We start from the raw sequence: 144,179 nt of genomic DNA on the forward strand, positions 1-144,179 counted from the left end.
ATCTTTGTCAGAGACTAGGGACCGTTTGTTTTAACAGCCTTATCAACAATATTTTATAGTTAATGTACAAGTAACTGAACGGCTCACAAATACGCAGCTTGATTGGGTGTTTCTTCAAACAGTGTCGATATGATGGAGTAGAATGGTGATTTGAAATAAGCAGCTCAGCGAACAGTTGACGTTTCGTGATGATTATGATAACAGGAAGATATTCTATCATTTTTACCTTTCTTATATAGAAAGGTTATGCAATCACTGTGAAAACCGACTTTTGAATCGAGTTTTTGAAAGTATGGATGTGTAACACATCTTTAAGGACTATTCACAAATTTCCGTTCCACTTCAGTTCCGTGACAGCACAGTAAAAGTGCTTTCAATGAGCCGTCAGTGTTTCTTGTCGAAACCCTTTCGTGCCGTTTCAGTTCCGGCAGTTCAGTGGTTTAATAGTTTTCAAAATGTCTGATTTTTCGGATGAAGATTTAATGATTTTAGATGAAAAAACCTGTTTTAATCCACCTAGTGGTGTAATGATGCCTTTCTCATATCAATCAAACTATCATATATAATACTGTGGTATTCTTCAAAATTATTTTTCTTCGATTCTTAAAAGAATAATCGAAATAGATTTGTTTGACCGTCTACTGATAAAAACTATCAATTGGAAAAGATTTGAGGTCGATTTAGAAAACTATTTACGGTTTTTCGCTCTTTTCAGTGATGGTATAAAATTTTTAACACACTTTACCCTATATTTCCGGATCCGGAAGTCGGATCCGGATGAAATTCAGGAATTACATATGGGACCACAGGAGCTTTCATTTGAACCTAAGTTTGTGAAAATTTGTCGCGCCATCTATGAGAAAAGTTAGAACACATATTTTCATTTTTTTGCACATTTTACCCCATAAAGTTAGTGCAAAAAACGTTACATACACAAATACGCACATACACACACACACACACACACACACACACACACACACACACACACACACACACACACACAAACAAACACACATACACACAGACATTTTGCGTACTCGACAAACTGAGTCGAATGGTATATGACACTCGGCCCTCCGGGCCACGGTTCAAACGTCGGTTTTCACAGTGCACATTGCATAACCTTTCTATATGAGAAAGGAAAAAAAAATTTTCTTCGATTCTTAAAAAAATAACCGAAATCGGTTTGTTTGACCGTCTACTGATAAAAACCATCAAATTGGAAAAGATTTGAGGTCGATTTAGAAATTTTTTTAAGGTTTTTCGCCATTTTCAGTGATGGTGTACAATTTTTAACACACTTTACCCTATATTTCCGGATCCGGAAGTCGGATCCGCATGAAATTCAGGAATAACGCATGGGACCACAGGACCTTTCATTTGAACCTAAGTTTGTGAAAATCGGTCGCGCCATCTATGAGAAAAGGTAAAACACATATTTTCTTTTTTTTGCACATTTTACCCCATAACTCTCGAACCGGAAGTCGGATCCAAATAATATTCAGGAATTTTGTATGGGACCTCAAGACCTTTCATTTGAACCTAAGTTTGTGAAAATCGGTTCAGCCATCTCTGAGAAAAGTTAGTGCACTTATTTTCACGATTTTTTGCACATTTTACCCCATAATTCCGGAACCGGAAGTCGGATCCAAATAATATTCAGGAATTTTGTATGGGACCACAAGGCCTTTCATTTGAATCTAAGTTTGTGAAAATCGGTTCAGCCATCTCCGAGAAAAGTTAGTGCAAAAAAACGTTACATACACACATACGCACATACACACACACACACACATACACACACACACATACACACACAGACATTTTGCGTACTCGACGAACTGAGTCGAATGGTATATGACACTCGGCCCTCCGGGCCTTGGTTCAAAAGTCGGTTTTCACAGTGATTGCATAACCTTTCTATATGAGAAAGGCAAAAATAATACACCTAAAAGAGAAAGAAAATAGATACACGAAACCTGAGAAAACTGTGAAATTGAAGGAGAATATTGGACACACTTCAAGGAACTACAGCATGATCCGAAACAATTCCATGAATATTGTCGAATATCGAAAAAAGCTTTCAATATTCTTGAAAAAGCTGGACCGTTTATAAAAAGTAAGATTATTCTTATCGGATGATTTTTAACAAACAAGGGTACAGATCTCACGAATTGATTATTTTTTCCAGCAGACTTGATATCTAGAGTATACTCTGTCGCAACATCCTGCTGTTTATTGGCAATAGCGATACCGGAAAACTTGGAACAGATGTATTCGACGGTAGTGTGGTATTTTTGCTACGAAAAACTTCAAGGATCATGGCTGCCAAAATATCTAATGATCTACAATCAAACAGTTCAATCAATCGTCACACTTTTGAATCCGCAATTGCACGAGAGTCTGCTTAGATTGATCACTGAACATTGTCTTGATTTGTATTTGTTTTATAGCCGACGAAATTACACCAATATCCCAAATGTATGCAATTATATCTTTGTACATACTTGCGATACGGATTTCGATATTTAATTTCGTTTTCGTTTTAAAACTGCACTACAGCGGTGCAGTGCTACACCATGGCATGAATAAAAAAAACGAAAATAATGGAAACATAAACAATAACCCTTGGCTACAATAAACGATTCATTGCACAGAGCTACACTGAACTTTTGATGAGTGCTACACCAGTGGTATCGGTGCAGAAAAAGTGTAGCACTGGTATAGTGTAATTGGTAAAAACGAACGGTTTTAGTGCAGCTTTCGCTACACCGGTGTAGTGCAATTTAAAAACGAAAACGACATAAGCTTCTCTTCGCCAAGCTTGTGTTCAAGTTTTGTATGCAAGCAGTTGTTTTTATAGCGTTCAGTTTCTCTACCATTCTGCGATTTCGGTTGAAGCGATAAACTTTTTCTCTTTATCAATCGAGTTCATCTTATATAAATTCGAAATTAATCTTAAGCACTTAAAACTTATCTTGAAGTAGTTGTCAATTTCTCAGGTGAAACGACATAACATGGAATTTCATCCGAGCTTGCATGACACAAGTTCAGAGCATACCAATTAAAGGTTCAAATCGTTTTATGGCACTTATTGTCTTGCTGTCTAGCAACAACCTACCTCTAGCGTGTTACGCGTTAGAGATGGGCAATTCGCTCCTGAGCTGTTCCAGTCAATCGAATCTTTAAAGTGAGCTGACAGCTCACAGATCCTATTAAAAGAGTTTCGGTATCGGTTCTTCAAGAGCGAATTCTGAATGAGAAGAAAAAACTAATCATAAAATGACGTGCTCTCGTCAATCACTTTCTTTCCTTATAGTCGCTCTAGAACTTGACTTGACACTATTGAACACAATTTATAGACTGGAAAATGGAAACCTGTTTACTGTTCATTTGACGCCCATACATTGAACATGTGGTTTGAAATAAAAAACCTGTTTTAATCCACCTAGTGGTGTAATGATGCCTTTCTCAAATCAATCAAACTATCATATATAATACTGTGGTATTCTTCAAAATATTTGTTTGATCGTCAACTGATAAAAAATGTCAATTGGAAAAGATTTGAGGTCGATTTAGAAAACTTTTTGCGGTTTGTCGCTCTTTTCAGTGATGGTATAAAATTTTTAACACACTTTACCCTATATTTCCGGATCCGGAAGTCGGATCCTGATGAAATTCAGGAATTACGTATGGGTCCACAGGATCTTTCATTTGAACCTAAGTTTGTGAAAATCGGTCGCGGAATCTATGAGAAAAGTTAAAACACATATTTTCATTTTTTTGCACATTTTACCCCATAAAGTTAGTCCAATAAACGTTACATACACACATACGCACATACACACACACAAACACACACATACACACACAGACATTTTGCGTACTCGACGAACTGAGTCGAATGGTATATGACACTCGGCCCTCCGGGCTTTGTTTCAAAAGTCGGTTTTCACAGTGATTGCATAACCTTTCTATATGAGAAAGGCAAAAAAAAATTTTTTCTTCGATTCTTAAAAGAATAACCGAAATCGGTTTGTTTGACCGTCTACTGATAAAAACTATTAAATTGGAAAAGATTTGAGGTAGATTTAGAAAATTTTTTAGGGTTTTTCCCCATTTTCAGTGATGGTGTACAACTTTTAACACACTTTACCCTATATTTCCGGATCCGGAAGTCGGATCCGCATGAAATTCAGGAATAACGTATGGGACCACAGGACCTTTCATTTGAACCTAAGTTTGTGAAAATCGGTCGCGCCATCTATGAGAAAAGTTAAAACACATATTTTCTTTTTTTTGCACATTTTACCCCATAACTCTCGAACCGGAAGTCGGATCCAAATAATATTCAGGAACTTTGTATGGGACCTCAAGACCTTTCATTTGAATCTAAGGTTGTGAAAATCGATTCAGCCATCTTTGAGAAAAGTTAGTGCACTTATTTTCACAATTTTTTGCACATTTTACCCCATAATTCCGGAAGCGGAAGTCGGATCCAAATAATATTCAGGAATTTTGTACGGGACCTCAAGACCTTTCATTTGAATCTAAGTTTGTGAAAATCGGTTCAGCCATCTCCGAGAAAAGTTAGTGCAAAAAAACGTTACATACACACACACACAGACAGACATTTTGCGTACTCGACGAACTGAGTCGAATGGTATATGACACTCGGCCCTCCGGGCCTCGGTTCAAAAGTCGGTTTTCACAGTGATTGCATAACCTTTCTATATGAGAAAGGCAAAACACGTGAATCAAGTAGGCTCAGTAGAGTTTCAACAAAAGTCAGTTCGTTTGGCGCCAAAAGGTTCTATTAATAATCTAGTATTCATATTTTTCTCTCCAGCTGGCAGCAGCATTGCATAACTCAATACGCGCCAAACAATTATCGAAGATCTAGCATGCATTGAGTGGAAAATTTTCAATTCCATGCAAAACAATTTTCTAGATTTTCTCCACTTTCCCGAACGATTCTTACTTATAGCCTAAAACCATCGCATAAACGTCACCTTTCGAACAAAAAAAAGGCGGGTGGGTAATGTCAGAGACATAACTGGATGTCGTGAATACGAAAAAACTGACACGCTCCCATCACTTTTCCGAATATCAGATAGTTGATTGATTGTATGAATTGTGCAAGCTTTCCTCTTTTTCACTAATAGAGTTTGAAGCGATGCACCTACATTAAAGTACAGATTAGTTACATTAAACAGCTACTATTCTACAACTATATATTCCAAACTTGAAACAATTCCTTCTTAATTTGCTAATATAGGAGGCTAGGTACGACAAATTTGCAGTTTATTTTTATTGAAGCTATGAAGTGCGAAGATATCTGATTCTTCTCGAAATTTCAGTACGAGACAATTGCGATGGCCTGGTCTGAAATGTATCGAAGATCATCGGTATGCAAGAGTCATTCTAAAAATAATAATGATAGTAATAATTATGATAATAATAATAATAATAATAATAATAATAATAATAATAATAATAATAATAATAATAATAATAATAATAATACAGATTAACCTGTATATATGGCAACCCTGTTTCGCATGGCATATTTTCACACGACCCCATACTAGTATCAAGATGTGTTCAACACCATCACTTTCGCTTTCGCATTGCCGTTCGTAATTGAATGGGTTAGTGACGGTACAAATCTGTCTTTCTACTGGTTTTCGGTGCCATCGTGCTGACGGTGTCTCGTACGTTCAGAGTAGCTGCTTTAACTTAAATGACTCTATTTCTCACATCACATTTCATTTTATACCTGCTATTGGTAGCGGTGTACGGACGTCCCCTTTTTTAAAATATCGCTGAACGGGAAACAGTGAGACGATATAAAAGAGAGAGTTAGTAATACTGAATTAGCTGTTTAGCTGTTAACAGCATCTTGTGGAATTTTTACGCAGAAACACGCACACAGGAGGAACAGTTAAGGGCAAGGCAAAGTCCCGCTCGAACCGTGCTGGTCTGCAGTTCCCAGTTGGCAAAATCCATCGTCTGGGGGAAGGGAAACTACGCAGAGCGTGTCGGTGCCGGTGCATCGATCTATCTGGCGGCAGTGATGGAGTACTTGGCTGCCGAAGTGTTGGAATTGGCTGGTAACGCTGCCCGTGACAACAAGAAAACTAAAATCATCCCTCGCCATCTGCAGCTGGCCATCCGCAACGACGAGGAGTTGAAAACCCCGTCCTTTTCAGGACGACCACATCACTGTGATAAAGAAATATTTAGGATTGCTTTAAGTTTAGCCAGTTCTGATACGCCTGGAAAGTAGAATGCGCAAATCAAGTGGAAACATTTGTTCTAACAATTTGTTCATTTTTGTTTTCGGCCGCTTACTAAAGTAATCAGGACAAAAATACATATTGATCTGTGGCAACTCTGTTTCGCACGGCATATTTGTATACTAGTATAAAGATGTGTTCAACATCATCACTTTCGCTTACGCATTGCCGTTCGTAATTGAATGTGTTAGTGACGGTGCAAATTAATTTAACTTCCATCTTGATGAATCTTTTGGTAGGAAATATTGAGATCTGAGATGGTTCTCGTGTGTGTCTTGTTTCGGCAATGGGCCTTGCTGGACTTTTTGGCTGCCTTTCTACCGATTTTCGGTGTCATTGTGCTGTCGGTGTCTCGTGCATTCAGATCGGGAAACAGTGAGACGACAGGTCCTCAATGTTGCTCTTGTGTGTCTTGTTTCGGGAACAGTTGCTCAGCAAATGGTAGGAAAAATGAACCACTCAACTTTTATATGGATGCTCTTGTATAGATGCAGACATCTCGCGTTCTGATTGGCTGGTGCTGTCATGGGTTAAATCAAACAGGTTTTTTCAATAGTGTACTATTGAAAAACTTCAATGTTGTTGCAATACACGTTCAAGTTTACAATTTTTGATTCTATTGGTAGTTAGATTATATAAATCCTTCTACAGATCACTGAGCTATGAGCTTTCAAAATACGAGAAAGGCAAACGCGCCTTATGAATTATCTTCTTTGATACTCGTTTATACCAAACATTTCAGAAAAGTTTAATTTTGAACTATTTGAGAATATGTCACACAACTGAAAATTTTATCATAAACTTATCACTCTCTCAGAGGGTAAATTTTGAAAAGGCGCCCCATAGTAAAGTAAGTCGTATTCACGACAAAAAATCATTTGTAGATCGGTCCACGCATACCAGAGATAATTAGCAACACACACTTTTCCGATATTATTTTATATATGTAGATAGACGATTGGCCCCACAACAAAAAATGTATAACAATGCTTTGTTTCAGGTATTCAACTACAGGCGACTCTCTGAAGACAATTTCCTTTAACTTTAGTAATCAGAGACATGATGTCCGTGCCAACCGCAGATGAATGGCAAAAAAACGCGAAAAAAAATTATGAAAGTTGGAATTTTCCGAACTGCCTAGGCGTCATCGATGGAAAGCACATTACGATCCAGGCACCCTATAAAGTGGTAGTCATTTTCACAATTACAAAAAGTATTATTCCGTTGTTCTATTGGCTCTGGTAGACCCTCAACACAATTTTATTGCAATTGACGTAGGAGCCTATGGTAAAAATAGTGATGGAGGAATTTTTGCCAGTTCCAATCTAGGTAAAGCACTAACTGCTCAGAAATTAAACGTACCTGCTGATGCTGCACTTCCCGATACAAGTATTGTTGTACCATATGTAATAGTTGGTGATGAAGCATTTTCGCTGAAACCGTACATGATGAGACCCAACCCTGGAGATTATCTAGATGCTAATAAACGCATATTTAACTACCACCTAAGCCGGATGAGAAGAGTCTCGGAAAATGCATTCAGTAACTTATCTCAAATGTATAGAATATACAACCGGAGGATTCAAGCCAGTACAAAAATTGTAGATTATATTATTCTAGCGACATGTGTACTGTACAATTTCATACGGAAACATGATCCTGTACGTATTGATACCATGGCAGTCGAAACAGCAGTAGTAAGGTTATCGACAGAACATAACCTTTCGAAACAAGGCGGAAATGCTTCGAAAGATGCCTTTGATGTGAGAGAAGGTTTCAAAAACTATTTTACCTCTCCAGCAGGTTCTGTGCCATGGCGAGGCCGAAATGGTATGCGCACTAAAAAATAAACTAATCCCGAAGTCATTCACGGTTTGTATCGTTTTAGTGTAAATTGTCTGGAAATATATATAACATGCAAATGTACTCTAAACTATCTTTCATCATTTATTTGATCTTTACTTCAACCTTGCAATGGTCGTTCACCCGGGGTACATGAAATCTCAGTGACTTAAATTATGTCGTCAAAATCGGCTCCAATTTTTTTTTCAAATTTCATCCTTCAATCCAGAGTTCATATTATTTGAACATCGCATATCATAAAAAATCGAATAGTTTTTCACTAATTCGATAAATTTCTCGCACTTTTCGTCCTTCATGATTCGAATGAATTCAACAACTTCGAATATATGAGTGTCAGCACAAGTTATTTATAAACTCGCGATAGCTTTTATATACACAGAAATCAATAAATTCCTACGATTTGTAGTTATTTTTATACAGTCTTATATTGTTTGTCATATTGTCAGGGTATGGTATTTTTTTAAGCAGCGAGTAATGTCAGAGACATGACTGGATATCGTGAATACTGATACTCTTTCTTTATACCTCCGAATATCAATTAGTTGATCGATTGTGTGAATTGTGCAAGCTTTCCCCTTTTCCACTTTTTGAATTTAAAACGATACACCTAGACTAAACTACAGATTAGATACATTAAACATTCTGATTTAAAATTGAATGTTACGAAATAACCAATAAAGTTCTTTATGATAAAATAATGGTAGTTCTAAAAAAAACCTTTTATGAAGGTTGTGTCGATTATTTCATTTTAGATTTGAATATTTCAGTGAAAGAAACTATCAAAGGGCTGTACGGGATTAAGTTCTTGCATTAAGAAGGGCCAAATTATGTATTCCTCTAAGATATTAAACACTGCATGGATATAAGCGATATTAAACACTATAGCGAATTTTGCACTGCAAAAATTACACAAATCTCATCAAATTATCCCAGATTTGCACTGCATTGATGGTTTTAATTACCGAGTTGCAAAGAAAAAAAGCAATCTAATAGTTCTTTAGATAAAATTTAGAGAAATTAGAAGGGCTGATTTTGATTAATGTTTCCTATTTACCGTTGCATTTTTCACCAATACAAATGACAGGCAGCAGGACGAAGCACGATAAGAAATGAACCATTTTAAATCAATTTTATCCTTTCATAGTCGTCCAGTGGAAAATTCGGAACTGATATGTGCTTGATTGCTTCAAAACCGTCGTCCGGGTGCGAAAAAGGCAAGCAAACATGATGAATTTTCCTCATTATTTCCAAAAGTTTTAGAAAATTTTGTTTTTTAATTACTCATGGTTATCTCACGCTGTTGAAAATATATTCACAAATTTCTGATCATATTTCCGATAACTTGAAGAAAAAATTAGAGGGTTGTATTCAAGTCACGACCGAGTACAATAACATTAAAAATGAAACGTTTCTATAAATATAAAAATAAAGATGATAACGATTATGATACACTAAACTTCACTACACTTCAAAGTTACTTGAAAGCTCAATTTTAGATAGAAACAACCTAAAGATTTAAACCTGAACAAATGAAACTATTTTATTTTATGATGATAATTTTCGAGAAACGTACAAACTTATTAATTTGACTTGATTTATATCGTCTATTTACCCCCAGTTTAAACCTAATAATATTCGTTCACTGGGCGGACCTATTAATATTATAAACAGTTAAACGATCCAAGAGAATGTTGTACCAGTAATCTCAGTAATGGTGTAATTTTATTAATTCTTCAAAATCGTCGATAATCTTCGGAAAGTGTCGGTAAATAATATGGCAACAATACGAGGAAGAAAACATGTGAAACAGTCCGCATAAATATTTAGTTACTTACATTAGTTTTCGCTTTGGCATATTAGGAATATACGGAATGGATACGCAACAAAATTCCGAAATTTTGTTCATCTTGTAACTTGATGTTATTAACACATGAATGAACATTGTCATAGTTACAACGCGTGTAGCCATCAGACGCTTATTGTTTTGAAGCAAATAATAATTGAACTGAAACTGGCGGTTAACCAAATTCTACGATTGTTCCCATTCAAACGATACATGTAAAATCGCAGGTAAACTTACCTTGAGTTTATCTTTGATACTGTATGATATTGCATCTAATTATACTGTATATGTGAGCCTGTGGTACTCATTTATACTACTAAACCGAGGAGACCGCTTTTAGAAGTTTCAGACTTTAATTTTGAATCTTTTGAAACGTTTAATTCCTGGTGGGACAACAACTTGTTCAGTCACATTGTCACGTTTTGTTCGTATGAGCATGGAGATTGAAGTATGCAAACCGATCCGTTGACAAATTAAAACATTTTCAATATTACAATATTGAAGCTTTGGAATCATTTAAATTAGGAAAATCCATTAACAAATGATCGAGGAACAAGCGCTGCAAATTAGATCCGAAAAATCTATCGCCGATAATTCTAAATTGGCCTGATAGTTACCAGATAACCAAAATGAAATACTCAATTCAAATCAATTTTTCAATGGTATGCAATTGAAATATTCAAATGACGTTATCTCATAAGTTAAGGTTAAATGTTTCCGAATCGATTGGTTGTTGAATTATATAAATCCATCAACAAATGACTGAGTTATAAGCGTTCAAAATTATGACAGAAAAAGGTTACGCGATTAGATTTGCATGTTTTAAATTGACACCCAGCCTCGGGAAGCGAAGTGGAAGGTATTTTTAATGGCAAAATCGACCAAAAATTTGCTAAATACATGTGATATTTCAAAAGAATCGGTAACCACGCTGATTCGGTTCTTCAATAGCTAGATGGTATATAAGATACTCAAGCGAACACAGTGTTGCGCAGACAACAGGAAATTTCACCAACAAATAAAGCAAAAGCGACAATCCAGCAAGTGTACGCATATACAATCCAGATATCAGCTCACTGGACGAGCTACTTGTTTCATTCACAGTCAAACATCAACTAGGCAAAGAAATATTGTGCAGCCTATATTTATAGATTTCTCTTCATACTACGCATAACGATGCGGTGTTTTTAATGCATGACGCTAAGCCTCCTATGCCGAACAAGAAGTTGACGTCATTTTGTACAACAGGGATTGGTGGATGAAAACATAGGTCGATTCCAACCATTTTTTCAATAGTATGCTAATGAAATACTGAAACGACGTCGTCATACATGTTTAAGTTAAAAGTTTCCGAATCAATTGGTTGTTAAATTATAACAATCAATCAACAAATGATCGAGTTATTAACGTTCAAAATTATGACACAAAAAGGTTACGCGACTATTTTTGAAACTTTTAATTGACACCCGGCCCCATATAGTGAAGAGTAAGGCATTTTTAATGCCAAAATTATGTTGTTGGGTTAAGTACATCAAGCGATATTCGCGATAAAGTTCTGCCCATTCTTGTACAGGGTAAATTTTGAAAAGGCGCCTCATAGTAAAGTAAGACGTATTCACGACAAAAAATATCGGTGACGACGAACTCGAGTTTACCGGACGGACGCCACACTGATGGCGAGCTGCACTGAAACTGCACTGTGCCGGATAGGTGTGAATGCGCGCACAGAATATAAATGAAATAATATTGGTGTCCGTGCACGGTACTGTACCGGCACTGAACCGGAACGGAAATGTGTGAATAGTCCTTTACACTAGTAAGGGTGTCGTTTCAAAATATACCGTGCGAAAGGAAAGAAATTCCTTACACTGCTATAAATTCACGCTTGTTTAAAAGCTGTTTTTCGAAATGTATTTCATGTTTCTAGGCGCATTACGAATTCAAGCACGTCCCATTTGTAATTTAAGAGTTTCGAGCATAAATATGGAGTGCGTCGTCATATGACACGTGTCACAACATGTCAGTTTGAAGTGTCGCCTTATTAATGCATATATATTTTCTAAAAAATCATTATTACTCACTATTTTTTACCTGGAGCTTTTAGTGGAATGTATTCAAACTGTTGTTCATTATTACTACTAAATGGAAATAATTAAGATCACTTCACCACATTCGGAAAAGAAAGCAAACCTCCTTACTAATGAAATTTATTTTTGTGAAATTTATCAAGAACTGTTTAATTTTTTTGTATGACTCTGAGGTGACAACATCATTCCGTTCATGTACGATATGGGTTCAGTCGACGTAAATGAAAAGAATGTTCATATTAAATGTACAAATCAAATTATTAGTGATTTAAAAACTAGCTGATTACATTTCGCTGACAAACTCTCATGCATTTTATATGAAAATGTATTTCATATGAGAATTAAGTGTGAAATCAACTAAAATCGTTTCTTTTTTCATCAGTTAACAAGTATTGTCAAGTCTGAAAATCAAATTGTAAATGTCTAGCCAATTGAATATTGAGTATAATGGATTCAAAATGTATCATCTTTTACATTGATAAAATTCAAGTTTTATATCTATAGCTTTAATCATGATTTCATTTAAATGAGATTTAAAGAGATTTACACTGCAATTTAAATGCCGAGCCATAAGCGGTGTAATTAAGTGTAAGAAAGAGTTAGCTATTGCGAGACATTGTTATTCGTATACACGACAATCCGGTTATGTCTCTGATATTACTCACCCGCCTTTTTTGTTATGGTAGTGAATTTGATCGGTATTGAGAACAAACTTTCTTATGTGTAATGTACTCAAAGGAGTTACAAATTGGTGATTACAAACACAGACTTAATTCTCTTCCTAAACTTAGCCAACCAAGCCACATTTCCCCTCTTCCCTCCCCACCTTCCGCTCTCTGAGTTACAAGAATCTGTGTTCGTCAGATCAATTTTAAGAAATTCCCTTCTCTTCACATGGTCACACACATACAAACACACACACACACACCTTTCTCATATTGAACAGCTTTGTAGTCACCATGGAGGTCTAGGGAACCATTCGACTCAGTTCGTCCAGATCTATGTGTGTACGTTTGTATGTAACTAAAATATGCACTCAAGTTTTTCGTAGATGGACGAACCGATTTGCACAAACATTAGAAGTGACGTAAGAAGTGAACGACTCTAAATCTAATCAAGGAATTCTTTAAAGCTGATCTCTAAATTATTTTAATTCGTTGGCCATGTAAGTTGTTTTGAAGAATGCCACAGTATCATATGAGAATATGAGAAAGACATTACTACACCACTAGGTGAATTGAGATAGGTTTTTACTGCCGTTTCGCAACTTGAACCGTTTATTGTTTATCAAAATACTCATGGATTTTTTCCCACGCAGATTGCATAAAAACTGATATGCTTCGGTGATATCAATAGACTCGAGCCCTGTCAGTGGAACCAAAGCTGTATGTGATAGGTAAAAAAAAGTTTCCTATTGACAAATCCGATCATCTAAGCTGAACTCATTCTATCTAACTGTTTCTGATGAAATGTATGATGTACGGATGAAATCGTTTATTGATTAAGTCTTAATAGGTTTTGCGTTCTTGGGAATAAGAAAACTGATAACAATAGCCCTTACAAAAAGCATAGAACAATCTCTATTGCAAATAAAATCGAAATTTAAGCCCGTCACAGCAATAGCTCAGACAATGGTTTCGTTTCACGGATGTAACTTTTTCAATTTTGTCATTTCCGTCCGTTGCCGTAAGCAAGCTTTCCGCCCTTTCGCTGAAAACAAACTTCCCTTGAAAAAGTATATTTCCCGTTCCTTAAATGGCCCAACCTATCGTCCTGCCGTCGAGGAGCCAAGTCGTTGCTGCGAAAAAGCTGCTGTGAAAACTCATCGATTTTTGCTTCATTGCCCCCATTTTAACCATTGTAGATTTCCTTAAAAAAGGTATTTGCCAAAATTGCCACTTTCCAGCGAACCTTTTGTCCTTCATTCTTAGGTCTTTTAGGTGGCCAAGCGAAAAAAAATAACAAAATCATCCCGTTGTCTATTTAATGAAAGGGATATTTGATTTCGTTTCAAAATAGGAACTAATAAAACCATTTGTCAAGTGCCAAGGGAGCTTGAGGGTGATAAACCGACACTGGCCGACCGACTTCAGCCCATGCCAGCTTGCTTCCGGTGGCTTCAGCAGCTTCACGAAAACGGCTTCCATCTGGGAAAATGCGCGCGAGTCTCCGAGGAGCAATGGAATTGGAAAACACAGACAGAGGTCCGAGGTGGTTTGTGTGTAATCAAATTATGTAAGAGGATGGCTCTCCAACTAATCGAAGACGAATGCGTCTCTTGGCGGGTCCATAATGAAGAACATTTACTTTGGGAAAGTTAAATTTTACTGACTTGGAGGGGAGGCCTCCACAGGATTGCCTGTGAAAACGAACCCCCGTAAAGTTGTTGGTCTTTTTACTACTTAGTACAGTTTGATTTGTGTTTTTTTTTCTGGTCTGTTGGAAGATACAAAACAAATATATCCGTTGATATCAGTATGTGACGAAACAATATTTTCGCGAATGATATAGAATTATTCACTTTTAAATATTCATTATAAAGAATTTTTAGCGGCATTTTGACTATTAAATACAAATGTCTCATTTCTGAGTTATAGAATTTTTAAATACCCGGTTGGAAAGACAAAATTGCCTAAAATTTACAGGATTCATTAGTTAAAGGTCAACGAAACTCTGTTCGGTTATTTCTGTCTCCGTCTCTCAGTTCTGGAACTGGAAGTAGTGGAGTCTCCGAAAAGTATGTTGTACTCCTCCTAGTGGTGTTATCGAGGATGGCTTTTATCGTATCGAAGAACGCTCATTTACAACTCTTCACACGATTCAATTAGTGCCATCAAAGAGAAACAAATATCATCGCAACAACAAAAACACGGCATGGCTCATTTAACATAGAATAGACACCAGTGCGAAAGCGAATTTCTCTCGATGACCTATCTGAGAATCAAAGGTTAGCTCGCTGCTGTGGGGATTCTCTCTGAAGCAACAAACGGTCGCTTATTCTCGTTTCGCGATCCGATTCTGTATGGACAGTGGATAATTGCGATAGAATCATTTTACTATTGCCGCTTATTCTAACTACGTGCATATAACCTTTGTATAAGTTGTGTCTATAAAAATGTCTGTGAATGCTCCACACAAGGGTTTTGAAATATTGCAACCTAGTATGAGAATCATCAAGTCGAATCATCGACTCGATTTTCTGCGATAATTGTCAACTTGCGATTCTCTCTTGGGAAATTCCACACAGCAACGATCATTATCAGACTGTAAATTTTTTTAAGGGCCGTGAAATACTCAGAGTATAAAGTGGAGCCAAGAAATGTAGAAAAATTTTCTCGCGGTTCATGCATTGAGAGACTCGAGTTCTTGTAGCATCTTCTACCGGTTTGAAAATGTTGTATACAATATAGATTAATGTTATAATATGTTATATAGATATTAGTGTTATAATAGCTTTTTCATATCACACAAATTTTCATGAATATTATAAAGGGATTCTTCAAAAAACTCTCATTGAACCTAGAATAAAAAAATTAGAGGGTTGTATTCAAGACACGACCGAGTACAATAACATTAAAAATGAAACGTTTCTATAAATATAAAAATAAAGATGATAACGATTATGATACACTAAACTTCACTACACTTCAAAGTTACTTGAAAGCTCAATTTTAGATAGAAACAACCTAAAGATTTAAACCTGAACAAATGAAACTATTTTATTTTATGATGATAATTTTCGAGAAACGTACAAACTTATTAATTTGACTTGATTTATATCGTCTATTTACCCCCAGTTTAAACCTAATAATATTCGTTCACTGGGCGGACCTATTAATATTATAAACAGTTAAACGATCCAAGAGAATGTTGTACCAGTAATCTCAGTAATGGTGTAATTTTATTAATTCTTCAAAATCGTCGATAATCTTCGGAAAGTGTCGGTAAATAATATGGCAACAATACGAGGAAGAAAACATGTGAAACAGTCCGCATAAATATTTAGTTACTTACATTAATTTTCGCTTTGGCATATTAGGAATATACGGAATGGATACGCAACAAAATTCCGAAATTTTGTTCATCTTGTAACTTGATGTTATTAACACATGAATGAACATTGTCATAGTTACAACGCGTGTAGCCATCAGACGCTTATTGTTTTGAAGCAAATAATAATTGAACTGAAACTGGCGGTTAACCAAATTCTACGATTGTTCCCATTCAAACGATACATGTAAAATCGCAGGTAAACTTACCTTGAGTTTATCTTTGATACTGTGTGATATTGCATCTAATTATACTGTATATGTGAGCCTGTGGTACTCATTTATACTACTAAACCGAGGAGACCGCTTTTAGATAAGTTTCAGACTTTAATTTTGAATCTTTTGAAGCGTTTAATTCCTGGTGGGACAACAACTTGTTCAGTCACATTGTCACGTTTTGTTCGTATGAGCATGGAGATTGAAGTATGCAAACCGATCCGTTGACAAATTAAAACATTTTCAATATTACAATATTGAAGCTTTGGAATCATTTAAATTAGGAAAATCCATTAACAAATGATCCAGGAACAAGCGCTGCAAATTAGATCCGAAAAATCTATCGCCGATAATTCTAAATTGGCCTGATAGTTACCAGATAACCAAAATGAAATACTCAATTCAAATCAATTTTTCAATGGTATGCAATTGAAATATTCAAATGACGTTATCTCATAAGTTAAGGTTAAATGTTTCCGAATCGATTGGTTGTTGAATTATATAAATCCATCAACAAATGACTGAGTTATAAGCGTTCAAAATTATGACAGAAAAAGGTTACGCGATTAGATTTGCATGTTTTAAATTGACACCCAGCCTCGGGAAGCGAAGTGGAAGGTATTTTTAATGGCAAAATCGACCAAAAATTTGCTAAATACATGTGATATTTCAAAAGAATCGGTAACCACGCTGATTCGGTTCTTCAATAGCTAGATGATATATAAGATACTCAAGCGAACACGGTGTTGCGCAGACAACAGGAAATTTCACCAACAAATAAAGCAAAAGCGACAATCCAGCAAGTGTACGCATATACAATCCAGATATCAGCTCACTGGACGAGCTACTTGTTTCATTCACAGTCAAACATCAACTAGGCAAAGAAATATTGTGCAGCCTATATTTATAGATTTCTCTTCATACTACGCATAACGATGCGGTGTTTTTAATGCATGACGCTAAGCCTCCTATGCCGAACAAGAAGTTGACGTCATTTTGTACAACAGGGATTGGTGGATGAAAACATAGGTCGATTCCAACCATTTTTTCAATAGTATGCTAATGAAATACTGAAACGACGTCGTCATACATGTTTAAGTTAAAAGTTTCCGAATCAATTGGTTGTTAAATTATAACAATCAATCAACAAATGATCGAGTTATTAACGTTCAAAATTATGACACAAAAAGGTTACGCGACTATTTTTGAAACTTTTAATTGACACCCGGCCCCATATAGTGAAGAGTAAGGCATTTTTAATGCCAAAAAAAGGCGGGTGGGTAATGTCAGAGACATTACTGGATGTCGTGAATACGAAAACAACTGACATGTTCCTTAACACTTCCGAATATGAATTAGTTGATCAATTGTATGAATTATGCAAGCATTCCCCTTTTCCACATTTTACGCAAAAACATAGAAGGCATCACTTGATCTAGATTACTGTGAATTTCACACAGCGAAAAGTGCAAAAATCAAATCAAACAGTTCTAGATTTGCACTAAACTGAGGATATTTACCTTCGATTTGCGAGCAATAAATGCTAATAGTTCTTTAGAAAACTTTTAGAGCCATTAGAATGGCTGATTTTGTGTAATGCTCTCTACCGTTGTTTTTTCACCACTGTAAATGACTGGCAGCTGTGACGTAATCGCTCTTGTCGGAGGCGAAAATAGCTTTGCAAACGACACAAAATACATCTGCTCGCAGTGGCGATACAATCCAAACTGATCCAATTTTTGTTGAGAGGTTTGTTTTTACCTGATTTCGTTTGTAGCTTTTTCACTAATGGGCGGCCCTAACGGCTATAAAAACAGCCGCATACAGAATTTTAATGTCGATTATTTCATATCGGATTTGCATAATTTATTGAAAGAAACTATCAATATGCTGTAGGGATTCGTTTTCAGCATTCAGAAGGACAAAATTTAGTAACTAACTGCGATATTCATCACTTTTCGGAACATTTTTCTCGAACGATTTGTTGTACAGCAGCAGATATTTTGTTCTCTTCCTCAGAACGCGTTCTGATTGACTGGTGTTGACATGGGTCAAATGAGACAGGTTTTTCAATAGTGTACTATTGAAATACTTCAATGCTTTTGCTATACACGTTTAAGTTGAAAAATTTCGATTCTATTGGTAGTTAGATTATATAAATCCTTTCACAGATCACTGAGATATGAGCTTTAGAAATACGGGCAAGGCAAACGCGTCTTATGAATTATCCCCTTTGATACTCGTTTATACCAAACATTTCAGAAAAGCTTAATTTTGAATTATTTGAGATTATGTCAAACAACTGATAATTTTATCATAAAATTGTGATTATATTTCCGATGGCGTGTAGCAAAAATTATGTTGATTCGTTAGATACAACAAGAGATATTCACGATCAAAAACTTATCACTCTCTCAGAGAGTAAATTTTGAAAAGGCACCCCATAGTAAAGTAAGTCGTATTCACGACAAAAAAAAAGAATTAAGTCAGTTCCGCTTTAAAAGTTTTTGATCACTATTTGCAGTACTTATCGGAAGTCGTATCGAAATAAAATTCAATGGCGCTCTGTGGGATTATAAGATATTCCATTCGAAGTTTTTTTTAAATCAGTTCTAACATCTCTTACAAAAATGAGTGTAGATTTTTCTCACTTATCACCTTCAAATTCCGGAAACGAAAATCGAATCTAAATAAAATTCAATAGTGTTCCATAGGAAAGTAGGACCTTTCATATAAAACTAAGCTCGTGATAATCTTCAAGCAAATCATGTGCATATTTTTGCACATACACACCGTACACACATACACATACACTGACGGTTTTCACAGTAGTGCAAAGGCTATTTGAGGAATGCAATTTGCACACTTATATTTCATAGGTTACTAGAAGGATTTCCTCTAGATTTGAATCAAATGAAAGATCCCACCAATTGTTGTACAGTTGGTATCATGAGTGTAAATACCAGTTCCTCAAACACATTAATATACAAGTGTAATCTGTTACATCTTGCTTAGAAAGTTCCTCCTATTTATCGACGTTATTTCAACTGTGGCTAAGAATTATTTTCACCTGCAGGCTCGACACTAACTTCCGCCGATTATCCCGATTCCTCATCTGTCCACCATCTTCATCGGAACTAACAAGATCTTTTTGCTGTCACTAACCTTTTCGCTTCCCCCCTCCCCGTCTCTTCTCCATCTCGATGTCAACTAATTAGATCTCTGTCGTTCTTAGTCATTTCGTTCCCATATCCCCATTTTACTTCGTTTTCCGCAATATTTACTTCTCTATATTTTTTCGTTATATTTACATCACCATCATCGCCCACGGAAGGTCGCTCTAGTCATGCGGGCCACCCGCCGGGTATTCGTAGCCTGGGGGTGTTTCCCGCGGACCCACACAGACCGAGGGATGCGGCCAACGTCATCTGGAAGACTCATGATATATTCCACCCACCGGCCGGTGCCGATCGCCAGCTGAAGGTTGGATCTGCCAAAGTCGACCACTGCGACCCCAATACAACATTATCCAATCATACTATCCTAGTTTTAAGTTAGTCGTTAATAAAATTAGAAAAAGTCCTTGGCACCTTAGAGCTAAAGCAGTGTGCCTTAAAAATAATTATATTATTGAATAAAAAAAAAAATCATGAGTGTAAAAGCTTTGAAATGTCATTTAAGTGGCAACTTCTAAAACAAATTGAACCTTACAAATCAGCTAAATCGAACTTTCAGATTTTCATTTATGATGGCCAAACGAGCTCATTTCATTTGTTCCGGACTCTAATTTCAAGAGCCGGCAGCACTGAAAATAGTTGTCAAAAGACTCTGAAAAAGTCTCACATTGCATTCCTCTCATTGTATCATCTGACATTCGGTTATATATAATTTCAACCATTCATAGAAAAACCCTAGAACAAAAAAAAAAATTAAGTCAACGAAATTTAACTCAAAACTGAGTAAATTCCTACTTGTTGTTTGAAAGCAAAATATCACTTTGATTATGTCGGTCCTCGTTTTCCGTTTTCAAAAATACCGGAAGCACTGGTCAGAAATCTCCGAAATGTATCGATATTCCACCTAAACCAGAGATGCAAGGTTTTCACATTAATCTGTATTTTACAGATTTTTTATGTTCTGCACAGATTTAAAAAAATACACAGATTTGCACAGATTAGAATGACACCACTGAAGTGGCAAACTGTCACATGCCTTCACTATGCGGGGCCGGGTGTCAATTAAAAAAATCAAAATTAGCCGCGTAAGCTTTTTCTGTCATAATTTTGAAGGATAATAACTCAGTCATTTGTTGATGGATATTTAGAGCTCTGCTACCAATCGATTCGGGAACATTTAACATAAATTTGTTTCGTTTCAGTATTTCAATTCAAATTTCAAACTTGATGAGAATCGACCTATGTTTTCACGAACCAATCACAGCAGGTCATAATGATGTCATCCTCTAGATTCCTCTTGCACGGCCGACGGTTTTGATCATTGCTGCACTCCTCGAATCAGCGATGTCAACTTTCCGGATGTATTCGTAGATCTACGTAGATTTCGGTCTTTTCTACGAATTTACTGATAAACCCCTTCAAATCTACGGATTAATAATTATTAATTAATAATTAAGTATTGTAATATCATTTTTGTAGTTTTTCAGGCAAGCCTGATTATGAAAGCAATCGAACAAACACATACACACACAGAAATTTTCCGATCTCGTCAACTAATTCGAATTGTATTCATCACTACAGGTTCTACGAGCCTCGATTCGGAAGTCGGTTTTTCCAGCAATTCTATTACTTGCGTATGGGACAGACATGAGTTGATATTTTTTTCACATTTTACTGAACAAACCCTCAACTTTTATTGCAATTCCTGAAAGTATATTGAGGATAGATTTCATTCCTCAAACTAACTCAAAATTTACGAAAATCAATATGGGACTGATATGCGAGTATGGACAGTATACACTCGGACGAAATTATCAGTTCACATCCAAGTTTGAATTAGGTTTTTTTTTTTAATAACTATTTATTGGAATATGAGTTAAAATTAAATTATTAAGATTTAAATTGGGTGTTCAGCCACAAGTGGTGACTTTTCAGCCCTATTATATATATGATTTGGTTATTACCATGAGGACAATATTTGCTTCCGCAATTCTGAGATATTTGTGTAGGGAAAATTCTAAACCTACTTGTATTGTGTAATGGGGAAAAGGAACTTATATACTAACTTACTAACTAATACAGAGAGCGAATCGATTCAATTGAAGATTGCATCGATTTTTGTCGGAATTTGCTTATAATATTTTGTGACATTACATCTAATGGTTCTATATTTGAGAGTCTGTGTAACTCATTTGTACTAAACCAGGGAGGACGCTTCAAAATCATTTTCAGAATTTTATTCTGAATCCTTTGAAGCGTTTTCTTCCTGGTGGAACAACAACTTGACCAAATTGGTAAAGTTTGATTTAGGTGATAATACATTGGCAAATAGACTAATACAATCAATTTCGTTTATAATTCATCAATTAATATCTAACTCCAACCTTAACTAAGAATTTTCCAGATTTGAAAACAGCTTTTAACCTCACTTCTTCGAATTTGAAAATTCAGCTTACGATTTCTACATAATTATTAAACAAACCACGAAACATGCTATCGCAGACGAGTTGGCTGGATTCTTCAATAGATTTTGATATTACGGTGACCAACAGGTCGATTTAAAACTTTCGACAATAGATTCTTCGTAGATTAATTTGACACATTTCCCTTCATGCGAAAACAATGCTTCGACATTGTACGCTTAAAAAAGGATTTATTTGTCGATGGGTAGTGTGCATACTGGACTCTTCGTTTAGAAGCGATATGGTAACTTGCAAATAGATTCAGTTCAAAGTTGTGTTATAAAGATAACCATAGATACTTATTTTTCGTTAAATATGGTAAAACACAACTATCTTTTAGCATTAGCCCATAACTACTATTATTGTACCGATAAACAATCATGTAATCTAACTGAATGGTTAGAAGCAGACATGGTCTGATCAAGCAAAATTCAAACTAAGTGTAACAAGAACAATAAATCGTTATGCAGTACCAGTTTGATGTGAATTTGTTTCAATGTGGAACACATTTTTGTTTTCTATATAGGGGTGCAAATTAGAAACTCAAGAAAAATACACGTAGAAGGTTAGGTCAGGTTTTGAACAATTATAACGCAGTCAATTTTGTATCAATTATTAATATTATGTCACCATTTGATCGAAAATATTTCTACGTATTTGAATGTTCATAGCCATGTATTTTTAATTGAAATGTTGATTAATAGCTAGCAGTGTCTTATTTTGTCTGCAAAAAATTTTCGGCATACCGGATTTCCCTGCCATAGTCGACGGTTTTGAAAGAGTAAACGATATATCAAAGGGAAAGCATCGCTCTGATTGGTCAATCGATGCAAAAGCGAAGCTTTTGGAAGCACGCGAATCTATAAATAGAAGTGAAATTATAGCTAATGTTTCAATCCTACGTGTAGCATGCTAGAGGTAGGTTGTTGCTAGACAGCAAGACAAAAAGTGCCATAAAACGATTTGAAGCTATAATTGGTATGCTCTAATATTGTGTCATGCAAGATCGGATGAAATTCTATGTTATGTCGTTTCGTCTAAGAAATTGACAACTACCCCAGGGTAAATTTTGAGTGCATAAGATTAATTTCTAATTCATAGGTATAAGATGAACTCGATTGATAGTGTGAAAAAGTTTATCGCTTCAACCGAAATCGCAGAATGGTAGTAATGGTATAGAAACGCTATAAATATAATGCTTGCATACAAAACTTGAACACAAGCATATAGTTGCATACATTTGGGCCATAAAACCAATACATATCACGAAAAATAGAGTCTATGTTCTGGGTTTGCGTGTTCGGTGTTGGTTCATAATAAAGACTAAGCAAACTCTCGTGCATTTGCGGATTCAAAAGTGTGACGATTAATTGAAAATGTCGATCATTACAAATTTTGGTTGCCTTGTTCCACATCAATGGCTCGAACAACCCAATGGGGCTGATCCTTGTAGTTTTTCCATCAGGAATAAAACGCTTTGAAAGATTCAGAATAAATTCTGAAAGTTATCTTAAATCGGCCTTCTCGGTTTAATACAAATGAGTTGCACATGTAAAGAATTATTAGATGTAATATCATATAGTATCAAAGATAAACTCTCCGATGTCACATGAATCATTTGAATAGTACCCCTCGATGAACAATTTTGCAGTGTATCCAGTGGCTCTTAGTACTCGAAAGTGAAAATCATTGGAAATAACGAAACAATTTTGTGCGCATGTTTTCTTTCTTGTATTGTTACCATAGTATTTACCAATATTTTCCAAAGATTATCAACGCTTTTTAACATAACGAACGATCAATCAAATTACACTATTACTGAGTTTATAGGTTTACGGTTACTTATTGAACATTTTCCGAACAGAATATATGAAATCTTCTCTTGAATGAACTTGTGTGTTCTCTTTCTCGAAAATCATTAGTATAATATTAAATCGTATAATTTGTCCTGGTTTATATCTTGAGACATCATTTACTTCCAATTAAAAGATATATTTCAAAAACTTTACAATACAAAAAATGTAGGACGGGTTAAAAAACTCGATTATGATGAAAACGTTCAATTGTCTATTTTATCATTCGCAAGCAATCGAACTAGACTAAGTGCTTGAGCTAGATTAAATTTCTAGTTGAGCACTTGAACAAGCTTTTAAGTTAACGAATTCACCATAATTTTTAGTTTTATTATGGGAATCTTTGAATTGTTTCATTTTAAATGTAATTATGCTCGGTCATGGCTAGCATACTACTCTGAAATCATAAACAATTATCATGGCTTCACGAGGAATTAAAATGATTTGTTTCATGATTTTGTAGTCATGACTGCAGTGAGGGATTTCTTTCCATACAGCCAGATGATGGCTGAATTCCCATATATTTCAACTCAAAAATCTTTAGTTTCGATCGTTAGAAGTTATCGTTGATTAAAGGATAATCTGTTGGTAAGAGATTTATTTTACCATGATATTCAGCTTGTGAAGGTCGATGCATTGACATTATTTAACGCGGTCATAGCCAGGTTCGAAGCATATGAGATTTTGTACAAATAAAATCTCATTGTATTTAGGGTCGATGGAGTTAGTAAGATGCACGGTGGGAAAAAATCGGCACCAGCATTATTAAAGAAAGAGTGCGAGCATTTATTCGTTTTAAAATGCGTATGCCATCCCTTCGCGCGTTGTTCCGCATATGCGTGCGAACACATTCCAACGTCAGTGGAAAAGCTATGCAAAGATATGTATAACTTTCTGAGTCATAGCCCATTGCGAACCGTAAAATTTGAGCAGCTTCAAAGAATATTGGAAATAAAACCGATGAAAAAATGCAGAAGTCGTCGAGAAAGTATTGGACAGATACGAAACACTCAAAACATGCTTCAGTTTCATTGAGCAGGGGGACAAGATATTGGAAATTTCGGTAATATTAAAAAACTGCACTACACAAATGAATCTAAAATTTTTTTCTTATGTACTACCAAAAGTAAACAAATTGAAAGAGCCATTCCAGACCGAGGCTCTTCAGATCTATGTTCTACATAGTTAAAACAAACGCCTCTTCAAGGTACTATTAAGTAATTTTATGAATAAAGGCTAGATAAACATAGTAAGGGATGGGTGTGACGAGCTTCACCCTAGAAACTATGTGATATTGGAGGGCATGTATGTGCGAGTTGAAACTCAGAATCAGAAGATGGCGATTGAACACAATGAATTTTTATATAACTTCAAATTAAACAACTATAAATCGAAAACTCGACAGTTTAATTTGAATAGCTAAGCAAACTTAGAGTTTCGGCTATTTGCAGAACACTTTTCATTTGACACCGAAGTGCTACGTCTTTTCTAACGTGCCGAACGAAAACGTTTGTTTTTGGCTTATTCTGGCAGCAAACACAAAATTGAATTTAAAAGTAAATGGATCTATTTTAAAGGACTTGTTTGTTGAAGAACAAAACATGACTGTGGCCATACAGATCCCCGATTTCTGCACGGGCAAAATTCCGATTCAAGAAATGAGCAAAACGAGTCATGATTTGGGGAAAATAGCATATTTTCATGTTATGATAATACACCATGATTAAAAGTTCTCGGATCATGATTCATTTGGACTGATTTCATTGAAATTTGGGGTAACGCATTTGACGTTGTTGGGTATAACTTCAGGCGTGTTTCTGCTACAATGGTAATCTTTGCAACATAAATTCAGGCGTTATGTTTTAAAATATGAAGATTTCAAATATGAATTAAATGGAATGGTGTAAAAGTGTGTGGCGTATTGTTTACACGATTTCAACTAATGTCCCAAATAATGTACATTTCAATAGCAAAACAGTGAAAAGAACAACGAATTCCTTTTAATCTGAAGCATGAACAATTTAAATATGTTTTTGAACAATCACGACACCTAAAATAACGTGTTTACTTGCGTTCATTGCTCCAGTTTTGATTTTTTGTGTCAGAATTTGAAACACATAAACACGTGTGAATCAAACCTCTTAAAAAGATACTCTATGAAACAAATTAATCAAAAATAAATCTAATTTTCGTTAGATGGTGCTCCTAATTTACAGTCGAATTTATATTTCGGTTTACGCTAGTTCTCGAAATATTATTTTATCAACAACAGTCACATCGAATATGTAAGAATACATTCTGATATATTCATACAAAATGTAAAACTTCTGTCAATTTTCGATTCATTATCTTTATGTTGTCAATTTTCTGTCAGCCGGTGGGTAAACCAACACAATTATAAAATGAATATGCCTCAGGATCAAGTAAAAATTGTCACTTAAAGCAGAGGGTTCAAAGTGATATCCGGTTAGAAAAGCTTTAAAATAAATACATTCCTGAGTTACGCTTTTCCGGATGATTAATTTTCATAGGAGAAGACTTTTTGCTCATGGTTTCATGAGAAGTTAAAATGTTTGGTTTCATGATTTTCTAATCATGACAGCAGTAACGGATTTCTTTCCGTGTGGAAACATCGAAAATAACAGTCGTTATATAAATGGCATATACACTGAGGTCTTTTTTTATGCGGTCTTTTTTTATGCGGTTTTTTTTTACGCGACTTTTTTTATGCGAATTTTCAGAGTTATGCGGTTTTTTTTTATGCGAAGTTTCAGAGTTACGCGGTTTTTTTTATGCGAATTTTCAGAGTTATGCGGTTTGCCCTTCAGCGGTCTTTTTTTATGCGAAGTTTCAGAGTTATGCGGTTTTTTTTATGCGAATTTTCAGAGTTATGCGGTTTTTTTTTATGCGAATTTTCAGAGTTATGCGGTTTTTTTATGCGGTTTTTTTTATGCGGTACGTAAATTCGCATAAAAAAAGACTTCAGTGTATGTTATACCGTTTTCGTTTTTGAGCCTACGCGCGTGCAACTCTGACTCCGAGTAAAACGAACATGTGAAGTTTCGTTGGGTTGCTCATCTAATGGTATTGGTTTTATTTATCATAGCAACAAGTGTGTTTTCAACAAACGTGCGATTTCTCGCTAGTGAAAATATTTTGAAGGAAATGGATTCGTTCAATTTGGCCGAATTTCACGCAATGAGAACAGAAAATGGAATGTGGCTCCAATTTTTTTTTCATTAAATATTTATTGTTTCTCTTTGGTTACATTTATGTATGATTTTACATGTCAAGTGATGTAGTAATGTTACTTTTCATCTTTTAATTTACGGTAATTTACTAGTTAATTTTGATTAAATTTCTTTTTAACAGTTTAACTGAGAGACAGTTTGATTTATAGAATGTGGCTCCAACCTGATGGCACGGTATTTATACAGCATCTCTCAGGTAATAATGAAATGTGCATATATGTATAAGCATAGCTAATCTTGCTAATTACAGGTTTTCTAGTTTACAAAACGCCGATTGACATTGTAAAGCATCTGTCATTAGCACATGAATCGTGTTCGGAACAAATGACCGATTCCATCGGCAGCGCTGCCGAATTTTGCAATGGCCAACACTGTACGTATAAAAAGATGTTTTGTACAAATGTACTAAATTTAAATTTAATTAAAATTCAAGACAAAAGAAGAATTGTGGAATGCCATCGCCAAAACAATGACCGCCGAACTGGGCGTCAATTTCTCCGGTATGTAATGATATAAAAATGTAATCAAACGCAACAAAAATATAAAGAAACAACTCTATTTCTGGAAACTATCGCCAAACTTCAGCTTCCGAACAGGAGATCGATATGATCGCTGCCCTCGATGACTCTCTAGAGCCAGAGATCATAATGACCCCCACAACAATCAGACGGAAAAGGGTAACGACAAACAGTTCAGATGAACCTTCAGCTGGTCCATCGGAAGAGCCGACAACCGGATATTTTGATGAAAAACGAAGAAAGAGATGCCGTAAGGATGAAGTTTTGGAGATGTATGTACAGCAATGCGAGGCGCGAGAGAGATGGGAGAAATACCGCGAAGAAAAACGCGAGAACAGACATCGGGAACGCATGGAGGCCGTGCAGCAACTTACACAAGGTTTCATAACAATGGCTCAAAACAATAAAAAACAATTTAAAATGACAAAAAAAAAGAAAAGAAAATTTTTATTTACAAGCATCAATGCGATCTCTTGAAATTAATATATTCATAATATGTCAGCAACTGTGCTTCGTTTTAGCTCTCTAACCGGCGAAGGGCATCATATCTTGAACCAATAGTTCCATCTATACTGCTACTGGCTACTGAAAATTGTGTTGTGTCTTCTACCGACACATTGGCCCTTATTACCAGTATCACTACACGGTGACAATGAAGTGAAGTGAATGTATCCTTATTACGGATGTCACTACAGTGAAACCAGCGAAAAGTTCATCCAAAGTGACTACTTGGATGAATTGTCACTTCGGGCCACGTGGATTTTTTTCACTGCAATTTTCAAAGGTGAAGAGCAAGCACGCAAAATGGAGTAAGTTAAAAATTTAATTTTCATTATTTTTATTAAACTGTTGTTCCGACTTAGAAAGAAAAAGACCAATAAACGACAATTTGCCGTCCTTGTGGCATTTATGGAGGAGCATCCCGATATAGCCAAAGGAAGCAGTTTTTCGAATTCGAGGGAATCGGTTTCCAGTCTTTGGTGGACGATAACGGAGTCGTTGAATGAGTTGGGACCTCCAATTCGTTCCGTTGCAGCCTAGCAGAAGGTATACAGGATTGAAGTTTCAATTATTCGTTCATTTGATTTTTATTTTAGAATGTATTTCCTTTCTTAGTTATATGTTTACTGATTTTGTATTTTAGGTTTGGACCGATAAAAAACTTCAAATAAAAAAGAAGTTGCAGCACAACAAAAACGAAATAACGGCCACTGGTGGTGGGCCAAATACGTTACATTCATTTAACGATTTAGAAGAGACCATCATTCGTCTGCTTTCATTGGAGAGAGCAGTTAACCACAGTGGTAAAATATTAATCAATTTCTAACATTCTACAAGTAATTTTTTTACTAACAACAGGCGCAGTTTTCGGCACGCCATCGTCTAGCGCATATAGGAATGACGAAGAAATAATAGTATCGCTAGAAGTAACTGAAGACGAACCAGAACATAGTGCGGCCCATATTGAAAAAAAAATCATTTATAAAAAACTGTGACCAAGCTATATCAAAGCGCAATTTCCGAAAGGCTTTGCTAGAAAGGCAAACAGGCGATCTCTGCGAAATAAAAAGACATGTTGCTGATTGTGCTCGATATTCGCGTAAGTCATACGAGTTACAAAAAGAACGGTTTGCGCTGGAACTGGAAAAATTCCAATTTAAAAAGCAAGTGGTGCTGGAAAGGCAGCGATTTAAAAATCAACAATTAGAATTTATTATGCAACTTCTGGAATATAAACGCCAAAAGCTTGATAACGATAACAATAAAATTAAATAAATGCTAAATATCGAACAATCTAATTTTGAAGACTGATGAATTGATGAACTTATTTAATTAATTTTACCATTCATAATCCTTACAAAACCTTGGAACAATCTTGAATTACTGCCATCAAATTAACTATTTCATAAAGGCATTCAGATCAGATCATAACAGTTTCAGCAATCCGGTTAGATTGTGCCTTAAATTTAAAACGTTATTATTTACAAAACTAATTGGAATATTCACCACATGATACAGCATAAATAAGATTTGTTCTACATGTTTGTAAGTAATTGGCTTAGATCGAAATTTTAGTTATAACTCATATTTGAACGAACTGTTTTGTATTTGTATAGCAGATACTACTATGTGTGTTAGTAAAGTCAGGCCCGTCATAAGAAAATTTGAGTCGGGGGATGGTGGAATATTACTACCATCCCCCGACCCAAACTTTCTTACGACGTCCCTGACTTTACTAACACACATGGTAGTATCTGCTATACAAGTACAAAACAGTTCGCAGGCATGTGATGCCATTTCAATACATACCTCAAATAGCAAATGTAACTTATTGATATTTCAAGATGTTGTACATTGTTTTAAAATTGTTATCTATGTTAGATATGTGCAGAAAGATTTTTAAGCATACTAAAGTCATTAGCCCGGGTTGGTGGTTTAATGCATAGGGCACTGGTCTTACACACCAGTTGTCGTATGTTCAAGCCTCGACCTGGAAGCATTCTTAGTGTCAGTAGGATCGTGGCACTAGCCATGCAATGATGCTGTACACTATGAATCGTCTGTGAAATCTGTTGAAACAGAGACGCCAAATTCCACGAAAGGAATGTAATGCCAGGACTTTAAATCGTCTGTTCAACTTACCACTGGTAAGTTTCACAAAACTCCCGAAATAATGTTTGTAGAGCAACTTTGAATGTTGAGTGTGAGAAAATGGATACAAAGACACCTATATCTAAAAGCAATGAGACTTCTTTTACTCAAAGTTCAAGTAATCCTAGTACTTCGAAAACAGACACAAAAAACAATCAAACACTATCATCAACTGAACTATCAACCGCTACCAACATACAACAAACTGAGACAAATGATCCTTACAACGACGATGCTAATCACAACAACAGTTGGTGTAATTGTACCTTTCTCATTAACATTTCATCAGAAATCGATGTTTCATAATTTATCCGGCTGCTCGGCCATCCATGGAAGTTGACCATCAATGTTAACTTCCCTCTCTGAGCAGCCTAGATAGCCGTGTAGTGTCGGTAGCGGTTTCCCAACTGGCTAAGAATAACGCTACGGTCCACCTGTACCGGTGGTATAAGTCCACCAAACAGGTAAGCCGTGTGGTATCCGGCGGAATTATTTTTTACCAAGAATTGATCCACTGGTTTCCTGTTCCATGTCGTAAAAGGCCACAAAAATAGGAACTCCTAAGTCAAGGTGTATTTCCGTGCCGATGGCTGAATGGCTGCAGGAGGTTAAACATTGCAGTCGTGGACGGAATATCTTGGGTTTTTCCTCAAGGTGGTGTACTATCCCCACTTTTATGGAACCTAGTCGCTGATGGTTTGTTAAGGAAACTTAATAACCTTGGATTTCCGACTTATGGTTTTGCCGACGATTATCATATATTGATGACCGGTATAAGCATTAACACTCTCTTTGATTTAATGCAGCAAGCCCTGCGATCTGTTGAACAATGGTGTTGTCAGGTTGGATTATCTGTAAATCCGGGCAAAACATCAAATGGTGCTTTTCACTCATCGTAGGATAATTACAGGAGCTCGTCCGTTGCAGTTCTTTGGTTCAGAGGTCACTGTGGTCGATCAAGTTAAATACGTCGGGGTTATTCTTGACTCAAAACTGAATTGGTCTGCTCACATTGACTTCAGGATTGAAAGAGCTTGCATGGCTTTCGGCCAATGCAGACGAGCTTTTGGAAAATCATGGGGACTCAAACCCAGATATATTCATTGGATCTACACAACTATTGTTAGACCAATTTTAGCATATGGATGTCTTGTATGGTGGCAGAAAGGAGAAGTCGCGACAGTTCAGTCAAAGCTAAATCATCTCCAAAGGATGGTCCTAATGGCGATGACAGGAGCATTTACGACAACTCCTAATGCTGCTCTAGAGGCGCTACTGTGTATTAAACCACTACATGTGTTCCTAAATCAAGAAGCATTATCTTGTGCATACCGTCTTAGGGTTATAGGGCTTTGGAACAGTAACCCATTTGATTATGCTACCAGCACACTCGCTTGTGGTCTCAAATGGTTACGTGGGATGAGTATTTACTCGCTCCTAGTGACCTAACTCTCACATTCAGTTTTCCTTTTAAAACATTCAATGTGAGCTATACTCTTCGTTAGGAATGGTTGTCTGGTTGTCTGGAACGACAACTTGATGAACACATAGTTTGTTTTACGGACGGTTCTCTGTTGAATGGTCGTGCTGGTGCTGGTGTCTACTGTCGTGAAATGAGGCTGGAGCAGTCTCATTCACTTGGTAGATACTGTACTGTGTTCCAAGCAGAAATCTACGCAATTCTGTGTGGAGTACAATCGGCACTTCAGCAGAGGATCTGTGGTAAACGTATTAATTTTTGTTCCGACAGTCAGGCAGCCTTAAAAGCACTCAGTTCGAATGACTCACGGTCGAATCTAGTGATCGCATGTCGAACTCAAATTGAAAACCTCAGCATTTCAAATGCTGTTTACTTCTTATGGGTACCCGGCCATTCTGGTATTACTGGAAATGAATGGGCTGATGAGTTGGCTAGAGCTGGTGCAACGAATGATTTCGTTGGTCCTGAACCAGCTTTACCACATTCAACTAGTTGGATAAAGCACAAGATATGTTCTTGGGCTGCATCCAAACATGCCAGCTACTGGCGCAGCTTGCAAACTTGCGCTCAGACAAAAGCATTTCTACCAGATTTAAATCTGAAAATGTCAAAGTGTCTACTGCATTTCTCCAAGTATCATTGAAGTATTCTGGTCGGAGCTCAGACTGGACATTGCAAACTCAATTATCACATGGCTACTATTCAACGTGCTGAGTATTATTCGTGTGATTTGTGTAAATGCGATTATGGTACTTCATATCATCTGATACGTAACTGTCCCGCATTGACGCAGCTACGTATCCGGGTTTTTGGTTCTCCATACATGGTTGAGTCTGTGTATGCGGAGCTAAAATTGAAGGATATTCTGTCGTTTCTCACCCAATGTGGTAAGGAGCTATAGTCAGAAGGGTTCATCGTTCTTCCTGGAGTGAATGAATCCCTTCTGTATTCACATTAAATAGGGTTTAGCAGATTGTTTGGTATCCTTTGGGGGGTACCGAATTTACTTCTGCTCGTACATACTGCGAGTCGTTCTGCATTCTTCCGAAAGTGCAGAATGGTGTCGCTTTTGTAAGATCTCTAAATCCTCTCGGGGGTTGGAGGTTTTATTAACAGCAGACTGTTCGGGACCTCGTACAGGTTCAGAATTTTCTTCTGCTTCCACTCAATGTGATCCTCAGCAGATTGTTCAGCATCCCTTAGGGGTGCAGAATTTACTTCTGCTTTTATGTGTTTTTGTGTCGTCAATTTTTCCCATCCTCCTAGTCCAACCCTTACCATTTCCTTTCAATCCTTCCCTCTTATATATCGGCAAAATGATGCTAAAAACATATTGATGGCAAGGCACAAATCTCCAAATATCAAGGGGAACGTTCCATTTGAGCCAATTTGTTCTGATTCCTGATTCCTGAGTGTGAGAAAATGGATACAAAGACACCTATATCTAAAAGCAATGAGACTTCTTTTACTCAAAGTTCAAGTAATCCTAGTACTTCGAAAACAGACACAAAAAAACAATCAAACACTATCATCAACTGAACTATCAACCGCTACCAACATACAACAAACTGAGACAAATGATCCTTACAACGACGATGCTAATCACAACAACAGTTGGTGTAATTGTACCTTTCTCATTACCATTTCATCAGAAATCGATGTTTCATAATGGACATTTTTGATAACGGTTTCCGGAATCGGAATTAGAAGACTGGATTTAATGGAAATATTTTAGAATAAAAAATCTCAGGCATTTGATTCAAGAACGAAATATTCGAATCAAATAAATTTTAGATTTAATTCAATGAAATTTTGAAATTTGTATACAAAACCTAATATATTTTAATCTAATATGCATTGTCACACTAAATTTCATTCAAAAAGAGTTTTATTTGATTCAAATTTTAATTCAAAAATAGTTTTATTTGATTCAAACAATGGTTCAATATATTAGAATCTAATGTGTTCTATTTATCTACGTGCAGAACATATTTTGCTTACAAAGCCAAATGTAACCGGTACTTTGAAAAAAAAATCGTTTTTACAATAAACTTTGCACAACTCGGAAAGTAATCATAAAATCTGGAAACATAAACAATAGCGTAAATACATCTTGAAAAACTAGCCATCTAGCCATCTCTTAATTGTGCACACACATAGATATTCGCCCTTATTCTGAATAACGACGTATTGATTATTCGATCGAATGTGGTTCGATAGAATCATAGGTACCTTTGATTTTGCTAGCGTTATGGGGAATACAAATGATATACGAGGGAAAAAACGATACGGCGTTATTCAGAATAAGGGCGATTTGCTCAGCTCGTCGAGTTGAATTGATTGGTTTATGACAGTCGGCTCTCCGGGCCTCGGTTCAAGAGTCTGTTTTCACAGTGATTGCATAAACTTTCTATATGAGAAGGGCAAAAAGTCAACAATTCAACTGTAAAGAAGATCAATAAAATTGCCACATGTATGTTATAATTAACTCGAATGGAATGGTCAAGGTCTTCAATAAAAAAGGCTCAACGTGAAGAAGTGTAAAAGCGCAAAATTGTTTTACAAACTTGATTTTTCACAAAATATTGCTCGTAATTTCTTCTCGAATTTCATCTGCATCACGTTCATTTTCTTCTACACCATAAAGTTCTGCACCATACTCTCCATTTGGTAAATCTAGCTGGTCGTAATCCATTTTATACTTCATTCGCAAGTTATGTGAAGCTGCACAAACGTTGATTATTTTGGTTGCTTTTTCAGGTTTGTAATGTAGTTGTCTTGCTCCTAAAATGCATCGGAAGGTATTTTTGACTACTCCAATTGATCTTTCTACAGTAATTCTAGTTTTGGAATGAATTTCGTTGAACCTTGTTTGCCGTTCAGTAGTATCTCCTATACGGAAAGGTGTGATTAGAAACGTTAAAGGATAACCAGCATCACCTAGGATGGAAATGAAATCGTTATAAATTACTAGCTAATCCGAAAAGCTTAAGAATCTACAAAGTGCATTCATTAGAAGAATTTCAACCGTTTCAATTCTATCAATAACTCTGTTCTTACCAAGTAACTAGGAGTTTCTTTCTCCGTTGTCGTATCTTTGTCTCAATAATTGATTTAACGAACTGCCGTTCCATATGAACGAGTCGTGGCATGTACCTGGATGATTGGCATCGATATATCGAATTATCAGATTGTGATCGCAAACCTGTAACAATAAATTAGTATGAGTTGTACAATTAAAATCAAGTATTGATCAAGGTTTACCAACATAACATTCAAACTGTAAAAACCTTTACGATTGTAGAACAAATGTTTATCACAAACAGGAAGAAACCTATTTTGATCTTGTTTATTTCACCATCACTTGATGGGAACTGTATTTCGACGGGGCATATTTCATTTTCGATTATTTCCGTTACACGTTGCAACATTTTTGACATCGTTGATTGTGCCAATCCAATGTAACGATCATTTCCTACACCTTTCTGGTAGTTTCCTTCGGCGAAAAATCTCAATGAAGCTGCGAACATGATCATTGGAGAAACTGATGTAGACAGTTGAACTGGGTTAATTTTTGCATCAATCACACCCAGAAGATATTTGAAATTTTTTTTTGAAACTCGAAAGAACTGCCTGAACCTAGAGAATACGTATGCAATACGGTTTCATAATCACACGTAAAGTAAATTATTCCAAATACTCACGATTTCTCCGTTTGATCCAGTGGATTTGATCTGTCCCTTATCCGTCTACGTTCTAATGCTAAGCAGGTGTATATTTCCTCGTCTTCACTATCTGTATCGAACCACAATTCTAAACTCATTTTTACTTCGTCTTTTAAATCAAAACAAACCACCAGCGCGATTCTGGACGTCACGCAAAATGAACAGGGTTACTTTGATTGAAACGTCGGCTCTCTATCACTTCACGGTGTTCATTTTGATCACTTCACTGTTCGTGATACTGGTAGGGTAAAGTTTTATAATATGCCCCCTTAAGAAAACATTGAGATATTTCCAAGTGTATTGATATATTTTCCTCGAGAATGTAAGTATTTCACTGCAATACGGATGAGGAACATAATTTTCAATGACTCCAATAGAAAAGATGAGAATTGATTGATATAAACACATTTTCCAAAACGGCTACATTTTTAGTTTTTTTCGCTCGCCTCAGACATAATGCCCCAGCAGCCGTAAAATGTGGCTCACAACAAACCAGTGGCATGACACACAACAAAAGACATTTTATCCCACAACAATGATGCATTGTGCTTCTTGAAATGTCCATAAAGTTACTGTTTTGAGATAATCAGTATGTCAAAGAAATGGCGGATAAAACATCTATTTAGTCGAAGCAAAACTTTACATCGAAAAGCTGCCAAATGAAATTTTTAGTTTTTTCATACTTTCCTGCAAACGATAACCACCAAACTTGCATAGCAGGAAGATCCTACGAAAAGATAGTGTTAGTGATAAAACTTTGGTTAAGAAAAGTCTTCAATGCTTAAGAAAGGAAAGGGGGCATTTTGGCTAGCAGGGGCGCTTTATAAGACTTTCCCCTAATAGGGAAAATCAAGTGAAGTGACATGTAAGTGAAGTGAACGTGAAAGTGGAAGTGAGAACGGTAATAAGGGCCATTATAATTTTCGTCTTCATTATCCATAAGATCATTTCTATCCATGAAAATATTGTGCAATACACAGCATTAAAGTACCAATTTGCTCATTCGCATAACCGTGGAAAAATCAAGACGTGTTAATTGGCGGAACCGAAATTTAAGAGTTCCGAAAGCGTTTTCAATCTTTACTCGAGTCTGTGCGTGTCTCAGATTGTAACGTCGTTGCTTGAGCGTTAGGCTTCATTGATTTCGATAAGGGGTCAATAAATATTCTCGAATTGGGTACGCTGCATCACGAACGAGATGAAACCGTCCTGCTTTGCATATCGTTGCAATTTCATCACTTATCGGTGATAACGTGAGAACACGAGAATCATGAATACGACTTGGAGAACCAATGCATACGTCTAGAACTTTTTTTGTTGAGTCGCAAATTGCTTGCAATGTGATAGAGGTGAGATCGTGACGATTTATGTAGGTTGACCATATTTTTCCAACTGGTTTTCTAATCATGATATATGACCCATCAATAGCTCTAATAACGTTAGGAAAATTTGAAATCTAAAAATGTTAAATAACTATAAAGCTGTTGTTTTTTTAAATAATCATGAGTTTAAATAAGCATTCTTACGTGCTCAATTCGGTGGTTGATAGTTGATAGTATTGCACCTTTCTCATTATGAAATTCAATGCAATCACTGTGAAACTCGACTTTTTAAGATATATAGAAAAATAAAAAATAAATCCTAACACAAGTGTCACATATTATGTTTTAATCATTTGTTTCCAAATTGAATGATTGGTACTTATCTATAAGCCGGGAACCAGAAAAAAAATGCCGATCTCGCCACCGCACTTTTGAACCAAGTTGAGGTAAAGTTGGTGAGTAGACCGGATAAACGAGACAATTACAAATATAAATGGCAGAAGTAACCGCTTATGGAGGTGTGTCAGAGCTTGAGCTTTGATTCACAGTCCTTATTCTCAGAAACTGAATTCATACTTACTTAATATAGACTAAAGGGAAAATTTTTAGTGGTATCGCAGAACAAATAGAGTATTCCTAAACATTTCTAAATAAAATTGACTTCTACAGTAAAAACGAGTGAATAGAATTTATGCAAAATTATTCATCATAGTGACATATTGGGATCATATTCAAATAGTCAGAGTCATTAACTAAAGGTTAACAAATTTCACGCGTGTCATGTTAATTTTCTACTATATTATCAGAATTCACTATAAAAATTGGAATTTATCTATATTTATATGACGGATTCATCTACGTTGTTAAAATTATAATATTTATGGTTTTTAACTTAAATTTTACCAATTTTTTAAAAGTATTCCTTATTGCAATATGAATAAAATTTTGTTAAAATTTCCGTTGGGTGTTCAATCATAAGTACAAACTTTTCAACCTTATAATATTCATGATTTGATTATTACCATTATGACATCATTTGCTTCCGCAATTCTTTGAAATTGTAATGAAAATTGGAAATAATTTGAATGTGTTAAAGACAAAGAACATGAAACGCAGGAGCTTAAGATGAGATAATGTCATTCACCCATTACACCAGCAGAGGAATTCAGAGACGCATCTTGTCAGGAAATTGTGCTAACTTTGGACTTCGCAGGATACTTCAATCAAGTCGAATTCGCCGTTGTACGAAGTTGAGTAACTACAAAACTCGGATTAGACCGATTTTCCTCTACGGACCTCTGTTTTTGAACGGAAGATGTTTCGAACCATCTATGGCGAAGTGCGGGTGAAAGACGGTACGTGGAGAAGGCGAATGAACCGTGAACTGCATCATCCAAACGACCAAGTTTGGGTGGTTACGGTGGGCCGGGCATGTTGCTAGAATGTCGGAGAACAACCGGGTTAAAATTGTCCTCGACAATAATGCGACCGGTATAAAAAGAAAAGGAGCGCAGCGGGTAACCTTTCAGTCATTAAACTTCTTAATCATTTCATAAGAACAATTTCAGTTTTGATTTAATGAAAACAGCGCTTTTCACATTCATTACACTTCCATGAGATCCATGGATATCAATTTGAATTGAAAACAATATTGAACTGCTGTGCACTGATGAGTCAAAGACGAAACGTAAAACTAATAAAAAACGGTTATGTGCCCTAGCACAAAATTTGGCTAACCCCTAAATGAATATTGAATCATTTTTGACAACATCAATAGGACATGTGAACGAAATATTGGATTCCATTCGAAATGTTTTGTCGTGAATACGACTTACTTTACTATGGGGCGCCTTTCCAAAATTTACCTTCTAAGAGACTGATAAGTTTTTGATCGTGAATATCTCCTGTTGTATCTAATGAATCAACATAATTCTTGCTACATGCCATCGGCAATATGATCACAATTTTATGATAAAATTTTCAGTTGTGTGTCATAATCTCAAATAGTTCAAAATTAAACTTTTCTGAAATGTTTGGTATAAACGAGTATCAAAGAGGATAATTCATAAGGCGCGTTTGCTTTTCTCGTATTTTGAAAGCTCATAGCTCAGTGATCTGTGGAAGGATTTATATAATCTAACTACCAATAGAAAAACTAGTTGAATGTTGTCCCTTTCCTACCATTTTCTGAGCAACTGTTGCCGAAACAAGACACACACGAGAACCATCTCAGATCTAAATGCAGATCTTGTTGATTGTGACAATTCAAGGCACTTTTTAGTGCCACAGATAATCGTTAGGAGTTAATTAAACTTTCAATATTTCCTACCAAAAGATTCATCAAGATGGAAGTTAAAATAATTTGCACCGTCACTAACACATTCAATTACGAACGGCAATGCCAAAGCGAAAGTGATGATGTTGAACACATCTTTATACTAGTATGAGGTCGTGTGAAAATATGACATGCGAAACAGGGTTGCAATATATACAGATTAATCTGTATTTTATTTATACATACATATATGTACAGATTAATCTGTAATATTATTATTATTATTATCATTAATATTATTATTACTATCAATATTATTAATAAAATGACTCTTGCATACCGAAGATCGTCGATACATTTCAGACCAGGCTATTGCAATTGTCTCGTACTGAACTTTCGAGAAGAATAAGATATCTTCGAGCTTCATAGCTTCAATAAAAATAAACTACAAATTTGTCGTACCTAGCCTCCTATATTAGCAAATTAAAAAAAAATTGTTTCAAGTTTGACATATATAGTTGTAGAATAGTAGCTGTTTAATAACTTAATGGAATATATAGTTGTAGAATAGTAGCATCGCTTCAAACTCTATTAGTGAAAAAGAGGAAAGCTTGCACAATTCATACAATTAATCAACTAACTGATATTCGGAAAAGTGATGGGAGCGTGTCAGTTTTTTCGTATTCACGACATCCAGTTATGTCTCTGACATTATCCACCCGCCTTTTTAACATCCTCGTTTATCCTGTTTACTCACCTACTTTACATCAATTTGACCCGAACGTGCGACAGTGAGATAGGACAAGACACTCACCAGAACAATATGATGCATTTTTTAGTGCCCAGCTAACGGATATGCACCGGAAAATTCTTTAAGCGAAGCGGTTTTATTTACTTCTTCATTTGAATAGTTTCCCACAACCGTTTCAATGAAATTCTTAACTCTTGGTACAAAGTTCTGTGTTGTTATCGTTGGTGAAACTAGGAAAGGAAATGGCATTTCATCAGATTCATCCTCGCTTGAACTTGACTCTAACAGGTCTATGAGAATATCCATAATATATCAAATAGTACTCTTTCTTGAAAAACAATTTTGTAGGAGAAAAAAAAATGTAGGCTCAAGCTACGTTTTTTTATCGCAAAGCGAAAAATTAAAGAAAATAGAATATTTATTTATGAATGATCATAATTACAATACTTACAATTAAGACAGTCAAGAGCTTAGATACAATATGTTTTAATACCAGAACTCGTTTGTTGATGATTGATATTTGACCGTCGTAGTGCGAACTGTGAATAAATTCAGAGCGAAACTAGGCTATTAGAGGGGCGACTCTAGGGCAGCCCTCGGGCTGCTCTGACCAGAAAACGAAAACGGTATTAGAGAACCTGACGCTTAACGTACCCCACCAGAAGGAAATTGTTGACGTCAATTGTATTTCTCATATCAAGTTCCTGAAGAAGGTCCTTCTGTGTCTGACGATTAGCGAGATGGGAATGCCTAAGCCGCTATTCGTCCTCGAAAGAGAATGAGGCCTTTTGGTCGATTCTGGCGAAGTCTGATTACGCCAGGAGATTTCTAAAGGAGATGGACTAGCCTCAGATAAACATGGTACCGATGATCGCCAGCCAATCCAATATCCTCCAGATGTGTGGTTTTACCTCATTAATCTCGTGACCACCAATTACCCTACCTGACAGCTATAGTCCTGGGGTGTCCTTTGCTGAATCAAGAATACGTCTCCACATAACTCGGTCCATGGCTGCTCGTCGCCAGCCACTCAATACACGAATGATTCTGAGATCACCTGAGATCATTTGTGGCCAGTCCGATACGCCTAGCTTCAGCTAGAATAAGGAGCAGTATTGGTGTAAATGCTGCAAAAATGTTGACAAAAATCTTATCATGGATCAGGGTTTTGTTTCCGACCAACTGCAACAGGATGTCGAAGAGTTTTTGTAAAACGCAATATAGGATTGATCATATGAAGATTTCAATCTGATGTTGCTATCATAATCAGATATTGATTTATTCTCATTTTTAAGTTTGAATTTACTCGGGTTGAGACTACCTCGTTTGAAATTGGCTCAGCAATCTCTGAGATTTCGACCTTACATTTTGGGTAGAGTGCCTATAACCAGAGTGATGACTTCTCATCCATATTGTTGGCAACAATCAAAAACATTTAATCCAAAATATTGGCAGAGTCGTTAGCTTTACATTGTAATTGACAGAAGGTTTGCTCGTTTCGAACTATAAGCTGTCATTCCTATACACACGCACGCACACATATTTATTTTCAATTTGTCGAGTTTAATCGGTTTTCATATATAAAACTACAACCTCTGGGACTCGGAAATGCAGAAAAATGTTTGACTAATTTCTATCTCTTCGTATTGGCGTATTGGTGACATATTTTCGGACAACGTGTGGCTTATGCGATAGTACGAATGATTTGCGGAAAATTTGATTTTAGGCGTACAACTTGATAACACTAGCGATGACTAGTGCACATTTCCCGTACATACATCCTTTCTGGTTTACATTCAATCAGCAAAACAGGGAAACAAAATTTGCGAGTTTGCTGCAATCGTATGATTTGCCGTGAGGTGTTGAGAGTGGGTTCAATTTTACAAATTGATTGAAGTGGGTTCACAAACATTCGTATTTTCAGCAGCGGCGTTCAGACAGTTGGAGTGTGTGAACTTCGTTATTTGTTTTGCGGTTGTGCAAGTATGCACTATGAATGCAAAGCACTCGGAGATAGCAACAGTAAATTTCGCTGCCATACACGAACTCGTTTTCTAAGTTTCGATTTGAATGTATCAAGTCACGTATTTTCAATTACATATGATTGAAATTTTGATTAGTAGCGAGCGAGCAGTGTCCTGTTTTGTCTGCTAAAAATCTTCGGCATACCCGATTTTCCTGCCACGGTCGACGGTTTTGAAGGAGTAAGCGATATACCAAGGAAAAGTATCGCTCTGATTGGTCAATCGATGCAAAAGCGAAGCTGTTGGAAGTACTCGAATCTATAAAGAGATTCAAATTTATAGCTAATGTTTCAGTCCTACGCGTAGCATGCTAGAGGTAGGTTGTTGCTAGACAGTAGGATAAAACGATTTGAAGCTCCAATTGGTATGCTCTGATTTTGTGTCATGGAAGCTCGAATGAAATTCCATGTTATGTCGTTTCGCCTGAGAAATTGACTACTACCCTAGGGTAAATTTTGAGTGTTTAAGATTAATTTCTAATTCATATAAGATGAACTCGATTAATGAGAAAAAGTTTATCGCTTCAACCGAAATCGCAGAGTAGAGAAACTTAACGCTATAAAAACAACTGCTTGCATACAAAACTTGAACACAAGCTTGGCGAAGAGAAGCTTAAATATCGAAACCCGTATCGCAAGTATGTTTAAAGCTATAATTGCATACATTGGGGATATTGGTGTAAATTCGTTGGCTATAAAACAACTACAAATCAAGACAAACAATGTTCGGTGCTGGTTCCTAATCAAGATCAATCTAAGCAGACTCTCGTGCAACTCCGGATTCAAAAGTGTGACTATTGATTAAAATGTTTGATTGTAAATCATTAGAATTTTTTGCCTTGTTCCACATCGATGGCTCGAACAACCCCATACGGCTGATCGTTGAAGTTTTTTTGTCACAACAGTAATCAAAACTAGACACTGTATAACAAATTAGTACTAACTGACGTGACGGCCTCGTAAAAGAAAGTGATAATAAAATTATGTTCAATATTGGTAGACTTTTTGAAAATGAACTGATAAGGTTCAGTTTTGGTTTCTGTTTCACCAGTGCTGTGCACACATTGTACAGTGCAAAAAAAATGGATTTTGATACAGGATACAGTTGACCAATCGCTGGGAAAACTGACTTTTCAATCGAGGCCCGGAGGCGACGAACTGTGTGTATGTGTGTATGTATGTAACAAAAATATGCACATAAGTTTTCTCGAAGACGGCAAGACCGATTTTTACAAGCTCAGATTCAAATGAAAGCACTATTAATGTGTCAGAATATTAATGTGATGATAAATTATCTACATCTTTACTACTCTGGTGTTACGAGAAGAAACGATTGATATAAAGTAATGCTATGCACAGAACTGATAGCCGTTAGAGATATTGCAATTAACAAAACGTGTTTAACCAAAACTAGAACCCAGTGAATTGTATGCGTTTGAATTTTGGTCTTAAAATCAACTTGATTCTCCATCGTGAAATACGTGTTAATGAATGAGCATCATGTTATCTTCAAGGCATGTACATAAAATTGTATGAGCAAAGTGATTAAATTGAAAATGTTTATTATTCGTCAATATAATCTGTTGAAACATGTGAGTTGCAATGGCTCAAAAAATAAAAATCAGTGCGTTCGGTTCGACTTTTTGTTCGTGGTGGTCACAATTAAAAAGTTTCGTTGACACCAGTACTACTAAAAGACAGTATATTATTTATATTAAATATTACATATTTTTTATATATCCTAACATACCGAATTTTCATTTAAAAAAATCAGAACGTATAACAATAAGGAATATTTTATTGTCATTCAAAATCAATAATTTTGCTTAAGTTGAAATAACTAATCGTTATATCTAAAACCACTAAAACCGATTTGTTTTTCAACTCACATAACTGTTAAATCAAAAACAAGGTCGGTTGTTGTAACTAAAATCTTTATTGAAATTGAAAGGTGTGTGTCTTGACTAATTGACACCATCCTTCTTTCAACCAAAAATTTTGTTATCTTAACCATCGTTTCTGTTGATCGAAAAACAAAAATGACAGTTTAGAAAAAACAACAATCGATTAGTTGTACCAAATTTTAACCAAACAAATTCAGAAAAACAATTAATATTTTGGTTGTTTCACGATCGTGAGGGGTTCCGTGCAATTTCATTCAAATGGCTGCCTTGGCTGGCCTTGCAGTACGCCATATGGTCGGTCCAGCTTTTTAGTACATTTCCGATTGTATGCAGCTTTATTTCAGCTATGGCTGTTGTCCTTCAAGGCTTGAATTGTCTCTTGCTTGTCCACATAACACTTATCTTCGACAGCCCTCCAAAGATAATAGTCTAATGCTTATGACAGACATGTGTTATCTGTATCACTGTACACCATGAAATCACATGTCTGTCACCCTGAATCACGGTGGTATCACGCGAGCATCATGATACAACGGTGATTTCCGTACTACGGTCATTCATCGTTGTACAGCGCAAAATCACATCACTGTTTACTGCTACCAGCGCCATTGGCGAGCGATGGTGAACTCATGAAACAGTATTTCCTTCTTCTGAGCATCAAATAATAAACAATCATCGTCATATTTTGAAAAAAAAATCTCGGTAAAATGCTAAAAAGCAGCATAAAACTTATATACTTTGTAGCATATTTTCAAAAAGCAGTCAAGCCAAGAAATATTCATTAATTAGGTGAAGTTTTGAAATACAAATAGAGAAAACAATTTATTCATATTTGTACAAAAAATCAGCACTATTGAGTAATTGTTTTCTATTCAATAACAAGTAAGATTATTGTTGAAATGGGCTTAAAAACATAATGATTCATATGTTGAATGCACATGTGGTAATAATAAACGATAAATATCCAATACATGAATAAACCAATTGTGTAATCATCCTGTTTCTTGATGACCTATCGAAATTCCATTTATAACATTGGTCCCCTATATTCACTTCTGGAAACTCTAAATCTTCTTATTACTTCGTCTTGTGTCATCGGGTTGAATGCCGTTCGATGGAAAGAAAACTTGTTTTTAAATTGTTTAGAAAGAGTCTTATTTTGGGGTATGAATAGAGAGAACATCGAACATTCGAATCATGTTTTTCAGTGTGAGTAATTTGAAGCAGAAAACATACCAAGTTACATATTCAATTTAAGAAATACTTGTAATAGTTTTCAGTGTTACTTCATAAATATAGCATAACAACTTTAAACTTCTCAAAATCCTAATAAAACCATTATCAGATTATATTCCAGTGTAGTAGACCGTTTTTCATAAGATTTCTGTAGCACTTTGCTGTTATATAATAGCATCAAACCTATGTCAAATCTATTTCGGAATGAATTTAAATTCGAGAAGGTTTTAAATTCAGTTTTATGATGAACATAATCCTTTTTATGAAAAATTTGGTGATGAATAAACTGTTACGTTGACAGAATTTTTCTGAAATATGTGTGTGCCATGCCGTTTCTGATGGTTACATAATATCTTAGATTTCTTTACTATTTTGAGACTCAATCTTAATAGTTTATGCGCTCTTATTTTTATCCTGAATATGCGGGTGAAAAAGGAATTATGACTGAACACCTTGAAATTCATTCGGATTTGGCAAAAGTCGGTAAGATTTACAAACAAAATTTAGTGATTCATCACCATTTTGGTAGAAATCAGCGTCGTTGCAAAAAAATAGTGCTCGTGTACCGAAAATTAGTTCTAAAAGCCTTTCATATTTCCTCCATTCTATATTTATGTTTGTTTTTTATTTTTATCAGTGAATGTTACGGTAGAACATCAAAATTATGAACATCTAATTTTCTCTAATACTAATTACATTTAAAGAATGATATGAGTGATACTGTCATCCAATGAACACTTACACACAAATAGTTTAATAGCTAAGACAGAGCGACAAGATTATATCTGTCATAAATTAGTTGCTAGTAATAATCTTCAAACCACAAAAATTTTTGGTTTCAATATTATCGATCATCGGAGCTGGGAAATTAAGCTAAATTTTGAGTTTTTTCGTTTCACACTACATTCATTCTGTGCGCAAAACATGTCTGTCACCTCATCGTTGTACGCGTACAACGTTGTACAGAAATCATTGTACGGAAATCACATGTCTGTCAGCGGTATAACGGCGTCAAATCACAGCTCCGAGGCGGCCAAACGACATCCGAATTTCGACTAATAATTCGATCTTCGAAGACTGTGCGCAGAAGATCGATCGTAGCGTGTGTTGTTTGGCACGGAGCGCTGTCTTGTTGGAACCAAATGGTGTCTAAGTCTTCCTCTTCAAGTAACGGGAAGAACCATGGAAGCTAATCATGGCGCGGTAGCGCTCGCCGGTGACCGTGGCGGCGGTTTCTGCCTTATTTTTGAAGAAAAATGGCCCAATGATGCCGCCAGGCCAAAATCCGCTCCAAACCGTCACTCTCTGAGAATGCATCGGCTTCTCCATGATAACGTGCGGGTTTTCCGTCCCCCAGATGCGACAGTTTTGCTTATTAACATTTCCGCCAAGATGAAAATGTGCCTCATCCGAGAAGATGATTTTTTGGCAAAAATCGGCGTCTTCTTCAAGCTGATCGCAAGCCCAGTTGGCACTATTTTCACGCGTTCCTCAAGCATATACACAACCATTTTCGTTCAGCGGAAAAATAAAACTAAGTTTCTGTCGAATCAGAAGTGACATTAAGGTTACCAATGTCGAAATAACTTCCGGAATTGCGAGGTGGAGAGTATTAAAAAATATATAGCGTCACTTCAAGTGTTTTCTAAGACTATTTCATTCATGGCCGATTTTCATGAACTTAGATTTAAGTAGAAGGTCTTATAATCCCAAATAAAATTCCGGAGTTTCATCTGGATCTGACTTCCAGTTTCGGAACTTCTGGGTTAAGTGTAATGAAAATTTATAGCGCAACCTAAAGCGACGAAGTGAAAGAGGGAAAAGTCCTTAACTAGATTCAAAAGATTAGACATTGGTATTGGTGGCTTTCGTTGGAAAACTGGCCGTGGTGTTCGTTCCAGAAAGCAACAAGTTCAACTCCGTACCACAGCGCGAATCGCACTCAAAAGTGATTGTAGGAACATCCTCCGTTTTGAGCTGTGACCGCCATTTAGCTTCTATCTTAAATTCTATTCGCACTATGCCGGGACGGCCGATCCGTAACGTTTTTTCCTCATAGGCTATGACTGAGCTGCCGGCGTGTGCATTTATTGGAATACCGGATCCAATTGGTTGCGATCGATATTCCTCGCCGAGTTTTTCGCACCGTCGGCACCGGGATAGTCTCGGATCGGCCGTCCCGGCATAGTGCGAATAGACTTTTAACCTGCCAAATTACTCAGCATGGCGCGTCATGAAGGCCAAATCTTATTCTGAATGCCAGCCGAGTACAACAAGCCTTAGAAAAACACTGAGATGAATCCAGACTGCATTATCATGACATGCCGTGTGTTCAAGGAGCGTGGAGGCCGTAACAGAAACAAGTAGAAACTCGATTGACGATTAACATAGACTCTTATTAAAATGTAACTTGAACTTGACGTAAATTCAAGTATGTCGTAATATTTTGTATGATGACATAGTATTACACGTATTAACACGTAAAAATTAATTTTGTGTCTGTTTCGAAGTCAATTTTCGTTGTGAAGTTGATGATATGATTATTTTTTACAGGCTTTGAAAGGTAAATTTAAACAAACTACGACGTTCCTTTTATTTACATCAATAGAAATTAAAATTTACATAGCTTTCTGGAGATTTATTTTAAAATTTTTACATTGCTTCATGTTGCAAACTTTCTCGCGCCTACGATAGCTAGACTAACATAAAAACCTTTTTTAGTTCACCTAATGGTGTGATGATGCCTTTCTTATATTACTTATGTTTTCAAAAATATCACTAGAAGATTCTGTCAACAAAAACTTGAATAAAATCGTAAATTTTCTCTGGTATAAACCTAGGACAGGACCAGACAACTGGCTTATTGTTCAAAAAAAAAATCTCTTCTAATTCCGGTTGTTCCCTGTTATAAATAATACATTCCTCGAGATCACTGTTGCCAGCAGAGATAATTATTCATTCTGAAAAGTTTCTCCCCTTATAACATGCTATTATTTATCATTTGAAAACACTTAGACAATATCAGTCCAAAATATTGCTCTGAATTCATTTTGATCAAATGCTTGTTTTAAAGAAATCGTTTATTTGAAACAGTTTAATAAATTTTTTCTGAAAGTCTTATTTTTGGGTAAATAACTTTGGCAGCTTTATGAACTAAAGTATCCTACATATTCAATTTGAGAAAAATACTAACAAACAGAAGTATCCAAAGATATGGTGCTATTCTCAAGTACAACCAATATAATTAATATTCTCGTCCATATCACACATCGTGATTTCAGGCTCTCTCTTTGTATCATCCAGTGATTGTTAAATATAATCGTATACTTTCCACATTGCCAAAAAACAAAAACAAAATATTCAATACCAAACCACATTGTTACCGACAATACTGATTAATTTCAACAACGTGTACTTGCTTATGTAAATTTCAACCAATCACGAGATGGTCCGAAACTGGCTCTCGAAGTCGTTTAACAATTATTAGGTTCTGTCCTAGGTATAAACTACAATCACCTTTTCAATTTGTAAACAGTTATGTCCAGTTAATATAGATTTAAATGTGGCAATCCTGCAAGCTTTATAAAATTGAACAAAGCACGCTGTGTGTTAGGCGTTTTCTTCTTTCGTACCAGCACGTACCGATGCGTACCGATTTTGCATCATTTTGTATGACTGTTTGATAGTTTTGACACTCATTGCTCTATAATTTCGGAACCGGAAGTCGGATCTGGATGATAATGCACAGTATCTTTTAAGCCACTGAGAGTTTAATTTGAATCATGATTTGTGAAAATCGGCTTAACCGTTGCTGAGAAATCGAAGTGAGTTCCGTTTTTGGAGATTTTCTTCACTATTAACGGTGCGTTCGGAAGCGGAAACCGGGGACTAGTAGTCCCAAAGTTGATTTATATATTCACTAACTAACAATGTCTGCCAACTAGATGAATTTATCAGTAAATTTTATAAAAATTGCACCCCGTTTCACCTTTGAAAAAATCCTCACGAAATTGAAAATTTTTCACTTATCGCGCTGTAATACCAGAGCCAAAGGTCGGATCTGGATCAATGTTTCGGGCACATTTTAGAGAATTTCAAGACCTTTCATTTGAATCTGAGTTTGTGAAAATCGGTTTAGCCATCTCTGAGAAAATCGAGTGACATTATTTGTCCCATACACACATACATACATTCATACACACATAGACATTTGTTCAGTTCGTCGAGCGGAGTCGAATGGTATATGACATTCGGCCCTCCGATCCTCGGTTCAAAAATCAGTTTTCACAGTGATTGTATGGTCTTTCTATATGAGAAAGTTAAAAAGGAAAGGCTCAATAACATCTTAATATTTAGAGGTTAACCAGCCTTTTTTGCATAGGGCACATAACCGTTTCCACAAACTTCATGTTTCGTCTTCGACGGCCGATAAACCGTTTGTCAACATTTATTCTCAACATTGTCAACTTTGCAGATGGAATGCTGGTTAAATGTTAACATCAGACGGAAGAGAAAACTTTTCTTTTTCTGTTATGACTAACTTTCAGCGAGTGCCGAATTCTCCTGCAAAGTGGACGCGACAAAAATGATCAACAATTTTTTAGTACCAGCATCGTATTAAGAATTCCCTCTAACACTGGCTGAACAGTTGGAATATTGCAGACCCATCATTATCTGTACATGTATTCCCCAAGGACTTCGATTCAAGTCTTGCATTCTTCCATTCATTAATTCAATGAGCAATGCATCAGACTAATAATTCATTCAGTATTAATATCCCAAGCAGCACACGTTATTACACTTCAATGACAGTAACTTATATGACACAAATTCATGGAACAAGTAGAAGACTTTGCAGCGTGCATTATAACTGCTTTGTAACCTGAAAAGCGTAAGAGGCGGAGCTTGTGCGACTTACCATGGGTTGCCAAGCAACTTCTCAGTAACGAATATTTGATTTGATTCAGCGCGCACATCAGTCGCAATGCAGCAGATAATATAAACTTTGTCAAGCTACAATTTGTTGATGTTTTCCCATTCAACATTTACGACCAAAAATTGGCATCCGATAATCAGAGTTAAAATATAGAATTCAATCTTCTTTAAACTCACTATATCTACTCAAAATCTAAGTGCTATTCTATATTTATGGTGAAGTTGATCATTGTACCAATTGAAAACGAGCGCGCCTTCGATATTTTGGGTTTCAGAACATCGATATACAATTGAATATTCATATTTTTATGCCCGTCATATTGAATTTACAGCTAAAAAGTCGAAATTTGTTCACACAGAACTTTTTTATGATTAATATTATTTTTTCAAATACCAAAGTTAAAACAGTTGACCAATCGCAATAGTTAAAAATTGCAGTCATTTCAAATATAATTAATGTTTCATTCCCTGGTCATTATGGTAGCCATTGGCATAAATTTTTCCATGCATACACTGCCGTGACGAAGTGTAGAAATATTTTCTCTGGTAGAGAGTATGTACTTCCCAAAACGAAACAAGTTTGCTTCACACATGTACCGGTAAAAAATTTGCGTATAAGCGAAGATTTAACTATAGCCATTTTTTTTAACTGAAGGAATTTTCTACTTATTCTACTTATTGATTGAATATTATTGTCCGGGATAATGTACGGAAGCTTTCAACCGACACTGTAATTGTATTTCTTTGTTGCATCACAACGAATACGGTAACCGATATGAAATCATTACTTAACTTTGTCTTGTAGTGTGTCACATTTTCATTGTCACATTTTGTTACGGTAAACAGTGGGCGACTAAAAACAGTCAATGCGAGCACATCGTAAGAGTTAGATTACCGGAAAGTTACGTTGGAACTTATTGTAACTTAGTATGATGAGATGTCAATTCGTAACCTTGTTTTGACACCATTGTCACCATCATAATGCGACATGTTTCGCCGTGTTTGTCATGCGACCATTATGCAGCATCTGTTTTATTTTATTTTTTTATGAACAAGTTACAGGTGCTACTTGGGACACACATGTTGGTACACCCAAAACAAACTTAGTATCAGTTTCTTATTGCAATAGCTTCCATGTTATAGTTGGGGAAACATTAGAGCGGGATTTCAACCTTTATAAAGCAATGTTCTGGCTCTCATAATTCTGGTGTTGTGTCGGTTTTGGGTGTATGGTTAGTCCTATTTAAGCAGATGAGTAATCAAATACAATTTTGCTGGGCATCGACAGTCAACATACATAATTTCAATTGCACATACTGATAAATTATAGTTGCATAAGCTCCCAAAAGCAGTAAACTTGGTATTGGTTATGACGAAACCTAGCGATGTGCTAATTTTTTGCATCATTTAATCGTCGTTGTTGGAGATTTGAAATTCCGAATATAATAAAACTGTGTCAGAAACAGCTTGATGTTGCGCATAAATATAAGACAGAATTACAGGTGGTTAGAGAAATGTATCATTAAACCAAATATCTTGCTGAAACAACAATGACGCTAAAAGATTAACACTGAACTGAACTTTAAGGTAGCAACAGAGTTTCCCGAAATATGATATCAAAAAACAATTTAATTGGACGATTTGTTTTAGTCTTACGACGTAGACCCGCCTTGAGCTAATTGGCAAAACGATTTTTGCAGTTAGGAGAAAGCTACGGGTGTGAGACCCGTTTCTGTGGTAACTTGTTCGCAATTTTAATTTCATAGTGGTATTTGTATGTCTTTTTTCAAATCTGTTTTAAAGGTAAGATACTGATCAAATTTAAGTTCTATAGGGTTACTCGAAGTGTTGTTGTGAGATCTAAGCAACACAATCTTAAATCACTGATGAACAGTCAATATGATTAACCAGTCGTCTAATAGAGCTCCAATCAAACAATAATCGATGCTCAATTATTCATTAATAATTTGATACACATATGTCTGATCGTGAAGTTAGGCGTACTCAAAATACAATACAGTCGATTTGGCGGTGTTCACCTCAGAACGCTTTCAAAGTACGCATAAACATTTACCCAACTTAAAAAATGTGCACCTGTTGCGTTTGTCATTGCTTACCGATAGGTGGCGTAGCGGTTTGTATTTTATTGCTTCCGATTTTATTAAATGCTGCAGCTCAGGTTTCTGCTCAGCCAAACCGATAGGATGGAAAATTCTTTAATCATTTTAACAGTGCTCGCCTGTGATATGATGATATCACTGGCGCACTCGTTACCCCATCAAAAACATTCAGTCTGTCATCCAGAATGTATTTATTTTTAGCTTTCTTATAAAGGAAGGCTATGTAATCAATGTGAGAATTGATTCTGTGAAATGAGATTCGTAGGGCCAAGTATCATATACCCTTCGACTCAGGTACAACTAATTTTATCGGAGAAGGTTGAACCCACTTGCACAAACTTAGATTCAAATCACAGGTTCCGTAGTCCTATGGCTTACTATTGAATCACATCTCGATTTGGTTTCCGGTTCCAAAATTACAGGGCAATGAAAATAAAATGTAAAAAATATGCACTCAGTTTTATCAGAGCTGGCTTTACCGGTTTAACAAACTAAGATTCAAGTTATAGGTACTCTGCAATACTACGAAAAATTTTTGAATTTTATTTGGATCCGATTTCCGGTTTCGAAGCTTGACGGCGGTAAATATCAGTAAGTTCAATTTCATGGATGTTTTTTATAACAAGTGACGTTGGAAACAATACTTTAAAACTTATTGGTCAATTCGTCTAGTCTATTGATATCATTAGTTGGTAACATGAGCTTACTTTAGTATACTAAATCGATTTTCATAATCTTGGATTTAAATTATGTATCGGTTTTACGGTATCATCATCTAATGTGCTTTTTATTTAAATCTGACTTCCAGTTTCAGAGCTTGCAGGTAATGAATGTGAATGAGAGGTCAAACGAGCCGATTTCGATAACACCGGTCCCGGTTTCCGGAAATAGTGGTCAAATATTCCGACATGGAACACCTTTTGACTTTTCAAACATGACTGATCCTACTTTCACAAACTTAGCTTCAACTAAAAGGTTCTACGATATCATAGGGTTTTGTGGAATTTTATTCGCATCCGACTTCTATAAACATCGAGAACGTGCCATCTGAGCCATTATGTACTGTTTCCTTATAGTTATATACCTTAAAAGCAGACGTCGGATACGTCCTTCCCGGTTCAGTACCGGAAATACCATAAATAGCAATAGAAGGGCGTAATTACACCATTACATGACTTGAAACAGGATTTTAATAAATGAGCATACAAAACAAACCGGAAATACCGCTTTCCGGTATCTGTTTTCAGAAATTCAGTTTCAGGAAAACCTATTTTAATTTACGTAGTGATGCAATGACACCTTTCTCCTATTACTTATATTTTCAAAAACATCACTAGAAGATTCTGTCAAGATTTATTTTCAAACTTGAATAAAATCAAAACCTTTCTTTGGTATAAACTACCATCACCTTTTCAATTGGTAAACAGTTATATCAAGTTATTATAGAATTAAATGTGGCTATCCTGCGCGTTATACAAAATTGAACAAAGAACGCTGTGTGCTAGGCAGTGATATTTTCTTCTTCCGCACCAGCACGTACCGGTAAGTACCGATTTAGAATTATTTTGTGTGACAGTTTAAAAGTTTTGACACCTATCGTCATCTAATTTCGGAACATCTTTTAAGACAGTGAGAGCTTTAATTCGAATCATGATTAGTAAAAATCGATTTAACCGTTGCTGAGAAATCGAAGTGAGTTCCGTTTTTGTAGTTTTTTCACTATTGCCGGTGCTTTCGGAAGCGGAAACCGTGGACTAGTAGTCTCAAAGTAGTTTTATATATTCACTCTGTCAACTATACGAATTTAGCAGTAAATTTTTTAAAAATTTGTTCCTCGTTTCGCCATCATTTTTGAAAAAATGATATTGAAATTCACTTATCTTCTTGTAATACAGGAACTAAACTTATTGCGCTATAATATCGGAACTAAAAGTCGGATCTCGATCAACTTTTAGCGGACTTTTTAAAAAGTATTTCAAGACCTTTCATTTGCTTTTTTGTTCGTAAAAATTGATTAAAAAATTTCCCAGAAAATTAAGTGCTCATTTTCTCATAGATTTGCACATATTGCCCTGTAATTTCGGAACCGGAAGTCGTATAAAGATAAAATTCAATAGCGAGCTATGAGACCATTAACCTTTTTTTCATTTTTTATATCACACTGTAACTCCGAAACCGGAAGTTAGTTCGGTATAAAATTCAATAGCGATCGATGGGTTCGTAAGACCTTTCATTTGAATCTGAGTTTGTGAAAATCGGTTTGGCCATCTCTGAGAAAATCGAGTGACATTATTTGTCACATACACACATACATACACAGACATTTGCTCTGTTTAGTTGAATGTTATATAACATTCGAACCTCGGCTAAAAAGTCAGTTTTTACACTGATAATTTTGAATAACCTTTCTATAACAGTGTGTTGCATCTATGAACATGTAAACTTATGATTGGTGTCTTTTTGCCTGTTAAACTCAGTTGAATAAGTGTAAATAGTTCATATTTAAATATCGAAAAAATGGAAATATGAGTGCTTACTTTCCTCGGAAATGGTGTGACTGATTCTAACATACTTAGATTCATATGAATGATCTTATACTTCTATTCAAGTTTTCTGAAATTCATCTGGATCCGATTTACCATCCCGGAATTACAGGATAAAGAGTGTTGAGCATTTCAAGCAGTTATACAGAACAGTGATGTAAAACAAAACACGGAAAAATTGGGTTGCTGGGGCCCAAAATCATTTCCAATCGATAAGCTTTGTCAGTTGACGGCCGAACGTATTCATTTCGGCTATACACGGAACCACCCGCGATCCCATTTCAACCAGAATATTAGTTTTGATTTTTAATTCTGAATTTGATTGGTAAAAATTTGGTACAAATAATCGATTGTTGTTTTAACTAAACTGTCATTTTTGTTTTTCGATTAGCAGAAACGATGGTTGAAACAACTAATTTAATTGGTTGAAAAATAATGCTGTCAACTAGTGAGGACACACACCTTTCAAATTCAACAAATATTTTAGTTGAAATAACTGGCGTTGTTATTAAAACTAAATTCTGTTAGTTGAAAAACAAATCGATTTTAGTTGTTTTAGACATTGCAATTAGTTGAATCAACTTGAACAATGTTATTGATTTGCGATAATAATCAAAATATAGTTACTGATATACGTTATGATCTATTTGAAATAAGTATCGTTGTTCCAATATAAACAGTATTTTATATTAACAAGTAATATCATTAGTTATTAACAGGACTGGGAAAACCACAGATCACAACTGATCTGATCTATGAATGATTTTGATTTTTGTACGATTTTTGTAACACCAAATCAGTAAACGTTTTCTAATTTGTCACCAAACCTTTTTCAACTGAAACAAGGTTAACTTTATCGCAACACCGCTATTCGAAAAACACTTGTCATAGAATAATAAATTTCTCAAATCGAATGGACACAATTTCACCAAACGCTTTAATCATCGATGTTGTTTTCATTGACATTTTGAAGCGACGCGAACAGGTTTCAACTAAAAAAGTTGTTGATTTTGCATTGCGATTATTGTTTTGCTTTTAACTGTCTCCGGCATTTGACAGCATTCAAAACAACATATTTTTCAACTACTTGAATGTATGCAAATCAAAAACCATACTGGTTGAATCAAAAAGAAATTAGTTGAATCAGCTATCGCAAAAATCAAAAACTACGATATCGCAATTTTATGATCGGAGGGTTCTCCGTGTACCAGTCCCCGGTTTCCGGTTCCGGAAGCACCGGAAATAGTAGTAGTCTAAAATGCAACGAGCTCACATTGCTCATCGATGGTTTGGTCGATTTTTATTTCAAACGAAAGGTCTTATGCATTCACATACATAACTCCTGAATTTCACCTGGATCTGACTTCCGGTTCCGGAATTACAAGGAATTACGGATGAAGAAAACACAACATTTGTGGTGTTCGATTTCATGCACGCGGTAAAGAAAACGAAAACTAGCACCGAAGCTCAATGGTGAAAACACAAGCGAACCCATCGGCACTGGAATCAGAACTAATTGGCTCTGGTCGCACGTTCCCCTAGTTATTTGGAGATTTGTGCCTTAACCGAATGTTGAACCGTTTTTAAGGAAACAGAATAACGCAAAGGCACAAATATATGTTACCAATGTGTGATTTTTGTTGAATATGGTGCTGAGGTAAAAGCAGGATAGTGGAAGAAAAAAATTGTCCAACTTTTATATAGTTGACGACACAAAATAAAACGAAATTATCGAATCAGATTGCAAAACTGTTCGAATTTGCAGGTCTGACTTTTTAATGGCCCTAAAAACTTAATGCAACTTCGACAGTCTCCCGATTTCGGTTCCAGAAAAATAATGTCCAATATGAAACTTACATTCCACATATTTTAAAAATACACTCTTTTCAGAGAAATTTGAGTGCACGTTATTCAAATTCTTAACTCATAGAACCATTACATACTGACTCTGGAGAGAAGAATTTCAAAAGCAGAACCACTCGAATCACTAACATAACCTTAGAAAATAGTAATACTCTTCAGTTCTTCGGTAAACATTTAACGATAGTTGAATAAACGAAACGGGTATCAGTTCGACACAAAACTACAGAGATGACCGAATAAACGATTGTTGTCGGAATAAGTGTCATTAACACATTATAATTAAATTAGAATGCTATTTTAGCACATTACCAGCTGAAGATTTTCATGACACATCAATTATAAAAGCAAATAAAGATCACGTCGCCTACACAATGCTGAAAATTTACACCTGGTGGTTTAAAAAAAGGAAACTTGTTTGTTATGGCTATGCGGAAAAACAGATTAAAACGACTAATGCAAAAAATCCCGAAATAAAACACAAACTCTGTAACATTTCATAAGACGTAACAACCTTCATTTCAGTCAATGTTTATAAAAAACTTACAACCGTAGGTTTCATGATTAGTAACTAACCGACATAAAAAGCTCAACCGAATCTGCTTCCAAAGTGCGCTTGCCTTCATTTTTCTCAGTCCCGATTAATCATGTTTAGCACCCAGCAGCAGGATATCTTTCCAATCAGCAGAATCCTGCTCAAACAATGATGTTTGCTTTTAGTACTTTTTTGTAGCATGTGTTAGGTTGCACCCTTTCACTTTTCAGTCATCCAGCACCATTTTATGTAGTTTTGATATTGTTTCATGTAACCGCATCGTAGGGTTTTCCGCTGTAGCCTTTATCGAGAGGGGAGTTTCAACCACCACAAAACCACTATTTCACAGTGCAATCTGAAGGAGAGGAGCATTAGTATCACAATATCCATCCAACCCGAACCCAACCAATACCCTTCGTGTTAGGGTTCGATAAGATACCCGAAATCCGACCATCTCTACTCGGGATACAGATATCTGAGATTAGGTGGTCTATAGTAGGTAATACTTTGTTCATATTCGTTCAGGCACAAGAGAAGTGAACATGACAATACAATGAAAAAATCTAATTAACGAGATCTAATGACGTTTTTATTTTTAAACTCTACTACAACGGAGTGGCGGAAATTGCACTGAAACCGTTTGTTTCTGCCAAATGCACTGCTCATCAAAAGTTCAGTGTAGCACTGCGCAATGGAAGCATTAATCGCGTTCAATTGTTTATATTTTCACCATTTTCGTTCTTTTATTGATGTCTTGGTGTAGCACGGCAGCTGTGTAGTGCAACTTAAAAAAGGTGGGTGAGTAATATCAGAGATAAACGTTCGTATTAATTGATTGTGTGAATTTTTACTGATTCGCTTCCAGAATCGTAACGATGCATTTATACACAAAAACCTCAATTTACGCACCTTATATATGTATACATATGTGCACGTTTCAAAATTCTGAAGTCGAAGTCCTAAGTCCGAATTGTAGAAAACAAACTAAAGAACTAAACTCAGCTCCAAAATTTAGTCAAGAGACCAGTTTCAGAATCCAGCATTAGGATTCAGTTCCAGAGTTATGGCAGCATGGTCCTCGAAGGGCAATTCCAACTCGGATTTATTTTATTGGTAGGCTTTAGTGGAGTTTTCAGGATTTTATTTTTGGTTCAAAACCGGATTGGAACCTTAACAAAATAACGTAAAGAGAGATTATACAATACATCCATCTCGACGGTTATGAGGTGGTCAGACACTTATCAGTCCTGACGTTCTATTGGAAGAGTATTAAAGGTGAAATTTTATCGGAAATCGTTCATTTCTTCTTGTTCGTTAGACGGAACTGGATGACGTGGTGAGGTTTCTCCACATACATCAGTAACAACAAACCTGGTATAAAGCGATAAACGCTAAGGTCGTGCTTTCATTTGGACGCAAATCGGATTCAACCGCTGAATACTGGATTTGGATTCGGGAGCTGAATGTATTTTGAAACTGAGTTCCGAATCGAATCTGGCCCATCTGAATTCTGAACTTAAGGTGAAATGTTTGTGATCAATTATTCAAGAACTAGACCGATTTTCGAAAAACCAAAAACACTTAAATTTTCGAAATCAAATTTATCATAACTAAGTATTCTTAGAATTTTGAAATTTTGCTTTACCGAGCCGTAATTGGTTTTTGAAATGTATAAACGGTCACTGTTCCGTCCCACGGGGATGATTTTAAAACTGAAAAGTGTTTGTAGCAGAACTTCACATAGAATCTGAAAATGCAACTCAAAATTATAAAATTTTAGCCAATACAACCGAAATTTGAAAAGTTTACATAAACTTTTTCGCATTTTTTTTTCATTGTTTGCGCGCTGCTGTTTCGTATTGGGGTGGTGTTAGAAATGCACGGTGAACTTTTTTCAGTGATTGAGCGCAGTGGGCTTACCTCTCGATATGTTGGCTTGTAAAAAAGACTGAACGTAATGGATAGTAGCAAGCATGGATTCTTCTTCAAAAGAACGATTGAAGACAAGAGAACATTCAAGTATTTTCGATAACCTTACCAGTAGCTCACCAGGCCACATTGTTTGTATCACAGGTTATATAAAAGTTATATTTTTAAAAATATTCTACATGAACGATAATACTTGGCTTGTATTAATTTCATTCAGTAGCCTGTCAATGTTGAAGTTTTAGTTTTGCTATAAAAATGGTAAAAAGGTAAAATTATACCTATTATATGATATTACACAGCCAAGCATTATTGCTTCAGCAACATCAATGCATTGAGCTCAACAGAGTTGGACATTTTTTAGCATTATAAATGACAGTTGCTTGGAAAATAAACGATTTCTTACAATATCAATTTTATTGTATTCAACTCGTTTTCATTTTAACACAAACCTAATGCTGCATAAATTCGCGTCATTATTTGATATGTCATTTTTGCTCACGATATAACGCCATCGAGCCCACTTAACGTTTATCACACCACTACAATACGAAACAGCAGTGCGCAAGCAATACAAAAAATGCTGAAAAGTTTATGAAAACTTTTTCAAATTTCGGTTAGTTTGGCGAAAGTTTTATAATGTTGAATTGCATTTTCAGATTCTTTGTAAAATTTTTCAACAAACGCTATTGTCCAGATCAAAAATCATCTACGGTTCAGCAAAGAAAAATGTCAAAAATCTAGGAATACTTGATGTTGTGATAAATTTAATTCCGAAAACTTAAGTGTTTTTTTTTCGAAAATTGGTGTGGTTTTTGAATAATTGATCAAAAACGCGATTCGCTTCATTTCCCTTAATTTGAGATTAAAAATTTAGTTTCAAAGTTCTGTTTCAGAGTTTAGTTCCAGAATTCAGAGTCTGCATGCTGGAACTGAATTCCGTAGCTAATCTAGAACTAAATCGAATTTTGAATTTTGAACCTGTTTAGTTCGTGAACTCAGGTTCAGTTTCTGAATTCTTTTTAGAAATACTTAAATATTTCCAAAGAACTATACGAAGTTTTCCTACTATGTAAATCTGTCATTTCGGTTGGTTCAGTGAGACGTTTGCTGAGCCAGTTTCCCAGTTTGAGTTAAGCTTAACTTTGATTAGCTTCGTGCAATTTTTGCAGAACAAAATTCGCACCAGACGAATGCGAATGAAGCCAGCAATTGACTGCTTCGCACTCGAGCAAAATGCTCCGAACAATGCTTACTGTCGGAAAGAATTTCACACTTTGGCCCTGAATACCACACAATTCACAACTACTTATTTTTTTAAATGACGTTATATTCCACTCGCACAAAATTTTACACGCTCCAAGTGTAATTTGCACTCGGCTAGCCAGTGCCGCTGCATGGATGTATACCTTATGATAAAAAAAGAACCGGAATTTTCATTTTAAAATTCCCGCGCTTGTCCAATCGGTAAACTTTTATTCTCTCAACGTTGGCAACACTTTTATACACATTCTGTCAAATTTTGACGCATATCGTACGATTAGTTTTTGTTTGGCGTCTATACAAAAAAATTGAAAAATTTTCGTGTGGCGATTTTTATAATGGATGAAAATTTAAAACAACGGCTCGTCTTCGAAGCGCCATTCGGTCGATTGTTGTGCGGTTTCGACGTCATATTCATAGATCCACACCTCATCACCAGTTATGATGCATTCAATGAATGTAGGGTCACTATCTGCGTTGGAAATCATCTCTTTGGCCACATCAACACGACGCTGTTTTTGAATGAAATTCAACTTTTTTGGCACCAGCCGAGAAGCGACGCGTTTCAAACCCAAAACATCAGTTAAAATGTGTTCGGCTGATCCATAAGAGATGCTCAACAACACAGCAATCTCTCTAATCGGTACAGAACGATTTTGCAACACGATTTGCTTCGCCGATTCAATGTTTTCTTCAGTAACAGATGTTGTTGGGCGGCCAGGGATCTCATCATGATCCAAGCTTGTACGACCACCTTTGAAGCGTTCATACCACTCGTATGCCTGTGTTTTTCCTAGACACGATTCATCAAAGGCCTTTTCTAACATTTTCAACGTTTCGGAACACTTAAATCCATTTGCAACACAAAATTGGATGCACGCACGTTGTTCTAAATTTGCATCCATTATAAAAATCGCCACACGAAAATTTTTTGTATAGGCGCCAAACAAAAACTTATCGTACGATATGCGTCAAAATTTGACAGAATGTGTATAAAAGTGTTGCCAACGTTGAGAGAATAAAAGTTTACCGATTGGACAAGGGCGGGAATTTTAACATGAAAATTCCGGTTCTTTTTTTGATCATAAGATATGTATCAATTATTCTATGAACAGATATGAGCACTGTGGTTCAGTCAGGTAGCCGATGTGCTTGTGATCTAATGTTTCTCGATTCAAGTCGCGCTGCTGCTATCGATCTTTTGTTATTTATTTCATTCCAATTCAAGCCATGTAATTTTCAAATCACACAATTTTACATGTTCTTGAATATAAATTTGTGTGAAAGACGACGCTTCATTTATGTGCATCTTATGAGATGTAAAACCACAAGATTTTTTCGAACTGTGCAGAAATTAGGCTTTTTGATAGTTTCTTCTAATGATATGTGCAAAACCGAAATCAAATAGTCGATATCAAAATTCTGCTTGTTGCTATTTTTTCACTCTTATTTATTCCGCGTTATTTAAATGTGTGGTAGAACATATTTGTCGTCATTCATTTGTATTGTCGTCCTCTAGTTATCCTTATTATTTCGAGAAAACGCAAAGATAACTACAAGGAACTGCCCTGTGGGGTTGTTCGAACTGTTGAAGTAGGACTACATAACTAATACAAGAATCACTTCTAAAATTTGTTTTGATATTTATCAACAGTTTTTTTGTATTCCATATAGGCTTTTTTGTATCAAGGCGAGATTTTCGCATGCAACTGCTAGGGAATTTTTGTTGTGTCATGCAGGTTGCTCAAATTCAAACACACACATTGAAAATAATTGCCTCTCGTGTGAGATGAACAGCATAAATTCCTAGAAGATCCGCTTGCTGATGAGCACAGCAACCTTTTCTACGGCATTATCGTACCGCAAGTCTACGTTCTACGGCATTATCGTAGTGCAAGTCGTTTCGATACTGATTCTTGTTTTTTGCTTTGAGAGCACTTTTGTTGAATACGAATGCACCAGAACGAAATTCTTATGATAACCGTGAACTGGTTAATACGAATTTTGAATTCGGGAACACAAACCAAACACGCAGTCCTACGTCAAAAGAATTTATTAATCCTCAGCTTTCTCAGTTTTCTTCATTTACCTTTGACTTCAGCAGCCATATGAAATCTCTCGAAATAAATCGATGGTATGCCTCACATCAAAAGACATTATGACCCACAACAATACCTCTTTAAATGTCAAAATGGAAAAAAATCATAAAAAGAAACATTTTTCCAACCATTTTTTTGTTATCAACTAATTGCAATTGGGAACAAATATTTTTGATCCTCCCTATGCTGCATTTCATTTTAATTATTGTTAAACATCAACACAAAGTAATATTTTAAAACGGGACATACCGTTAAATCGAGAGAACGATATTAGAGTGACTGTTGTGAAACAACTAACATATCATAGATATGGCTTCGGTTTGTGCTTATTTGAACTATCAATCGATACATTAGCAGTGATAAAAGAAAGTTACGGAACAGCTACCGTGGATTAGATGTTTTAAACAGGTAAAATATATTACATCGAAAAGCTGCTTAATAATTCTTTCAGATGATTCGAAGGCAACTGAAAAAATACATAGCTGATAGATCATACGTGATGAAAATTTTATTCAGAGAAGTACTGAATATCTAAAAAATAAAGAAGGGTTCTTCAGTCAGGTGTGGCGCTTTATACTGCTTCACCCTACAAATAAATCTTTTCGCATGTTATATATTGCTGTTTTTCTAGAACACAAATTAAAGCAAAAAAATGACTGATGCGAGAAAAAAAAGGTACAGTATCTGCTAATTGTAGTGCTGATTGCCCAAATAAACACTTCAACTTAGCATTTGTTTGTTGACAGTGTAGATTGCATAACAGTTGTTTAAGTTTGATCTCGGTCAACGTGGAACGGTCATTGGTCACATTGGTGATAGAAGAGAGACAAATTGTGTTTTATTTATGTCCACTCGTACTCAACTGCTGATAAGGTTCCCATAGCATTACGAACCGGATTGCATCTTCCCAGATGCTTAATAGTATCGAAGAGTCTAGTACTTCACGGCAAGCTCGAAACAGATTAGAGCTCAGCATCTACTTTTAATTGGATGAACGTTTTCAATTAACGTGCCTCAGTGTTTCCAAAAGGCGTCACCGTGTGCTTGCCGTGGGTGATCAAAAAAGTTGAACGCTGTTTTCGAACCGGCGTGAAAATGACTAATATAATCAACCGTTTTTGACGCTACGATGATAATCGCGCTGCACCGTCAACATGAAACCAGAGTGATAATTGAATTGAATAAATACTATTAGCTGAGATTTCCAGAGCTCCCGTCAATCGCAAGAAGTCTTCGGCGGGAATAGCATTGGCTCTGTAACACAGTCTGTCTGTAGTGTTTAGCTAGCGATCATTGGAAATTTTAAGTGAGTATCGTGAAAAGTGCTAGGATCAATAACAGATAGTCAAACTCTTGTGCATTGGAATCAGTGAAACTTTGAACGGTTGCTACTCGAGTGTCTGTTTCCAGTATCCTGTCTTAAACAAAATTGGGAAAAGTTAAATATAATTGCGGAAATGATACCTCGGGTTATTTAAACATTTTGTTGATAGTCTCCGTACCTTAAAGTTTATGTTTGAATACCAGTTTCAATTAGCTTTTAATAGACGTTATGCGCTGATAGATTATGAAGTAGTTGAGAACCTGAAGAATTTGAGAAATTCGAAGGATAAAACAATAAATTCATCATTTAGAAGTGTCGCACTTTAATTTTCTAGCTGTAATATGTTTCAAACTTCACAAAGTTTTTACCGAGCATAGTATATATAATATAACTTTATCATTTGGTGAGTTATAAATGCAACAGTCTTCATATTCATTACATTAGTAAAATCATGCATTTAGTATGAAATAAAGCATGTTTACCCATGGCGTATTTTTCATAAAGTACCTAATAGATATGATTAAAATTGAAAATAACTGCGCATATACAGTGGGGTCTCGTACAACGCGGTTCACCGGGGGTGTTAAAAGCGAATTCGCGATAAACGGGACCCAGAGCATATGGGATTTCAACTGATCGGGGCTGTGAACGGTTATCTCGCTTCGGTCGACGATCCTCGGAAAACTTGTTGTAGATACTCAAACCAACAATTCAGTGTAGTTTGACAGACAATTAGTTGAGAACTGCTTCACCAAGGGCGCTTTGAAAAGAGCATGAAATAATTCATATGTTTACAATAGAAAAAAAGCAGTTTGAACATGAAATATCGCGAGTATTTCAGCATCTGGAATCTTCACACAACTTTCGAGAGATTCAATGTTTATAAACAACTTCAAAGTATATTTCGGAATCTCTCCATCTGATGGAATTAGTGTTCTTGCTATGGTACAACTTTCAATATCAAAATTATGCTCTAATGCGAAAACTAAAAGATTTAGAGCCACTTTGTCTTGTACAAAAATGTAGCGGAATGTAGCGGTCTACATTATGAAATTATATTGTATGTATGTATGTATGTATGTATGTATGTGTGAAGCCACCATCAGTTCAAGGCATTACCAGTGGATGCAGGTAGACTTACAGTAGATCCTAATTTGATTATCAGATAACTTTCATATTACTGCTGTTAAGAAGGCCAAAATGGGCTTGAGGACCCGGCGCCTTCCAGCAATAACATCCGGCCATATAATAAAAGAATTCGCTGTACCAGCTTTAACCTGCCTGATGGTTTGTTTGTTAGAAGGGCGCGTCTTACTCATTTCAGACCTTCTGGGGAAAACACACAGCTTTCCCCTGTGAATCGGGTTGACATTTCACTCCTTCATCCAGTCATTCACTTGTAAGATACCCTGATGCACTCCCATCCCTCTTCCCTTACAATGTACTTGAGCATAGTATTATATAATGTAACATAATAAACTTTAATATAATTTCCGGCAGTATAATATAATAAAACACAATATAGTATAAAACGGTGCTAAATCATATGGTACAGTGTATTATAGTCTACTACAATATTTTCTGATGAATATACTAGTATCATAATGTTATGTGACATAATATAGTAAAATATACCATAATATATTATAATAAAGTTTGGTCACTATACGACACTAAATATAATAAATTATTATTATCCATAAAATATAAAAATGTAATACATCACAATGCAATATAATACACTTATAATTGTGTATTAAAAAAATGCATTACAATACTATATAAAACAATACCAAACATTGTACCATAATATAGTATAATATAGTACAAAGTAATATAATATAATACCGCAAAATATGACGTAATATAATAAAGGGTGATTTTTTAAGAGCTTGAGAACTTTCCCAAACAATAAAACGCATAAAATTCGCAAAATCTCATCGGTTCTCCACTTTAAACGTTATACCGGCACATGACATCCACTTTCCGAAGACAATTTCATCCAAATGTTGACCGCGGCTGCGTCTTAGGTGGTCCATTCGGAAAATCCGCTTTTTTATCGACAAATTTTGTTCAGCGATGAGGCTCATTTCTGGTTGAATGGCTACGTAAATAAGCAAAATTGCCGCATTTGGAGTGAAGAGCAACCAGAAGCCGTTCAAGAACTGCCCATGCATCCCGAAAAATGCACTGTTTGGTGTGGTTTGTACGCTGGTGGAATCATTGGACCGTATTTTTTCAAAGATGCTGTTGGACGCAACGTTACAGTGAATGGCGATCGCTATCGTTCGATGCTAACAAACTTTTTGTTGCCAAAAATGGAAGAACTGAACTTGGTTGACATGTGGTTTCAACAAGATGGCGCTACATGCCACACAGCTCGCGATTCTATGGCCATTTTGAGGGAAAACTTCGGAGAACAATTCATCTCAAGAAATGGACCGGTAAGTTGGCCACCAAGATCATGCGATTTGACGCCTTTAGACTATTTTTTGTGGGGCTACGTCAAGTCTAAAGTCTACAGAAATAAGCCAGTAACTATTCCAGCTTTGGAAGACAACATTTCCGGCCGAAATGCTCGAAAAAGTTGCCCAAAATTGGACTTTCCGAATGGACCACCTAAGACGCAGCCGCGGTCAACATTTAAATGAAATTATCTTCAAAAAGTAAATGTCATGTACCAATCTAACGTTTAAAATAAAGAACCGATGAGATTTTGCAAATTTTATGCGTTTTATTGTTTAAAAAAGTTCTCAAGCTCTTAAAAAATCACCCTTTATGATACAATTTAATAATATATGTGTAAAGTGAAATGTGTAGTATTGAAATGAAAATGTAGCTGATAATGAAAAAGGTTATATTAATGGTAACAGGTAACAATAGTAATAATAATAATAATAATAATAATAACAACAATAATAATAATAATAATAATAATAATAATAATAATAATAACAATAATAATAATAATAATAATAATAATAATAATAATAATAATAATAATACTTAAATACAATCTACATTATGAAATTATATTAGTTAGAAACTCACCCACCCAATTTCGCTAGTGGTATCACAATTTTGCCAAAGAAAATTGATTCTGTTATATCTTTACAATTTGATGAGATAGAATATTCCTGTTTACGGAAAGAATGTTCCGGAGTTCAAAACAGATCAAATAGTGTAAACAGTAGTCAAAATTTCTCTCATTGGTAATCCTAGTGTGCAATTCAGGGTTGGAAATTGCTGCAACTCAGGATCATATTGAATTTTTCGAGAGGGTGTTTTAGGGTTTCGATAACCATTAAATGAATGAGTTTTTATTATATCTACAAGGTGGTCTTCTGTAACTGAAAATCAGAATTGTTTACGAGAGTGATGTTATCAATCAGTTTTTCAATAAATTGGTGAAGGATAGACAAGTTGAAAACTGTTTTACTAGAAGGCGCTAGTAAGCTACTGTAGTATTAGGATGAATATCGACTTCTGAAATCTGAGGTTTTGACTATTTACATAGTTGGACATAATGTTAAGTACATAAATCGTGACATGTATTGCATATTTTATTTTATTTTATTTTATTTAAATTTTTATGTTTTATTAAACTGGGAAAAGCCCAGTGAAGCGAAAATTTCATAGCCGCTCATCATCAGGCAACAAATCTCTTCATCTTTCATGTCTACGAATTACGATAGCTATACACCCAAACCTCCATTTACGTAACTTATATATGTATATATGTATTAATATACGTGCACATGTGTGCACATATTTGTATTTCTTAGTACATATAAATATTGTTCAAGTAAAAGCGATTATTTATATGTATAAATATATACACATATATGCAGACGAGTGAGTGTGTAAGCATACATACATACATATATAAGGTTCGTAAAAGGAGGTTTGGGTGTAACTAATAACGATAGCTTTTATAACTGAACCTACCTCTTAAGAACTAGAAAGGCTGTTTAAAAATAATTGGGAACAATGAATAAATAGACGATACATACTAAAAAAAGCCGTAATCAGATAATGCTGATTGAATTTTCAGGAATGGATGAGATCGAATATAACGAGAGTGAATGGCTAAATTTTGTTTTTTTCACAAGTTAGGATAATCAGCTCGAGATTGAAACAAAATCGGTTACGCAAACGGCCTAAGAGGAATTTGGGCGAACTGTTAAAAATCGTAAATCGATAAATTTATAACGCCATTCGGTGGACAAGTTCTCAACTAACATGGTTTTCCTAATGTATACCCTGACATTCCAAAAAAAAACCGCTCTATATCTTTAAGTTTTTTGATAAGAGCATAATTCTGATAATTAAAATGTGAATTCAAGCACACTAACTAAATGGATGGAGAGATTCCGAATTAACACATTTGCTGTTTGACAAACTTTCAATCTGGCGTCTGGCGGAGCAGTTCTCAACACATTGTCTGTCAACCTACAGTAAATTGTTGGTCTTAGTATCTACAATAAGTATGCCAAAGATTGTGTGGCTCTATCTGTCGAGCGAAGCGAGATAACCGTTCACAGCCCCAATCATTCGAAGTCCCATATGCTCTGGATCTCGTATATCGCGGTTTTCCGGCAACAACGAATACCGGTAAAACCGAATCCGCGTTGTACGAGACCCCACTGTATTCGAAAACTCACCCGGAAAAACAAACATCATTTGATTTCAAATTACCTTTACATTCGAAAAGAAATTTGTTGGAATTCGGTTAAACTGTTTTTAATGTATTCGAACGGTTGATTCGCAATATTAAACTGACGAATCCAAACCACGACATTTCGTGTATTCTTCTGTAAATGAGACTGGGACTTTGCGTTCGTACGAATGATGTTAGAATACACGTACGTTCGAAACTAAACTGGCATACATTATAGTGTTTCGCACATGGTTAATCACAAGAATTGAAGTAATTTCATCATGACTTATTTGAAGAAGATTACTGATATTAAAATATTGTGTGGCAAAGGAGTCGCGTTCGAATTTATTCGAGAGAAAACAAGAATGGTTTATTCATATTCGTTCGAAAGTATCCGTTAATCGATACAGACGTAAACAAGAATGAGCAGGGCCGGTGAAAGAGGTGAGTACGGTGGGTAGCACTACCAAACAAAAAACCAAAGATGGGTAATTACCCACCTGAAATTTCGAACAAAAAACAATGGAAATATTAGTTCTCAAGGTAAAGCAAGGATGTGAAGATATACCGCAGAAAGATGAGACGTGACAAGGGTCATTGGAGCAGGCAGAAATCTTTTAGTAACTTAACTTTTCCCTTCCAGAAAAGAAGCCGAGCTTAAGCATCTCATCAATGCGAATCACTCGGGTCTCTGAGATACCGGAAAATACCGATAAAGGTCTTTTACTCTTTACATTCCGAACCGGTAAAAGAAGAATGCAGTAGCAAATAGAAAGTAACAACTTTTGGTAGCTTTGCCGGAATAGTGAATAGTAGAAGTAGTGAACCTTCATCGGAATTTTCCGGCAGATGTTTAAGGTAGACTCCTCTTGTAAAAAGTGAAAGTTAAGTTACTAAATGATTTCTGCATGATGAAATGAACCTTGTCACATCTCACCTTCTATATCTTTACATGAAGAAAATCACTCAAAATATTTTGACGTAGTACTACGTTTTTTTATTCAATAATATAATATAATTTTAAGGCACACTGCTCAAGCTCTAAGATACCAAGGGTATTTTCTAATCTTAATTAACGACTAACCTAAAGCTAGAATAGTATCAGTAAGTAATGTCGTATCGGGGTTGCGGATTCTCGAAAATTCAACTTTCTGTTGGCGATCAGCAGTGGCCGGTGAATTGAATATAGCATGAGAGTCCTCCAGATGGCGTTGGTAAATATCTATGTTGGCCGCATCATAGATATGTCATCGACTGGAGCGGTTCTCCGTTGTCGGTGATGGTGATGTTACTGAAGAGAATGAAAGAGAAGTAAATATTGTGGAAAACGAGGTAAAAAGGGGATGTGGGAACAGCATGTCTCAATACGACAGAGATCTAATTAGTTTCCATCGAGATGGTGAAGAGACGGGGGAAAGGAGAACGAAAAAGTTAGTGACAAAAAACAAAGATCTTGTTGTTAGTAGACAGGGACGGGGATCGAGAGAATCGGGCGGATGACTACGTTTTTGCTTTCTATACCGGTGTGCAAATTCAAAATACTGAGAACCGTACAAACGGTGATCAGTGTGCAAATTCAAAATACTGCGAACCGTACAAACAGTGCTCAGTTTTGAACATCTATATCTCAATCTTTTTTTATTAATTTTCCATATCATTATGTAATGAAAATATTTCTACACTTCGTTTGCATTAAAAATATTTCTACACTTCGATTGGAGTAGATGAATCTATATATATATAAAATCATATTTCAGATAATTGGTGATCGAAACTTCAGTTAGTAACGAAAATCTTTGTCTTGGTTTCTTCTAACAAATGAATACAAGTTCACGGTTTCCATTAAATTTCTGCGTTTCAATGAGTGTGTCCGCTTCTAAGAAAATCACTCATACAAACCAAGATTCTGTATCGAATAAACTTGAACTCTGTGTGGTTCAGAAAAGAAGTAAAAGTTGCTAACACATCGTTCAAACAGTCCAGGAACTAACCAGAAATACATAATTTCGTGTGCAGGCATATTTTTTATTCATCAACATTATCATCTTCAAATGACATACAATCGACCGGCTGTTCGGCCATCCATGGAAGTTGACCATCAATGTTAACTTCCCTCTCTGAGCAGCCTAGATAGCCGTGTAGTGTCGGTAGCGGTTTCCCAACTGCTAAGAATAACGCTACGGTCCACCTGTACCGGTGGTATAAGTCCACCAAACAGGTAAGCCGTGTGGCATCCGGCGGAATTATTTTTTACCAAGAATTGATCCACTGGTTTCCTATTCCATGTCGTAAAAGGCCACAAAAATAGGAACTCCTAAGTCAAGGTGTATTTCCGTGCCGATGGCTGAATGGCTGCAGGAGGTTAAACATTGCAGTCGTGAACGGAATATCTTGGGTTTTTCCCTTACTGGATACACGCAATGCTTAGCAATCAACTTCTTTGATCATCGATTCGGCAGGCCAGAGATTAGAAAGCTGAGTGTCTGTGGGTGTCCTCAAGGTGGTATAAGCATTAACACTCTCTTTGATTTAATGCAGCAAGCCCTGCGATCTGTTGAACAATGGTGTTGTCAGGTTTGGATTATCTGTAAATCCGGGCAAAACATCAATGGTGCTTTTCACTCATCGTAGGATAATTACAGGAGCTCTTCCGTTGCAGTTCTTTGGTTCAGGAGTCACTGTGGTCGATCAAGTTAAATACGTCGGGGTTATTCTTGACTCAAAACTGAATTGGTCTGCTCACATTGATTTCAGGATTAAAAGAGCTTGCATGGCTTTCGGCCAATGCAGACGAGCTTTTGGAAAATCATGGGGACTCAAACCCAGATATATTCATTGGATCTACACAACTATCGTTAGACCAATTTTAGCATATGGATGTCTTGTATGGTGGCAGAAAGGAGAAGTCGCGACAGTTCAGTCAAAGCTAAATCATCTCCAAAGGATGGTCCTAATGGCGATGACAGGAGCATTCACGACAACTCCTACTGCTGCTCTAGAGGCGCTACTGTGCATTAAACCACTACATGTGTTCCTAAAACAAGAAGCATTATCTTGTGCATACCGTCTTAGGGTTACAGGGCTTTGGAACAGTAACCCATTAGAATATGCTACCAGTCACACTCGCTTGTGGTCTCAAATGGTTCCGTGGGATGAGTATTTACTCGCTCCTAGTGACCTAACGCTCACATGCAGTTTTCCTTTTAAAACATTCAATGTGAGCTATCCTCTTCGTTAGGAATGATTGTCTGGTTGTCTGGAACGACAACTTGATGAACACATAGTTTGTTTTACGGACGGTTCTCTGTTGAATGGTCGTGCTGGTGCTGGTATCTACTGTCGTGAAATAGGCTGGAGCAGTCTCATTCACTTGGTAGATACTGTACTGTGTTCCAAGCAGAAATCTACGCAATTCTGTGTGAAGTACAATCGGCACTTCAGCAGAGGATCTGTGGTAAACGTATTTATTTTTGTTCCGACAGTCAGGCAGCCTTAAAAGCACTCAGTTCGAATGACTCACGGTCGAATCTAGTGATCGCATGTCGAACTCAAATTGAAGACCTCAGCATTTCAAATGCTGTTTACTTCTTATGGGTACCCGGCCATTCTGGTATTACTGGAAATGAATGGGCTGATGAGTTGGCTAGAGCTGGTGCAACGAATGATTTCGTTGGTCCTGAACCAGCTTTACCACTTTCAACTAGTTGGATAAAGCACAAGATACGTTCTTGGGCTGCATCCAAACATGCCAGCTACTGGCGCAGCTTGCAAACTTGCGCTCAGACAAAGCATTTCTACCAGATTTAGATCTGAAAATGTCAAAGTGTCTACTGCATTTCTCCAAGTATCATTGAAGTGTTCTGGTCAGAGCTCTGACTGGACATTGCAAACTCAATTATCACATGGCTACTATTCAACGTGCTGAGTATTATTCGTGTGATTTGTGTGAATGCGATTATGGTACTTCATATCATCTGATATGTAACTGTCCCGCATTGAGGCAGCTACGTATCCGGGTTTTTGGTTCTCCATACATGGTTGAGTCTGTGTATGCGGAGCTAAAATTGAAGGATATTCTCTCGTTTCTCACCCAATGTGGTAAGGAGCTATAGTCAGAAGGGTTCATCGTTCTTCCTGGAGTGAATGAATCCCTTCTGTATTAACCTTAAATAGGGTTTGGCAGATTGTTTGGCATCCTCTGGGGGGTACCGAATTTACTCCTGCTCGTACATACTGCGAGTCGTTCTGCATTCTTCCGGGAGTGCAGAATGGTGTCGCTTTTGTAAGATCTCAAAATCCTCTCGGGGGTTGGAGGTTTTATTAACAGCAGACTGTTCGGGACCTCGTAGAGGTTCAGAATTTCCTTCTGCTTCCACTAAATGTGATCCTCAGCAGATTGTTCAGTATCCCTTAGGGGTGCAGAATTTACTTTTTCTTTTAGGTGTTTTTGTGTCGTCAATTTTTCCCATCCTCCTAGTCCAACCCTTACCATTTCCTTTCAATCCTTCCCTCTTATATATCGGGAAAATGATTCTAAAAACAAATTGATGGCAAGGCACAAATCTCCAAATATCAAGGGGAACGTGCCATTTGAGCCAATTTGTTCTGATTCCTGATTCCTGAACCAGAAATACATAATTTCGTGTGCAGGCATATTTTTTATTCATCAACATTATCATCTTCAAATGACATACAATCGTTCTAGCACTTTTCATAACTTTTCAATACCATCCTTATAGAATGATTTGTCACTGGTCTAAACATCGGCTTCCTTTGCGGCGCTGTCTGTCTTATTCGAGCCAAAAATTTTTCGCTGGCGTGTCTTTTTCTAATCCGCAAATGACAAGCAATCGCTGGGGCTAGGTAATTGTGAACAAGGTGGATGAGGAAACAGATCGTGGCCCAATTCGTTCAATTTTGTCATTGTTTTCATTGACTTATGACACGGTGCATTGTCTTGGTTAACGATGAATCACTTTTGATAGTACTTTCCTGTTCAAGATAGTCGATGTTAATTATACCTCGAACATCTAAAAAACTTATGCCATGATTGTTCCAGCTACCTGTTACGTTTTCAGATGGCTTTCCCAGTCTGAATGCTGGTATGACTCTGGATAAAAATAGTGGATCCATATTTCGTCCACTGTTCCATACCAACGCATTCCATTTTATTGCGGCTGACTGTTGTTGATTATGAGCAGCCGTGTTCGAGATCCGTTTGGTGACGATTTTTTTATGCTCAGATTTTCGTATAAGATCGTAAAAGAACTTCCAGTTCATGTGTTAACGATCTCAGCATATCTAATCTCACGAACTTTGATTTTGCGTTCATACATCACGATTATCAAAACTTGCTTATTTTTTCCGGTTGACTGCTTCATTTAGCCTCGTTCAAAAGCAAAATACCACAAACCTTCAATTTTAATGGATCCTAGTAGGGAAAACGCTTCTCAAGCTATAGCTGAGCTTGCGCGTTTTTTCCATTTTTACCTTTTTTTATATACATAAAAAATAGGTATAGAATTCGCTCAAACTTTCGAAAAATTTTCCGAGGCCCGGAGGGCCGAATGTCATATACCAATCGATTCAGCTCGACGAACTGAGCAAATGTCTGTGTGTGTGTGTGTATGTGTGTGTGTCTGTATGTGTGTTGTCAACTAAGAGGTCGAGATCTCAGAGATGGCTGGACCGATTTTGATCAAACTAGTCGCAAATGAAAGGTCTCCCCGTCACCCAGAACGCTATTGAATGGTTTTGAGATCGGATGTTTACTTTTTGAGTTATACGAAGTTTTATGTCAAAATTTTCAGTTTTTTGACAGTATCTGTCACATTTGACCTTGAAAACAGAATATGTTTCCAGACTTAGATTTCGCTCGGTAATACCTATCCAACAAGCCATAGATTGTTAAAATCCGTCCATTTTTAACGGAGATATCGATATTTTTGTGTAAGCCTTATTCCAGTAGAAGGAATTTTGAGCGCTGTATGAAAAAGCAATGCTTGGGAGCAACATGAAACACGATTTTTTATACTGTTACATATAATTGTTTCTAAGTACCAAAAAGACTGTGTACAGCATCCATTTTTATGACAATTTGCCTCGGACCAATTTTAGCACGGTTCATTTTTGGCAACATAATCTTTCGAATATGGCATATGTAAACCAGATGATACCAGCATTATCGAGTTGGAAGTAATTCCATAATTATATTGATTTAAACTACTCACAGCAATAAATGCTGGAAGAACATGACTTCCATATACCATACGACTCAGTTCGTCGAGATCAGCAAATGCGTGTGTGACAAATAATTTCACTCAATTTTCTCGGAGATGGTTAAACCGTTTTCTACAAACTCAGATTCATATGAAAAGTCGTATACTCAAACAAGGTTCCTGAATTACGTTTGGATCCGACTTCTGATTGCGGAACCACAGGATGATATGTGAAACGAAATTAAAATAATGCAATAAATTTTTCTCGTAGATGGCTGAACCGATCTAAGATTCAAATGAAATTCAAGAATCATCTATGATTCAAATGAGAGGTCTTAAAATCCTATAAAACCTCTTACTTTTTAGTCAGATCCGACTTCCGGTTTAGAAAATGCAGGGTGATTAGTATAAAAATGTCCATTTCACATAAATTAATCAGGTTTATCGGGTTTGCAGATTTGGATAGTCGATTACCAAATAAATTTATTTCAGTTTGAGCGGTATTCGTTTTTGGATTCGGAATGTACCCCCAAATTTTAATTCGCACTACAATTTCTCAAAGATGTCTACACACTGCTCAGGTGAATTTAACTGATTTCGGCTACACCGATTTTAGAATTCCGGTTCCAGTATCGAATCGATTCTCAAAGCTCAATCATTTTCTCAAAAAAGACCAAATCGAACTTCAAAAACAAATATTACAGGACTTAAGGTCCCATACAAAATTGGTGAATTTAATCCGATTATGGAATTACAGATGATGAGTTTATAAATTTCATGTAAATTGTTTGGCGTAATAATTTATGGCCATTCGAATCGTTTTGGGCTATGCTAATTCCTGAATACCGGCTCTGGAAGTACCATAAATAATGACGAAAAACTCTAAAGTGGAACTTACTTCGACATCTCATGGAATGTTCAATCGATTGTCGCACGCTAAGATTGAAATTCGATATGTTTTGCAGTTTCGGCATTACAGGGTAATGAGTGATTAAAATCTCAATTTGCCGTTTAAAACGACGATAATTAAAATAATGTCATGAGAACTAAAACACCTAAGAATATCCATGCAAAAACACATGCGTATTGATAAAAAAAAGGTATCATCTCACTGCTAGGTGGATTAATCACGTTTTTTATAAATGAATTAGATTCAGTGTTCGTGGTGCTATTGATATTAAATGTTCTTTGGAGGTTGGTACTTTGAATTGAAAACAAATATTGGCAGTGATTTTGAAACCAGGTTAAACCTTAGATGCGAAATTTTGTTTTAAAACTTAGTACCGAAAACTCTTCAAACTTCTAATTTACGCGTTTCATGAAAAGTTTTATAGAATCAATATTCTATTGAAAAAAACGACTGCACTTTTTAGAGATATATATAATTTCTATTAGAATAAAGAAATACTTCGAAATAGTGGGTATTGAGAAATAGTTCGGTGAAGAGGTATTTTTGAGGACACTTCTTAAAAATAACGATTTGCGGTGTCCACTGTATCTCAGTGCAGATTAATCAGAAGTGAACAAATCAAAGCAGCATAGTTAGAGCAGAAGTTTTTCTAGACCCCGACCTTTACTTTTTATTTTTTCTTAATTTTCTAAATATTTGGTGGTTGTTCAAAGTGAAAACTACGATTTTTCACGAAAAAATCCGCCATTTTTCAACTGTAAAACCTCACCAAAGTAACAAACCACGAAAAGGAAAACGTTGGGGATTTTTATGTGTAAAAAGTGTGGGTAAAATTCTAAAAAAAATGGTGCAGTAGTTTTTGAATGACGATGGACACGGACTTTCAAAACCTGCTTTTGAGAAAAACGTGGTTAAAGTTTTTTGTCTATAAAATCAAAGGAAACAATTTATTGCTCAAGGGAGCCCGTAGGGTATAACATTTTCAAAAAATCATTTTTTTCTTTTATAATTTGTTATAATGAAACATTTCAAGAATGTTTTGTCAAGTTTTGAAGTCGATCGGAACAGAAATCTTGAGCGCGTGCGCCGAGCTCTTACTTCTTCGCAGTATGAGATAAGCAAAGATAAAGGCTCATTACTTGCTGAGTATTGTTTCGATTGGCTTGAAAATTTCACAGAATATTCTTAAAATGTTTTACTATGAGAAAATACAAAGAAAACAATAAATGATTTTTCAAAAGTGTTAGACCCTACTCGCCCCTTAACCGTAATCTTCAATCAATTTTCATGACATGCTTTATCATATCGGCAGATGGAGCTAAATCTAACGGAAAAACGATTGATACGAAAGTTAAACAGAAGACGGAACTTATGGTAAATATCACTTGACAACCGCGAAACTAAGCGATTCCTAAGCTACTAACGCGCAAAACTTAAAGTAGGCGTAATTAGACACATTAACAATTTACTAGTGAATCTCGGCTAAATATTACCGAAACACAATGATAGCTTGGCTTAAGCATTCAGAATAGAATCACCAAAGCATTCAGAATAGAAAATCAAAGAAAGTATTTTGCTTTATTATTGTAAGAAAAAAAAAAGTCACGAAAGCTAAGGTAGAGAAAAGGGGGTGTTATTATTGCTTAGTTAAGTAAGAAATTAAATAAGAAAAGCGAATACGGGTAAAAGTTTTTGTTTTTAATATGGAAATAAGTAGTTTCAGGGAAGTATAAACGAAAAATATTCCTATTTCACTTATCTTTTCCTGAAATGTGTTTCCTTCGCCTAATTTATATATTTTCCCACTCCACGAGAAATGTTGTTTTTTTGCAACATCGACACTTTTGAAATCACGCCTCACAGATTTGCTGATTCCTGTATATTCGTTGTTTTCTGCAAATTCAGCAATGTAGCATTTAGCAATATATTCAAAATTTGGGAACAGAGCATGTGGATAGTTGAACAATCAGTAAAGTTTCGTGTGGCCGATCTAATTGAGTATTTCATCATCTTAACTCATTTAACTCAAATTTAACTCGATCTAGACTTGACGGATGCACTTTTCTACAGATAATAAAATGACACTTATCAGATTGGCTTTGTTTTTTGACAGTTTCAACGGAAAATTTCGCGACCGAGGTCATTGCTCAGAATAATCCATGGCACGCAATCAGGCGAGTTCCCAAAAAAAACTCGGAGGAAGTCTCACATTTGGATCAATTTCCATACGGATGGAAATATGTATATAATTATAATTATTCTTAATACGAAGTCCATTCTTCAAAATTATTCACTTTATTATTACCTTAAATATTTAAAGAGAATAATTTTCATAATATAATTTTTTGGATTTAGGGGGGCGGGGTTTTTTTTTGTTTGTTTGCCAACGGAGCTTCCTCGTATTATTACTCTTCCTCGTAAACATTGATTTGTAGGAATATATCGGAAACTGTTTGATACGTTTGAGCCGTGCATTACAAGGACAATGGCCGGAATACAAGCAAAGACATGATAAAGTAATTCTCATGCATGGAAACGCTCTGCCTCATTTCGCAAAAGTCGTGAAAAAATATTTGGAAAATTTCAAGAGAAACATTTTGTCGCACCCGTCGTATACTCCTGACAGTGCTCCTTTTGATTACTGGTTGTTCTGGCGGATGCAGCACGATCACCTGCCGGATCTTATTTCTTTTATTTCTTTCGCAGAATTCGAAAATTGGTTTCAAACTTTGATCACCTCAAAAGACGGGACTTTTTTAGAGATGGAAATCGAAAAAAAATATACTAAGAGACGTTATGCTCAAGAATAAGAATTACTTTTAAGAAAACTTCACAACGAGGATTTTGCCATTTTTTGTACTAAAGTATTCGATATTGTTGGTATATTTGAACCATTTAATGTGATACATTCATATCAATCAATTTACTGGCAACATCTCAAACATCGCATTTGAGTTAACTCCGCGAAGTTGTTTCGTAACATTAAACACAGAATGAGTTATCAACAATACGTAATTACGGGTTATACGTTTGACTCTGTTCACGACGTATATTTGATGAGGATGTTACATATTAGTATATATGTTTGCAACTGGCACTGGCTGTGCAATTATCCTGCACACTCGCGAATCAGCTGTTGAACATAGGTATTCGTTGTAATTAATTTTAATGTTTTAACGTTATCTCAATCTTCATGATAATGTTTACAGTTGCTGATGCAATACGCTATCGTATGGTGAATGAGAATTCTACTCCGCGGAAATGTATGCAGCGGCTGGTGTTTGGCGAACTATAATTCGAAAGATCACTTGAAATGCCAGAATTGATATACTTGACGGTGCTGAACATTTTAATATTATCTTAGGGTAACGATACCTCCATTCACCTTAGCTCCATCATTTATATCATAGAACAAAGCCATTGCATTGGTTAAAATAAGATCTACTGTCACTATTCGATGCTTTAATTCAAAGGGTACGATGGAAATTGATGCATTCGGTCCGACTTTCCGCGACACAATATTTTCCATATGTCGATCTTTTTTCTATCATATATGTTCTTAAAGCCGGAGCGAAGATATTGTATTGGATTTCATCATAACTCGTTGATTTGCATAATAATCCGGCTAATAACAATTTGACTCTACTAATGAGATGGTTACGAACATTGTGAGAAAAATCTTATTTATTTTCATTATTTCATATGCACAGCTATGTTGCAACTGTAAAATACCGATGCTTTCTTCCGTTCCATAAGCAGCAAGCAAAAGTAATCGCACACCATGATATATAATGCTTGTCGTTCGAGGCTCTGTGAACGGATGCATACTGAATAACGATTGCATTTTCCAAACCATGCATAGCCGAACACATGACCTACGAATAATCTTGCAATCAGCTACTATACAAATAACTCTAAATTATCAAGGGTTTATTTTGGCCTCCGATATTATCGCACAGAAGGAATATTCCTTCAAATATGTCTAACAGTGAATTAAATTTGTCCATATTACAAAAATTATGATCGTGAAATATGTTTATAAATTTATATCTACCGAGCAGCTTTGAATTATGATCCAAATCTAAATGAATTCTGAAACACAACTCTCGAAAGTGCAAAGTTTAATCCTTATAGTCACAAAATTAATGAAATTAACATCCCTTGCCTATTGCTGTCGATAGCGTGCGAACACTTCTGCTCAACTTTTCTTCTTAATTTTTATTTAGATTGCCTAAAACATGAACACTCTGACGGAAATAACTGGAGCGCTGTCTCACACCAAAATATCAGATGAACGGAAAAATTTCGAAGATGGGAAGAAAATAGAAATAAAAAACGAGTCGGTTGATTGTGCGGATTCGCAGGATGAGTTCACAGACCCCTTCTGCAATGCCGGCAACCCGCAGATAATTAGCTTCCAGGATGTTACCTCGGCAGCGTTCAAAATTAAGAAAGGCATCGAGTTCACACCTTGCTCGGTAAGTCGAATGGGCTGCAGCTGACATTTTTCATTAATTTTCTCAATGTGCCGACAGAAATCTCATCTTTCCGAAATGATCGACATGGACATTTTTCTCAAGAAGGAGTTTCTTCAGTTTACCGGCAGTTTTAAAGAGCGTGGGGCCCGATACGCGCTAGTTATGCTGACACCAGAGCAGCGGAAAAACGGAGTAATTTCAGCCTCTTTGGGAAATCATGCACAGGTAACCCTTCCACTAATATTGGATAAGATTTGCAGAAAATTATTCGTTCAAGCGTGATATCTTTTTTACACCTTCCAGTTAACTTACTTTACTTTCAATGATTTGTGTTTTAGTCTTTTTTAAGACGTAGAGCCGCCCTGAACTAGTTTTGAATATGATCAGTTTTTGACGGGGAATATAGATTGATAAACTTACATTGACTGACATTTTTACATTGTATTCGCATGCCAGTTTTACTATATTTTACTCTACAATATTTATACCGTTAGCTATTCTAACATAGAAAGGTAAAAGGCTAATGATATCAACTTCCGACTCTTTACTCTTTACTCTTTACTCTTTACTCTTTACTCTTTACTCTTTACTCTTTACTCTTTACTCTTTACTCTTTACTCTTTACTCTTTACTCTTTACTCTTTACTCTTTACTCTTTACTCTTTACTCTTTACTCTTTACTCTTTACTCTTTACTCTTTACTCTTTACTCTTTACTCTTTACTCTTTACTCTTTACTCTTTACTCTTTACTCTTTACTCTTTACTCTTTACTCTTTACTCTTTACTCTTTACTCTTTACTCTTTACTCTTTACTCTTTACTCTTTACTCTTTACTCTTTACTCTTTACTCTTTACTCTTTACTCTTTACTCTTTACTCTTTACTCTTTACTCTTTACTCTTTACTCTTTACTCTTTACTCTTTACTCTTTACTCTTTACTCTTTACTCTTTACTCTTTACTCTTTACTCTTTACTCTTTACTCTTTACTCTTTACTCTTTACTCTTTACTCTTTACTCTTTACTCTTTACTCTTTACTCTTTACTCTTTACTCTTTACTCTTTACTCTTTACTCTTTACTCTTTACTCTTTACTCTTTACTCTTTACTCTTTACTCTTTACTCTTTACTCTTTACTCTTTACTCTTTACTCTTTACTCTTTACTCTTTACTCTTTACTCTTTACTCTTTACTCTTTACTCTTTACTCTTTACTCTTTACTCTTTACTCTTTACTCTTTACTCTTTACTCTTTACTCTTTACTCTTTACTCTTTACTCTTTACTCTTTACTCTTTACTCTTTACTCTTTACTCTTTACTCTTTACTCTTTACTCTTTACTCTTTACTCTTTACTCTTTACTCTTTACTCTTTACTCTTTACTCTTTACTCTTTACTCTTTACTCTTTACTCTTTACTCTTTACTCTTTACTCTTTACTCTTTACTCTTTACTCTTTACTCTTTACTCTTTACTCTTTACTCTTTACTCTTTACTCTTTACTCTTTACTCTTTACTCTTTACTCTTTACTCTTTACTCTTTACTCTTTACTCTTTACTCTTTACTCTTTACTCTTTACTCTTTACTCTTTACTCTTTACTCTTTACTCTTTACTCTTTACTCTTTACTCTTTACTCTTTACTCTTTACTCTTTACTCTTTACTCTTTACTCTTTACTCTTTACTCTTTACTCTTTACTCTTTACTCTTTACTCTTTACTCTTTACTCTTTACTCTTTACTCTTTACTCTTTACTCTTTACTCTTTACTCTTTACTCTTTACTCTTTACTCTTTACTCTTTACTCTTTACTCTTTACTCTTTACTCTTTACTCTTTACCCTTGTCACCATTCTGTTTTAGTCTTTATTGTATTGTAACACACAATTCTAATTTCTTATTGCTTATCGTAAAAATATTATTTATTTCGCTTGTAACCACTTCCCTCCTTAATTGATTCCGCAATCGATCATTGCTCCTAGATATTGGTCTGATTCTACCCCTTGGAAAACAGAGCCATGCCATTGTTGATGTCAAGTTCGAAAAGGCAATCAAAGGTTGAAACCTTTTGTGAACCACCGGCCTCATGAATTTCCTAGTTTTCAAATGCCTTCCAAACGAGAAACTTTTCCGGAAACTTTGATCTCTAATCTATTTTGGAGTCTCTCGGGGGCCGACTTAACGAGGTATAAATTTCTGTCTAGTAATTAGACCGCCAACTGCCTTGTAGTACACATTTAATCATTTTAAAAGACCCCATCGTATTTGCTTCGCGTGGCGGTCTGGTACAACTTGTGTCCTGGGACTTTTGGATGCTACTGTGATTTTTGCCGTCGCTCCTTTTGACAACTTTGAGTGTTGCTTAGAAAGAGTCACTACAGTCGAATGAGTTTTTGTTTAAGTTTCAGTCGCTTTTTTACCTTTTTGTAAATTTGAAATTTAGTGTGATTCAACTTTTTCTTATAAAAAAGACAACATTTAATATGTGAAAAAACTACAAGGATCAGCCCCATGGGGTTGTTCGAGCCATTGATGTGGAACAATGCAACCAAAATTTCTAATGATCGACATTTTCAATTAATCGTCACACTTTAGAATCCGCAAATGCAAGAGAGTCTGTTTAGATTGATCTTTATAAGGAACCAACACCGAAAACGCGAACCTAGAATATAGACTCTATTAGTCGTGATTTGTATTTGTTTTATAGCCGACGAAATTACATCAATAGCAAAAATGTATGCAATTATATCTTTGTACATGATTGCGATTCGGATATCGACATTTAAGCTTCTCTTTGCCAAGCTTGTGTTCAAGTTTTGTATGTAAGCATTTATTTTCATAGCGTTTCTCTACCATTACTACCATTCTGCGATTTCGGTAGAAACGATAAATTTTTTCTCATTATCAATCTAGTTCATCTTATATAAATTAGAAATTAATCTTATGCACTCAAAATTTACCTTGGGGTAGTTGTCAATTTCTCAGGCGGAACGACATAACATAGTATTTCATCCGATCTTGCATGGCACAAGATCAGAACATTCCAATTAAAGCTTCAAATCGTTTTATAGCACTTTTTGTCTTTTTTTTCATAAATACGTTTATTTCTTAAGGCAGTTTACATAAGTTTTTCTTCGCCGTAGCATCACTTTTACATAATATTCTTATCCTAATTTAATTCTAACATAGTCACAACGTTTTGAATTTATTGAAACATATTCTCTTATTACTTAAATATCATCTTCATAATTAATGACGAGTTACCTACTCGTCATTAATTATGAAATCTACTCGGAAATATTATTTGAACCAAACGATTAACTTCTATAAATTATAAAATAAGCTGTTATTTTCAGACATTTTGTTGATAATTTCATAAACTGTTTCTTTATGAAATGATAAATAAGTTTCATGTATGAAAGGTCACGACAAGCAAGAATATCTCGAACTGGGACATTGGATAGTCTACCTTGGGTACGCAAAGAATTTATTAGTTGAGATCTGACATCACGATACTCCACGCATGTCCAAACGACATGATCAATATCCCGATAACCTTCTCCGCAAGCACAATGATTAGTCTCGGAGAGCCCAATTCGAAGGAGATGTGCATCTAACGTGTAGTGATTGGACATGAGTCTGGACATCACACGAATGATATCCCTACTCACATCCAGTCCCTTGAACCATGCCTTTGTCGATATTTTAGGAATAATTGAGTGCATCCACCAACCCAGATCATCTTTATCCCAAGAAGCTTGCCAGGTGGCAAGTGTTGTTTGGCGAGACGAGCTATAGAACTCGTTGAAAGCAATCGGTCTCTCATAAATTTCACCCTCAATAGCACTACGTTTGGCTAAAATATCGGCTCTTTCATTGCCAGGAATGGAGCAATGAGCCGGGACCCAGACTATAGTGATTAGATAATTATTGTTCAATATGTCGTTCAGGCACTGTTTTATTTTGCCCAGGAAAAATGGTTCAGTCTTGCCAGTCATGTTTGAGCGAATGGCTTCAATTGTACTCAGACTATCTGTGAAGAGGAAATAATGGTTTGGAGATAATGTGACGATTACTCTCAAACTATAATGAACTGCTGCTAGCTCTGCTATATAAACAGATGCAGGTTCTTGAAGCCTAAATGAGGCCGAAACATTATTGTTGAACATACCAAACCCTGTCGCTTCTTCAATTCGCGATCCGTCCGTGTAAAACATTTTCTCAGAGTCAATATGCCTGAACTTACTTGAAAATATTTTTGGGATTTCCGTCGAGCATAGATGATCCGGGATTCCACGCACTTCGCGCTGCATGGATGTATCGAAAAATAAAGTTGAGTCAGGGGCACTTAGGATGCTGACACGGATAGGAATATATCTTGAAGGGTTGATTTCCTGTGACATATGGTTAAAATATACTGTCATGAATTTTGTTTGAGATCGAAGCTCGACTAGTCGTTCGAAATTATTAATTACCATGGGATTCAGCACCTCACATCTTATTAGCAGGCGTGATGAAAGCTCCCAAAATCGATCTTTTAATGGAAGAACTCCCGCCAGAACTTCAAGACTCATTGTATGTGTCGAATGCATGCAGCCTAAGGCAATTCGCAAACAACGGTACTGAATTCGCTCAAGTTTGATAATATGAGAGTTTGCAGCGGAACGAAAACAAACGCATCCATATTCCATCACTGAAAGTATCGTTGTGTGATACAATTTTATTAGATCTTGCGGATGAGCACCCCACCAAGATCCTGTTATTGTTCGAAGAAAATTTACTCTTTGTTGGCATTTCGTTATCAGATACCTAATGTGTCCTCCCCACGTGCATTTGGAATCAAACCACACCCCGAGGTATTTAAAAGTTGAAACCTGTTGGATCATTCTTCCCATCATATGGAGCTGAAGCTGCGCGGGATCATGCTTTCTTGAAAAGACGACCAGCTCTGTTTTCTACGAAGAGAATTCGACACCAAGATGAACAGCCCAAACGGACAATTTATCTAAGGTATCTTGCAATGGTTTTTGCAGATCAATAGCTTTGGATCCAGTAACTGAAACCACGCCATCATCTGCCAATTGTCTTAGTGTACATGGGGTTACTAGACAGCTGTCAATGTCATTCACGTAAAAATTATAGAAGAAAGAAATGAGGCATGAGCCTTGCGGGAGACCCATGTAACTAATTCTAAATGTTGCCAAATCGCCATGTGAAAAATGCATGCGTTTCTCTGACAAAAGGTTGTGCAAATAATTATTTATAACCGCTGGGAGTTGGTGGAGCTTGTCTGAAAAAACATCAATGGAAACTGAATCAAATGCTCCTTTAATGTCTAAAAATACAGATGCCATTTGTTGCTTTTGAGCGAAGGCAATTTGGATGTCAGACGAAAGTAATGCAAGGCAATCATTCGTCCCTTTATTTCTACGGAAGCCAAACTGAGTATCTGACAACAAACCGTTCGTCTCGACCCAAGTGTCGAGAGGTCGCAGAATAATTTTTTCGAACAATTTTCTGATGCAGGACAACATCGCAATGGGTCTATATGAGTTGTGATTGGAAGCTGGTTTCCCCGGCTTTTGAATGGCGATAACTTTCACTTGTCTCCAGTCAGGTGGAACAATATTTTGCTCAAGAAACTTGTTGAACAATTCCAACAAACGTCTTTTTGCGAGGTCGGGCAGATTCTTTACCAAATTGAATTTAATTCTGTCCAACCCAGGAGCGTTATTGTTACAAGACAAGAGTGCTAAAGAAAATTCCATCATTGAAAATGGGTTATTAATAAAACCATTATTTGGAGGAGATTCCCGTATAATGCTCTGCGTAGGAACAGAATCTGGGCAAACTTTCCTTGCAAAGTCAAATATCCGTCGATTCGAGTATTCATCACTCTCATTGCCCACGTTACGATTCCTCATTCGTCTGGCCGTGTTCCAAAGAGTGCTCATTGAGGTTTCTCTTGACAAACCTTCGACAAAATGTCTCCAATAGCTACATTTTTTGGCTCGAAGTATGCTCTTGTACTTGGTTTCTAAAACCATAAGTTTTTCAAAATTCTGAGGAGTTCCTCCTCCCCGTTTTAGAAACCTCTTGCAAGCATTTTGTTTTGCGAGTTTAGCCTCTGAGCACTCTTTGTCCCACCAGGGGTTGGGAGGCCTTCTGTTAGTCGTTGGCCCAGGAAAGCGTTTAGTTTGGGATTGTTCTGCTGCCTCCAGAATCGAACAAATGAGGAAGTCATATTCTTCAAGTGGAGGGAGCTCTTCCATTGAATTCAAAATACTAGAGATACTACTTTGGTATTTAATCCAGTCGATATTTTTTGTCAAATCATATGGAATACTAGCTGAAGTAGCAATGCAATTACTACTGCTAATTGAGATGATGATTGGTAAATGATCGCTACCGTGTAAATCTGGCAATATTTTCCAGGTGCAATCTAGTCGAATTGATGTTGAGCAAAGAGATAGATCTAATGCACTTGGGCGTGCAGGAGGTCTTGGGATCCGTGTCATGCTACCCATATTTAATACCGTCATGCTAAAATTGTCACAAATGTTTTGTATTAAAGATGATCTGCTATCATTGTAAACGGAACCCCACATCATTCCGTGCGAATTTAAATCCCCCAGAATCAATCGTGGAGCAGGAAGGGCTTCAACCATTTCATTAAGCTGTCGCTGTCCAACTTGTGCTTTTGTAGGAATATAAACCGAAGCTATGCAAATATCTTTGCCTTTAATGTTTATTTGGCAAGCAACCACTTCTATACTAGAAGTTGAAGGGATGTTTAATCTATAAAAGCAATAGCATTTATTAATTCCCAAAAGCACTCCACCATACGGAGAGTCTCTATCGAGACGTATAATGTTAAAATCATTAAAATTTAAAGCTATGTTTGAAGTAAGCCATGTTTCGCATAAAGCAAATACATCACATTTTTGACTATGCAATAAAATTTTAAATGAATCAAGTTTTGGCATGATGCTTCGACAATTCCACTGCAGGACAGTGATTATATCATTTGCGGCGGGTGATAAATTATCCATCAAAAGATACAAAACCTGAGACAATTGGCCATTGAGCTGATAACTGCTTCAAAAAATTTCTAGCTATTGGAAGGAATGCCATTATGAGGGTCTTTAAGGGTTCAGATATATTGAATGCTGAGAAAATCCATTCAACAATTTCCGAAAACTTCAGTAATCCTGTTGGTGGCTGTGAAATAGAGCCGACTGGATTATTATCTTTTTCTGTGCTAGATCCTGGATTGGTTTGTGAATTTTACAAACCAGGAGGCACAGTCTTTGGTTTTGACTTTTTTTGTTTAACACGGGGATCTTTTTTTGAAGATGAAATTTTAGGTGTCTTTTTTGGTAATTTGGAGGAAGACTTCTTTCTCTTAACTGACCCTTGGGTAGTGATAAACGAATTACCTTCACTATTTTCGTCAGAGTCAGAGTCCTCTGGTTCCTCTAGATTTGAAAACCCGTTTTCGGTTTCCAAAGGGGGGACATCAATGACCGTTTTAAGCATGTCTGCATATGTGCGCTTAGACCGTGCTTTTAAAGAAAGCTTAATTTTGTCTTTGTGCATTTTAAATGCAGTGCATACTGAAATATCATCATGGGGACTATCCCCGCAATAAATACATTTTTCAATTTCCTTGTTGCAATCATTATCTTTATGAGGCCCTTCACACTTAATACATTTTGGTTTATTACTACAGTAAGTAGCTGTGTGGCCGAATTTTTTGCAGTTCGTACAATTCATTACATTTGGAACAAAAAGCCGAACAGGGAGACGTATTTTATCAACATAGACATGGGACGGCAACGCAGACCCGGCAAATGTCACTCGAAACGAGTCTGATGGGCGATAAACTTTTTTTCCCTCTTCATGAACTACTGAGTACAGTTGTTTGCACTCCAGTGTTTTCACACTCTCAAGCATAGAGTTCTTGAAACGACCAACTCCATGCTTGAGTAAATCATCTACCGAAAGACTCGCTTCGGTAACAACACCGTCAATTTCGACATCTTTGGAGGGTATGTAAACTTTATACTCTCTAGTGAAATGTTCCGAAGAGACAATATCATTCGTTTGTTTCAAATTATTTACTACAACACGAATTTTATCATTATTTACTTTTATGATCTCTTTGATTGAGGAGAATCGTGATGTCAAACCTTTAGAAATTTGTAAAATGTTTAATGGCTTTGATTTACGTCTAAAAAAGACTATCCAAGGCCCAGAAAAGCTCTCCTGATATTTTTTCGTTCGTGGGGGTATAGGATTCATGCTAGGATTTACGTCCATGGATTCATCCATCACATTAAAATTTTTAATCAAACTTTAAAATAAAAAATGAAACCAACACTACACAGTACTCAATCAAAAGGAAAAGAAAAAACTTCTACCTTGAAATTGTTGTCTATCTCCGTTGCACTGCCGTGTAGATCCTCGTTGCTCTAGATGTTCTTGTTGGATGCTGATTGTTGGATGTGATGCTACTGCTACCTGACATCCAGCACCACTCGATTTCCGATTTACTTTTGTCTTCGCCAGCTGCAACCAGCGCAGGTCACCGGTGTATACCTGCGTGTTGTATGGCAGTGGAAAGACCGAGTTGTCTTGTCTCCTTCTTCCTTGTGCTCCGCACCGATATGCTTCTGCACCGAAGTGCCTTCGCACCGGTGTGCTTTTGCACTCTCCTGCTTCTGTGTGCCTTTGCACTCTTCTTCTTCAATGTGCCTTTGCACTCCTCTGCTCAGCACTTGTGGCTGTATATTGTGGCCTGGGTAGAGCTTGGGAAACGCCCTTTGTTGTTTCCTTCACCAGCTTGGCCCAGCACTAGGGCTCTCTTATGAAGCCGACTATACGTTTTAACGGCTGATGCCAACAGGTCTCTACCTGTAGTTCAACCGTTGTCGTATTTCACGCGTGTAAACCAACCAGCGTTATTAAACTGTACGCTTTTATACACAACCTTCTCGGTTGAACGGCTATTACTGAATGGACTTTTTGTCTTTTTTTTTTTTTTTTTTTATTTTTTTTTTTTTAAATAACTATTTATTGGAATATGAGTTAAAATTAAATTATTAAGATTTAAATTGGGTGTTCAGCCACAAGTGGTGACTTTTCAGCCCTGTTATATATATATGATTTGGTTATTACCATGAAGACATCATTTGCTTCCGCAATTCTGAGATTTTTGTGTAGGGAAAATTCTAAACCTACTTGTATTGTGTAATGGGGAAAAGGAACTTATATACTAACTTACTAACTAATACAGAGAGCGAATCGATTCAATTGAAGATTGCATCGATTTTTGTCGGAGGACTTTTTGTCTTGCTGTCTAGCAACAACCTACCTCTAGCACGCTACGCGTAGGACTGAAACGTTAGCTATAATTTATAGCTTCGCGTGCTTCCAACAGTTTCGCTTTTGCATCGATTGACCAATCAGAGCGATATATATATATAAGTTATACTTCGGGTGGTCCGAGTATGAAAAAACCCTTCTTAATCCACCTAGTGGTGTGATAATGCCTTTCTCTTCTTTCATAACAGTCTCATGAAAATATGTTTCATACATTTATTAAATAATTTTAGACGCCAATTGATTCAGATTGACTCGAGTAGTTCACAAAAGCATGCTTCAGTGTTTATGTCACACAGTCAGCATCATTTTTCCAAACTAGTGCTTGACATTTGCGTTGCCTATTTGTATGAGAACAATGATGCTAATCTAAAAAAAGCCTTCTTAGTCCACTTAGTGAAATTTTCATATATCTTGAAAAATCACCATAGGGGGGAGTACATGAAATTTTCAAAATCGAAAAAAAAATTTTGATGCCAAAAGGCTTAGAATTGCATGAAACGTCGAGATTTAGTGTCATCTCGAAAAAAAATTTTTTGGAAAAAATCGACTTTTTGGGACTTAGAAAAAATATGAAAATTTTTCTAAGTCCCAGAAAGTTGATTTTTTCAAAAAAATTTTTTTTTGAGATGACACTAAATTTCGATGTTTTATGCAGTTTTAAGAGTTTTGGCATCAAAAAAAATTTTCGATTTTGGAAATTTCATGTACTCCCCCCTATGGTGCTTTTTCAAGATCGATAATTGTCAAACCTTTACCACCGGGCAGCACCCCTTAAGCATGTCCGATTTAGGTCAAATTTTGCATGAAGGCTTTTTTCGAGGTGCTTAAACTTTTGAGCACTAGAACTTTACGAAAATAGAGTTGATCCCAAAATTTTGGCACCCTTATATATACAAGAGCGGTAAAAATCAACGTGTTTTGTCGGTTACGTCACTTATACCATCATATATCTGGAACCAAAAGTCACAACCATTTGATCTTCGAACTTGATCAACGGCCCGACAGTAGCTTTCAAACGAGCCCAAGTTTGTTAAAATCGGATCAGCCATCTCTGAGAAAATTGAGCGCGTTCAAATACAACGCTTTTTGTCGATTACGTCACTTATACAATCATATCTCCGGAACCAAAAGTCACAGCCATTTGATCTTCGAACTTGATCAATGGCCCGCCAGTAGCTTTCAAACGAGTCCAAGTTTGTTCAAATCGGTTCAGCCATCTCTGAGAAAATTGAGCGCGTTCAAATACAACGCTTTTTGTCGGTTACGTCACTTATACAATCATATCTCCGGAACCAAAAGTCACAGCCATTTTATCTTCGAACTTGATCAATGCCCCGATAGTAGCTTTCAAACGAGCCTAAGTTTGTTAAAATCGGTTGAGCCATCTCTGAGAAAATTGAGCGCGTTCAAATATCTTCGAAAAGTGCACACACATACACACACACACACATACACACACACACACATACACACACACACACACACAGACATTTTCCGATCTCGTCGAGCTGAGTCGAATGGTATATAACACTATGGGTCTCCGAGGCTCCGTTCGAAAGTCGGTTTTTCCAGCAATTCTAATACCTTTCTATAGAGAAAGGCAAAAAGCCTTCTTAGTCCACTTAGTGAAATTTTCATATATCTTGAAAAATCACCATAGGGGGGAGTACATGAAATTTTCAAAATCGAAAAAAAAATTTTGATGCCAAAAGGCTTAGAATTGCATGAAACGTCGAGATTTAGTGTCATCTCGAAAAAAAATTTTTTGGAAAAAATCGACTTTTTGGGACTTAGAAAAAATATGAAAATTTTTCTAAGTCCCAGAAAGTTGATTTTTTCAAAAAAATTTTTTTTTGAGATGACACTAAATTTCGATGTTTTATGCAGTTTTAAGAGTTTTGGCATCAAAAAAAATTTTCGATTTTGGAAATTTCATGTACTCCCCCCTATGGTGCTTTTTCAAGATCGATAATTGTCAAACCTTTACCACCGGGCAGCACCCCTTAAGCATGTCCGATTTAGGTCAAATTTTGCATGAAGGCTTTTTTCGAGGTGCTTAAACTTTTGAGCACTAGAACTTTACGAAAATAGAGTTGATCCCAAAATTTTGGCACCCTTATATATACAAGAGCGGTAAAAATCAACGTGTTTTGTCGGTTACGTCACTTATACCATCATATATCTGGAACCAAAAGTCACAACCATTTGATCTTCGAACTTGATCAACGGCCCGACAGTAGCTTTCAAACGAGCCCAAGTTTGTTAAAATCGGATCAGCCATCTCTGAGAAAATTGAGCGCGTTCAAATACAACGCTTTTTGTCGATTACGTCACTTATACAATCATATCTCCGGAACCAAAAGTCACAGCCATTTGATCTTCGAACTTGATCAATGGCCCGCCAGTAGCTTTCAAACGAGTCCAAGTTTGTTCAAATCGGTTCAGCCATCTCTGAGAAAATTGAGCGCGTTCAAATACAACGCTTTTTGTCGGTTACGTCACTTATACAATCATATCTCCGGAACCAAAAGTCACAGCCATTTTATCTTCGAACTTGATCAATGCCCCGATAGTAGCTTTCAAACGAGCCTAAGTTTGTTAAAATCGGTTGAGCCATCTCTGAGAAAATTGAGCGCGTTCAAATATCTTCGAAAAGTGCACACACATACACACACACACACATACACACACACACACATACACACACACACATACACACACACACACACACAGACATTTTCCGATCTCGTCGAGCTGAGTCGAATGGTATATAACACTATGGGTCTCCGAGGCTCCGTTCGAAAGTCGGTTTTTCCAGCAATTCTAATACCTTTCTATAGAGAAAGGCAAAAAGCCTTCTTAGTCCACTTAGTGAAATTTTCATATATCTTGAAAAATCACCATAGGGGGGAGTACATGAAATTTTCAAAATCGAAAAAAAAATTTTGATGCCAAAAGGCTTAGAATTGCATGAAACGTCGAGATTTAGTGTCATCTCGAAAAAAAATTTTTTGGAAAAAATCGACTTTTTGGGACTTAGAAAAAATATGAAAATTTTTCTAAGTCCCAGAAAGTTGATTTTTTCAAAAAAATTTTTTTTTGAGATGACACTAAATTTCGATGTTTTATGCAGTTTTAAGAGTTTTGGCATCAAAAAAAATTTTCGATTTTGGAAATTTCATGTACTCCCCCCTATGGTGCTTTTTCAAGATCGATAATTGTCAAACCTTTACCACCGGGCAGCACCCCTTAAGCATGTCCGATTTAGGTCAAATTTTGCATGAAGGCTTTTTTCGAGGTGCTTAAACTTTTGAGCACTAGAACTTTACGAAAATAGAGTTGATCCCAAAATTTTGGCACCCTTATATATACAAGAGCGGTAAAAATCAACGTGTTTTGTCGGTTACGTCACTTATACCATCATATATCTGGAACCAAAAGTCACAACCATTTGATCTTCGAACTTGATCAACGGCCCGACAGTAGCTTTCAAACGAGCCCAAGTTTGTTAAAATCGGATCAGCCATCTCTGAGAAAATTGAGCGCGTTCAAATACAACGCTTTTTGTCGATTACGTCACTTATACAATCATATCTCCGGAACCAAAAGTCACAGCCATTTGATCTTCGAACTTGATCAATGGCCCGCCAGTAGCTTTCAAACGAGTCCAAGTTTGTTCAAATCGGTTCAGCCATCTCTGAGAAAATTGAGCGCGTTCAAATACAACGCTTTTTGTCGGTTACGTCACTTATACAATCATATCTCCGGAACCAAAAGTCACAGCCATTTTATCTTCGAACTTGATCAATGCCCCGATAGTAGCTTTCAAACGAGCCTAAGTTTGTTAAAATCGGTTGAGCCATCTCTGAGAAAATTGAGCGCGTTCAAATATCTTCGAAAAGTGCACACACATACACACACACACACATACACACACACACACATACACACACACACACACAGACATTTTCCGATCTCGTCGAGCTGAGTCGAATGGTATATAACACTATGGGTCTCCGAGGCTCCGTTCGAAAGTCGGTTTTTCCAGCAATTCTAATACCTTTCTATAGAGAAAGGCAAAAAGCCTTCTTAGTCCACTTAGTGAAATTTTCATATATCTTGAAAAATCACCATAGGGGGGAGTACATGAAATTTTCAAAATCGAAAAAAAAATTTTGATGCCAAAAGGCTTAGAATTGCATGAAACGTCGAGATTTAGTGTCATCTCGAAAAAAAATTTTTTGGAAAAAATCGACTTTTTGGGACTTAGAAAAAATATGAAAATTTTTCTAAGTCCCAGAAAGTTGATTTTTTCAAAAAAATTTTTTTTTGAGATGACACTAAATTTCGATGTTTTATGCAGTTTTAAGAGTTTTGGCATCAAAAAAAATTTTCGATTTTGGAAATTTCATGTACTCCCCCCTATGGTGCTTTTTCAAGATCGATAATTGTCAAACCTTTACCACCGGGCAGCACCCCTTAAGCATGTCCGATTTAGGTCAAATTTTGCATGAAGGCTTTTTTCGAGGTGCTTAAACTTTTGAGCACTAGAACTTTACGAAAATAGAGTTGATCCCAAAATTTTGGCACCCTTATATATACAAGAGCGGTAAAAATCAACGTGTTTTGTCGGTTACGTCACTTATACCATCATATATCTGGAACCAAAAGTCACAACCATTTGATCTTCGAACTTGATCAACGGCCCGACAGTAGCTTTCAAACGAGCCCAAGTTTGTTAAAATCGGATCAGCCATCTCTGAGAAAATTGAGCGCGTTCAAATACAACGCTTTTTGTCGATTACGTCACTTATACAATCATATCTCCGGAACCAAAAGTCACAGCCATTTGATCTTCGAACTTGATCAATGGCCCGCCAGTAGCTTTCAAACGAGTCCAAGTTTGTTCAAATCGGTTCAGCCATCTCTGAGAAAATTGAGCGCGTTCAAATACAACGCTTTTTGTCGGTTACGTCACTTATACAATCATATCTCCGGAACCAAAAGTCACAGCCATTTTATCTTCGAACTTGATCAATGCCCCGATAGTAGCTTTCAAACGAGCCTAAGTTTGTTAAAATCGGTTGAGCCATCTCTGAGAAAATTGAGCGCGTTCAAATATCTTCGAAAAGTGCACACACATACACACACACACACATACACACACACACACATACACACACACACACACACACACACACACACACACACAGACATTTTCCGATCTCGTCGAGCTGAGTCGAATGGTATATAACACTATGGGTCTCCGAGGCTCCGTTCGAAAGTCGGTTTTTCCAGCAATTCTAATACCTTTCTATAGAGAAAGGCAAAAAGCCTTCTTAGTCCACTTAGTGAAATTTTCATATATCTTGAAAAATCACCATAGGGGGGAGTACATGAAATTTTCAAAATCGAAAAAAAAATTTTGATGCCAAAAGGCTTAGAATTGCATGAAACGTCGAGATTTAGTGTCATCTCGAAAAAAAATTTTTTGGAAAAAATCGACTTTTTGGGACTTAGAAAAAATATGAAAATTTTTCTAAGTCCCAGAAAGTTGATTTTTTCAAAAAAATTTTTTTTTTGAGATGACACTAAATTTCGATGTTTTATGCAGTTTTAAGAGTTTTGGCATCAAAAAAAATTTTCGATTTTGGAAATTTCATGTACTCCCCCCTATGGTGCTTTTTCAAGATCGATAATTGTCAAACCTTTACCACCGGGCAGCACCCCTTAAGCATGTCCGATTTAGGTCAAATTTTGCATGAAGGCTTTTTTCGAGGTGCTTAAACTTTTGAGCACTAGAACTTTACGAAAATAGAGTTGATCCCAAAATTTTGGCACCCTTATATATACAAGAGCGGTAAAAATCAACGTGTTTTGTCGGTTACGTCACTTATACCATCATATATCTGGAACCAAAAGTCACAACCATTTGATCTTCGAACTTGATCAACGGCCCGACAGTAGCTTTCAAACGAGCCCAAGTTTGTTAAAATCGGATCAGCCATCTCTGAGAAAATTGAGCGCGTTCAAATACAACGCTTTTTGTCGATTACGTCACTTATACAATCATATCTCCGGAACCAAAAGTCACAGCCATTTGATCTTCGAACTTGATCAATGGCCCGCCAGTAGCTTTCAAACGAGTCCAAGTTTGTTCAAATCGGTTCAGCCATCTCTGAGAAAATTGAGCGCGTTCAAATACAACGCTTTTTGTCGGTTACGTCACTTATACAATCATATCTCCGGAACCAAAAGTCACAGCCATTTTATCTTCGAACTTGATCAATGCCCCGATAGTAGCTTTCAAACGAGCCTAAGTTTGTTAAAATCGGTTGAGCCATCTCTGAGAAAATTGAGCGCGTTCAAATATCTTCGAAAAGTGCACACACATACACACACACACATACACACACACACACATACACACACACACACACACACACACAGACATTTTCCGATCTCGTCGAGCTGAGTCGAATGGTATATAACACTATGGGTCTCCGAGGCTCCGTTCGAAAGTCGGTTTTTCCAGCAATTCTAATACCTTTCTATAGAGAAAGGCAAAATTATAAACTTTATTTAAGATTTACAATTGCACAAGACGACTTCTTCACTAGAACTGACTAAACTGGCTCATTCCAAATGGTTTTGTTTGTCGATCCTGTTGTGTCAGCATTCCTCATCCGGTTGGTTACTGGTAGCTTGATTGGTTTGTTGGGTCATCGATTTGTCCGTGGTGTACGTGGTATCTTCTGTCCGCGTGTCGGTTATGAATATTGGCTGGTCAGCTGTTTTTGTAGTGTGGTCGCGATATCGAGTTAGGGTACTGGATGGATTTTCCGTAACGTCTCCCTCCTTAAGCATCAAGCGTCCTCGGTTGATTTTTCAAAAGTTCAAATCTCGGTATCGGGATGACTCGTGGTTTTTTACTTTCGGTTTTATTTCCGGTTGTTGTGATTATTATCTCAGTTGCTGTATCACTTGCCTTTGTTGTTGTAGGTGATTTCGGCAACCCATCGATTTGGAGTTTCGTTCGGTATGACTTCCTTCTACAGAGATAAATGGATAAACAAAGAAATGTTAGTGTTAGGAAGCAGAATCCTCCTAGTGTCGCTTCTTTTTGTGTTTGGTGTAATGATAGCTGGATTTCGCTGACTTCTTCCAAGTTTTGTATCCTTGTCAAAAGGTTATCTTCAGCTTTGGTTGTTTCTGACTTCGTTTGAAAGCTTTTGCTATATATTGGTATGAGATAGTTGTCTTTGTGTATTAGTTCTGGCTTCCCATAGAAGGTTAGATTGTGTATTTTCACTGTACAGTTTTCAATTTCTATTAGTGTTGCTTCGGTTATTGCTTTGGGTTTACCACATGAGTCTGATACTTCGATTTTGCTATTGGTATCTATTAAGATGATGCCTTCTAAGATTTCTATGATTTTCGGGGGTTCTTTCGCTCGTGTAACTGAACATTTTGGTGTTTGATGAACAAGAAGATTAAGGATGCATTCGTCTTCAAGTGGAAGGTGATTACTGCAAATATCGCATTTTGTTGTTTGTATGTAGACTTGGTTTCTGTGTTTCGCTACCAGTTGGATGTGCGTGTTGATGCGGGTCCCGTTGATATTGAGTGTGTGGAGTTCCAGCAAATCGTAGAATTTCTCGTCCAGTATAGGGATTTTTATAAGTATAGCTACTTGGTTTCTACTGATTCCTATACTAGCTGTGCAAAAACGAAAAATTTCATCTGTGTAATTTATTTTGATATCTTGATCTTTTAGCTTTTTAAAAATAAAATCCTTTTCTTCTAATGAAAGTATGTTTCTGTTAATAAGGTTTAGTTTGGAGAATTCTACTTGGTCTTCTATATCATTTATCAGTTGGATTATCTCTTCTGTTTTCCAAATAAGGTTTATAAATTCTAAATCTGCTTTAATGCCTTGTGATGAATTGAATTCTCTGAATAATTTTGCGTTAATCTTTTTCAAAATTGCTGTAATATTGTTTATTTTGTTCTGAAAAATTTCATTGATTGTGATCTGTTTCATCTGATTATTAGCGAGTTTGTTTTCCTGCTCGTTTAATATACCTAAATTTTGCTGAATCATATTCAAGTCGTTATTGTCTGGATTTCCTGAAATATATTTTATTGCTGTTCCTAAAGCATCGACTAAACCTCGTTTCTGTCTTCTTGGCATAAGGCTGTATAGTTTATCTTTGGCTAGTTGTATTTTGGATTCGAGTGTGTTTTCTAAATGGTCACTAATTTTTACTGTTTTCGCTATTTTCTCGATATAATTGATGTTGTATTCTAGTGTTTCCAGATCAATTTTGTGTATTATCCTATTGTATCCTATTTTGATTCTGACTGTCTCGATTTTCGTTGCTAGTGGTCCATTAGTGTTTGTTATCTCTTTATATATGGTGGCGTTTATCATGCTGAGTGAGATTATTCTGCAAGTAGAAGGACATTTTAGGTGTTTACTCATTTTAGACGATTTTTGTGGATTTTAATGTCATTATTGTCTTCAAAGGTAAGTTCTTTGTCTTGTTTAACTTTTACGATTTTATACAGATTCTTATCTTTTGTTAGTCTTTGTGCTATTTTAATATATCTTTCTTCGCCTGGGTCTAATGTTTTAGGTGGTTGTTTGTGTGCGTTGTTATCCTCGTACTTTGTTCTTCGTTTATCGAGTTCATTTTTAACCTTTGATTGAAGTTTATGAAAATTTTCTGTTATTTCTAAAGTATTTGTTGTATTTAAAGTGTTAAATATTGAATCGCGCGGTTTAGCCTTAGTAGCTTCATGGAAAGTGTTATTGTAGATATCGATCGCGACGTTAACGTGTTCTTTGAGAGAGAGATCGTTGAATTGTTGTTTCGTTGATCTAAATATTTCAATAAGTGTGGAATGGAATCTTTCAACTGTACCGTTCGCGTTAGAATTGCTGGCGAAATGTATTTCGATTCCTAGATCATTTAAGAATCCGATAAAGTCGATTGATCTGAATGATGGTTCTTGGTCGCTGACTATAGTATTTGGTCTTCCAAACTGACGTATGTGCTCCGTTATAGCATTTTTCATATCTATTATTGTTCTTGATTGAAGGTGTATTGCATTTGCAAATTTGGAAAAGGAATCTACTATAGTTAGCCACTTTTGACCTTTCAGGAAAAAGACGTCAATGTGGACTCTATCGAACGGTGTCTCGCCGAAAGTGCTTTTTCTAATTAATTTTGGCGGTTTCCTGTCATATTTTGCTTTTTTGCAAATATCACAGGCACTTATGAAAATTTTGAGCTTTCTTTCGATCTGTGGAAAAAAATATTTTACTAATATTTGGTGCTTGTTCTCCTTTGTGCCTCTATGCCCGTAGTTGTGGACTTCTCTGATGATTTCGTCTTGTTGATTTTCCATTCTTACGTCTTCTAGGAGTATTTCTGAAATGAGAATCTTGTAGGTTCTGTTAGTGGAGAAATATTTTTTGTAGGTTTCCTGGGCCTGTTGAATTAGTGAAATTGGCATTCTCATGCAGTTTGTTCCTTTTACATGAAGAAAATTCTTGAAAATGTTGATCATGTCGTTTTCTGTAAACTCATGTTTTGATATTATGTGCCGGTGGTATTTTGGAAAAACTTGTTCATACGATGTTATGTCTTTGTTACCTAATTTTAAAATGATTTGATTCCTGAAAAGGTTAATTGGTTTTTCAGTACAGGGTATGAAATAATCATCACTAGTGTCTGCTGAGTGAACTGTTTCTAGATCATCGCATTCACTTGAGGATGGTTCTACTTCTATACTTCTTAGGGAATTAGCGTTTAGAGTCTGATTTTCTGGAACTATGTTGATTCTCGAGAGAGCGTCTGCTACGACGTTTTGCCTGCCGGGTTTGGATACAATCTCATAGTCGAACTCTCCTAGGTTAAGCTTCCATCGAACGATTTTACTGTTCGTGTTGGTTAAGGAATATGTAAGGGGTTGATGGTCTGTAACTAACTTAAATTTTCTTCCGTAAAGATATGGTCGGAAATGCTTTACCGCCCACACGATTGCCAGTAATTCTTTTTCGGTGGTACAGTAATTTTCTTCTGTTTTATTTAATGTCCGTGAGGCGTATGCTATTGGTCTATCTTTTCCTATTGTCCCTTGCGAGAGAACAGCTCCAATCGCATAGTCGCTCGCGTCTGTTGTTAAAATGAATTCCTTACTAAAGTCGGGATATGTTAGTACGGGATCCATGGTTAGTATCTTTTTGCATTTATGAAAACAGTCGTCGATTTCAGGTGTAATTTTGAATTCTATGTCTTTTCTTAGTAATTTTGTCATTGGTTTTACCACCTTCGCGAAGTCTTTTATGAACCTCCGGTAGTAACCTAGCGTGCCCAGAAATTGTCTGACTTCTTTTTCACATTTTGGCATCGGCCAGTCTCTAATTATTTTAATTTTATCCGCGTTAGGCTTCACTCCGTCTTCTGACACCGTGTGTCCTAAAAATTGAACTTCCTTTCTGAAGAACTCACATTTATCCAGCTGTATCTTCAGACCGGCGTCTTTCAACTTTTTCATTACTCGTATCAAGTCTTTTTGATGCTCTTGCAGTGAGCTAGAGAAAATGATTATGTCGTCCATATAGACGAAACAACACACTCCTATTAGTTCTCGCAAAATGCAATCCATTACTCGCTGAAATGTGGCAGGTGCGTTTTTCAGGCCGAAGGGCATTCTGGTAAATTCGTATTTTCCAGAATTCACGGAAAACGCTGTTTTTTCGGTATCTGCCTCGGCTAGTTGTATCTGGTGAAATCCTGATACTAAGTCGATTGTTGAAAAATATTGAGCTCTACCCAATTTGTCGAGTATGTCTGTTATATCTGGAATCGGATATTTGTCATTTACTGTCTTTTCGTTGAGTTTTCGGTAATCGATCACTAAACGAAATTTTTTTTGTCCAGATGCATCGGCTTTTTTCGGTACTATCCATACGGGAGAGGTGTATGGTGATATCGACTCTTTGATAATGCCGTCTTTTAGCATCTTCTGTACCTGTCTTTGTATCTCTCCTTCAAATATCTGAGGATATTTGTAGGATTTTGTATAAATTGGTATATTGTCCGCTGTCTTAATTTCATGTTTAATTTTATGTGTAAATGTCAATTTTTCAGATTCTGAGTGTAGTATTTCTTTATTTTGATTGATGACGGTTTTTAGCGCTTTCTTTTCTTCGTCGTTTAGATGGTCTTCCCGAAAGTTATATTTTTGGTTAATTTCTTGCTTATTTGGCTCTTGGATTACCTGAAATTTGTCTGTTTTAATTTTAATTTCATTTAAATTAATTTCCAACGGAATGTCGGAATGATTTTGTATTGCTACTATTGCTGTTCTGTTTGTGCTCCGGTAAAGCCCAGGTAATAAAGAAAATTTTCCCAAATTCATTTCGTTTTGTATCCAGAAGTCTCCGTCTTTTACTGTCTGTACTGGGACATATTGAAATTTTTGTTCGGTCAAGTTGATTTTATTCTGAGGTGGAAAACGTTTTTGCATTGTCAACTCCTTTCTTCCGATTTTTATCTTATTTTTAGCTATATCAATCTGTGCTTTGATGTCTCTTAGCGATTCGTAACCAATTAAGCCATCAAAGAACTCGTGAAATTTGAAAATGTAAAATTTAAGTTTTTTATTAATTTGGAAAATGTCGAAGGTGGTTGACTTTTCGATTTTATGCGTTCCGTGTATGTTTGTTACTTGTATCCCAGTCTCAGATTTGCAATTTTGAAGGTTAACATGCTCTGGTGAAATATAATTTTTGTTCGCTCCTGTGTCGATCAAAAACTTCATTTCCCCCTTGCTAGTAAGTATCGTAATATATGGTATAAAGTTATTGTTTATTATGTTTCCAGTCCTTTTCCTTCTATTATGTGAAAATTTAACTCGTCTCCTAAGAAAAAGTCGTCGTCATCTGAATCTAAAACTGTTTCATCTAATTGATTAGTATCGTTATCTATCTCTGCTTCTCCCTCGTGTGCATTCACTTGGTTTGATCTAACTGTTCTCATGGATACGTCATCGTCAGTAGCTGGTTTTAAATGTCTGAATTTCCCTGATGGACCGGGTTTTTGTGCATTATGTGAATTGGTCGCGTTGTGAATTTGCGGTGGCTTAGATTTGTTTTGGTAGTTCGGTTTCGAACTCGAACAAGGTGTTTTATTATCGAGTTTCATTCTATAAGCCGCGTTTGCATATTGCACCGTGATATTGTATGCCTCCTCGAGAGACTCGGGTCGGTAACTTCTCACGTGCATGGACAAGGTGTCATTTAGTCCGTCTATGAATCGGGTTACTGACATTAGGCTTATTAGGTTATTTATAGCTCTGGTTGAGTCTTTATAGTCGTCCATGACAGCTGCGGTACTCTTTATCGCTGTGTCTATGGATTTGACTTTATTATAGAACTCACTCAAAGTCTTTTTCCCTTGCCTTACGTAGAAAAGCGATTGAATGTGAGATGTCAGATCTCTTCTGTCGCCATAGGAGTTTAAAAGAGCCTCCTTGATCGATTGCCAATCTTTAGGGTTTCCGGCTGCAATTAATACTTCTTTGGCTTCTCCTGTTATTTTATTCTTCACGGCTCTAATAATTTGGTTATAATACGGTGTTCCCGTATAACTTCCGAATAACTCTAGCGTATTTTCGGTATCTTCGAGCCATGCTTGAGTTTCTTTTTTATTGCCACTGAACGTAGCTAAGTTTTTTATTGGGTCAGGTGTCCGGTAATTTAAAAACGGATCATCCGCCCTTTCGCGCATTGCACTAATTTGTTGTATTAGTGCGTTTTGATTTTCTGTGAGGCTGCGGATTTGCTCCATCAGCTCATCAGCGTTAATTTCCTGTGCCATTTCTCTGTTTTTGTCAAAAGTTTTAGCACGGTTCATAAAATATTTTCTTAGTTGAAATCAAAAGAAATTTTTTTTTGTATGAGGTCGAAGTTTACACTAAGTTTTAGCACTTTCTTGTGTTTCAAATATTCACTTTAAAACACTTGTTAGTATTATCACTGTGTTCACTTTTTGTTAATAAGTAAAAAAATTTTACTACTTACAGAAGAGTACTAATCCTCATCTGGAGTTATAGGTGTCGTCTTGGCTGGTTGGTTTGTAGGTTGTGACTGGGTCCTTCCTTCGTCCTGTGTTGCACAAGCTGTATGATATTCACTCAACAGCGGTTTTTTTACCGGTAACACAAGTGTTCACTATGAACTTTACTAAAGAAGGTCTTTCGTTGCCCTTAAATTTTTCTATGAAGCTCTTATTTGCACTAAGATTACTTCACTAGTTTCACTTAAGTTTTCAACTTAATTCCACTCACTTTGCCGTCGACTGCGCCAGTTATACTTCGGGTGGTCCGAGTATGAAAAAAATATAAACTTTATTTAACTCAATAAAAAGATTTACAATTGCACAAGACGACTTCTTCACTAGAACTGACTAAACTGGCTCATTCCAAATGGTTTTGTTTGTCGATCCTGTTGTGTCAGCATTCCTCATCCGGTTGGTTACTGGTAGCTTGATTGGTTTGTTGGGTCATCGATTTGTCCGTGGTGTACGTGGTATCTTCTGTCCGCGTGTCGGTTATGAATATTGGCTGGTCAGCTGTTTTTGTAGTGTGGTCGCGATATCGAGTTAGGGTACTGGATGGATTTTCCGTAACGTATATATATATATATATATATATATATATATATATATATATATATATATATATATATATATATATATATATATATATATATATATATATATATATATATATATATATATATATATATATATATATATATATATATATATATATATATCGTCAACTCCTTCAAAACCGTCGACTATGACAGAGAAATCCGGTACGCCGGAAATTTTTTGCAGACAAAATAGGACACTGCTAGCTATTAATCAACATTTCAATGATATACAATTAAAAATACATGGCTATGAACATTCAAATCAATACGTGGAAAATTTCCAATCAAATGGTGACATAATATTAATAATTGATGCAAAATTGACTGAGCTGTAATTGTTCAAAACCTGACCCCATTTCTACGTGTTTTTTTATTGAGTTTCCAATTTGCACCCCTATATAGAAAACAAAAATGTGTTCCACATTAAAGGAAATATAATCGCGATCAACCTTTGCTTCGAAAATAGGTAAACATAATTATTAAGGATTTTCTTCTCTCTACAAATCTAAACTAGGCAAAATTTCACAAACTGGGATTCAATTTAAAGTTCTTCCAAAGTTACAGTGTGATATATGTTAACTTCAATTTCGTGAGTGATTTTGTCAATGACGATTTAAAAAGGAGTCGATTCCTCGAAGCTGTTCAGTAAATTCTACTTGCTTCCGACTACGCTGGCTATCGTATTCCGGTTCTTTCAAGTATTGGACAAAAAAACTGAATGAACTAACATCTAGTACACGAAATAAAATAGATCGATTTCCACAAAATTAGGTTCGAATAAAAGGTTATATCGTCTCACTGACTGTATTGGCATTTTTTCGTCTTCTGGTTCTGGAATAACATCGAGTTGAGTGTTAGAATTACAAACAATCATTTAGGAGGCTACCGGACGTTATTAAATCGTGCTATTGGTCTTTCAATTTCAATTCACTTAGCATCATCGCATCATCAAACGATATCCAAACTATTAATAATTAGTTTCTTCCTAATTTTATCATGGGCGTCATAAAACTAAAAGATGGATTAAAGAGGTCCACGAATATAAAGTCATTTTTATTTTGCCTTTACATTTCGTCATCAACTCGTCAATGCAAAGCAGTTCATATTGAACCGATAGTGCATAACACTAAATGCGCCGAAAATATGTCATGTATAATAACAGTAAAGACAGTAAAAATCTACTTCAACCGAAGTACTTTTACCCTGATTGCTACTGCTGTTATTTGCTAACGTTGATCGACGGTAACTATCATTTTAGAACACTGCCTTACGGGGGAGATTGTTATGTAAATTACTCAGACCTGAATGCAGCCATCGTCGGCTCTGCGTCACATTTTTTTCCTAAGCACTTTTCCTTTGGGGGGATGGGGTTTATTACGTGAAATGTGGCTAGAAATTAAATGTCTTTTCCTTCTACTTCACTCCTTCCGCTCTCTAGGGACTTAGCTATCACGGCTGGAAACTGGGAGTCCCGGTGACGGTGGTAATGCCATTTAAGGCGTCCCTTATGAAGATACAGAAATGCCGTGACTACCATGCAACCGTAATCGTTCAGGTGAGCCTAACGGTAGTCAGCGTTTCAAACAGCACGTTCAATGAAATTACATTTTTTTTTCGTCTGATTCAACATCAAAACTACATACGTTTCATTTGTACATGCAGGGATCCGACATGGGCGAGGCAAAAAAGGTTGCGTTGAAAATGGCACACGAAACTGGTTTGACGTACATCAACGGATACGATCATCCGCACATCATGGCTGGTCAGGGCACAATTGGACTGGAAATTGCCGAGCAAGTTAGCAACATCGATGCCGTAGTCGTGCCCGTTGGGGGTGGAGGTCTGATTGCCGGTGTGGCAACTGCCATCAAAAATTTAAGCCCTCAAACCAAAATCATTGTGAGTTGCTCTACAACGTATCCGTTTTCTTGTATTTGATGTTGTAGATTACATTTCGGGAAACAGCTTGAACTTTACCTCATTGCAGGGTGTAGAATCTGAAAAATGTCCAAGTTTCACCAAGGCACTAGAAAACAAAGCTCCCGTACACGTTCCAAACAAGCCAACATTGGCCGATGGTCTGGCAGTGCCAATGGTAGGTTATAATGCCTTTGCGACCACTGTTCCACTATTGGATAAAATGATTGTGGTGAAAGAGGAGTGGATTGCCTTGGCAATCCTGCGACTAGTCGAGTTGGAAAAGTGCGTCGTGGAGGGAGCAGGAGCATCCGGATTGGCCGCTATTCTTGCCGGTCATTTGGACGAGTTCAAAGGGAAAAGGTAGTTCGAAAATGTGCAGATGGTTGCAGTCACATTTCAATTTGCCTCTTATGATTTAGGGTAGTTCTATTGATTTGCGGTGGTAACATTGACACAACGATGTTCGGACGGTGTCTCGAGAGGGGAATGGCAGCCGAAGGGCGCTTGCAAAGGTAATTTGATAATGGCTTTTATTCAAACATTGAAATCCTACATCATTTCTGTTTTCTTCCTTCACTTTGTGCTATTGTACAGGTTTACCGTTACGGTCAGCGACGGCCCTGGTGGATTGTCGAAACTGTGCAGCGAGTTGGCCCAACTAGGTGTTTCCATTAAGGATATAATGCACGAGCGAGCCTTTATTCGAGACGTCCACAGCGTACAGGTAGGAATCACGTCCCATACGCACTAAAAGCTAAAATCTACGGAAAACGCACGTTAGACCTGACCTAATCTGAACCACAAAGGGGAGTGCTCTGTTCACCTATACGACCATCCCTTTTAATGAAAACAAATAGCCCTAACCAGCAAAACAACGGTGGTGAAATGGGTTACTTCTTAGGCAATACTGCTTCAGAAGCAAAATTTTCCATTGCACACCATTTCCTAAATGTGATAACTCGTGTTTCACTTTCCATTGCAGGTCAAAGTCATTTGTGAAACACGAGACTGGAACCATTCGCAAGAGATGCGAAAATCGCTCCAGGATACTTACGATAGCGTTATGTTTTACGATTTACCGATGGCAATGTGAACGGATAAGCAGATAACCTGTTGTTTTCACAAATCAAAGCCAAGGACTTCCGTGTTTTCGATTCTAAATACAATAAAAATGTAACTGAATGCGAATGAGAGCGAGCTTCGATATTGAGGTAAACGGAAATTTCTCGAATCGTACTGCCATTGTCGTTATCAAATGAGTGCTTTGATTTTCATGTTGTCACATTTTAACAATAAAAGTTAACCGTTTGAGAATTTTTGTTGCACTGTACGTATTACAGAAAACTTGTTTTAATCCACCTAAAGAGGTAATGATGCCCCTCTCTATTACTCTGTATGACATTCTTATACACAATTACTTGGAATTCTTCAAAATAATTTTCTTTGATTCTTTAAAAAAAATAAGTTTTCTAGTGTATCAACTAGTGGAACCTACAAAATGAATAGTATTATGTTTGCAGTTTTTAATCACCATTTCCAATTCTTCCGAACCAGATTCAGATGACCGGTATAGCCGAAGTTGGTTTGTTTTCTAGCAACAAATATGACCTTAAAATTGGAACAGTTTTAAACCTAGTTAAACCTATTTCGATTAAATCAATTAAACGAAATCTAACAAACGAAGCGAACCTGCGTTTCTATTACTTCTGCATGTGTAAGTCAAACTAACCAGTATGAATCAACACCATAAAACATGTAGTAGGATTATTATTTTTTTATTATTATTGACATCACTACACCATCGCACAGTGATGCCAAGGTGGCAGAAATCTAAGAAAAAAATTTATTTTTTTCCTGCACTGTATTTATTCTTTTAAATTCTCATATAAGTGAAGGATTACAGTTTACAGTATAAAAATTTTTGAATACGAGATAATCTCTCCATATACTCTCAAAGATAGGGTATTGTAAACATTCTTTTCATAATTCCATACGAAATATATGGCGCAATGACGATATTTTGCGATTAGAGTTCTATATAGGTAGGAAAGGGCTGCCACTGATCAATAGTATTTGATTTTACAGCATTTTTTCTCTACTTTCCAGAAACCACTATGCGATTCTGCACATTTCTGCACCTTAAAGGTTATTTTCTATAGTTTGCGGGATCGACAATAAAAGTCACAGATACAAGGGCTTTTGTAACTGAAGTCGGTGTCAGTAAAATTTATAATAACATACATAACATAAATTTATTTATAACATACATAACATAAAATACCTATATAAATGTCGGTATATGAATCTATTTATAACTAGCTAACCCGTCGAACTTCGTCTCGTCTGAAATTATGTTTTTGAATCTATCTTTTCGAACAGCAGAACTGTCAAACGTTATTTTTTTACTGATTACTTGGCCTACAATAAACGAATTACGACAAATTCACATTTAACATATTAACCTCGGCCTGAAGGTCATCAAAAATTATTGTGAACATGTTGAAAGCTTTGGTGCGCAAAAATGAAACAAATGCACAGATCGACATCTCATCCTTTGAGTCAGTGCATTGAACAGAGATGGTAGATCTCTCTCAAATTAATGGTTTCGACATGAAGCGTGGAGCAGAACTGATCAGGATGAATACATTAAATTGATGATTCTTCAAATTTCCAAAAGCTGCCTTCGCGACTTGTTTGTCATTGCAAGTTAAGGCTTAATTGTAGACTGAAGACGTTTAAAAATTTAATAGTAAATCCTTGGGATTATCGGATAAAATTGTTTGGAGCGATTTTCCACAAACTGGTTCACCGCTAGTCTGATGATATTACTTAGTCGTGTTTGATGAATGTTCGTAGCATGACAATTACAGGATTAATTTTCAATTCACAATTTACCGATACAATTAAACATTCTTCTGTCCATTCTTGTGTCCATTAACTTTTACATGAACTCTGAATTCGTTTAACGATTGTATCAATAGTTGTCTCATTAGTCGAGTCACCACATCATTTTGCTTAGTACTCGATCTACAATTAACGAAGGGTTGAGTTCGGTCCTGTGGAACAATATCAGACAAAATTATATAAAAAAATGTGCCATTTTTCTGTTCTAGCGGAGTGAACATGAGGAGTGATTATACCAGTATTCTTCTTATCGTTCAAGCCAATGAATAAAACGTTTCTCCTCCACATTTACATTTGGTAATTGGTCAAGTAATGCAATGTTCTGAAAATGGAATGATTTGGCTTAAGCAGCTTACAAATGTGATGAATAGCATCCTAAGCAGTCCGCTTTTAAGTAATCCATCCTTGAAAATGTACCCGAAGCGACTGAACGAACTGTAGCATGCTAAATGAAAAATCTCTATATTTTACCTTATTATTTCAACAGCAGAATCCTATCATTGATTCGTATAATAAATCGTTCTATAATTTGATTTGTTCAACTCAAGCCCACGATGACCAACATTATTCATTTAACTGTTTACATTGCACACAATGAATCTACTGGTAAACGATATCAGAATTTTTTATCCTGCTTACGGTATAGCAAGAACAGTCATATGCGTTCCACGATTAAGTCATTTGGCAAACAATAATTTTGGTATCCAATTAAGCAAGTGGCAAACATGCAAGTCTCCACCCAAAACTGCTCGGTGCGCGCCAAACGATTTCCCAACGATCTAGTATTCTTTTCTTCAACAGCGAAATACTGAGCATTTTGTTGCGCGCCAAACATCAATCAATCTAGCAATCATTGGCGACTATTTCAGTGGAAAACTCCATTGTCCATACAAAACAACTTTACTGGTTTTTCCCACTTTTCCGGTAAGTTTTCCTAATTTTTTTGATGTACGAACCCGGTGGGGGTAAAAACTGATCAAACAAAAAAAAAAAGCATCTCAATCCGTCCATCCGTTCTTACGTGATGCGATTACAAAGAATGATCCATTCATTTATATATATATATATATATATATATATATATATATATATATATATATATATATATATATATATATATATATATATATATATATATATATATATATATATATATATATATATATATATATATATATATATATATATATATATATATATATATATATATATATATATATATATATATAGATATATTAGACGTTGGAATAAATTATTAAAGTTTCATGATTTTTTGTGAGAGTATCATTGCAGTACCGTTTTTCAAAGCTTAGTCGATCGTTATATACCACCACTAAGACTCGGATACCACGTTTGAAAATTCCTTTTCCTCAGATTCGACAAACGAATCGATCCAATTTTGGGTGGTGTCGTAGTTTTTGACACTGACCTGACAAGCTATGCGCCATGGATGGCAACCGCATGGAACAATGTCTGATAAAAAATGGCGGCTGGAACAGAACTTTTCATTGCAGCGATTATAAAAAAAAGCTTTTACAACTTTCTTGCATTGTCATGAAGAAAAAATACTATGGCAAGAAGATCTTCATATTGCGTCCGCTTTTCATTTTCATGCTCTGTCCGAACGCAGCTCATTAATAAATAGCGCCCAGTTGATCCCACCACATGAACTTTTTCTGTTCTCCGGGACTTTCTTGTAGTTTGTAGTGTTATTTTTCCCATATAAAAATTCCTAAATTTGAACCACGAAAACCACTTTATGCACTTATTTTTTCGTCATTTTTTATTTTACATAATTGAATACGATACTTTAACATAATAAAAATCCCCTATGATCAGTAAAGCGGTAGTATTCAACCAAATTTTATTTTGTACTTGTGTTTGTGTTCTTTCATGAAGTCGAAAAACTTAAAAAAATCCAAAATGCAGAGCGATTTCCAAAAATTAGAATTTTTGTTAAAAACAAAAAAACAAACACTTTTTGATTGTTACTCTCCCATCTTCAATCATAGTGCAATAAAGTACATCAGTTGTATGTTACAGCATATCACAAAATAAAAATATTAAGATAAGCCCTTCTGGAGAAATTTGATATTTTCAAGATATAAGGAAGTTTTTTTTCTCTGTGTATACATTTTCCACACAGGTTTAATCATTATTTGAAACATTAGTTAAAGCTCCAAATCAATCACGAAATTAATAAAAATACACAAGTTAGTTTATTAAAAAAAAAAATCGTCATTTTCCGGTTCATAGCAAACACATGATGCACCGTTTGCTAAACTAAATTATAACTATTTTATGATCAGTACGACTGAAAGAATAAACGAGTGTCAACGAATTCAATTTTTTTGAAAAAAAATATGAAATTTTCACATCCGGTAGTGAAGTAATATTGTGCCGATGCACAGTGATGCCTCTCCATACAAAAGTTGGCAAAAACCATAAATACATCGATAAACGTCAGCTGGATGATTTTTTATTAATAATAAGACCTCAAATTATTATTGATATGTGAAAATCGGTTCAAGCGTCGCAGAGAAATCGAAGTGAGTTCTATTTTTTAAGTTTTTTTGCACCACTTTCGGTGCTTCCGGAACAGGAAAAGGGGGTACCAGCAGTGCCGAATTATTCTTTTATACCCACAAACTAACAAGCTCTGCAAACTAGAAGAATTTATCAGACATTTTTATGGGATTTGTATCTGTTTTGGGAATTGTTCGTGAAAATGATACTAATGAAATTGGTAATTTTCCATTTATCACGCTTTAGCTCCGGCACCGGAAGTCGGATCTGGGTAAAATTTTCAGGAAACTATAAGACCTTTCATTTGAATCTTAGTTTGTGAGAAAATTGAATGCACACTTTTTCTCTAATTTTCACATATTACTCTGTAACTCCGGAACCGAAAGTCAGATCCAAATGAAATTCAATAGCAGGATATGCGACCATAAGACCTATTATTTGAATCTTAGTTTGTGAGAAGTGGTTCAGCCATCTCTGAAATAAGTGAGTGCATATTTTTTTCCATTTTTTGGTGCATATCATCCTGTATCTCCGGAACCGGAAGTCGGATCGGGATAAAATTCAATGGCAGGGTATGGGACCATGAGACCATGAAAATCGGTTCAGCCATCTCCGAGAAAAGTGAGTGCATATTTTTGTTACATACATACACACACACACGGACGAACACACACAGACATTTGATCAGTTCGTCGAGCTGAGTCGAATGGTATATGACATTCGGCCCTCCGGGCCGCGGTTAAAAAGTCAATTTCAACAGTGATTGCATCTATATGAGAAAGGCAAAAAGATTTGTATTAGTAATCTCTATTTGAGATTTTACTATACTGCATGGAATTAATACATACATTAATTTCGTGATATTCCGCAACTGCTTCCTAAAGCGGGCTAAAACACCCCTGTCACCTTAGGTATTAGTGAACGCTTAATGTTACTTTTAACACTCCAAATACCAAGCCTCAAAAAAAGTTGGAACGGTAACTTTGAGCTGTTATAGCTCAGCTGTTTTTCAACGAATCTCAATCAATTTTACACCCTCGAATTTTGTGAAGTTCGTAGATTGATTCCAAACTTTGTAGCAGACGATTGGTAAAGGAAAACCAATGAAAATTTGATTTTTCCCGTTCCAAGTTTTTTTCACGCGCCCAATATGCCCTATCTGCTTCCCAATTTTCGTTCCTTTGGCTTAAACGTCGCATAGAAAATATTGAATACTACGACTTTACCGAGTCATAACTTTGTTGTTAGTCAACCGATCTTCAAAATTTGTTCACCATTGGAAAGGTACTACTTCCAAAAATAAAATGCACTGAAAAAAACTAAAAATAGGGTTGTCTACGCAAAGTTATAATGAAAACTGTAGATAGATGTCCTAAGAAAAGATGAAACTTTTTACAATGATCGTAAATATATCGAAATTCAAAGCGGTGACCTATATATTTTTATACATCATTCGATTGCTAGTGATACCAGATGCAATTTTCGCTCAACTACCATTCCTGCACAATCAAAAGAAAACATCAAACAATCGATAAATTTATAAATATATATGAATTTTTCATTTTTTTTTCACATGTTTGTACATTTTTTTGATTCAAAATATTGGAATCATTACCAGAAACAATGTACTGATGATCAAAATTATATATCCGTTCAAAGAATCTCAAGAAATTTGGTACAAATACAGAGAATTCCTATTATTGGGAAAATTTTGCAAAAAAAAAAACAAATCAAAAATTTTGAAATTTTATAACATATATTTTTTATTATTTTAGTTGGAAATTTATTATGAACAAATTTCACAAAAAAACTGAAACTTGGATTTCACTGAAAATCTTAAATATTTTGGTAAATATACCTAAACTCTAAAAATAATTATGCTTTTGTATTGGACAATTTTTATGCACAACCCAAATGGAATTGATAACTACTCAAATTAGGTTTTCCGTAAAATCTCAAAAAATCGGTAGAAGATCGGAAATTTCAAAATTTCTGATATATATTGCGATCCAACGTTTCTGCAAATCAAAGTAAAAATATTGGAATCCGTTTTGATTTCATCTGTTTCAAAGAGACGTAGAATTTGTTTCTATTAATAAAATAAATTTTGTGACAACACGAAAATTTTAAATTATTTCAATGGCTTTGTACAATAAGAAATAGAACGTAAAATTATATGAATTTCATATACTAACCCATGGCAAAAGAAACCAACTACAATTTAAAAAAAAATTATTGCTTGATTTTTGTTTTACAAACAATTAAGAACAAAAACATGTATCTTAAATTTTCCGCTATCCTAAACAATATCAATTATAATCGATAGAATATTAAAATTTAAATATCACAAACTTAGAATTATTTCGGAAGTATAGAGTTCGAAATTTTTTTGAATTTTCTATTAGTAAACAATTCAGAAAAAGTAGAATTCTGAATTTAGCACAAAAAATCACACAAAATTAAGTAAAACTTGATTTTATCCACCTAGTTGTGAAATGATGTCTTTCTTATATCTCTTTTATTCTCATATAAAAAATGTATTCTTCAAACAGTTTTGTTTGATCTTTGAAAAACATGAAAGCTTGTACATGAACTAGTGTAACCTACAAAATGAAACAGTTCTCAAACCGGTTAGGCCATCTTTCTCAGTGAAGTGAGTTCCACTATTTCAGGTTCCACTTATGAATCTGGAATCGCCCCGAATATTGGCTTTGAGCAGCCTTTGCGATTAGCAACAACCAACCAATCTATTTGCAGCTTAAAGTTGTCTTCGTCTTGAAAAACAACCTCTTCGTTTGAATGCTTTTTACTGAATGAAACCCTACACCTATGTTATCAGAACTAATTGGCTCAAGTGGCATATTCCCCTAGTTATTTGGAGATTTGTGCTTTGCCGTAGCTTCTAATCAACTTCCTGATGGGAAGGGAAGGATAAAAGGAACATGGAAGGGAATTGGGAATTGGGTGAGGTGGGAAAACAGCACACAACATAAAGAAATAAATCGTCCTGCATCCTCGAAAGGACGCTGAACGATCTGCAGGTGCCAAAATGCAGTTGATAAAACCTCCAACCACCGAGAGGCCTTAGAGATTTTACAAAAGCGACACCCTTCTGCATTCCCCGAAGAATGCGAATATTTTTCAATGAAAAAACCCAATGTATAAAAATAATTTAAAAAATGTTTAAAAAATATCTCCTCCGCCTTATTTTACAAACATGCTTGAAAATATTTTCGGATTTTTTTCGTTTGCTCAATGTTAGATATAGCAGTTTCAAAATAACCTGTTTTTGAACTAGTTTTGCTCATAACTTCGGTTCAGAAAACGCTACCTGAATACGCGAGTCATTAAAAAATTGGTTTTAACAAACTCTAAAGATGTTCAAAGATACCTATTCGAAAAGAGAAAAACATAAAAGCTAGAGTAAAAATTTGATTTTTTGAGGAACATTCTAAGTTGCTCTTTAAAAATAGCTGTAACACTAAAACCGTTGCAGATACTACTATGGTGTCCTCAGCAAAGCTGCTCGATATAAGTTTATCTACAATTTTGCCGAAGAATGCAGTCCTCTATCTCAATACATCCGGAAAATAAGTTTTGGATCACCTTAATAATAAGAGCCACCCTAATACCATGTACATCGACATATGGCTTATCTTCACTGATCATTTGTTTTGAAGACAGCTCTAAAGTATAAGGTTAAGCCACAAATGTTTTTGTCTCCCTAAATTGTAGATCCGGACCACTGTTCAATGCAATTCAACTCGGAAATTTTAAAACTTCCGATCTTTTACCTATTTTTTGAGATTCTACGGCAAACCTACAACAAAATCAGAATTTTAGTAGATATCAATTGCGTTTGGGTTGTGCATAAAAATTGTTTAGATCGTTTGTCCAATACAAAAATATAACTATTTTTAGAGTTTTAGGTTATTTACAAAAATTTTTAAATTTTTCAGTGAAATCCAAGTTTCAGTTTTTTTTTTGTAAATTTTGTTTATAATAAATTTCCAACTAAAATAATAAAAAAAATATGTCATAAAATTGAAAAGTTTTGATTTCATGTTGTTTGTCAAAATTTTCCCAATAATAGAAATTCTCTGTATTTGTACCAAATTTCTTGAAATTCTTTGAACGGTTATATAATTTTGGTCATCAATACATTGATTCTGGTAATAATTCCAATATTCTGAATAAAAAAAATGTACATGTCATCGCTTTAATTTTTGAGTTATATACAAACATGTGAAAAAAAATGAAAAATTCATATATATTTACAAATTTATCGATTGTTTAATGTTTTCTTTTGATTGTGCAGGAATGGTAGTTGAGCGAAAATTGTAGCTGGTATCACTAGCAATCGAATGATGTATAAAAATATATAGGTCATCGCTTTGAATTTCGAGATATTTACGATCATTGTAAAAAGTCTCATCTTTGCTTAGGTCATCTATTCACAATTTTCATCATAACTTTGGGTAGACAACCCTATTTTTAGTTTTTTTTCTTCAGTGCATTTTATTTCTGGAAGTATTACCTTTCCCATGGTGAACATATTTTGAAGATCGGTTGACTAACAACAAAGTTATGACTCGGTAAAGTTAAAGTTTTCAATATCCAATTCGCGATGCAGGTGCCGCATGAATGCAGATAGGGCACGTTTTGAGCTTAAAAAAAAACTTGGAACGGGAAAAAACTGATTTTCATTAGTTTCTCCTAAAAGATCGTCAATAATGATATACCTAAAATAATCTACAAACTTCACAAAATTCGAGGGTGAAAAATTTATCGAAATTGGTCAAGTAACAACTGAGCTATGATAGCTCAAAGTTACCGTTCCAACTTTTTTTGAGGCTTGGTGCTTCGCGTAACTTTTTTAGGCTTGGTATTAGGAGTGTTAACATGTATTGCAGAATAAAGAACTGTAAAATATCTTTCCATTCAATTGATTGCTCCAAATATGTGCATGAAAATTGATATGAATATTTTTATTTGTGTAACGTCAACCAGATGTAGGAATCAGAAATACAGTGAATGGAAAATTATCATTCCATGAGCAACGCTCTCGGATTATTAGGTTTTTTACCGTCACTGCTAACCTCAATCGGATGAACACATTTTGACAGTTCAGCAGTACTGTTTGTAAACAGAAATTTCTTTTGTTTGTTTATTGACAAATTGGATCAGACCATTTACGGTCCGTATCGCCTAAATAAAGTTTTAAAACATTTGTTCACGATTGAATACGGTTCGTTTTTGATATTTATTAAATAAAAAAGACTAGTTGCAAAGTGTAAAGATGATTGTTTTAGATGTGCTCTTCGATTTTTGTTTAAGCTTGTTTGTAAACAATACCGCTGAACTGTCAAGGATTAATACTTGTTCATTTGTGTCGTCACGATAAAAAACCTAATATTTTTTATAGTTATGTCACAAAGGAACAAGCATTCATCCTTGACAGGTTTTTTCTAAGTGGGTGCCGCGATTGCTTTCGATGGAACAAAAACAGCCTGCCACAAGTCGATGAAAACAATGGCGAAATTGAACGAATTGGGCTTTGATCTGCTTCACCACCCCCCGCACTCGCCAGATTTAGCCCCCAGTGACTACTGGCTCTTTGCTGATCTTGAAAAAATGCTCCAGGGAAAAAGATTTGGCTCAAATGAGGAGGTCATCGCTGAAACTGAAGCTTATTTTGAAGCGAAAGATATTTTTTTTATAAACATGGTATTGAAAAATTGGAAAAACGTTGGAACCATTGTATCACCCCAAAAGTTGATTATGTTGATGAATAAAAAAAAATTTTGCAAAAAAAAATGTTGTTTCCATCGTTAGTCTCGGGACTTATTGATCCATGTGTTAAGTTAAATTTTTTGAAAAATATTAAAAATAATTATGCGACTTTAGCCAGAACCCCCGTTGCATAAGTTGCTCTAAAAATTAAGAAACGCGTTTTTGTCAGGAAGGGCCTCACTTTCTTCTACGTGTGTATTGGAATTATTTTAATGCTAAAATCAGAAACGAAATCATTCTATCAAAAACTGCGGTACTATTCTCATATTCCCCTATGAAATGGGGTAAAACGCACCTCCGAGGCATAATGCACCTTTTGCTTTTCTCAAAAGTTACCAATTTTTTCACTGAAATTTTGATGAAACTGAAAGTCCCCCATAACAACAGATTACGATAAAATTTTGGTAGCGATGGTTCAATCATATCTGGAGAAATAAAAAAAAACCGATTTTGTCTCTATTATAAGTAATTTTTGATGTTCGTTCCATAGTAATTTTCTAGGGTGAGGAAGACGATTTTAATTACGTAACCAGTGAACTTTTTTGCCAACCATCCGGATTTCTAAAATTTGTTCTAATAAAGACGATGTATTTGCAATTTTATAGAAAAATCGTCAAATATATTGTCTCATATTTTTGGGGGCAAAATGACCCGAATTGTTTGAGGCAAAATGCTTAAGAATTCGCTTACAAAAATTATCCATAAGTTATCAATTTAATGAATAATGGTGAACAATCTTCCACCTGGCAAATATTTCGTCAACGAAAAGTCTAAAGCTTTCTTTAATTAAGAAGAAGCTTTATGAGGGTGCATGTTGCCCCGTGGTTGTCATGAGCTTTAATCCGTTGTTTTGATAGATGTTTATCCGTTGTTTAAGATCATCCTGCCTCCATGTTCAGATAATCGTCACTTCGCGTAATTCAAAATGTATATTTTTCATGTTTTCGGGCGTCATGCCCCGCATATATTTCAATAGACAATTTTTAAGGATTTTGGAAAATAAGATATTTCATGTATTTTTCAATGCATTCAGCGAGTATTTGTACGTAATTTTGAAAAATAATGATTACGGAAGATAGTAATGCATGAAACTCTTCTCTGTTATTCTCTATAGTTAGGATATAGCTACATTTTCACCCGTCTACCCCTAAGTATCATCATAGAAAGCAAACTGATATGGACGGTAATCAATTTTTTTCGATGAAAATAATAACTAATCGGTGCATTTTAAAGGACCTACTAAAGTGTTCGGTCATCCTTAGCGGCTATCTAGAAACATATTATTGTAAGTTAATTCTAAACATTACATTTTAACAAATAACTTGCTAATGATGTCTACACTACAACACTTCACAGTTTTAACTGTCTTGCCTTTTGCAATTCTAAACTAGTTTGAGCTTGAGCGACCACCCCTGGTTGCTACTCCGTTACTGATCGGGATTAGCTGAAATTGTACAGGGGATTTCTAGATGATCTGACCTGGGATTGGTAAATCATCCTTCAATGTACATCTTCTGGTAATCTAAGAATTCATTGATCAGTACCGGCGCCGGCCAGGCCCGAACGTAGATCGTCTAAGGAATGGGAAGGGATGTTAGTCTAACACTTGTTGTTACTAGAGGCCGTATATACTACTGCGCACTCCACAAGTGTCACGGGAGAAGGATATTTGTTAGTAAAAATTTCAGTATTGGTTTCGCGCGCGACTCAGTATGTTCCGGTTTCAAGATGCTCGGATGCACCACTAAACTCACTGACTTCCCGAGTAAACGTTTCAACAATATCCTATATAAAAGTCCCGGACAGTCTTGATTCACATTCTTATTCGGAGAAACTGAAGAAAAATTTGCAATACTATCGCGTTAGGAATAAAAACTTCCCTATTTTTTATAAACGAAATTACGTGATACAAAATAAACGAGTGAATAGGATTTAGACAAGATTGTTGATACATTGCATAGACATATTCTAAACAGTTGTTATAAAATCATTTTTAATCACCAAATAGAGGTCAACAGATTTCACGCGCGTCTTGATTCTATACTATTTTCGCTTTATTATTTTAATTATTTATTAAAATTATTAATTGGTTATATTGGTTGATCTGGGCAGCCGGCTACCGAGAAAAATATAAATTTATTGTTTGAAATATTAATATCAAGTGTTTTTTTTACTATGAATTCAAAATACCGATATATGTTATCTCTGTTATTAACGTTGTAATATCAACTGATTTGAGCAAAGGTTGATTTTTATCATTCAATTGATAATCCTGAAAGACAATCAAAAGCATGGAAGAAGAAAACATTCCAAATAAAACTTTTCTCCGAAGCTAGACGGAAATTGATAAGTTGAATGTAGAGATAATTAAGTAAAATAGAGTAATCAGAAGTGAAACATTGAAAATATCTGATAACTGAAAGGAAAAAGAAACTCCTGCAATTGTCGCCTTTTACGACACGGAATCAGGAACCCAGTGGATCTATTCTTGGTTCATTTTTTCCGCCGGATTCCACACGGCATCTAGGCTGGTACTGTCCGGAGAGAGCTAATAGGCACTATCAATCTCCTAGTGGACCCCAGCCCCTTTGCGTTTCTAAACTAGTTTGATTTTGTAAACTAGTTCGTTGTATGATAAATCTAAACATGAAAAACTAAACTTCTAAATCTAAACTTCATCGAATCTTGTTGGAGATTTAACTTGTTCAATTTACCTCTTATTTTCATATAAAACATCTCAACTGTTGAACGTGTGTCAGTTCTTTGTGTTTCGTCTAAAATTTTCACGTTCTCAAAATCAAAAACAGGACCCTCATTTATACTGTGTTGAACTAAACCATCGGAAAATATCTTTCACCTCTCTCATTCTTTTTTCTATCATCTCTCTCTCTCTCTCTCTCTCTCTCTCTCTCTCTCTCTCTCTTTCTCTTCTTTACGTTGTACAGTAAAACAAAATTAAATGTTAAGAATTTAAGTTAAGTGCTACTTGTACTGTGGTGTGAATCAATGGACTCTATTAGTTGTAGTCTAATGTCGTTTTCGCTTGAGAAAACTGAAACTGACCCAGGACAGTTTCGTCAAATAAACAATTTTCACAAAACTGTTTTGGATTCGCACTGAGCATCGGGTTTTCGAGCAAACCTAATGTAAAAATTAGGTTCGAGACTGACTCGATTTTCAGTTCAACAACGTTGAAAGTAGATTCAAAACTGGCTTCAAACAAACAGTTTGAAAGTAGTTAGGGTGGACACTGGGTTATGTTTGGCATCAAGCGAAAACGACATAAGTATCTGCTTTCCAGGTCCTATAGAGTCCATTCTTTCGTAAGGGGCTGTCCATAAAAGACCTCACGCTTTTTTTGGCAATTTTTGTCTCCCCCCCCTTTGTCACAAATTGTCACAGTAGCAAAGACCCCACCCCAACTCTATGTCACACGTCACGAGTTCAAAATAAATAAAATTCATTTCAATACATACTCAATATGTATGACAACCATACAAATATGAGGGAAAAATCGATTTATTACCTGCTGTTATTAGATTAAAAAATATCCCTAAAACTACAAAACCATCAAAATTATTTTATAAATATTAATTATATAATTTAACAAAAGTATTTAATAGGAATTGATGAAACATTTGAATCATCTGTTTTAATCCTCCTAGCGTTTATTATTTCTTAAGCTATGGAATAATATTCCCTTAGTGTAGCATACAGGGCTGAGAAAATAAAGATCAAAACCTCATCAAATCGAGATCACTGCTGAAGAAAAACGTTTGTGATCTTTCCCAATAAAGATCAATTCTGATCTGATCTTTTGAAGATCAGTTGATCAGTGATCTTTAAATCACATCGATCAAAATCGGTACTGATCTTCCGTCACACAAAATCGGTAATGATTATGAGCTAAAATGATTCTTGGTTCATGTAAGTTCTATCATTGGATGATTCGATCAGCTTTGATCTTGGTGGAGGAAAATCACATAAAATCAAGATAAGACATGACATGATCTACGTCTGAAATCGTTTCGTTAAGTACAATTGATCCAGTGGTTCAAATGGAATACAATTGAATAAACTGCATCAGAGTCAGATAAGAGAAATTCTTATGAAATACTATTCTCAATGCTACAAAAATAAAATTACTGAAAAATTCGTCTTCTATAAATATTTTTCTCTTGCTTTGATGTACAATGGCAGAATTTTATATTTTGTTGCTATTTTCTCATGCATACTTTGCAATGATTTTTGATATTTTAACTCTTATTTCACACTACATAATGTTAATTTCTATCATTGAGATGTTATGTTTTAATAATTGGTTTGCAAATCACTTCTACCCGGGCTGTTATATCTGTGTATGATATTCAAGCTAAACAGGGTAAATTAATCAACTGCATGACATGATTTATGAATGAACATGTTTTTCTTATCATTATAATTATTGATAATCACAGCATATATGTTATGTTAATGTTATTTGCTGGTTTTATTGATATTACTCCGCCAACTTGGTATTGCTGAATGAATTTTAAATACATCAAGAAGTATGAAATTTAGATGTGACCGACCAAACAAACAAATTCTTTTATTCTTTGTGTGGTTTATAATCCACATCTGCTTACAACTTATCATTAGATCTCCGAAAGTTAAAAAATTTATAATTCCAAGCGATTGATGCACCCAAACTCATATAAATTGACTAAAATTGTCAGTGCATAACTTAAGTTAAACCTTTTGAAGGCATCTCTTCTTTACTCATATTACGCAAATTTATTAATTTCGTTAATTTACTCGCCCCTCCGTACACTTTTTGCACTCCGATCACAAGAGAAATGATTTCCTGCATCATTCATTTCCGAATTTACAAGAAGAAGCTTTTACATCAACAATTCCCCTTTTTCCTATAGAATGTGAACGTTTATTGTGGAGATTTTTTCAGGAAATAGGGCAAACCAGTAATATAATAAGGAATTTAAAAAATGCGCCCATTGAAAATGTTGGACGTCACATTCTAACAACCCTTCCCCATGTCACAAAAGGTCACGTTTTGTGAAACACCCCTTCCCCCTTGTGGCGTGACGTCTTTTATGGACAACCCCTAATGTGTTCATTCTCACTTCCTAACACTGTATCTAGGAGCTTTATTCGATTATTATTCTCCAGTTGTACAGTAAATTGCAGTCGTGGATAAAAACTGTTGAACGACTCCAACCATGAGATGCAAATTGTCAGTCATATCAAATGACCTTGACAGACTGACTAAAATCATCGTCAACTGTAATCGGTACGGTCAAAGTGTCTGTCAAATGACATACCTGATAGTTCTATGACCAAGTAGAAATATACTCAGTCAAAGACAGACGAGTTTTTTGTTTTCTCTCTCATTCTCCTATTCCCCGTTGGAAGTAAAAAAATTCCATGAGAGTACTAACATAAACATAAATTGATAAAGTTCATTGTTCTTGGCAAAAAGTCATCGGACTTCGGAGTTTATTGGTGTAAATGAATTTAATTCAATGTTTATGCTGCTTGATTAATATTTAGTCACATCGTAATCGAGCAGTGACAGGAGAAATGAAGATAATATCAATCGCATCGGCAATCAATGAGCGTCCTGATGAGTGTAATATCAAGAGAATTTAAGTTATGACAGATCGGCTCTCAGACACTCATTATATGATGATTGGTAGAGCCTGGTTGGAAGCAGTCCAGTGACATAAGCTTTCCAATCTTCGTCTTGAAAAGTTGCTAGTTGATAGTCACATGTAGCAGCTCTGACTCCAACTTTTGATCAACATATTCTCGTTGCACACTTGCCCAATAATCCTAAAGAAGACTGGTAAAATACATCCTTGGCGAAACTGTGCCGAAGCGCTCATTTCAATTTTCTCCAAAACTGTATAACTGTACGACTGTAGAGTATTTTCGGATCACATTCGGCTCTATTCATAACTACTGTTGATTTGCCTTTGTCTGCTTTCGTGCTAGCCTTGGTGAATGACAAAGAAACTTATAAAGAGACCAAGAACGATCCGATGGCATCCACGTTTAAAAAAAATTAACACGATGTTTGACCAATGGTATAAGAAATTAACATAACCTTTTTAATTTTTAAACAGTTATGTCAAGCTAATAAAAGTTTTTCTTAATTTTTCATCGTCGCACTGAATGATTAAACACACTTTAGCCTATAGCTCTGGACCCGGAAGTAGAACCAGAATGAAATTAAACAGCAATGTATGACACTATAGAAACTTTTATTTGAGCCTAAGTTTATGGAAATCGATCAAATCATCCGTGAGAAGATTGAGTGAGTCTCGTTTTAGAGTTTTTGACCACTATTTCTGGTACTTCTGGAACCAGGAACTGGGAACCAGTATAGTCGGTTCGTTTAGTAAGTAACTTATATAGCCTACAAATTAAATCAGTTTTGAGTTAAATCTAGAGAAATTTACCCCTTTTTTGCATCGTCGCTCTAAATGGCGGTGTGCAATTTTAAACACACTTTGCGCTATGAAAGCATGATGAAATTCAAAAGCAACCTATGGGACTATATTATAAGATCTCCATTTAGAAGATCTTATTCTGCTGCCCAGAACTAATTCCATAATTTGAAGGAAGTACATACTTGTCACGTTTAATCATATTTAATTAGATTCTCCAATCGCTAACAGTGAAAAAGCCACTAAAACGCTGGTAATTTCTGAAACATACTGCTGATTCATCCATTTCTGTCGTGCCTTCAAATATTGTATCGTTCAATGAATGCATGGACGAATTTGAGCTCATAAACGAGTTAGTGCTTGAAAATGTAAAATCAGCAAGATGTCAGAAAACACTTCCGAAGAAATTTTTGAAACCGAAGCTAAAAGCAACCAAGTGAAACTGAACCAAGTATAAATTATAACAACCCCTCATCATGGCCAAACATTTCCGATGACATGCGAATCAGTACAGTAAAACACAGTTCGAAAACATTCTGTGGTTTTACATCTTATAAGATGCACATAAATGGAGCGTCGTATTTCACATATATGTATATTCAAGAAAATGTGCAATTGTGTGATTTGAAAATTACATGGCTCAAAATCGAATGAAATGAGAAACAAAACATCGATAGCAACAACGCGACTTGAACAGAGAAACATTAGATCGAAAAGTACTTTAGTTAATCGACTGCATCGCAGAAGCCCATATCTGCTTGACGAATAATTGATACATATAAATCCATACCACGGTATTTGGTAGCCGAGTGAACTTTACATTCGGAGCCTGCAAAATTGTGTACAAGTGGAATATTCCGTCATTTGAAGCAATAGATGGACGTCGGTTTACGATTTACTGGTTCCAAAAGCAATTATCCAATCGAGAAATCGTAGGTAGGAATTGGTTGAATTAGCATATTCTGATTTTGTTGCTGTCTATTCGAATACCGTACCTTCAATGTACCGTTTATTGCTAATTTTAAGGAAGGATTTTCTGATTGGAAAAACGTGAATAGGATTGAAGATCATGAGAAATGAACTGAAGCAGAAACTGGCGAAGGATTGGCAGCTAATAAGGCAGATAAACTGGAGCTAATATGTCTGGAAAATATCGTGATGTACGAGCACATATCCAAAGTATAATCGATCATGTTGTTTACATACCATGAGCTAGTCATTGCTTAAATCTGGCAGGAGTACATTCAACTTTATCCAATGTAAAAATGAAAAAAAAATTTAACCTCGTCGAAAGTATTTTCAAGGTTTCTTTTTCATTTTACATCTCGAAGGACACTAAAGGTACTGAAAGTTTAATTTAAATAAGTATTCGGATACAAGATGATCGATGAATACGAATGCAATTATGCCAACAAATACTCAAATAAAAGAAGCCTACAAAGTCGTTGAAAATATGACTGAAAATCCAAACAATCGCGATACAAAATTGTCTGCCGAAAATTGGCTTAAGAACATAGATTTGAATTTTTTTTCATTCCCCGATGTTTGGGATCAGAATCTGAGTCAAGTTGATCACCTGGCAAAAGCTCTGCAAGCAATAAGTTTTTCTTTGGATATAGCTAGTCGACTATTTCCAGAATTGAAAAATTCATGGGGGATTAGAAGACAATTTCTCACGCGCCTCGACGTAAGCTTCACTTCTTCGTGTTGGCATTACACCTAAAATAACATGAAATAAAAAGATATTATATTCGTACGAAATAGAGGATGATGCACCCAACATCTCAGATAACTAGAGCTTCGCATATTTATAATTCAAGCAATTGATAGTCTGATGTATGAAACAAAATGAAAGTATGAAAAACCAACGGCAGTTGGAGAGAATTTTGGATTTTTGTCTGATAACAGCTTACATTCTGTGAGTTCCACTGTACTGAAAAAGCAGCAGCTGATTTGGCAATGAATTCCAGTGGAAAAGTTTAAAGTGAAGGTTAAAAACAGCCGTAAAAGGCACACCGATAATTAGGTACATAAGTAATCTTCAGTAACATTATATTTAATCTTTAGGCCCTCCCGAAATAAAATCCTTTGTATGGGCCTGCCACTAGGTGGATAAAAGGTGAGTGGGTAATGTCTGAGACATAACTGGAGGACGTGAGTGCGAATAAAACTGATTCGCTTGTTCCTCTTCTTCCGAAACCGGATTCAGATGACCGGAATAGCCGAAGTTCGTTCGTTTAGCAGCAACAAATATGACCTTCAAATTGGATCAGTTTTGAGCATAGTTAAACCTAGACTTACCATCTCATGCTCTATTTGGATTGAACCAATTAAACGAAATCTAACAAAAGAAGCCAGCCAGCGTTCCTGTTACTTCTGCAAGCTAAACAGCATGAATCAGCAGCATAAAACATGTAGTAGAATTAATTTTATTATTATTGCTATTGACATCACTACATAACCGTCACGATATGCGGTAGAGGATTGACATCCTTAATCGTCAGTATTCTCTCGAATCTACACACACAAAAACAACGCCAAAAAAATAACCGTCACGATATTACTGCACTACCGACTGTGTAAATTCCATTTTTGTTTTCAAAAATATTTCAATTCATTGACATTCTTTTATTTTATTTTTCATATAATTTATTTTACCTCGGCTTTACATTTTTTTATTCTTTCGGTCGCACTTATCATAAAATAGCTAAAAATTTTATCAACCACAGCACCGTCTTTTATCAATATTACACACTAGTAGCAGACATCCGTAACCCTTTCGTTTTCTTTATAGCGTGTACTAAATAGAACAAGGCACGCATCGTTCGTTTTGTGTCTTCTTCTTCTTCTTCCACCATACCCCCACGTACCTCATACCTCATAGTACATATTGTCATTCTCTATGGCGATTTGAAAACTTTGACACTTAGCTTTAATTCAAATTAAGATTTGTAAATATGAGAAAGGCAAAACAGAGTTCTGCACCTGAATTACGAACCTGATTTAAGGAATTGAATTCAGTTCCAAAATCTAGTTTCATAACCAAAGTTCCGAAATACTGGAACAAAATTCCGTTAAAAAATTCAGATCTGAGTTTAGTTACAGAATTCTGAAGAATCTAGAATTAGGGCTCAGTTCTAAAGTCTTAGTTTTAACTTTTGAACCTACGTTCTAAGATCTAAATTGTGAAACTTAGTTCTGAAACTAAATTCTAAACCGTAAATTAAGCTCAGAATTCAGGTGAACTAGATCCCAGGTTTTGAATTTACTTTTAAAATTCATTTCCAGAGTCTAAACCAAATGAGGTTTTTCATCACGAAGAATATCTGTTTTTGCTACTGCTATTTGAAGTCGACTGCTCGTCACGAAATCCAGTCCAGTTCCGTGTAACGCACAGAAAATAATTATCGATTTTCGACCTTTTAACATATAATCGCCCAATTGAGTACCGGGAAATATATGTGCCTGACCACCCCAAAACCGTCGTCCGAGTACGAAAAAGGCAATCTAGCAAGATGAATTTTCTCCATTGTTTCCAAAAGCTTGAGAAAACTAAATTTTTGAGTTACTAATAATTATCTCACGCTGTTGAAAATAATTTATAAATTGTTGATCATATTCTTGATGGCATGTAGAAAAAATTGAGTTGTTACGTCTAGAATAACTCGAGGTATTCACGATTAAGTTCTACCCATACTCGCACAGGGCGAAATTTAAAAAAGGCGAACCAGAATAAAGTAAGACATATTTACGTCAGGACACGATTTCTTGGATATAAAAGGAAGCTGGGTTCCACGTCTGTCTCATATCAAATATATCTACATATTTTCGGCATACGTTTTAGAAATTGAATCGTTAATTTATGAGTGTATAAATTACTTAGTTCAGTTGATGAGGAGTGAAATTGCTCTGCAAAACAAAAGCGTGATCGCTCTTGTTGAATTTATATAACTTTTTTTTGTTTGCTTTGGTTAATGGGATTTCTAGGTAAGTTGAGCAAAACATCGAATGCGGTATCGACTGGGTTAATATCGTTCTAAACCTTCTTTTAGCATTTTGATTATTCGTATTTGTATATTTTAAAATCATATTGGAAATACAATCGTCACACGTTTGTTGTTTATTAGCTCGGAAGAGTTAAAAACGTAGGATAAAATACATTCACTCTATTCTGACGTATGTGACTGGTATATGGCATTGAATTGGAGATTGTTCGCAAACACTCGTACAGTCTCGGCATGGAGATAGGCAACTGCCATTTGAGCAGCTCAGCTAAAAACCCATAACACAGCCATTTAATACAATTCAAAACCCTGTTTATAGCAATACACTCGATGTGATATTGACACTACAGGCAATCCATTTAAATTAGATATTCAGTTTAAGTCGTATATCACAAGCTCAACTGATGGTGCGCCTGTTCATAATATCTTGCTATAGAAGGCTTGCCAAGGTACCGCTGCCTCGTTCGCTCAACATAATATAATAATATTCAGGATAGATACTCAAACAGACGGTTGTATGTAGGAATGAATTACTTGTCGCCTTTGTTGTTTGATTGCCGCATCCTGTCACATGTACGAGAAGACAGGAACTGAATATTAATCCAATGTTCATTCATTCGTCTCATTCAATTTGGACATAACGTGTTTTATTTAGTATCTTTTTCGCATCATTGTAATATAATCCAAGAGTGAAAGCAGCAGCTGTTGCATGCACCTTATTGATTCTAAATGTTGGCTGAGCATATTAATTACAGGCGGCAAATGACGATCCAGGATCTTACCTTTCGAAATGACAAATTATATCGACCATACTCTTTCAGATAATCTCTAATTGAAAATAGTAATCATCAAGGATGAATAGTGGTAGAACAAACTCGAAAAATTAACCACACTGTATCGAAGAGATGAGAACCGTACAAAGTATATATTGAACAGGCACAAATATGATCTCTCTCACTCTCTCTCTCTCTCTCTCTCTCTCTCTACGTGGGAAAGGTAAAACGCTTGGAATGTGATTACGGACTACTAACCTATCTGATAAATATACGAAGGATATGAAACCTCAGTGAAATTCTACCTACCAGATCAAGCCCAGAGGGCCGAGTGTAATGAACCGTTTGAATTATCCATCGATTTATCTAGAATAAATGAATCGATTTTAACAACCAATGTTATTATGTAAGCCACATAAGAATAAACTACTGTCAATTTCATTTAATTCATAAGTTGTATCTAAGTTATTAGAGAATAGTTAGAATATATTCAGTACGATAGAGAAGTGCGTCTTCATCGATCGGTCCCATAATAATAGATATCAACATATAAATGCCAGAATACTTTATTTTTTCATCATCATGATTCCTGCTGGTTGTCTAATACAAATTACATAGAAAATGAATTTACATCATTTAAAATCATACTGAACATTTTAACAGTATAATAGCCACCATTGACGGCCGCCCTCATTTCCATTGCTTACAAAGAAAGAAGTAGGATATACACACTTAGAAAATTTCGCAGAACTCGGTAATTTTTTACCGAATTTTGAACAGCTGAACGTTCGGTAATCAGTTCGGTAATCAAATTGATTACCGATCGTTCGGTAATTGGTGAGCTGTCAAACAACTACCGTAAACTGTAAACCAAATGGATCTAACTGATAGTTCGGTAATTTGTTGTTTGTTTGTTTTCCTTTGGTTAAAATTCTTTTATTTTCGGATTTCATAAAACAACACATGTTCACAAAAACGAATGATAAAAAATTCCAACCTGTTGTGATTTTATTCCACCTTCCAAAACACTGCACAATCCGTCGAATCCACCAGAAATTACCCTCGAACGATTTGTGTAGGCAGCAAGTGGACAAGTGATACAAAATTATTCTCTGCCTATAAGTAAACAAAAAGCTTTTAGTGGTTCTAATGTTTCAAAAACTTTAGCACCTGTACCTCAATCCATTCGATGAATTCTTCAAGATTTTTTTCGTTTGGTTAATAAAAAGACACTTATTGACCATTTATCAACTGTTTGACAGTTAGTTTTCACGACAATCAGTATTTACAGAAGTTCGGTTATTGGAAGATTATTTTACCGTTCGGACGGTAGGGTTTTACCGTACTCGGAGACTATTCAGATTTACCGTATGAAATGTATATATATTTACAGAATTCTGTAATGAAAACTTGCGTAACACTGATCGTCCGGTAAAAATTTTCATAATTTTTGTAAAATGACGTTCATGTACCGAAATATCGGTAATTTCGTTTAACTACCGAAAGCTTCCGTTAAAAAAATTACCGAACAACGGAATTGAATCTTAGTGTGTAAAAGAAAAGAAATCTTTAAGCTTCGTCTACTTTACGGAAAGACAATGACTCATCAAACTCTTCCATAGGTACCGCGGAGTAGGTAATTTGGACGTGATTTAAGGTTAAAGATTCGATCTAAGCAAACTAAATTGATGAAGTGAAATTATAGTTCGAAGGCAACAAGTCTGTGGAGCATGGTTATCGTGGCAAAAGTTCCCAACCGAGTTCAGAAATTATGTCTTACTGTATATGCGGTGTCGTTTTTGTACTGTAAAATGACATTCTCATATGCTGAGGAGCATTCTGGTCGTTTTACTAGCAATGATTGATTCCTTTTCATCATTTCGGTAGCGATGAGTTTTCCAATTTCCTCTGGTTTAAAAAGCTCATAGTACAAGACATCTTTTTGATCCCGCCAAATGCACAGTACAGTATGACTATAACATCACTGTTTCTGTATAATAGATATTCCAAAACATCGCACACACCCTAGACTTGCAATGAATACCCGTATCCTCTTATCGGTTTTAATCCTCCTAGTCTGCTTTAATCCTCCTAATCTGCTTTAATTATCCTTGTGTTTGGATCTGTTTTAATCCACCTAGTGTGGTAATTATATTGTTCAAATTCTCATCAATATTACTGGGGTATTTTTATTTCATTGAACCTTGTTAGGACGTAAACTAGCATAAACTATTAATTGAGACAGTTATAATCGAAATTTAGTGGAATTTTTCTTTATTTTGCATCGTCGCTCTAAATGATAATTTAAAATTTTAAGCACACTTCACCCTGTATTATTGGATCTGGATAAAATTCACTAGCAGTCTCTGTAACCATAAGACCTTTTTGCCTTTCTCATATAGAAAGGCTATGCAATCACTGTGAAAATCGACTTTTTAATCGAGGAATGTCATATACCATTCGACTCAGCTCGATGAACTGAGCAAATGTGTGTGTATGTGTATGTATGTGTGTGTGTGTGTGTGTGTGTGTGTGTGTGTGTGTGTGTGTGTGTGTGTGTGTGTGTGTGTGTGTGTGTGTGTGCGTGTGTGTGTGTGTATGTAACAAAAATATGCACTCACTTTTCTCAGAGATGGCTTAACCGATTTTCACAAACAAAGATTCAAATGAAAGGTCTCATAGTCCCATAGCCTGCTATTGAATTTCATTCCGATCCGACTTCCGGTTCCGGAATGAAATTCAATAGCAGGCTATAGCACTCACTTTTTCCAGAGATGGTTGAACCGATTTTCACAAACTAAGATTCAAATAAATGGTATTATGGTCCCATAGTTTGCTATTGAATTACGTTTGAATATGACTTCCGGTTCCGGAGTTATATGGTAATATGTGAAAATTTGAGAAAAAGTTTACACTCAATTATCTCTGGAACAACTTAACCGATTTTCGCAAACTAAGATTCAAATGAAAGGTCGTACAATATTTGTAGAACATTTTATCTGGATCCGACTTCCGGTTCCGGAACTAAAGCGTTACAAGTGGAAAATTACCAATTTTATTAGTATTTTTCCACGAACGATGATTAAAAACAGGTACAAATCCCATAAAACTGTCGGATAAATTATTCTAATTTGCAGAGCTTGTTAGTTTGTGGGCATGAAAATACGCAGGTTCGCTTCGTTTGTTAGATTTCGTTTAATTGGTTTTATCGAAAAAGAGCATGAGATAGTTAGTATAGGTTTAACTACGTTCAAAACTGTTCCTATTTGTAGGTCATATTTGTTGGTAGCAAGCGAACCAACTTTAGCTATCCCGTTTATCTGAATCCGGTTTCGGAAGAATTGGAAATAGTGATTAAAAACTGCAAAAAGGATCTCACTCACTCTTCTTATAGATGGCTTAATCGATTTTCACAAATTTATAGGTTCAAAAGAAAAGTCTTACAGTTTCATACGGAATTCCTTAATTTGTTGTGGATACTACTTTCAGTTCCGGAACTACAGGGTAAACAGGATTTATACAGTTTGTGAGATTAGGTCCGAGCAAATTCTCCTATTTCTATTCAATAAACAGTTGTTTTTGCGAATTTCACAGTTATATTTATGATGTAATGAGTAATATGAGAAAGGCATCATTACACCACTAGGTGGATTAAAATAGGTTTTTTCTTAATCTAAATTTGTGAAAATCATTTGAGTCATCTCTGAGATTTTTTTTAATTTATTAGAACTGTTTCCGATTACCTTGTTGGTCTTCGATAATACGTGCACGTTGTAGGAATTATTGGGCTTATTCAAATTACTTATAACCTATTTTTAATCACCATGTACAGAAACACGCCATCAAAAAAATTTTTTTGCGTGTCAACCTGTAACTACGGATCCGGAAGTCCGAATAAAACCTAACAGCTTTCGGTTGTTTTGAGGGACTTTTCATTTCGTTTTAAGTTCATTTATATTGAGATGATTTAGTGCACATTTTTTGCTCAAATCACCCTGTAATTGCGGAACTGGAACTCTTATCCGGATAAAATTTAATAAGGTTATTTAGGAAAGTATAACCTCAGCTTCTGAAAATCGGTTGTGCCATCGCCAAGAAAAGTGAGTATAATTTCTTTGCACATGCTCTATGTAACTCGGCTGAAAATTTGGCAAAGGCAAAGGCAAAAATTAAGTAATTGAATAATTATTTTTCATTTATTATTTGTTAACATTAAAATTCCATTCGCCATATTCTTAAACTACTTAAATCTACTATTATTACAATATTCTGCAATAAGTGAGTAGGTATTTTAAGAATAAAAATGTACGCTTTTCAACTTAATATGGATGGGTAATGTCAGAGACATAACCGAATCGACGTGAATACGTACGTATCAGGTTCATCCACCTGATTTCTCTAGTACGGCCGACGGTTTTAAACGTTACTTCAGACATTGCATTTCATTCAGTAGCAGTTCTGCTTCGATCGGTGAAGGCAGATTTTGCGTCATGCATGAAAAAGTATCGCTTCGTTCTGCATAATATGAAACTTCGCACAAAACGGAATTTTAAATATATGCTTCCAGTTTAGTCGGTGGCTGTTCGCAAACGAAACAGGTATCTTGTTTCGTGAGAAAAAGACAAAATTGAAAATGCACTGTTTGCGGTGTGTGTATGCCATTCTTCGTTTGCTGCACATCGTGTTCGCTTGAGTATATTGAATACCAATTAGCTGTTGGTAACTAGCCGGCCAATTTAGAACTATCGGCGATAGATTTTTCGAACCAAATTTGAAGCGTTTGTAGACTCGACGGGGTGATGCACACTGAAGTCTCCGTTCACGAACGAAATTGTAGTTAGAAATAATACAAAATAAATTAGCTTCCAGCATAAGCAAATAACTACTATTAATTAACTAAACCATAATCATGTAACCAAGTAGACATAATGTGATCAAGCAAAATATTTTGGTTTAATGTTTGATAAAAATCTTGCTTTCAAGGATTACATACAAGGAATTCTGACTGTCAGAAACAAAACGCTTCAAAAGATTCAGAATAAAATTGTTAAAGTTATCTTAATGCGGCCTCTCAGTTTTAATACAAATGAGTTGCACAGACTCACGTATACAGAATCATTAGATTTAATTTCACATATGTTCATAAGTGGAATTCCATCGAAATATGCGCAACCTTCTAGTGAATCGATTTAGTATTTACAAAATAAATAGGTTTGTACGTTCTCTTGTTCCCGACCAAAAGACAAGTAGATTTACAATATTTTCTACAACAAAAATCACAGTATCGGGGAAGCAAATAATTCCTTAATGGTCATAACTTAATCCAATAGATAATTTAACTGAAAAGTCATCAGTCAGTTCCAGCTCCAAAATCATGGTCCTGAATTTAGGTTCAATAGTTGTAAACATCAAATAAAATCCACAAATCAGTTCTATTTAAGACCATAAAAATATTCCCAGGGAACTATACGAAGTTATCCTGTAAATCTCCAGGAAAACATTGTTTTACTTTTACTCTCCTTTTATCCGCCTTGTTATGTTAGTCGTCAATAAGTCAAACTTTAGATTGAAACTACTACTTCATTACAATTCTGGAAGCAAAGTAGTAAATGTTACAAAATTTACCCAAACAAACAACTAATAATTTTATTCGTTTTCACGACCTCCACTTATGTCTGAGACATTACCTACTCGCTCATTTTCCAAATATTTTCGTATACCCCTGACGATAGTGAATAATTTAACACATAAGTCAACGGGGATATGAGGTGAACTAAGCAATTTTTTTGTTCAATAGAAGCAATGCCGTCAGGACCAGGGCTCTAGGATTATTTGAGACACGTGCAAGCTTTGACAATATCATCAAACAAAACATTGGTTGGATAGACAATTGACATGAAACATGAAGCCTTTTTAGCAGCATTTTGTATGCAGTTTAGCATTTCTTTTCTCGTTGACGTATTTCCAAAAGTTTGCTCCTTATGATATTTTGGGTTTTTGGCAGATACTCTACGAATAGTTGTTTGTTAAGTCGTTTGTACGCATTGTGACAAGTACTGTGGTTAGGCACGTACCCAGAAATGTTTTTTTTTTTTGAGTTTTCAGAGATTTGAGTCGCTCGTAGGACCATTTGGGTTGAGCGTTGTGAAAATGTTTTAACTTCGGTACAAAATGATCATTTCCGTTGAGCAAAACATGACTCGATTTCGATCGTTGCCATTATGGACTGTACTAAAGGACTATAATCACCCAACAACTGAGAAGCTGATGTATTGAAAGTTGACTAGCTAAGATCCGGAAAAAGATGACAAGAATGAATTATCAGAACAAGTATTGCGAGGTCTCTTCTAATCTAAGGAATTAAGAAATTGTACAATAAACAGATATTAACAGATTAAAAATTTATTATTATATTTTATTTCGCTATTGATGAGTCCTAATTGCATCAAGTACAATGGATTCAGAGGTTCTGTCTTCAAAAGAAATACTATTGAATGAACTGCATCGTCATTCTGAGTGCTAGAATATACAATAGTTAATATTTCAAACATTGTTTAGCATAAATTTTGCATTTGAGCCCATTTTCAAAACGATCAATTTTTTTTTTATTTAAAAGATTTGCGGCTATCTGGCCTATTTGCGTACAAGCTTTACGTGGCCGATTTAGCTGAGTTTTGAAATAAAAGATTTTTTTTTGTATTGGATCTCGTTGTTACCCTTTTTCTAGGGGGAGAGGAGCTTCCATTTTCCTCCTGCGAGGATTGAGGGGCACTTCGTTCGTGGTTCGTCTCGTCATCCATCGCCGCATCGGTGGCATTTTTGTTGATTTCGTTGCTAGTTGCTATAGATGCGCTTTGTTGTACATTGTTTGCAGTTGCTGGTTGGTTGGATGGTAAGCTGTTATCTGCAGCTGGTGTACTTTGTTCTATAGGGGATACGTTGGATGGTTTCGTTAAAGAGGATGCTTCACTGTTGTTGGTGACTGTCACAGGGGTTGCTTGGGATTGATGTGAAGGAAGCACCGTTGTCCTTTGGTATAGTTGTCTCCTTGTCCGGTTTATCACATGGCTTAACGTAGTGAACAGCTTTTTGGCAATATTGACATGTGGCCATCTGATTGTCATAGGTAACAAGTGATTTGCACGGTATTCTTGTATCCTGACCGAATGTCACATAAGAAGGTATAGGCCTCCTCAAGCGCATGCGTAACAAACGTACGCCATTTAGAATACCGGGGAAAAATTCTTCCACTTTTCTTTTTCGATAGAGAGAATCTCTCCGTATTGGGACATGGTTTTGCGAATATAAGGATCGATGACGCTTGAGGGAAGATCCTGCACACGCACTTCTATAGCACTATCTTCCATATATACTGGAATGTTGTACTGGATGTTTTCATGCTCCACATAGTGCACATTATTATTGTCTTTAGCGAATTGAATTGCATCCAACTCTTTATAGAACTGGATATTAACAACATTATTGGTCTTATTGCATTGAAGTAAATGCACACGTTTAATGTCCAGCTGCATTTGCTCCTTAAGCAAACCTTTAAGTTCTCGTATCGAAGGTCGAATTTTGCACTGCCTGAAGTCAACAATAATTGTATTCTTTAGTACCGACGGTAGCTTTTGTTCGTTTGGTTCACTCATTTTCGAGGTCTATTGTTCACTACACAATACTGTACTTGGTTTCTTCTGTCCCCAACGTAAGCGGTTTTGTTTGTCGACTGACTTGGATGAGATGTAAACCCGAACTGAAACGATCAATTTGTCTCTTGGGATATTCTAGAAACACTAAAAGCAATGTTCTTTGAATTAATATTCATCAGAACTAAAAGTTAAGAATCTAGTTTTCTCATGCATCTTAAATTTGAGAACCATTCATCAAATGCTAACCTCATGAAGCGTAGTCATCAACTAGCGCACATATTCATGAACTCATGAACGAACGAAGCAGCTCTCTTTGCTTCTTGGGTTGCACTGTGAATTTTACCCGACATAGGAATGTGTGTGAATAACACAGAGGGTAAAACTCTTTTGTAAATTTCAGTTGCTCAAATTTGCAAGCCCTGCTTAGTTGACGACGGTTTATTTATGAATTTTTTTTTCAGTAACATAGATTCGTTTTCATAATAGTTTTAGTAGTCAAAAATTCTAAGATTAGTAATTAAAGATCAATCAAACAAAACGGCATTGATATCACTCCAATAATTTGAATAAAGACCGAGTATTCCGAAAAATAATGTAGTACCTTGACTAACGAGATAACTATCATCGTGCTAGTAGCATATATCTATATACAACTCGTTTTCATCGCATAAATAGGAAATGATTTTAAGCGTCCTCTTTTCTAAGTATGTGTCAATCATCCGCTGTCCGAAAAAAATATTTTTTGGCATATTGTTATTGCTATCGACAGATTAATTTCGATTTTCTGAAGTGTCACGGGAAAATTCAACCAGTAATATTTGTGGAACATTTAAGTGCATCGCATTGCTTTCTACGAGCTACAAAGTTGCTTCAATCGAATGTCGTTCGGATTCATTGAACCGATAACTGCGTCCATCAGAGCATTTACCACAGTCAGATAACATAGATGTGCAACACTAGTGACGAAGTTATGTGAAAAATAATGGCCTTTAGAGTTGTCATCAAAGATGTAATTACCGATGTTCATACAATTGTGCAAACAGATTCCCAGGGACTATTTGAACTAACTAGGGTCCAATCTAGAGCACGATGACAATTTGTGGGAAAATAACATATAAGAGGACTAGTATTGGGATGTACCACTTTTTACCTTGTGCAGGAAGATAAATTATGGCTTTCAATAGTCCATTCCACGAGTCAGAATATGAAGCAAAGAGAAGTTTCGGACAGTCCGAATAAATAATGCGATCTTACACCAACAGTCGACAGCAAAGCTTGCCAATTTACGTAGTTGTGTCATTTGCGTTTTGCAATGCATTACTTTTCATAAATATGAAATCCTCGGATTTCGGATTTGATAACCGGATACGAAAATTATTGACTCGCTGAGCTGAAACTGCGCACGAGATCAACTCCAGCAAACGACAAATACAGGTTAAAAAGGGGTAAAATAAAAGACATATAATAAAAATGATAATAAAATATAAATATACTGTGATGAATATTATTCCTTGTATTTAGAACCTAGAAACGTGACTTCTACTATTAATATGATTTCGTTTAAGTTTGAATTGCTGCATCGTAATGTCATCTCATTCGGTCGGGTCGTGTACACAACTCTGTAAGTTTTTAATAGTCTCAAATAATTAAGATGATCTTTTGGTGAATGTTAATAAAACAAAATTCGAATAACGCAGGGTAGTTTCGAGTTTTCATCTGAATGAAGATATAGCGTCAGGGTGCAATTAGGTGATTTGAAATTTGACCTCTATAAATGGCACCAGCTTTCATCAGTCTTAATTCTCTGAATATAAATATTTATTTGTTTTGTAATTATTCCGGCCCATACAAAGACGTTTTCAACTATTTAATCGTAAATTGATAACAAAATTTTCCAAAAAAAAAAATACTTATAAACTATCAGACATGATTCAAAGTGACTGAACCGATTGTATTCATAAGAATAAAGATGTGTTAGATCAGTACTTTTCTTCCAGCGTTGTGAGTGAGCGTTGCCTGTCGTAATTGAATGTGTTGATGATGACGCAAACTTTTTTAGAAATTTCCATTTTGAAGAGCCCAATACTTTTGGCGAGAAATTCAAATAATTGTTTTTGTTGATTTGTGGTGCTGAAAAGGGCCTTGGATTGCAATGGTCTATGAAGTTTGCATTTATTCAAAACTGAGATGGGTCTTGGCGTGGATACTCAGTAAATTCATCCGAACCCTAGCTTGGAAGGCCTTTGATGTGATTTGTCCTACGGCCACAGGTCCTCGGCACAATTCTGCTGTTTGCTTCATCCTAAAAACAAGTGGCCTTCGATATTACTCTCCCATACGTATTGCTTCGATAACCAATTGAGCAGAAAATAACGGGAAAAAGTCTAAATGCTTCTTTTATAGCAATACAGTTTTAAAGCAGCACTGATATTTTGTTCTCTTCCTCAGCACGCATTCTGATTGGCTGGTTCTGCATTGTTCAAATCAAACAGGTTTTTCAATAGTGTACTATTGAAGCATTTTAATGTTTTTGCAATACATGTTTAAGTTCGAATTTATCGGAAGTAAGATTATATAAATCTACAGATCATTGAGCTATAAGCTTTCAAAATAGGGTATGTTTGGATTTGTTACGTAAATACACCTGCAGGATGTTGAAAACAAAACTTGAAAACTACAAGGATCAGTCCCATAAGGTTTTCGAGCCATTGATGTGGAACAAGCCAACCAAAATTTCTAGTAGTCGACATTTTTAATCAATCGTCACCCTTTTGAATCCGCAATTGCACAAGAGTCTGCTTAAATTGATCTTTATTAGGAACCAAAACCGAACACGTGAACTCAGAACACAGACTCTGTTTGTTTATATTTGTATTTGTTTTATAGCCGAAGAAAATACATCAATATCACAAATGTATGCAATTATATCTTTGCTTCTCTTCGCCAAGCTTGCGTTTAAGTTTTGTATGCAAGCAGTTATTTTTATAGCGTTGAATTTCTCTACCATTCTGCGATTTCGGTTGAAGTGAGAAGGTTGGCATCACTCGGAATGTGATGCGGTGCCCTGGTGCTGCTCTCAAAAAAGTATAATTATAATGTGTTGTTTGATACGTATAGTTAAAAAATTGGTTGAAATAGTTATTTTGAGTGACAGTGCAGGTGTGGCAAGTGTGTGTTTAGTAGTGAGAGTGCAATTTATTGAATAATATTGATCCGAGAAACTAAAGATGCTCAAGCGGCGTATACTGTGAATTTGCCGCCCCAAAATTCAACGATGTTAACCTGTTAACCGATCGATGCGCCGTCTGCATGTCGTTGTCGGTGTTACGGATTTCTATGGAATGTGCGAAAGTTTACAAGTCGATCGTGTCATTCAGACTGAAGGTCTAGGGTCGATCTGCAGCGGACCCATTCGCGAATGTTTTTATTTTATTCTTTCAGTGGTTATAATTAAAAATTCGTGGCTTGATACATTCAAATCGAAACTTAGAAATATTTCCAATCAAATGATGAAATAATAATAATGATAATTGACCGTCACCGTAAAAAAATTTCTAAACTGGACTCAAAACTACACAAATCGATAGCCATTATCAGTAGGCAACTAAACAAACCGATTCCGGCTATCCTGGTTTCCGGGTTGCGATTAACGACGGGATATAATATTCATATACTCAAAAATGGATCTTTTTTTTCATATATCGTTAATTTATACCCGGCCTTAACCTAATTTTGGTCGTTCGCCGGGTAGGATCTTATTCATTTTTCTCAGAGATTGCAGAACCTATATTCCCAATCTTAGGGTTAAATGAAAGGTCACCAAAAAAAAATCTTTAAAATAGAAATAAAAACTAGTTGAGTTTTCGGGTTCCGGTGCTGGAAGTATATATAATAGTTAGCCCACTTCATTTTCTTAAGGATGATCTACGCGAGCAAAGCACTGTTTCATTCTGTATTTTATACTAGTTGATGTCCCGGGTTGGCGGTTCAATGCATAGGACGCTGGTCTTACAAGCCAGCTGTCGTATGTTCGAGCCCCGACCTGGAAGGATTCTTAGTGTCAGTAGGATCCATAGTACTAGCCTTGCAATGATTCTGTACGCTAAAAATCGGCTGCGAAGTCTGTTGAAACAGAAAGGCCAAATTCCATCAAAGGAATGTAATGCCAAGACTGATGCACAAACAATCCCTAGGATTCTTTCATAAATCGAATAGAATCCCGATCAACAGAGCATAATAGGATCAAAATTATCTATCAAAATTATATATGATCTTAATGTTTATATCTCCTTATGTTATAAATAAGATTCCAAATCAAAAGCAAACATTCAGATTTTATTAGGATTATAGCAAGTCAAAATATTACATTAAGGGCCGTTATATTTGAGGTAAAACTGTGCTAGAGATTTGAGAAAAAAAGAGTTCAAAAACTTTTGTCGATCATGTTTTTGACTTTCAACCCGAAAAATGCTATGCTCCAATAAAAAGCAGTTACAAAGATTTTTTCCAATTTCATATACCTGAAGATGCTTTTGAAAACAATAATTTGATAGTTGATTAAATTAGAGAACGTTCCTAAGTTATTACTACTTAAATTGTGCAAAATTTTTGTTCAAATATAGATTTTAAATTGAAAATAAATATTTTTCAATATGATTTTGAATTTTTCTCTTACGAACAAAGAAAGGTAAGGCAAAAGTTTTAAAACTCGACGAATAAATATTGGAAAAAGTGATATAGCATTCGACTCAGTTCATTGAATTCTGCAATGTTTCCTCAGATATGATTTTCACAAGCTAGGAGTCAAATGAATGATTGAATTTTTCAATTTTATCGGTGACCGATTTTTGTTTCCGAAAACACAGAGTGATAAGTGTTAAAAATTTCAAAATGTCTTCAAAAGTGACACTGCAAAAAACGAAAACCAAAATCTAAACTAAGCTCAATACTTTTTCGATTTATAGCGTCTTTAGTTTTACCGGGCCCTGGATTTACTGGAAATAGAGAAAAAAATCCTAAAAAAATTCTTATCGATTTATCTTTAGCTCTTGCTGTACTTTATACTATGTTGATCTGATGATTTTGTCGTGAATACGTCTTACTTTACTATGGGGTGCCTTTTCAAAATTAGCCATATGGAAGAATGGGCAGAACTTAATCCTGAATATCTCGACTTATATTAAAGGCAGCAACATAATTCTTTCACCATTTCATCAAAAACATGATCAGGAATTTAGGATAATATTTTGAACAGTGTGAGATAACCACAAACAACTCAAATATTAAGTTTTCTCAAATTTTGTAAACAACACGGAAAACTCTTTACTTTTGCTTGGCTTTTTCGCGCAAGGACGACGATTTTGAGGTAGTCAGGCACATATCTTCAACTGACTGCTTATAAAAGGGGAACCGTGGTTGAAATTCGATCATTTTTTCTTGTGCGTTGGAACAAGCAGTAGTCGTGGGACCAGCAGCTTCGAAGAGTGCACCTTCTGCGTGGTTAAAAAACTACAAGGATCAGCCCCATGGGGTTGTTCGAGCCATTGATGTGGAACAAGGCAACCAAAATTTCTAATGATCGACATTTTCAATTAATCGTCCCACTTTTGAATCCGCAAATGAACGATAATCTGCTTGGGTTGATCTTTATTAGGAACCAACACCGAAAACCGAATTTGTCGCGATTTGTATTTGTTTTGTAGCCAACGAAATTACATCAATAGCCCAAATGTATGCAATTATATGTTTGTATACGCTTGCGATACGGATATCGTTATTTAAGCTTCTCTTCGCCAAGCTTGTGTTCAAGTTTTGTATGCAAGTAGCTATTTTTATAGCGTTTCTGTACCGTTACTACCATTCTGCCATTTCGGTTGAAGCGATATTTTATTTCTCATTACCAATCGAGTTCATCTTATATAAATTAGAAATTTATCTTATGCACTCAAAATTTACCCTGTGGTAGTTGTTAAGGTGAAATGTAGCGGAATGCGAAAATCGCGTTTTTGATCAATTATTCAAAAACTAGACCGATTTTCGAAAAACCAAAAACACTTAAGTTTTCGAAATCAAATTTATCATAACTAAGAATTCTTAGAATTTTGAAATTTTGCTTTGCCGAGCCGTAATTGGTTTTTGAAATGTTAAAACGGTTACTGTTCCGTTCCACGGGGATGATTTTAGAACTGAAAAGTAGTATTTGTAGCTGGATTTCACAAAGAATCTGAAAATGCAACTCAAAATAATAAAATATTAGCTGAAACAACTGAAATTTAAAAAAGTTTACATAAACTTTTCCGCATTTTTGTTATTGCTTGCGCGCTGCTGTTTCGTATTGAGGTGGTGTGAGAAATGCACGGTGGGCACGGTGGCATTATATCGTGAGCAAAAATTACATATAAAATTATGACGCGAATTTATGCAGCATTGGGTTTTGTGTTGAAATAAAAACGAGTTGAATACAATCAAATGGGTATTGTAAAAAAATTGTTTATTTTCTAAGTAACTGTCATTTATAATGCTAATAATGTCCAACTCTGTTGAGTTCAATGCATTGATGTTGCTGAAGCAATAAAGCCTGGCTGTGTGATATCGTATAACTGGTATTATTTTAGACTGTAGCAATTTTTAACTATAACTTCATCATTGACAAGCTACTGAATGAAATACAAACCAAGTATTATCGTGATACAAACAATGTGATAAACATTGATAAACAACAGGCATATACATGGTTAGCAAGTTGGTCAATACATATACATATAACCTCATGTTAGTCATTCATAATTACTCATGATTTATAGCTCTAGTGTAAGAGTAATCACTAACAATAACGATCTTTTTTACAAGCCAATATAACGAGAGGTAAGCCCACTGCGCTCAATCATTGAAAAAAGTTCTTGTTTCTATGTGTTCGTTTTTCTTGGTATGCTTTGTGCGACGGTTCGTTCAACTGAAGCGGATAAAATTTCGCGCGCATTTTAAGACGCTACATTTCACCTTAATTTCTCAGGCGAAACGACAAAACATGGGATTTCATCCAATCTTGCATGACACAAGATCACAGCATACCAATTAAAGCTTCAAATCGTTTTATGGCACTTTCTGTCTTACTGTCTAGCAGCAACCTAGCTCTAGCATGCTTCATGCAGGACTGAAACGTTAGCTATAATTTTGCTTATATTTATAGATTCGCGTGCTTCCAACAGCTTCGCTTTTGCATCGATTGACCAATCAGAACGATGCTTTCCCTTTGATATATCGCTTACTCCTTCAAAACCGTCGACTATGGCAGGGAAATCCGGTATGCCGGAGATTTTTTGCAGACAAAATAGGACACTGCTAGCTATTAATCAACATTTCAATGATATAAAATTAAAAATACATGGCTATGAACATTCAAATCAATACGTTGAAATATTTCCAATCAAATGATGACATAATATTAATAATTGATACAAAATTGACTGAGTTGTAATTGTTCAAAACCTGACCACATTTCTACGTATATTTTTCTTGAGTTTTTAATTTGCACCTCTATATAGAAAACAAAAATGTGTTCCACATTAAAACTCAAACGCTCAGGTCGCATCTTTCATTTGGACTTCAGTCGTCAGGTGGAGCAGTCGGCAATGAAAGCAGACCTTTTGCGTGGTGCCAAACCTCAAACGCTCAGGTCATGCTCTCATTTGGACTTCAATCGTCAGGTGGAGCAGTCGTCAATGAAAGCAGAACTTCTTGGTTCTAAATTTAGTTCTTGAACTCAGGTCCAGTTCCTTATTCTAGAATTCTATTCGGTTCTTTTTAGAACCATAATAATACTCTCAAAGAATTATGCAAAATTTTGCTTTACTGTACCTTATCTGATGGTCGACGTACCATTTAGATGGTCGACGCGAAAAATCGTCTTCAAGTTTCAGAGCTTAGTTCCGGGTTTAGAATTCAGAGCCTGTGTGCTGAACTGGATTCTGGAAAAAGATTTCGGAACTGATTTCAGTTTCAAAATTGTAGTTCTAGAACTAAAATCCAACTGAATTCTGAGTTTGTTCTAAGTTCTGAATTTAGTTCTTGAGCTCAGGTCCAGTTCCTAATTCCAGAATTCGTCAAATCGGTTCTCTTTAGAACCATAATAATACTCCTAAAGAATTATGCGAAATTTTACTTCACTGTTCTCTATACGGCCAATTTTTATTATAAAGAACACTATCTAGTTATTTCATTACATTTAATTGCGTTTCGAATGTTTAATGTAACTAATCTGTAATTTACCTAGACATCGTTTAAAATTCTAGTAGTGAAAAAGGAGAAAGTTGCACAATTCACACAATCGATCAACTACCAGTTCGAATTCGGAAGTATAATGAAAGTGTGTCAGTTTTATTCGTATTCACGACATCCAGTTATGTCTCTGACATTACACACCCGTACTTTTTTTACGTAGTTCTAAATAAAAACCCGGGCGCAACATTTGAAGGGGGCGGCAAAGTCATCTTTGGGACCTTTTTTTTGCTCGTCGAAGATCTTCGCGGATTTCCGGATTTTGGCTCACCTTTTTTTTTCGCTCTCCGATGATCTTTACGGATTTCCGGAGTTTTGTTTTTTGCTCACTAATCCAACGATGGGGGCGGCAAAACTCTACATAACTAGGTGGATCAAAACAGGTTTTTCGGACTATCGCTCTACATGACAGCTTGCAATTTCATACACACTACCCTGTATTTCCGGAACCGTAAGCCATCTTCATCAACTTATGAAAACATAATACTTTTCATTTGAATCTAACTTTGCGTAGATTGGTCTAGCCGTTTCCAAGGAATTGGAGTAATCCGGTTTTGAGCGCACGTGCACTTTCCCGGTACTTCCGGAACCAGGCAATATGATCCGCTATACCCAAAGTCAACGTGTTTGATCAACTAACCATACCTGCCGAAATTGCCTGAAGTTTAAATGTTTACACTTATCAGTCTGGAATTCCGGAACCGGAAGTCATATTTGAATGAAATTCGGTAGTTATATGGAGTCGTGAGACCTTTCATTTGAGCCTAAGCTTGTGATAATTGGATGAGCGATCTCTGAAAAAGCTAGTGGTGCTTTTTTGTTTATTTTGGACATTTTCCCCGTCACTCCGGAACCAGAAGCCGGAACCAGATGAAATTTAATAGCATACTATGAAACTATATGGTCTTCAA

General features: G+C 35.8%; 1 protein-coding gene and 2 pseudogenes across 1 annotated transcript; 1 reads left to right on the forward strand and 2 right to left on the reverse strand.

Annotated features, from left to right (window-relative positions):
- Positions 1-34,327: 34,327 nt before the first annotated feature.
- LOC131428799 (putative nuclease HARBI1) lies at positions 34,328-35,575 on the reverse strand (annotated as a pseudogene).
- Positions 35,576-35,695: 120 nt separating this feature from the next.
- Positions 35,696-40,131, reverse strand: LOC131428800 (putative nuclease HARBI1; annotated as a pseudogene).
- A 23,081-nt stretch (positions 40,132-63,212) lies between these two features.
- On the forward strand, positions 63,213-106,223 carry LOC131428514 (L-threonine ammonia-lyase-like). Its single transcript, XM_058592506.1, has 9 exons — positions 63,213-63,575; positions 79,608-79,859; positions 79,917-80,084; positions 104,412-104,528; positions 104,636-104,872; positions 104,961-105,253; positions 105,313-105,405; positions 105,488-105,617; positions 105,876-106,223. Exons 2-9 carry the CDS (start codon positions 79,620-79,622, stop codon positions 105,984-105,986), a joined length of 1,389 nt encoding a protein of 462 aa, XP_058448489.1. The 5' UTR covers positions 63,213-63,575; positions 79,608-79,619; the 3' UTR covers positions 105,987-106,223.
- Positions 106,224-144,179: the final 37,956 nt, after the last annotated feature.

This window comes from Malaya genurostris, chromosome 2, assembly GCF_030247185.1.
Source record: "Malaya genurostris strain Urasoe2022 chromosome 2, Malgen_1.1, whole genome shotgun sequence".
In the NCBI taxonomy this organism is placed as follows: Eukaryota; Metazoa; Arthropoda; class Insecta; order Diptera; family Culicidae; genus Malaya; species Malaya genurostris.

Bases quoted from the DNA above. Each gene is read 5' to 3' on its own strand.
- LOC131428514 (XM_058592506.1), top strand. From the start codon at position 79,620: ATGAACACTCTGACGGAAATAACTGGAGCGCTGTCTCACACCAAAATA. The intron at 80,085-104,411 runs GTAACCCTTCCA...TCCGCTCTCTAG, and splicing joins CTTTGGGAAATCATGCACAG to GGACTTAGCTATCACGGCTG. The intron at 105,406-105,487 runs GTAATTTGATAA...GCTATTGTACAG, and splicing joins GCCGAAGGGCGCTTGCAAAG to GTTTACCGTTACGGTCAGCG.